Source organism: Cervus canadensis, chromosome 28, assembly GCF_019320065.1.
Source record: "Cervus canadensis isolate Bull #8, Minnesota chromosome 28, ASM1932006v1, whole genome shotgun sequence".
NCBI lineage: Eukaryota > Metazoa > Chordata > Mammalia > Artiodactyla > Cervidae > Cervus > Cervus canadensis.
Window position 1 is genome coordinate 13164535 of NC_057413.1, and position 144179 is coordinate 13308713.

The following is a 144179-nucleotide window of genomic DNA, read 5'->3' on the forward strand; positions in this document are numbered from 1 at the left end:
TGCTATGATTCCACTTTTCATAAAGCAATGCTGACCTGTGGGTTCAGTGAACACCATCTCCTCTCTTTGTCTCTCCAGCCTAGGAATGGAAGTGGTTTCTGCCATCAGAATCTCTTGGGCTACCTGACTGTCTCTTGTTTGATATACTTGTAGAACCACCACTTATATAACCACATCCCTGAGTGTAGATATCTGAACTTGGTTTTGTTTTTCTGTTGAAACCTTAACCTCTACACCTCTATGTACATAAACATTCATCATTAGCACTAGTAACATGTTTAGGGTTATTTTAGTGCCCTGTAATGACAACCTAGAGGAGTATGGGGAAAACTGCAACAAATCTAACTATTGTCATGATATTGAATTATAATTAACTATTGAGGATTTGCTATCAAGTATTTTTGAGTGAATAGAAGAAAATATATCTTGCTGAAAGGATTTTTAAAATTTCCATTATAACCACATGGTAACCTTTTCTATTGTTACTTAAAGGAACTCTCTTAAAGGAAAATAACATACCAACTTTTTTGGGGGGGGGGTGGTACGTTTTTCATAATGCTCAAGGTTATGAAATAATTTATTAAAAAATTCTATCCCTGGGACATTCCACATTGTAATTTCCCATGAAAATCTCTTAAATTTGGAAGGCAGCACAAATATAGACACCTATCAAATGTTTTCATAGCATCAAATTTCTAAACAGATTTGGACCAGTACACAAAAGCCTCATCTATATTGAAAAAGTTAATGTGTGGTGTATTTTGTGTATTTGTACCAAGGGCCAAAGATAGTCAAAATTACTTTTACCACATGACAGTTTGAATATAAGAAAACTAATGAGAAACTTCATAGTTTGGCTGGACATTCCCCTCACATTCAGCCAGGGGTACTGCTTGTGGGGAACCATTTCTAGCTCTCGTCCCTAACTGTTTTACAGACAAAGCTGGTTTTCTTTAGACCCTCTTCCTTTTATTCCTGTTTGCACAAGTGAGTCATATTTATAGCTTTCAATTTATATAGATAAAGTCATGTGTCTGAGTTCTGGCCAGTGGAATGTGGGGAAAAGTGCTGGATATAATTTTCAAGTACTGATTCCTAGAAACTTGCTAATATATTCTTCACTTGTGCTTAGTTTTCTTTCACTTTGCTGAAAGCAATTGATATAATTAAAGAATATGAGATTCTTTCTTTTTTTTTTTAATATGAGATTCTTAAAGGTGATAAACTATAAGCTGAATGACTGTGTGGGGCAGAATGGCCCATGTTCTCCAAAGGCTGACTTATACTGGACTGTGATGTGAAATCACTGCAGATGGTGACTGCAGCCATGAAATTAAAAGATGCTTGTTCCTTGGAAGAAAAGCTATGACCAACCTAGACAGCATATTGAAAAGCAGAAACATCACTTTGCCAACAAAGGTCCATCTAGTCAAAGCTATGGCTTTCCCATTAGTCATGTATGGATGTGAGAGTTGGACTATAAAGAAAGCTGAGTGCCAAAGAACTGATGCTTTAGAACTGTGGTGTTGGAGAAGACTCTTGAGAGTCCCTTCGACTGCAAGGAGATCCAACCAGTCCATCCTAAAGGAGATCAGTCCTGGGTGTTCATTGGAAGGACTGATGTTGAGGCTGAAACTCCAATAATTTGGCCACCTGATGAGAACTGACTCATTGGAAAAGACCCTGATGCTGGGAAAGATTGAAGGCAGGAGGAGAAGGAGACGACAGAGAATGAGATGGTTGGATGGCATCACCGACTCAGTGGACGTGAGTTTGAGGAAGCTCCAGGAGCTGGTGATGGACAGGGAAGCCTGGCGAGTTACAGTCCATGAAGTTGCAAAGAGTTGAACACAACTGAGCGACTGAACTGTGATGTGTGGGAAGATTTGCTTTTCTGTTTAAAGTCACTGAAATTTCAAGGTTAGAGTAACAAGTGTTTACCTTGATTAGTACACAGAAAAATTAAGCACTGACAGAACAAAATTTCAGAAATACACTATTAATCTGGTACCTAAATCCTTCGATTTGGGCTCTTTTTAATACCTCATTCATCGTTTCCTCTCCTTTTCCTTCTAATGTCCATATGTTCACTTTAAAATGGAAAAATGGACTCTGTTGAAATATAAATTAACTAAGGCATGCTGCCAAAGTCTTGTCTTGTGGTGTGCCTTGAGGATTTAACTTGCATTTTATTTTTCATAGCTATAGCAAGAAATCTTTTTGTTAGTCTTTTGAGGGGTGAAGCATTGGGAGCAAATAACAGGGACTTGATCCATCTCCTTGCCAAGCTGGACATAAGACTTTCTTTGTGTTTATAGCAATTAGGCCTTTCTAAATGTACCATCAATCTCTTCTTGAAGGGATAATCTGCTCTTTTGCAAGAGGAAAGGCATGAAGGAGCTCGTTTCGTGAGGATCTTAAAATAATCAAGGACTGGCAGGACATTGAGGACAGAATAGGAAAAAGAAATAGGTTCAGGAAATTTAATGATATTCTAAGATTTGGGCAAATGGACTAAATGAAGTATACAGGAAGGTCCCCTTATAAATGCTTGGGACCAGTAGCTGGACTAGAGGACCTATCTCATACTTATTACTGTGCTTCCCTAATAGCTAACAAACGACCATGTAAGGATTTACATCTCGTGTCCTAAGTCTACTACATACCAAGTGGGGCAGTGGAAGAGCAAAAGACTCAGGATTTTGAGAGTTGGAGTGATCTATGCCAGTTATTCATAAAACTAGGTCAGAAGACAGTGGATTCCTTACTGCTTGACAATTTTGTGAAACTGTCCTAGGCATGGATGTGTGATATCTTTACTGAGGTCCACTCTTCAGTATTTTCAGCTGATATATCAAGCTTATTCCAAATAAATTGGCGAGCTCAGATCTCTAATGATGCAGTTCAAGTTTGTATTAAATGCTCGGTACAATGAGCGTAAGTTTGCCTTCTCTTGCATGTGGTTCCTTCTCCTAGCTCATGCTGACTTCAGAATGCCATCCTGACATAGGAGAAAGTACACCATCGTTGAAGTAAAAAAAAAAAACAAAAAACCCCTCTGTTTGGCTACTGGAAAATCTATTTATCCTCTTTTGATTTATTTCCTCTCTGGGCTACCTATATTATGAAAGTGTGACCAGGAGGAAATGAAATAACATATATGAAGGCACCTAGCATGTTGCCTAGCACATGGCAGGCACTCAGTAAATACTATAGATACTACACAGGGGAATCTTCTAAGAATAAATGGACCTTGGTGTTTCTGTATCCAGGAAGACCTGCGGGGAACATCTGTTGTTCCTCAAACAGGTGTAGCCCTGCTATTTTTCTCATATTTTTCAAGCATTTAACATTCTTCTCTTCACAGCTCCTGTAGGCCCGAAAGCTCCAATGGTCAGGGCGGAATGTAGACTGTAGGAAGAAAGCCTTTCATGTTCTCTGGTATTATCTGCACTCTACCACTTCAAATCTTGTCTGGAAACCAGCCTCTAAATGGCAATGATTTGATTTTCTCAACTCTGATCCAGGAACTGTCACTGTCTCCTAGAATCTTTACATTAACCTCAAGAAAAAGGTGTATAATCTTGTTTTCTGTTGGTCTCAGCCTATCAGTGATGATGCTAAGACTAGGAATGCCTGGGAACACTCACCTGGACCCATACCACTTGTGGTAGTCCCCACAGAGGTTTCCCTGCCTGGACCAGAGTCAGTGTTATGGCTGGACCGGGCCTTGTGGTTCTTATTATGACTGCAAGATTCACCTCAGAGAAAAGCTATCCGGGAACTTTGAAAAAATAAGATTTATATTTGCAGTTCTTGGAGGGTATACTGCATGCTCAGAGCCACCCAAGGAGGTTCTGGGTAGAGACACAGTGTGGACCTGGGTTCTCGCTTTATTGGGATTGAGGGTGGGGTGCCTAGGGTTTCATAGGTTTATTCTTTATTTGGTGAATTTAAAACATAAAGGTGGGAATTCAGGCCTGGAAAGGGAAAAGTAGGGTCACTCAAGAGATCAGGAATCTAGGTGGCCTGGGGCTTTCTAAAAGGGGAACTTCCTGGGTGGAGTGACCTGGCTATTTATCTAGATGTGTAGCTAGCAGTATGTTTATTCAAGATGGGTGTCTTTGAAATGGATGCATTGGCAATCAGAAACTAAGTGTTAAGCACTTACATTACAGTCAAAAAAGCTTACTGCCAAGCACTTATTTTACACTATGGATCTTCACTTGATGCATGAAGAATCTGAGTCAGAATGTAACTTAATGAATACCTTGCAGCAAGTTAGCACTTCATCTTGAACTTAAAATCAAGATTTATTTATCATATGACATATAGCTGATGAAAATATATGATATACGTCATTTTCCAAATTACTTTCCTTAGTTCCAGAAAACGCAAGCAGAAAGAGGTAAACTTCCTTCCTTTCTTCCTATTTCCTTTCTCTTTCCTTCCTCCCTCCCTCCCTCCTTTCCTTTCCTTTTATGTCATTGGAAACAAACAAACAAACAAAAAATCCAGAACATTATCTTTGTGTCTCTGGACTATCTGCAACTCTCTGATATACCCTGAAGATGGTGCTCATTTTCCTTGTTGTTGTTGTTCAGTCACTAAGTCATGTCCAACTCTTTGCAACCCCATGGACTGCAGCACGCCAGACTTCTCTGTCCTTCATTATCTCCTGGAGCTTGCTCAAGTTCATTTCCTTATCCTGGGGTAAAAAGTCACCCTCAGAGCCGTTCACTAGGACTGGGCATCACAGCTGCCCTGCTTCCACAGAGACCGGCCTTTCTTCATAGTTATCCTTATCCAAAACACTGCAGTAATTTCCCCTTAGTACAGTGAATTATGACCAAGGAATAAATAATAATGTTTCAATCATCTAACTAATGGTTTGGCTGAAGATAAGCAGGCTATCAATTTTTCAAAACTTTGGTCTGATGACTCACAGGTCAATGAAGTTTTTGAACATAAGGCTGTTGCATGTAAGCTATTGGGTGAAAAGATACAAAGGTACATAAATTGAAATTTTTGTTCATGAGGGCAGCATGTATATAATAATACAAAGTTGTGTGTAAGGAGTTGTCAGAGGAGAGGAGTGAATAGTAAGAGAGAGACTGAGGTATGAGGAGGTGATGGAGAAGTCCTCCTGGAGGAAGGGAACTTTGCCAGGCGATTAGGATTTGAAAGCATAAGAAAGGCTAAGGAGGATTGATCTAGATCTACGAGAAGAGCATATATGAAAGCCCAGAGGAAAAATACGTGCAAGGGATGCTATAGAAATTAAGAAAGTAAACCTCACCAGTGTGGCACAGTGGTAAAGAATCCACCTGCCAATTCAGCAACTGCAAGAGACACTGGTTCAGTCCTCGGTTTGGGAAGATCCCCTGGAGAAGGAAGGGGGCAACCCACTCCAGTATTCTTGCCCAGAAAGTTCCAAGGACAGAGGAGTCTGAAGCGCTACAGTCCATTGGGTCGCAAAGAGTCAGACACAACTGAGAACAACACACAATACAAAGTGAGAATCAGTTTGGACAGGAAGGAGAAATACATTCTTAAGTTTGGTCAGAAATGTGTACAATGCAGAATGTTAAAATATACGATAGGACCATTGGACTTCACCCAAGGTGTAAGTGAGAAAACTCTAGGGATTTGAAGTAAGGGACCGCAATGAAAGGGTTGTTTAAGAAAGACTACAAGATCAAAGGAAATGGATACTCGAGGCAGAAAAATTTATTAGGGATTCAGTTTTCTAGGAGGAGATGCTGATTATCTGACAAAGCAAAAGGAATGGAAGAGGTTAAGAGACAAACAGAAGAACCCTCCAGCATAGTAGGACTGAAGACAGTAGGAGGAAACATCACTTGGAGATAGTGATTGAAGAATTATGGCTGTGGACCTCAAACCTGAGTGTGCATCAGACTCTTCTGCAGGGCTTGTTAAAACACAGATTTCTGGGTCCCAATGCAGAGAATCGTGGGGGCCAAGAAGTCATCACGATTCCAGAGAAGGGAAGGTTATGTGTCCAACACTTAATGTCAAGCACCATATCGTGCAGATCGCATTTCCTGTAATTGGAGGAGATGTGTAGTCAAGTCGCAAAGAGTTGGACACGACTGAGCGACTGAACTGAACTGAACTGTAGTCAAGTCAGGGGATACTGTATTCATACTCATTAAATCTCATGTGTCATTTGAACATATAATACCATAAGCATATTTCTTGTCCCAAGCACCAACTGCCATACCCACACTCACTTTCTGAGGTCAGAACAGCGATTTAACAATCTCATTGCCCAGCAGTGATATACTATGTATTTTCCAAAAGTAACCAAAATGAGAACCCTTGGGGTACATAACTCAGCTCTCTCCTTCCAACACGTGCATGGTTTCCTTCGTCTCCTATTATGCTCTTTGCACCCGTAGTCATGCAAGTAGACCAAGTGAATAGCTGCCTTCTGCGAACCAGATGGTCACATGTGGGAACAGAGATGGGATGGAGACAGTAGAAGTAATAGCCTATAAAGTAGGTTAGCACTACTGAAATTCTACGTTCTTCTATTAATACCAAGTGAAAGGTTAATTATTTCCATCCATGTTCACTTAATGGAGAGAATTAACCTCCAAGGCACAGCAAGAGATTTTCAGCAAAATTTTGCGACTGCTTATTCCAAAATAGGGCAGAAACATGATTGAGTGTGTGCTGAAAAGCATGATGGAAAGTGTGAAGAGGCTTATGGAACACTCTGCTTGAGATGTAAGGCTACATTTGTAGGTGTTTGGGAGGAGAGACTATGCTCCCATCTTCTTTCTCAGTATTGAATCCCAATAGAATAAGAGAGAGTCATTTGGGGATTAGAGGCTGGTCTTTTCTAAAATCGAAACTACTTGAAATTAAGATATAAATTTCTTTCCTCTGTGCATGACATGAATCATGTTTAACATCGGTTATTTAAAGATGCTGCGTACACTCATTTTGTAGACATAGTAATATTTACAATCTTCCTAAATTTTACATACTCATGTTTTTACTTCCCTAAGAAGTCCTTCTTCATAGCACATTATACATATATAACATCTTCATTTATAAGATCACATTTAATCACATTTCAGTATCTATGAAGAGTGAGACGTCTTTTCCTTGTGCTGGGCACTTCTGTTTTGCAACTTACAGATTTACTTGCTAAAGGACCACAAAATTCATAATGTATGTGTTAGTCGCTCAGTCGTGCCTGACTCTTTTTGACCTCATGAACTGTAGCCCACCAGGCTCTTCTGTCCGTGGATTTCTCCAGGCAAGAATACTGGAGTGGGTTGCCATTCCCTTCTCCATGAAATCTTCCCAATCCAGGGATTGAACCCAGGTCTCCTGCATTGCAGGCAGATTCTTTACCATCTCAGCCACCAGGGAAGCCCATAAATAGTAGTTAAAATTCAGAATGATGCTATTTCATCCACTCCTTCATTAATATAAAAATCAAGGTTGATCTGTTGCCTGGCTCAATATTTTTTACAGAAATATCTAGGGTCCAATTACTTTGGAAATAGTTACATAAAATAAAAAGAATAGCATATTCTGTTGTATATTAATTAGTGTTTAAAAAACAATGAGATGCAGGAATAAAAGAAGCCTATGGCAAAATAAATATTTGGCTCCATTTTTAGCAATCAAAAGAAAGTGTTTTGGTGAAATTTACTGAATAATAAAAGAAAACTATGAAACAAATTTAAAACGACCAAGAAAATGGTAAGAAGAAAATGACTAGCCCTGATTCTATTACATAAAATATTTTAATTAAATGTTTTTCTTAATATAAAAGTAAAACACGCTTATTTTAGACAGTTTGGAAAAGAGCCAAGAACACAAAGAATAAAATAAAAATTACACATTATACTAAAGATAATCAATGTTAACATATTGCAGCATTTTCTCCTAGTCATTTCTTTACACACTAAACATATATACAGTTATGGATGTATACTCAAGACACCCTATATTTAAAATAGTCCATGTTCCTTTAATAAATTATAACATTATGCATTATTCTTTTCCTCATAATATTCAAAGTTCTTTTTAAGCACTATTATTAATCATGGGATGCCGTATGTTTAATTATTTCTCTTCTGAAACTCATGTATATTAAAACCAAATTTTGGTGCCACTAATAATGGTGTGATAAAACTTTTTCCTATTTTTGGATTCTTACTAAGTTCTTGTGCTCTGATGAGAAGGACAGAAATTTAGCTGGCAACTAATCAGAGTCAGCTTTTTAATTGATTTCATAGAGGGTAGAGGAGTCAAGAATTTATGCCTTTAAGTATTTTTTAATAACTACTATTTTTTTTTAGCCATGGTTCTAATGGGGATATATCAATAGACAAAATGTATAAACATCCCCGTGTGTGTGTGTGTGTGTGTGTGTGTGTATGTGTATTAGTTGTTTAGTCGTGTCTGACTCTTTGTGACCCCATGGACTTCAGCCTACCTGGCTCCTCTGTCCATGGGATTCTCCAGGCAAGAATATTGGAGTGGGTTGCCATTTATTTCTCCAGGGGATCTTCCTGACCCAGGGATCAAACCCAGGTCTCCAGCATTGCAGGCAGATTCTTTACCCTCTGAACTATAGGGAAGTCCCCATAAACATCATATAACTTGGGTTCCAGCATTCTCATTTATTAAGACAGAGAAAACAATAGAAAAAATGCTTTGTAGGGTTTTTTTTTTTTTGAGGGGGATGAAGTTGCATAAAATTCTGCCATGTACATGCTGGTCTGAGGTGCCAGTGAGGTATCCATGTAGGGATTTACTGGAGGAGCGCAAGAAAAAGTCTGGGCTGGAGACATTGATTTGGGCCTTGTCAGCATACAGGTGAGAGCTAACACCATGGAGGGGATCTAATCAACCAGGGGAAAATGCTGAGAATCACTGATAGTGGAAGACTTACACTATAGAGCCATGGAGCCAGGGGGAGTATATTGCTTGAGAAAAGAAATAGATAATGATAATCCTTCTCAGAAATCAAATTACAACCCCATTCTGAGGCTCCATACTTCTTTGATCTCTTACCTCCCTCGTCCCCTTCATCTCAGCTACTCCCTTCTGTGGCCACAGCTTACGATTTGTCACGACTTGTTACTGTGTCACTCCTGAAACAATAAACTCAAAAAATATACTCTGTGACCATACACCACTTCTCCCATCGCATGCACTCAAATGCTTTCAGTGACCTAAACTATTTGCTATCGAGCCCTTCTGTAGTAAATTGATTCCTTTCCTTTCTATCCATTATTCCTTTCCATTCCACAATTCAACACTCTCCCAAGAAACTTGAACAACTCAGATCCAGGAGAAGAGGAACATTTTGAAGGTGTTGGTCATGTGACAATGTGCCTCCACTTGTGAGTCAATGGAAATGCTAGACTCAAAATAAAAGCACGGCATCACCTCTTCTTCTAAGATTTTTTTTTTTTAAACAAGTGAGAGATGAGTTCTAGCAATCTCCTTAACTGCAAAACACATCAGGAGGCACATATACGGTTCCACTGTAGAAGGTGTAACTACATTTCCAAATTAATTGAACTAAAATTTTAATTAATTAAAAGCCCTCAAGCCTCTTGTAATATCCATTTTAAACACTTCCACCCATCTGCCTAAAATCGCCACTTATAAGTCCATTTAGAAGTCTCCTAGAGAGAAGATCTGAAACCATGGAAGCCAGAGTGGTTGGGATAGTTTGAATTCCACTCAAATCTTGAGAAAAGGATTTAAGTGCAAGTGGGTTTTTGGGCTGTGATACCAGGAAATAACAGCTGAGGGAAAAGGGGGGGAGACAGAAAAAGGAAAGCAGCCAGTAAAGGATGTGTTGTTGTATCAGTGAGCCCATTGGGTAATTGGGACTTGATTCTACTAAGAAACTCAGGGATTGAGTATAAACCCTGTGATTCAGAGTGTTGCCCCTCTCCCCGTCCCCCCAGGAAGAAGCTGGTGCATTACATGTGATCACAAAAATGCTCAGATAGCATTGCCCCCAGGGGGTAGTGTGCAGGGAAGGGAACGAAGAGGAGAGACAGACAAAGCCCCAAGAAGGATGTTAGACATCACGCATTACAGTGAGAAGTCAGCCTCTGCTCCAGCCCATCCAGAGATGCTCTAATAGGTCTGGCATTTTTATCTCCAAGGTACAGGATTCTGTACAATTGTCTAGGCTTCTATCTGGGGAAAGTACTTTGTTTTAAAACTATTTGGATTTGAAGAGTTCTAGACTAATAATGTTGTTCCCACTTATGTTAATCTGTAGATCCCCTTTCTGTGAATTTCATTCAAATAAACTAGTACAGAGACAGCTAGTTTTATCTAACAGTGTGACCCCGTAGAAAGAGATGGCTGCACACAAGCAGATGGAAAAAATAAGATCTGACACAAGAGTTGGATCTTGTTCTCATAATTTTGTTGTCCTTGCCTGCTACCTTAACCAACATAAGCTAGCTTTATTCCAGCATAGAAATTAATTCCCAAATCCCAATGACTTCACACACCAAAGGGTTATTTTTCAATCACAACCTGTCCATTAGGGCATCACAAGTTTCTCTGCTCAATATATTCAAGGCCCCAGGATGAAAAGAGGGTCTATAATCTTATGTAGCTGTACCTTGTGCAAGAGGCAGTTTCTTTCGTCTCAGTAGCAAGGAAAGAGACTGTGAAGAATCACACATGAGTTTCCTTTGTCTCAGCTCAGAGGTGATGAATCATCTTTGCTCAAGTTAGTCAGACCATTGATATTGCAGAGTTTAACTGCAAAGCACTGAGGAATGCAAGGAAGCAGAGAGAACATGTGATGATCACAATAGTTTTCACCACACCTATCTACCCAATAGAAGATGCCTTTAAGATTATCCAGGCGGCGGGTTTTCCAGCTGTACATTTTAGGAACTCAACTGCTCCCAGCATCCATTAGGAACTCCTGAAGGTGAAACAGTTATTTCCCCCATCCTCCTGTGTGAACCAGAAAAGCTTTTTTCAATATTTTCTCCATCTTGATGGTTCTCGTATGATTTTCTTTGAAGAAAGGATTCTGTAGCTTTAAAAATAGTTGGAATATGACAAAGGCAATCCAGCTTGTTTTATTTTAAAGATAAGAAAAGTCAAGCCCCAACAATACTGAGTTTCCAAAAAGACGCAACTGGTGAGTGGAAAATCTTGAACCAGAACCTTTCTCAGACACCGTACGCTTTGACATTTGACATTGTGGCCTGATGGACTCCTCATGGTTGGGAAAACCTTTTCTCTACGATGTTTGTCAGGAGTATCTGGAAAGACTTAAGCCAGAATTAATTTGAGAAAAGAACAATGAAAGGATAAATGAAAGAAGAAGAAAAAAATCACAAGAGACAGGAAAAAAAAAAGTTGGCAAAGTGAAAAAGTAAAGTGAGAGAACTAGAGAGAGGTCTGGGAGGTGTGAAGAGGCCATGAGCCCAGATGAGAGAGCCACTCAGTCTAGACTCCAGATGTGAGGCCATGGCTCCAGTGAGCTCAGGACTGGCTCCGCAAACACTGTTGCCAGCTGACATGGCTGGGCTACACACCCTTGGATGGCTGACAGAATTGGCTGTGTTTCTGCACAGTGTTTTGCTTCTTAGTATGTGACTGTTGAGTCTGCTGGCTGCTCCAAGGTTGTAACACCAGATGATGGGAGACTTTCTTTTAATACTGAAGTCAGCCTTTGGCAAACCCCAAAGGAAAGTCCTTTTAAGTGTTCAAAGGCAGGTTGGTAGACCTTGGACTAGTAGGCATGCCACCTTCCCTAATGGAGGTTAATCTGACCCCAAGAATGGGGAAATGGTGGAGAGACACAGAGTAAATAAAACCAAAAGAGGCTACTGCTTGTTAGCAGCAGGAGAATGGGTAAATTTCCTTGTGTTTCTGGGACTGCATTTCCTCTGAGGGATTTCATTAAATAGTCTCTAAGTTCCCTCTGAACACTGACACCCATAAGTCTATGAAATGGCACCATGAAGGAAGGATAAACAAGAAAACCATGTCCCCTGCAAGCTGATATGATAAAACAGCAAAATGTAAGTGCTCGTTTTGTTAAATAAGCAAGGTAAATACTTGTATTTGCTCTCTGTGATAGAGCAACCTGCAGAATCTGGCAATGGGTTTAACACATGAAAACTAAGATGGAAGAGCTCTGAAGACGAGGAATCATTCTAAAGAAAGGATAATTTGAAAGGGCCAGTCCAAGACTATAATTCAGAAGTGAACAAAATTTGTGTTTCTTATTCTCCCAATACTCTTCCATTCTTTAAACAAATATTTAATACCTGCTATATGGTATGGCTCTGGATTTTGTGGCAAGGAAAATAGTCTTCACCTTCATATACAATATAACGGTGGATGCAGGCAATTAGACAAAGTTTAATACAATAAGGATAAACATAGGGGAAGAGATATAGATGATGGAGATGGGAGAGACATTCAGACCAAGCTTGAAAGACCAGAGATCATGGAGGAAGTACATTTTAAGTTGAGTCCTGACAGAACCGTAAGAAAGGGATAGTCAGACAAAGAGGTGGAGAAGGAAAGTTCTAGGACCCACTTGAGATGTGTTTATGAAACTGAAAATAATGTATTATGATTCTGTCACTTATTGCCTATGTAAGCATAAGCGTCTTACATAACCTCTCTGAGCTTCAGTGTCCTCATCTGAAAAATGGAACAGTAACAGGTTGCAAAGACAATTGTTCTTAACATTAAATGTGATAGTACTATCACTTTCAATGTTAAGAACAATTGTGTGTGTCTGTGTGTCTGTGCGTGTGACACCTACTACAGTGCTTACCATATAGGAGGTAATAAGGAAGTACTTGATAAGTGATAAAAAATTATAATATAACAGTGCAGGACTTGGGAAGGACAACACAGGAGTCAGATTTTTGCCCAAGTTTCTGGCTTTGGAAATTCAATTCTGAACATGTTGGAGACATGTGTATAAAAGCAGATGTAGTGTCCCGTTGGTTTAATATACATATATCTGGAGTAAAGGCAATCTGGGCTGAAGATGTATTTTCAAATGAACACAAATATGATACAAAAAATTATGTCCCCTTCTTCTCCTTTTATTGTTCCATGTTGTTCTTCTGGGAAACTTCCTTTTCTTCAGTCCATATTTCTATCATCCATAGCTGTCAAATCCTAAATTATTAGCCAAGGAATTGTATTGTAATAGAAAGAGATTAGAAATGTTAAGAAAACTGAAATTTTTTGAGACTCTATAAGAAGCAAAGCACAGGAGAACAAGACTGTGAAGTCTGACAGTCACCTAAGGTTGAACTATTGGGCCAGGTTGAACAGGCTACACGGATAGCCATAGGCTATTTTTCTCTCATGCGTATAGTATTTTCTGAAAATAAAATCAGTTCAGTTCAGTCGTTCAGTTGTGTTCGACTCTTTGAGACTCCATAGACTGCAGCATGCCAGGCCTCCCTGTCCAACACCAACTCCTGGAGTTTACTCAAACTCATGTCCATTGAGTCAGTGATGCCATCCAACCATCTCATTCTTTGTCGTCTGCTTCTCCTCTGGCCGTCAACCTTTCCCAGCATCAGGGTCTTTTCAAATGAGTCGGTACTTTGCATCAGGTGGCCAAAGTATTGGAGTTTCAGCTTTAGCATCAGTCTTTCCAATGAACACCCAGGACTGATCTCCTTTAGGATGGACTGGTTGGATCTCCTTGCAGTCCACGGGACTCTCAAGAGTCTTCTCCAACAGTCCAAAAGCATCATTTCTTCGGTGCTCAGCTTTCTTTACAGTCCAACTCTCACATCCATACATGACCACTGGAAAAACCATAGCTTTGACTAGATGGACCTTTATTGGCAGAGTAATGTCTCTGTTTTATAATATGCTGTCTAGATTGGTTATAGCTTTTCTTCCAAGGAAGAAGCATCTTTTAATTTCATGGCTGCAGTCACCATCTTCAGTGACTTTGGAGCCCCCAAAAATAAAATTTCTCACTGTTTCCACTGTTTCCCCATCTATTTCCCATGAAGTGATGGGACCAGATGCCATGATCTTAGTTTTCTGAATGTTGAGTTTTAAGCCAACTTTTTCACTCTCCTCTTTCACTTTCATCAAGAGCCTCTTTAGTTCTTCTTTGCATTCTGCGATAAAGGTGGTGTCATCTGCATATCTGAGATTATTGATGTTTCTCCCAGCAATCTTGATTCCATTTTGTGCTTCATCCAGCCCAGCATTTTGTATGATGTACTCTGCATATAAGTCAAGTAAGCAGGCTGACAATATACAGTCTTGAAGTACTCCTTTCCCAATTTGGAACCAGTCTGTTGTCCCATGTCCAATTCTAACTGTTGTTTATTGACCTGCATACATATTTCTCAGGAGGCAGGTAAGGTGGCCTGGTAGTCCCATCTCTTTAAGAATTTTCCACAGTTTGTTGTGATCCACATAGTCAAAGGCTTTGGTGTATTCAATAAAGCAGAATTAGATGTTTTTCTTGAACTCTGTTGCTTTTTGTATGATCCAATGGGCATTGGCAATTTGATCTCTGGTTCCTCTGGCTTTTCTAAAACCATCTTGAACATCTGAAAATTCATGGTTCACATACTGTTGAAGCCTGGCTTGGAGAATTTTGAGCATTACTTTACTAGCATGTGAGATGAGTGCAATTGTGCAGTAGTTTGAACATTCTTTGGCATTGCCCTTCTTTGGATTGGAATGAAAACTGACTTTTCCAGTCCTGTGGCCACTGTTGAGTTTTCCAAATTTGCTGGCATATTGAGTACAGCACTTTAACAGCATCATCTTTAGGATTTTTAAATAGCTCAACTGGAATTCCATCACCTCCACTAGCTTTGTTCATAGTGATGCTTCCTAAGGCCCACTTGACTTTGCATTCCAGGATGTCTGCCTCTAGGTGAGTGACCACACCATTATGGTTATCTGGGTCATGAAGATCTTTTTTTTATAGTTCTGCATTCTTGCTACCTCTTCTTAATATCTTCTGCTTCTGTTAGGCCCATACTGTTTCTGTCCTTTATTGTGCCCATCTTTGTGTGAAAAGATACCCTTGGTATCTCTAATTTTCTTGAAGAGGTCTCTAGTCTTTCCCATTCTACTGTTTTCCTCTATTTCTTTGCACTGATCACTGAGGAAGGTTTTCTTATCTCTCCTAGCTATTCTTTGGAACTATGCATTCAAAAGGGTATATCTTTTCTTTCCTCCTTTGCTTTTAGCTTCTCTTCTTTTCTCAGCTATTTGTAAGGCCTCCTCAGACAACCATTTTGCCTTTTTACATTTCTTTTTCTTGGGGATGGTCTTGATCACTGCCTCCTGTACAATGTCATGAACCTCCGTCCATAGTTCTTCAGGCACTCTGTCTATCAGATTGAATCCCTTGAATCTATTTATCACTTCCACTGTATAATCATAAGGGATTTGATTTAGGTCATACCTGAATGGTCTAGTTTTCCCTACTTTCTTCAATTAGGTCTGATTTTGGCAATAAGCAGTTCATGATCTGAGCCTCAGTCAGCTCCCAGTCTTGTTTTTGCTGACTCTATAGAGCTTCCCCATCTTTGGCTGCAAAGAACATAATCAATCTGATTTCAGTGTTGACCATCTGGTGATGTCCATGTGTAGAGTCTTCTCTGGTGTTGTTGGAATAGGGTGTTTGCTATGACCAGTGTGTTCTCTTGGCAAAACTGTATTAGCCTTTGCCCTACTTCATTCTGTACTCCAAGGCCACATTTGCCTGTTATTCCAGGTATCTCTTGACTTCCTACTTTTGCATTCCAGTCCCCTATGATGAAAAGGACATCTTTTTTGGATGTCAGTTCTAGAAGGTCTTGTAGGTCTTCACAGAATTGTTCAGCTTCTTCAGCATTACTGGTTGAGGCATAGACTTGGATTACTATGATATTGAATGGTTTGCCTTGGAAATGAACAGAGATCACTCTGTCATTTTTGAGATTGCATCCAAGTACTGCATTTTGAATTCTTGTTGACTATGAGGGCTCCTCCATTTTTTCTAAGGGATTCTTGCAAACAATAGTAGATATAATAGTCATCTGAGTTAAATTCACCCATTCCAGTCCATTTGAGTTCACTGATTCCTAAAATGTTGATGTTCACTCTTGCCATCTCCTGTTTGACCACTTTCAATTTACCTTGATTCATGCACCTAACATTCCAGGTTCCTGTGAATATTGCTCTTTACATCATCAGACTTTACTTCCATCACCAGTCACATCCTCAAGTGGGCATTGTTTTTGCTTTGGCTCCGTCTCTGCATTCTTTCTGGAGTTATTTCTCCACTCTTCTCCAGTAGCCTATTGGACACATATGGCCCGGGGAGCTCATCTTTCAGTATCATATCTTTTTGCCTTTTCACACTGTTCACGGGATTCTCAATGCAAGAATGCTGAATATGGTTGCTATTCTCTTCTCCAGTGGACCACGTTTTGTCAGAACTTTCCACCATGAGCCATCCGTCTTGGGTGGCCCTATACAGCATGGCTCATAGTTTCATTGAGTTAGATAACGCCTTGCTCCATGTGATCAGTTTGATTAGTTTTCTGTGATTGTGTTTTTCATTCTGTCTGCTCTCTGAGGGATAAGGTTAAGAAGAGGTTTATGGGAGCTTCCTGATGGGAGAGACTTACTGTGGGAGAAACTGGGTCTTGTTCTGATGGGCAGGGACATGCTCAGTAAATCTTTAATCCAATTTTCTGTTGATGGGCAGGGCTGTGTTCCCTTCCTGTCGTTTGACCTGTTTGTCCCCCCCTGTTGTTTGTCCCAACTATGGCGGAGGTAATGAAGATAATGGCGACCTCCTTCAAAAGGTCCCCTGCGTGCACAACCACACTCAGTGCCCCCAACCCTGCGGCCGCCACCACCAACCCTGGCCTCTGCTGGTGACTCCTGGACACTCATAGGCAAATCTGGGTCAGTCTCTTGTGGGGTCACTGCTCCTTTCTCCTGGGTCCTGGTGCACACGAGGTTCTGTTTGTGCCCTCCAAGAGTCTGTTTCCCCAGTCCTGTGTAAGTTCTCGGGGCTCTATGGTGGGGTGGATGGTGACCTCCTCCCAAAGGGCTTACGTCATACCCAGGTCTGCTACCCCGAGAGCCTCTGCCCCTGCATCACTGCTGATCTGTACCTCCACAGGAGACACTCACACACTCAAAGGCAGGTCTGGCTCAGTCTCTGTGGGGTCTCTGCATCCTGAGCCCTCTGACCATCTCTGGTGGGTATGGGGTTTGATTATAAATGTGATTTTGCCCCTCATACTGTCTTGCTGGGGCATCTCATTGCCCTTGGACGTGGGGTATTTTTTTTTTTGGTAGGATCCAACATTCTCTGGTCTATGGTTGTTCAGCAACAAGTTGTAATTTTGGAGTTCTCACAGGAGAAGATGAGGGCATCTCCTTCTGCTCTGCCATCTTGATTACATCTGGTGGGCATGGGGTTATATGTGGCGGGTATGGGGTTTGACTATAAACATGATTTTGCCCCTCCTACAATCTGGTTGGGGCTTCTCCTTTGCCCTTGGACATGCGGTATCTTTTTTTGGTGGAATTCAACATTATCCTGTTGATGGTTGTTCAGCAAGTTGTAATTTTTGGAGTTCTCGCAGAAGATGAGTGCATGTCTTTCTACTCCGTGTGAAAAGAAAATGGGTTAATACAAGGCAGCAGACATATTTGCTGAAGTGAATACTTAAGATTTTCTTGACATTCCCTTCTATCCCACAAATCAAATTAGCTATAAAGCATCATCAATGTAGCAAATCTGCCTGCCCCCTTCTTTCTGTTTTTCATTTCAAATTAGTATCAGATGAAACAATTAATGCCTTTCAGAGCATTTTCCAGATCAAAAACAGACACACAATCACATGAAAAATTTGGCATTTAAGAGGAAAAAAACAACTTTATTTAACATAAAACTTATTGAAAAATTCAAAGCCTGCCAACTGGGAAAGAAATTAAGGTTAGGTTTCTGAGAAGTCTCTCTAATCATCAATAGGAGGGAATAGCAGGGGGCTTGGCTGTGGTTCTTAGTTGTTGTCAATGTGAAATCCTTGTTTAGTGAGGATATGAACTGTCCCAGCTATTAGCTCCTTCCCTCCCACTGAATATAAAACTCTATCAAGCCTCTACTCTAGGATTAAATTCTCATCCTACTATAGATTCTTCTCTGTTGCTTTCTATGACATCTGAACTTTCAGAGCACCAATTTCTGGTTTGCAATCCACCTTCCTCTAGCCTCTGAATTCCCTGCCCTTGACGCTGGGTCAGCAGTGGCAAGTAAAAGCTCAGGCTTTGAGGAAATAAAAAATTTTTTTTCTTAAATAGGACAGAAGTGAGAGATGCAAGGTCCTTGAAGACTATTTAATTAATAAATTTCTTTTCATCATAAATCTGATATGTAGCCAACATTCTAAGTGAACTTTTCCACTGCTCACAAAGTAACAGTTATATTGAAGCTATAGCTGCTATTTCTACTTTAAAAAGCATGAGATTTTGTGTCAGAAAAGTGAAACATATATCCTGGTTCTATATTTAATATCTGCTTGAAATTGGGCAAGTCTTCATCAACACTCTGAAATTCAGTTCTGCTCTCTAAAAGAATGAAGAGCCAGATTTTCTTTCTGTATCACTTTATTCATGCCTTTATTTCAGAAATTCTCACCTTTAACTGTCATCATTATTTGCATAGAACTTAGATCATGGACTGCATCTTAGTCACTTTTGTATTCCCAGGATTTATAACACTGTATGTTGTAGATCTTCTGTGAGACTTTCTAAAAGGAATTAAAAATATCCCTGCCTCACAAAGTTGTCAGATACATTGAGAGCAAGCTCAGTTGCTGGAATGTGCTCCTGCTTTTTCCTTCAAACACTTAGAAATATAGAATGTAAAACAATGATGCTTTTAGTATAACAAAGCTCAAAATAGAGGAAAGGAAAATCCTTAAGCTGTTACATAAGGAAGTCAAAGCCAGAGTTTCAAACTTGGCTAATGCTAAGGACACCTAGGGGCTTCTCTGATAGCGCAGTTGGTAAAGAAGCTGCCTGCAATGCAGGAGACCCTGGTTTGATTCCTGGGTCAGGAAGATCCCCTGCAGAAGGGATTGGCTACCCACTCCAGTATTCTGGCCTGGAAATTCCATGGACTGTATAGTCCATGGGGTCGTAAAGAGTTGGACACGACTGAGGGACTAACCACAGCATACAGGCTTTCACTCACTCGCTCAAGAACACCTAAGAGACATTATATGAAAATATATACACCAAAGAGCTAACTAAAAAGTATTATAATGCCCAGGTTGGAAAAGTAAATGTGGCCTTGAACTCATGAAAGGTGAAGACTTATAATTGATCTCTCTACGTAAAGATGAGCTTCTTGAAGTGTTGCTCCCTATATATGGAAACTAGACTAGAAAAAAATCTACTTTGAGATTGTAGTGGAAAAGGGGGTCTGAATTTCTACTACAAATTCAAGAGTCACAAATGATAAATTAATGCATAAAAACTGATCTTAAATTGAAGATATCCCAGACACTGTAAGAGAAAAAAACTCTTCTATGAGGACACAACCCAGGGTGAATGAGGCTGCCATAGAAAAACAAGCTCCATGTAAGAGAAGTATTAAAAAAAAAAATCAGTCACTCGATGAAATGGTCAGCCATGAAAAAGAGTCAGCAAAACAAAAAGGAAAATTAGAACTTCTTATAACAGAATATCTAAAATAGATAATACAATAGGTATACTGAACATGATAAAGAGACCAAAGCAACGTAAAAACCATAATAAAAATATGACACCATGGGGAAAACAGATTTGTAAAATATCCAAGTAGAAATAAGAGAAAATAAAGAATAAAGAAATTAATTTAAAAACAAATAAAGAAAAAAGAGAAAAAAGGAAGGGAGAGGGAGAGGAAGAAAAAGTAAAGAATTAAGTTTGGTCAGTCAACTTAAGGCAAGAAAGAAGACAAGCAAAGTGAAGAAAAACACAGTAGCAGGAAAAAAGATTCCAAATATATATTAATCTCAATAAAAGTAAAGAGATTTAAATTGCTTCTTATTTTTTTCTCAGTGGTCAAACTATAGAATAAAATTTAGCTATATGCTATTTATGAGATACCTAAAATGTAAGTACACAAAAGGCTGGAAAATTAAGGGATGAAAAATATATCTGAGAAAATATTGTTAAAAAATAAAGCTTGTTTTTAGCTATGGTAATAGCAGGTAAAATAGAATTACAGGGAAAAGTTATTAAAGACAAAAAGACTCACTAAGGACAAAGAGGATTATTATAATAATAGAAGGAAATTGTAAGATTTACACAGCCACACTAAATTATTTTGACACTTAATTTTTGTTACATAATTATATATTATATAAACATGTAGACTGACAAAATTGCAATAAGAAACCAAAAAAACAAAGTTAAAAATGTTGCCCAAACTCACAGAAACCAAATCACCAAGCAAATGAAACTTCTAAATCCTTAGAAAAAGCATATAAAAGAAAAAAGTCAGAATATATAAAATTTCAACAACAAAATTAACAAACTATATCTAATTGATTTATATTGAACTCTGCAATCAAAAGGTAGGGACTATATGATCTTACCCACCACACACGGAACAATTTTAAATTGACCATCTATTGAGTCACAAAGACTCAAGAAATAGCAATGAAAAATTACACAAGAAAGACTTTGCAATTTAAAGCAAGAAGACTAGTGTTCAATTATGAAAGATAGTCATAAAGTTATGAATTTGAACATATAGAAATTCATTTTTAAATAATCCTTGGGTCAAACAAGTGGTAATCGAACAGACAAAGTATTTAGAACTAAACAATGAAATGTCACATAGCCAAACTTTGGAATAGGGCTTCCCAGATGGTGCAGTGGTAAAGAATCCACCTGCCAATGCAAGAGATTTGAGCCCTAGGTCGGGAAGATCCTCTGGAGTAGGCAATGGCAACCCACTGACTGAACACACACACACACACACACACACACACACACACACACACTTTGTAATGCTGCTAAAATACCATTGGCATGTAAATCTATGGCTGACCCATATAGATTTATGTAAATGGGTTCCAATGCCCTCTGGCTTCATTATGGAGCCACAGCAGGGGACCAGACTGAGTTAGGAAATTGATGTTAGGAGCTTATTCTCCTGGCATTCAGCTGGAGAGGTAGGCTGGCTCTGTCTCACAACAGTTTACTGCTCCTCTCAAAGAGGGAGACTCTGCTTGACTCTCTCTCCTTCTGGGTCCCAGGAAGTGCTCACTCCCCTCGTCTCTATAGGATGGAGGTTAAATACCGAGCTGCTCTTAGTCCTGGGTTACTGTGCTATCTCTTGTGGTTTCCCCTCTACACATATCCTTGTAAACAGTCCTGTTGTAAATAAACCCTCCTTAAGTTACACTGTTTGGAGAGTGCCATCTGTTTCCTGTTGGGACCATGACTGAATCAGTGTTATAGATTTAATTTAAAAGGCCCGTTGCACTCTTGGAGACAGGGAGAAAATAGACGAAGGACAGAAATGGTGTTGCTCTCCTGATGTAACTATAATCGGGACATTGGTACCAACCGAACCTGGCAGATACACCATGACTGTCCTTTCTTTCCCAGGGCACATTTATGGATTCTTCAAAAACTCCTCAACCCCAGATATCTCTCACTTCTAGTTACCTTGGATGACCATGGCATCTCTCCTGCTGGCCACCATTTGGCCAGCTCTGACTCCCCCAGTCAATGCTGTGCTTCTGACAGGTGGACATAGCACCTATGTTCTTCAGGTGAATAGTGAGAAAGGGGAGAAAGTGTAGTTGGATGGGTGAAGCGGTTGTATTTCAGCTGAGTGGGTAAGATTTTACTTCCATCATTTTAAAAATCTTTGCCAACCAAATTTAACATTAATGCTTACCTGTGTTAATAATCAATTCAGTTCAGTCACTCTGTCGTGTCCGACTCTTTGCAACCCCGTGGACGGCAACATGCCAGGCTTCCCTGTTCATCACCAACGCCTGGAGCTTGCTCAAATTCATGTCCATCGAGTCAGTGATGCCATCCAACCATTTCGTCCTCTGTCATCCCCTTCTCCTCCTACCTTCAATCTTTCCCAGCATCAGGGTCTTTTCTAATGAGTCAGTTCTTTGCATCAGGTGGCCAAAGTATTGGAGCTTCAGCATCAGTCCTTCTAATGAATGTTCAGTACTGATTTCCTTTAGGGTGGACTGGTTGGATCTCTTTGCAGTCCACGGGACTCTCAAAGAGTCTTCTCCAACACCACAGTTCAAAAGCATCAATTCTTCAGTGCTCAATTTTCTTTATAGTGCCACTCTCACATCCATACATGACTTCTGGAAAAAAACATAGCTTTGACTAGATGGACCTTTGTTAGCAATGTAATGTCTCTGCTTTTAAAATATGCTGTCTAGGTTGTTTATAGCTTTTCTTCCAAGGAGCAAGCATCTTTTAATTTCCATAATAATTGAATGATAATAGTGCTAATAATAGTGATGTAATATGATTATCTGTATGTTTGAAAATATTTAATACTTAGGAAACTGATTTTTAAGGAGTGAAGTGGCAAGGTATATAAGAATCTCTCACACAGGGTCTGACACACAGGCATTTAGCACATTTCTGTGACATACTATTCCCATCCCAGCCCACAGCTCCATTGCTATGGCCAAGCTGATTTCAGACCACAGTACATTCTGCTCATTGCATCCCAAAAGTCTCATGCCAATTTGCCAAATGAGATCTTTTCAAGTATTTTGAGACAGGATCAGGTTAGGAGGGAGGAGAGGAAGGTGGGAAAGGGTTATAGAATTTCTTAGAGTTTGAATCATAGATTTAAATACTCTCCAATACCATAAGCAGGCTTCCACTATGGCTCCTTCTCTCCTCTGATTTCTTTTTCCTTAATCAGACCATCTTTAGCAGAGCAGCCATCGCTTCTCCGAGGGAAGCTCAGCTCCTGTTTATTTCCTTATCTCTACAAAACCACACCCCAATTCTCTGCAATTTAGGAGATCTAGGAGTAGTGAGAGGTAAAAGGGTTGCCTTGAGGACCCAGTAGCAAAACATAGAAGGTTTATTGGGGATCTTTGAAGGCTGAATACAAGGTCCCTATCAGTATTTAAACAAGAAAACCTAGTAACCTTTAAAAAATATAATTAGCTCCAAATTTCTTCTGCACTAGAGATGGTCATGAACTTGAATCACACCTTTAAACATGGCACCCATGCCTAGCCTATGCCATCGGCAGACTCCATGATTTTCCCTTTACTCTCAACCAAGATCTGTTTGGTTGTGTGTATTTATATACAGTTGTGTGGTATATAGAATAACAGAATGTTCTAGCTAAGTCTTTTAATTTAGAGATGAAGAAATTGAAGTCTCACCATTTGTTACTTGGCAGACCAGAAACAGATTCCTCTCTGACTACAGGTACAATAGTTGGATCAGTGGATAACTGTAAAAGCACATAAGAATTTTATTAATTCATAAGTATAATACCCTTTTAAATTAAGTCTGGGAAATGAGAAACTACTGACCCAAGGTATACAAATATTTTTATTTATTTATTGTTATCAAAAATGGTTGAGAACCTATTATACACCAGATACTGGTGTCTATATGTGTTATAGTTTGTTAGTTCAGTCACTCAGTCGTGTCCGACTCTTTGGGACCCAATGAATCACAGCTGCCAGGCCTCCCTGTCCATCACAAACTCTCGGAGTTCACTCAAACTCATGCCCATCAAGTCGGTGATGCCGTCCAACCATCTCATCCTCTGTTGTCCCCTTCTCCTCCTGCCCTCAATCCCTCACAGCATCAGGGTCTTTTCCAATGAGTCAACTCTTTGCATGAGGTGGCCAAAGTACTGGAGTTTCAGCTTCAGCATCAGTCCCTCCAATGAACACCCAGGACCTATATCCTTCAGGATGGACTGGTTTGATCTCCTTGCAGTCCAAGGGACTCTCAAGAGTCTTCTCCAATACCACAGTGCAAAAGCATCAATTCTTTGGTGCTCAGCTTTCTTTATAGTCCAACACTCACATCCATACATGACCACTGGAAAAACCATAGCCTTGACCAGACGGACCTTTGTTGGCAAAGTAATGTCTCTGCTTTTTAATATGCTATCTAGGTTGGTCATAACTTTCCTTCCAAGGAGTAAGTGTCTTTTAATTTCATGGCTGCAGTCACCATCTGCAGGGATTTTGGAGCCCAAAAAAATAAAGTCTGACACTGTTTCCACTGTCTCCCCATCTATTTCCCATGAGGTGATGGGACCAGATGCCATGATGTTAGTTTTCTGAATGTTAAGCTTTAAGCCAACTTTTTCGCTCTCCTCTTTCACTTTCATCAAGAGGCTCTTTAGTTCCTCTTCACTCTCTGCCATAAGGGTGGTGTCATCTGCACATCTGAGGTTATTGATATTTCTCCTGGCAATCTTGATTCCAGCTTGTGCTTCTTCCAGACCTGTATATGTGTTATACAGCTCTTTAAAGGAGCCAGGGTACATTTGTCCAAGATACATGAGGTTAAATAGCAGAAGTGGTTATTTTAGGTACTGCCTATAAATTTAGTTTAATACCTTTTTTTTGGTGAGTACATCATAATGTCCTCCCATCCCCTTGGAGGGCAATGTTGGTTGACCATCTCGGTACTCTGATGCTATCCAGGACACATTTCTTTTGATATTCTGATAGTAGATTTTAAAGAGTTGGCTGTGGAGTCTGAAGTCCTACTGCTAAAGTGATCAAATATTTTGGCATTCTTTGAAAATAAGCTCTGTATGTCACCCTTTCTAGTCACCCCTTAGTTACCAAGACCATCAAAATCAAGATGGTGCCTGACGTTTTCAGTCGGTCACCATTCCTTCCGACTGGTGTGCTGAAACAGAGATGAAAAAACAAACAAAAAACCCACTGTATTTCCCTAGCAGAGGCTCCTGGGCAAACCTGAGGCTAATCATGAACAAATTTCTGTGTGAAGATGAGAGCAGAAAAGAGAATCAGGAACTACAGGAGGAAGACACTGAATAAAGAACACAAGCCTTTCTCTCACCTCTGGGAGAAACACTCCTCTACCACTTGCCCACAAAGCGCTCCCATTATCAAGTGGCTTCTATTTGTGCACTTCTACTTTTCAAGGCACTTGCCAGCATCTTGTTGTCATCTGGTCCTCTAGAAATCACATAGCGTTGGCCAAGAAATTGAGGCTTGCCAAAGACATGTAAGTCTCAGTGATAAAGCCTGGAAGCTTTTAAAAACAAGGCAGGCAGAAAATGAGAAAGTTTAGAAGGAAAGTAAAAGGAAAGACTAGAGTCGTCCTACTCTTGGTACAGTGCTGTTTATATGGAGCCATGATATTTCAGTTTTGGTCCAGGCTACGGCCTTAGGACACTGAGGTTTTATTTCAGTTACAATAAATTTCTCCCTGCCTTGATACATTTTCATGTTTCCCCTAAATAAAGTTTCACTAAGGATTTTGAGATAACAATATACCTTGCACATTTTCCAATCTTCTCGAGGCTTTCAAATTTTTTAAAATGTAATGAACATTGACTTACACCCTATCCCATATAAAATGGCATCTCATCCACTATTACTAAGGATTCTTTAGGGAACAATATTTCTCCTAACTTAGTTCAGTTGCTCAGGCATGTCTGACTCTTTGCAACCCCATGAACTGTAGCATGCCAGGCCTCCCTGTCCATCATCAACTCCCAGAGCTTGCTCAAACTCATGTCCACTGAGTCAGTGATGCCATCCAACCATCTCATCTTCTGTCGTCCCCTTCTCCTCCTGCCCCCAATTCCTCCCAGCATCAGGGTCTTTTCCAATGAGTCAACTCTTCACATGAGGTGGCCAAAGTATTGGAGTTTCAGCTTCAGCATCAGTCCTTCCAATGAACACCCAGGACTGATCTCCTTTAGGATGGACTGGTTGGGTCTCCTTGCAGTCCAAGGGACTCTCAAAAGTCTTCTCCAACACCACAGTTCAAAAGCATTAATTTTTTGGCGCTCAGCTTCAGTAATTCTCCTAATTACCTAGCTTTGTATCCTCTTCTGTTCTCAGTCTCTACTGAGATATATTCATGTCCTGAGTGTACTCTTTATTTCAACATTCTGTCTCATCACTGGAAAAAGCCAAGCTGGATTCAATTCCCAGGGAACCACTGAACTAAAGATAAGTGTACAGCTCACATTACCATAGGCCTGGGGCTATATATTGCTGTTATATTGAGAACATCATGAAGGTTACTTGTCTTTTACTTCACAAGTCCCACACTCTTGCCCTTAAAACAGGTCCTCATCTCCTTAGATTTCTGTGTCTACGTTGCGTGCACCAGGACCCAGGAGAAAGGAGCAGTGACCCCACAAGAGACTGACCCAGACTTGCCTATGAGTGTCCAGGAGTCTCCAGCAGAGGCACGGGTTGGTGGTGGCCGGCTGCAGGGTCGGGGCACTGAGTGTGGCAGTGAATGCAGGGGACCTTTGAAGGAGGTCGCCATTATCTTCATTACCTCCGCCATAGTTTGACCACGGGTCAAACAACAGAGAGGGAACACAGCCCTGCCCATCAACAGAGATTTGGATTAAAGATTTACTGAACATGGCCCCGTCCATCAGAATAAGACCCAGTTTCCCCCTCGGTCAGTCTCTCCCATCAAGAGGCTTCCATAAGCCTCTTATCCTTATCCATCAGAGAGCAGGCAGAATGAAAACTACAATCACAGAAAACTAACCAAATGGATCACATGGACCACAGCCTTGTCTAACTTAATGAAACTATGAGCTATGCCACGTAGGGCCACCCAAGATGGATGGGTCGTAGTGGAGAGTTCTGACAAAATGTGGTCCACTGGAGAAGGGAATAGCAAACCACTTCAGTATTCTTGCCTTGAGAACCACATGAACAGTATGAAAAGGCAAACATATACAACACTGAAAGAGGAACTCCCCAGGTCAGTAGGGGCCCAGTATGCTCCTGGAGATCAGTGGAGAAATAAATCCAGAAAGAATGAAGAGATGGAGCCAAAGCAAAACAACACCCAGTCATGGATGTGACTGGTGATGGAAGTAAAGTCTGATGCTGTAAACAGCAATATTGCATAGGCACCTGGAATGTTAGGTGCATGAATCAAGGTAAATTGGAAGTGGTCAGCAGGAGATGGCAAGAGTGAATGAACATTGATATTTTAGGAATCAGTGAACTAAAATGGACTGGAATGGGCATGATGGTGCAATCACTCACCTAGAGCAGACATCCTGGAATGTGAGGTCAAGCATGCCTTAGGAAGCATCACCATGCACAAAGCTAGTAGACGTGATGGAATTCCAGTTGAGCTATTTCAAATCCTAATAGATGATGCTGTGAAAGTGCTGCACTCAATATGTTAGCAAATTTGGAAAACTCAGCAATGGCCACAGGACTTGAAAAGGTCAGTTTTCATTCCAATCCCAAAGAAAGGCAATTATAAAGAACGCTCAAACTGCTGCACAATTGCACTCATCTCACACACTAGTAAAGCAATGCTCAAAATTTTCCAAGCCAGGCTTTAACAGTATATGAACTGTGAACTTCCAGATGTTCAAGCTAGATTTAGAAAAGGCAGTTGAACCAGAGATTGCCAACATCTGTTGGATCACACAAATTGCCAACATCTGTTGGATCATACAAAAAGCAAGAGAGTTCCAGAAAAAACATCTACTTCTGCTTTATTGACTATGACAAAGCCTTTGACTGTGTGGATCACAACAAACTGGAAAATTCTGAAAGAGATGGGAATACAGACCTCCTGAAAATCCATATGGAGGTCAAGAAGCAACAGTTTGAACCTGACATGGAACAACAGACTGGTTCCAAATCAGGAAAGGAGTACATCAAGGCTGTATATTGTCACCCTGCTTATTTAACTTACATGCACAGTACATCATGTGAAATGCTGGATGAAGCACAAGGTGAAATAAAGATTGCTGGGAGAAGTATCAATAACCTCAGATATGCAGATGACACCACCCTTATGGCAGAAAACAAAGAAATAAAGAGCCTCTTGATGAAAGTGAAAGAGGACAGTGAAAAAGTTGGCTTAGAACTCAACATTCAGAAAACTAAGATCATGGCATCCGGTCCCATCACTTCATGGCAAATAGATGGGGAAACAGTGGAAACAGTGAGAGACTTTATTTTTGGGGACTCCAAAATCACTGCAGATGGTGACTGCAGCCATGAAATTAAAGACACTTTCTCCTTGGAAGAAAAGCTCTGACCAACCTAGATAGCATATTTAAAAGCAGAGAGATTACTTTGCCAACAAAGGTCTGTCTAGTCTAAGCTATGGTTTTTCTAGTACTCATGTATGGATGTGAGAGTTGGACTATAAAGAAAGCTGAGCACCGAGGAATTGATGCTTTTGAACTGTGGTGTTGGAGAAGACTCTTGAGAGTCCCTTGGACACAAGGAAATCCAACCAGTCCATCCTAAAGGAGATCAGTCCTGAGTGTTCACTGGAAGCACTGATGTTGAAGCTGAAATTCCAACACTTTGGCCACCTGATGCGAAGAGCTGACTCACTGGAAAAGACCCAGATGCTCGGAAAGATTGAGGGCAGGAGGAGAAGGGGATGATAGAAGATGAGATGGTTGGATGGCACTACCGACTCAATGGACATGAGTTTGAGTGAACTCCCGGAGTTGGTGATGGATAGGGAGGTCTGGCGTGCTGTGGTTCATGGGGTTGCAAAGAGTCGGACACGACTGAGCAACTGAACTGAACTGATAGCTCCTGATTGACTTTTGAATTTTTCAGTTTCGGACTACTTTAAAGAATGCTATGGTGAACATTATAAATACATATTTTGGTACAAATGTACCAAAATGGACTTGATGGACATGAGCTTGAGAAAGGTCTGGGAGTTGGTGATGGACAGGGAGGCCTGGCGTGCTGCAGTCCACGGGGTCACAAATTTTGGACATGACTGAGTGATTAAACTGAACCATGGTATTTGGCTTCTCCACCCCCGACCCAACGAGTGTCTGCTTCCTCCTCTCTGTTTTTATAATGGTGATTTCCCATGACCAAAATGTGCCTATTTACATTAACATAGACAGCCTTTGTGCTCTGTCCTTAAGGAATCCAAAAATACATATCAAGCATTGTGATACTGTTTGTCAGATGACATAACCAATACCTGATCATTTAAATAAGTAGATATCACATTAGTGTAAAATAAACTCTGTTACCAGAAAGAGTTAAGAGATTATATATCATGAATAAACCAATATCTGATGAAGAGAATTCCCCAATTTAATATATGTGGATTAACTTCTTTTTAAAATATTAGAGTATGACTGAAATACAGGTTCCACTAAACTTGCACTGAATAGAATCTGTTTATTCTTGGCAAACCTAGGGAATATTTTGCCATCATGTACTACTTTTCCTTTATATATGTTGAGCTTTGTACACAAGAGTACAAACATGTATTAACTAATAACTATCTTTAGATGTTAAAGCTCTGATAACAGAAACTACAGGCTCCCCAGGTGGTTCAGTGGTATAGAATCAGTCTGACAAGCAGGAGACATGGGTTCGATCCCTGGGTCAGGAGGATCCCCTGGAGAAGGAAATGGCAACCCACTCTAGTATTCTTGCCTGGGAAGTCCCAGGGACAGAGGAGCTTCGTGGGCTGCAGTCCATGAGGTCGCAAAAGAGTTGGACATAACGACTAAACAACAGAAAGTATACAAAGAAACTGATAAATTTGTGGATATGCCAATGTCCACCAATGACAGTCAGCCTATAAATGAATATCTGCAGCTCTAGATAGCTGGACAGACAGCAAAAATCCACACAATATTGCCTTAACAGTCATAGCCAAGTCCATGGAGCATTTCCTGTAGGCTTTAGTACAGGGACTGACCTGAGAATTGCCAGGATATGTGGGCATTGGCTAGGGAGGAGCCATTGACTCTGCAGAATGAATTCTCAGGCCAAGAAGTATGTGGCAAAGACTATCCCCACACTGTACAATGCAATCACTCATGGGCTTTGGAAGACTTGACTTTTGAAATTTCTTTTGAAAAATAAAGGCCTGATACCACATTTAAAATCGAACAGGGCCAAGCTTTGCGTGGATGTTGTTTTCCCTTCCCAAATGAAGGCCCGGCCCAGTGGTTGTTATTTCTTCTTCCACATTTATTTTTATTACATTGTATTGTTTCAAATCATTTCAAAATGTTTTTAATGCAATATATCTTATTAAAAATAGTTCTGAAATTCATAAGCAATCCCTATGGCATGTCCTTGGCATCGGCTGTAAAATTCCAAAGTACCTAATTTATTTGATTGATTGATTTTTCAATGTTTTGAAGGGTACCAAGCCCAACAGCATATAATTTTTCTCTTACCAAATGGAATATGAATGAACAAAAGATAATTGCATTTTTTGTATTCAGTCTGCTGTCTTTGTGATTTTTGTTTTCTTTCCTACAGTTCTGAAGTGCATGAGAAAGCATGTTTTTCTTTTTATAGCAATAACAGCTCACCCTGTTTTCCTCAACAAGGTTCATATGCGGGTCCAGCTCTGAACTTTGCTGATGTGTTACCTCAACCAGGATGCTGCAAATCACCCATGATACAGTGAACGTAGCAGAGACTATGGAGGGCTGAGGCTTAAAAGGAACTTTCCTGCTTGGTCTGAGAGAAGAGCCTTCCTCTAAATCCTTTTCTCGTTGGGAGATGTGTCTCCATTCTCTTAAATTTGCAGAATTAAGCACAATGCAAGCAGATTAAATTTCATTTTCCCAAGCAAGCCAGTGGATACAGCCTGTAACTTAGATAAAGCTTGTATAGCATGGCCTTGAAGAAGCAACTCTTCTTATCTCCTCTTCTCTCACTTCCATCATTCTCCCACGTGGCTAACAGTATGGGTCTGGCCAAAAGAATTGCACTACTTTATCTTGGTGACCACAGCAATTGCTCTTTGTAATCCCAGCTGAAGAGTGTCAGGTGGTTATGAAGGGGCTAAAAGGCTGAAGGACAGAAGAGAGTGATGCTAAAACCGTGCTTCACCGACACTAATATCCCCCACTCTAGTGCTTACCATGCACAAAGCTGGCCTGTCCACAGCCCTGGAAATCCATTACCTAAGAAGAAAGTTGGACAAAGTTAGATTAAATTTCAAGAGCACTTTATAGAGATGATATTAAACTCTTCATCTATCTTTAAAACCTAGAAAGAACTTTAATTATTTGCCTTTTTTTAAAACTGCATTAGTCTGTTTTGGAGAAGAACATAATGCTAACAACAAAATAACTCTGTAAATCTATTAAAGGTTTCATGTCTGACTCTAAACACCCACTTACATGTGGCTTGTCACCTATGCAAAATTAAACCAAAATGGGAAATTTTCATTCCAGGAATAATAAATCAGTTTCTTTTCAAGTCTCTAACCCTAATAGCAAAGCTCACTAGGGTGAAATGAAGGGAAATGATCCTGTTGTTTTTGCCATAGGCCTTTGTAAGTTTCCAGAAGGAAAATCAATCAATTATGAAGTATAGACTGAGTGCCCACCACGTGCACTGTTAGGCCAGCCGTCTCCAATGTAACCTTCAGGGCTCTCAAATTTTCTGCAGGATTAACCTTTAAAGCCCAGCATCTCCCACAGGATCTTCACGCAGATCAACCAGTGACCTCTAGCTTTGTGACAGGCCTCATTTATGTGGCCTTCTCAAAGCTTATTGCATTACAACTGTGGGAAAATACGGCTGCAAGAATGGGTTTGGCTGGGTTAGATCTGACCCAGTGCTGGAAGCCAGAAACACTTTGTCAGTGGTCATGTCAAAACAACAGAAGTAGAACATATCTGAGAAAGCATCTGGCTAATATGTTATGTAGTGAACTGGGCATAAGGTGAGGACAGCTTCCTAGAGTAAAGAACTACTCAGAGGGTGCTCCTTATCCCGAAATGCTTCTACGTATTAGCACAACAAAGCATAGTCCTCAGAGTGCCATTCTAAATTTCACGAGGAATCATTTTTCACTGATCCCCTCCCCACAACATAAACACTTCATATACTAGGGTAAATGAATAGATTTGTTAGGGAGAATTTCTAGTGTTGAGTTCAAAGACTTGTTCAGGAAAGATACTTTACAGCTAGAGTTCATGGTTTGCACCTGAAATAACTGCACGGCTCATTCAATTTTGTCTTTGTATTTCAAAGAGTCAGGCACCCCCAGTTGGGAGAGGATTCAAGGCAATGATGGTGCCCTGCATATAGTAAGGCAGAAATCCTTTATTTTTTTTTTTTTTTTCATGTTAGGAAGTGTTTAATTGGGGATTGGATCCACAGTACAGATATGATGGAAATAATCAGAAATGTGTATAAAATGGTTATCAAAATATTCTTTTTTTTTTTTGCTTTTTTTTTTTTTTATTAGTTGGAGGCTAATTACTTCACAACATTTCAGTGGGTTTTGTCATACATTGATATGAATCAGCCATAGATTTACACTTATTCCCCATCCCGATCCCCCCTCCCATCTCCCTCTCCACCCGATTCCTCTGGGTCTTCCCAGTGTACCAGGCCGGAGCACTTGTCTCATGCATCCCACCTGGGCTGGTGATCTGTTTCACCATAGATAGTATACATGCTGTTCTTTTGAAACATCCCACCCTCACCTTCTCCCACAGAGTTCAAAAGTCTGTTCTGTATTTCTGTGTCTCTTTTTCTGTTTTGCATATAGGGTTATCGTTACCATCTTTCTAAATTCCATATATATGTGTTAGTATGCTGTAATGTTCTTTATCTTTCTGGCTTACTTCACTCTGTATAAGGGGCTCCAGTTTCATCCATCTCATTAGGACTGGTTCAAATGAATTCTTTTTGATGGCTGAGTAAAATTCCATGGTGTATATGTACCACAGCTTCCTTATCCATTCATCTGCTGATGGGCATCTAGGTTGCTTCCATGTCCTGGCTATTATAAACAGTGCTGCGATGAACATTGGGGTGCACGTGTCTCTTTCAGATCTGGTTTCCTCAGTGTGTATGCCCAGAAGTGGTATTGCTGGGTCATATGGCAGTTCTATTTCCAGTTTTTTAAGGAATCTCCACACTGTTTTCCATAGTGGCTGTACTAGTTTGCATTCCCACCAACAGTGTAAGAGGGTTCCCTTTTCTCCACACCCTCTCCAGCATTTATTGCTTGTAGACTTTTGGATAGCAGCCATCCTGACTGGCGTGTACCTCATTGTGGTTTTGATTTGCATTTCTCTAATAATGAGTGATGTTGAGCATCTTTTCATGTGTTTGTTAGCCATCTGTATGTCTTCTTTGGAGAAATGTCTGTTTAGTTCTTTGGCCCATTTTTTGATTGGGTCATTTATTTTTCTGGAATTGAGCTGCAGGAGTTGCTTGTATATTTTTGAGATTAATCCTTTGTCTGTTTCTTCATTTGCTATTATTTTCTCCCAATCTGACGGCTGTCTTTTCACCTTACTTATAGTTTCCTTTGTAGTGCAAAAGCTTTTAAGTTTCATTAGGTCCCATTTGTTTAGTTTTGCTTTTATTTCCAATATTCTGGGAGGTGGGTCATAGAGGATCTTGCTGTGATTTATGTCGGAGAGTGTTTTGCCTATGTTCTCCTCTAGGAGTTTTATAGTTTCTGGTCTTACATTTAGATCTTTAATCCATTTTGAGTTTATTTTTGTGTATGGTGTTAGAAAGTGTTCTAGTTTCATTCTTTTACAAGTGGTTGACCAGTTTTCCCAGCACCACTTGTTAAAGAGGTTGTCTTTTTTCCATTGTATATTCTTGCCTCCTTTGTTGAAGATAAGGTGTCCATAGGTTCGTGGAATTTATCTCTGGGCTTTCTATTCTGTTCCATTGGTCTATATTTCTGTCTTTGTGCCAGTACCATACTGTCTTGATGACTGTGGCTTTGTAGTAGAGTCTGAAGTCAGGCAGGTTGATTCCTCCAGTTCCATTCTTCTTTCTCAAGATTACTTTGGCTATTCGAGGTTTTTTGTATTTCCATACAAATTGTGAAATTCTTTGGTCTAGTTCTGTGAAAAATACCGTTGGTAGCTTGATAGGATTGCATTGAATCTATAGATTGCTTTGGGTAGAATAGCCATTTTGACAATATTGATTCTTCCAATCCATGAACACGGTATGTTTCTCCATCTGTTTGTGTCCTCTTTGATTTCTTTCATCAGTGTTTTATAGTTTTCTATGTATAGGTCTTTTGTTTCTTTAGGTAGATATACTCCTAAGTATTTTATTCTTTTTGTTGCAATGGTGAATGGTATTGTTTCCTTAATTTCTCTTTCTGTTTTTTCATTGTTAGTATATAGGAATGCAAGGGATTTCTGTGTGTTAATTTTATATCCTGCAACTTTACTATATTCATTGATTAGCTCTAGTAATTTTCTGGTAGAGTCTTTAGGGTTTTCTATGTAGAGGATCATGTCATCTGCAAACAGTGAGAGTTTCACTTCTTCTTTTCCTATCTGGATTCCTTTTACTTCTTTTTCTGCTCTGATTGCTGTGGCCAAAACTTCCAACACTATGTTGAATAGTAGTGGTGAGAGTGGGCACCCTTGTCTTGTTCCTGATTTCAGGGAAATGCTTTCAATTTTTCACCATTGAGGGTGATGCTTGCTGTGGGTTTGTCATAATATAGCTTATTATGTTGAGGTTGTTCCTTCTATTCCTGCCTTTGGAGAGTTTTAATCATAAATGAGTGTTGAATTTTGTCAAAGGCTTTCTCTGCATCTATTGAGATAATCATATGGTTTTTATCTTTCAGTTTGTTAATGTGGTGTATTACATTGATTGATATGCGGATATTAAAGAATCCTTGCATTCCTGGGATAAAGCCCACTTGGTCATGGTGTATGATTTTTTTAATATGGTTGCTAGAATTTTGTTAAGGATTTTTGCATCTATGTTCATCAGTGATATTGGCCTGTAGTTTTCTTTTTTTGTGGCATCTTTGTCTGGTTTTGGAATTAGGGTGATGGTGGCCTCATAGAATGAGTTTGGAAGTTTACCTTCTTCTGCAATTTTCTGGAAGAGTTTGAGTAAGATAGGTGTTAGCTCTTCTTTAAATTTTTGGTAGAATTCAGCTGTGAAGCCATCAGGTCCTGGACTTTTGTTTGCTGGCAGATTTCTGATTACGGTTTCGATTTCCTTGTTTGTGATGGGTCTGTTAAGATCTTCTATTTCTTCCTGGTTCAGTTTTGGAAAGTTAATACTTTTCTAAGAATTTGTCCATTTCATCCAAGTTGTCCATTTTATTGGCATAGAGCTGCTGGTAGTAGTCTCTTATGATCCTTTGTATTTCAGTATTGTCTGTTGTGATCTCTCCATTTCATTTCTAATTTTGTTAATTTGGTTCTTCTCTCTTTGTTTCTTAATGAGTCTTGCTAATGGTTTGTCAATTTTGTTTATTTTTCAAAAAACCAGCTTTTAGCTTTGTTGATTTTTGCTATGGTCTCTTTAGTTTCTTTTGCATTTATTTCTGCCCTAATTTTTAAGATTTCTTTCCTTCTACTAACCCTGAGGTTCTTCATTTCTTCCTTCTCTAGTTGCTTTAGGTGTAGAGTTAGTTATTTATTTGGCTTTTCTTGTTTCTTGATGTAAGCCTGTAATGCTATGAACCTTCCCCTAGCACTGCTTCTACAGTGTCCCATAGGTTTTGGGTTGTTGTGTTTTCATTTTCATTCATTTCTATACATATTTTGATTTCTTTTTTGATTTCTTCTATGATTTGTTGGTTATTCAGAAGCGTGTTCTTTAGCCTCCATATGTTTGAATTTTTAACAATTTTTTTCCTGTAATTGAGATCTAATCTTACTGCACTGTGGTCAGAAAAGATGACTGGAATGATTTCAATTTTTTGAATTTTCCAAGACTAGATTTATGGCCCAGGATGTGATCTATTCTGGAGAAGGTTCCGTGTGCACTTGAGAAAAAGGTGAAGTTGATTGTTTTGGGGTGAAATGTCCTATAGATATCAATTAGGTCTAGCTGGTCCATTGTGTCATTTAAGGTTTGTGTTTCCTTGTTAATTTTCTGTTTAGTTGATCTATCCATATTTGTGAGTGGGTATTAAAGTCTCCCTCTATTATTGTACGATTAATCCTCTTCATAGTGTTAGTTTGCGTACATATTCGTTGCCTCCTATGTTGGGTTGCCATAATATTTATAATTTTATTATACTTCTTCTTGGATTATCGCCTTAATTATGTAGTGTCCTTCTTTGTCTTCTTTCACAGCTTTTATTGAAGTCTATTTTATCTGATATTGAGTATGCGAACTCCTGCTTCTGTTGTTCCATTGCATGAAATTTTTTCCAGCCCTTCACTTTTATCTGATGTGTCTCTTGTTTGAGGTGGCGTCGCTTGTAGACATCAATATGGGGTCTGTTTGTACATTCAGCCAATCTTTGTCTTTTGGTTTGGGCATTCAACCCATTTACATTTAAGGTAATTATTGATAGGTGTGGTCCCGTTGCCATTTACTTTGTTGTTTTGGGTTCACGTTTATACAACCTTTCTGCATTTCCTGTCTAGAGAAGATCCTTTAGCATTTGTTGAAGAGCTGGTTTGGTGGTGCTGAATTCTCTCAGCTTTTGCTTATCTGTAAAGCTTCTGAATTCTCCTTCATATCTGAATGAGATCCTTTCTGGGCACAGTAATCTAGGTTGTAGGTTATTCTCTTTCATTACTTTCAGTACGTCCTGCCATTCCCTTCTGGCCTGAGGGTTTCTATTGATAGTCAGCTGTACCTTATGGAACCTGTGTTTATTTGTTTTTCTCCCTTCTGCTTTAATATTTGTCTTTGTTTGATCTTGTTAGTTTGATTAATATGTGTCTTGGGGTGTTTCGCCTTGGGTTATATCCTGTTTGGATCTCTGGTTTCTTGACTTGATGCTATTTCCTTCCCCATTTTAGGGAAGTTTTCAGCTATTATCTCCTCGAGTATTTCTCATGGCCTTTCTTTTTGTCTTCTTCTTCTGGGACTCCTATGATTCGAATGTTTGGGCGTTTCACATTGTCCCATAGGTTCCTGAGGTTGTCCTCATTTCTTTTGATCCTTTTTTCTTTTTTCCTCTCTGCTTCATTTATTTCCACCATTTTATCTTCTACCTCACTTATCCTATCTTCTGCCTCCGTTATTCTACTCTTGGTTCCCTCCAAAGTGTTTTTGATCTCATTCATTGCATTGTTCATTTTCAATTGACTCTTTTTTATTTCTTCTAGGTCTTTATTAAACATTTCTTGCATCTTTTCAATCTTTGCCTCCAGGCTATTTATCTGTAACTCCATTTTGTTTTCAAGATTTTGGATCATTTTTATTATCATTATTCTAAATTCTTTTTCAGGTAGATTCCCTATCTCCTCCTCTTTTGTTTGACTTGGTGGGCATTTTTCATGTTCCTTTACCTGTTGGGTATTTCTTTGCCTTTTCATCTTGTTTAGATTGCTGTGTCTGGAGTGGACTTTCTGTATTCTGGAGGTCTGTGGTTCCTTTTTATTGTGGAGGCTTTACCCAGTGGGTGGGGTTAGACGATTGGCTTGTCAAGGTTTCCCGGTTAGGGAAGCTTGCGTCAGTGTACTGGTGCGTGGAACTTGATTTCTTCTTTTTGGAGAGCAATGGAGTGCCCAGTAATAAGTTTTGAGATGGGTCTATGTGTTAGGTGTCACCTTGGGCAGCCTGTATGTTGACATTCGGGGCTATGTTCCTGTGTTGCTGGAGAATTTGCGTGGTATGTCTTGCTCTAAAACTTACTGGCTCTTGGGTGGTGGTTGGTTTCAGTGTAGGTATGGAGGCTTTTGGACGGTCACTTATTGCTTAAAGTTCCATGTAGTCAGGAGTTTTCTGGTGTTCTCAGGTTTTGGGCTTAAGTTTCCTGCCTCTGGAGTTCAGTTTTATTCTTCCTGTAGTCTCAGGACTTCTCCAACTATACAGCACTGATAATAAAACTTCTAGGTTAATGGCGAAAAGATTCTCCCCTGTTAGGGACACCCAGAGAGGTTCACAGAGTTACATGAACAGGAGAAAAGGGAGGAGGGAGAAAAGGGAGGAGGGAGATAGAGATGAGCAGGAGGAGAAAAAGGGGGACTCAAGAGGAGAGAGACAGATCTACGCAGCTGTCTGTTCCCAGAGTGTTCTCCATATCTCAGACACCTACAAGGATTCACAGAATTGGATTGGGAAGAGAAGGGGAAAGGAGGAAATAGAGGTGTTCTGAGGTAGAAAACGGAGAGTCAAGATTGGGAGAGAATAATCTTCGGTTTAAAGATAGGGCTTCTCTTTTTTTTTTGGTAAGGTTATAGTGTAGTGAAAATGAAAATGAAGAGTAGTAGAGGAGTACTAGAGGACTTTAAAAGAAATAAGAGAAAAAGAAAAATAGAAAATAAAAGAGAAAACGGAAAGGAAAAAAAAGAAGAAAAAAGAAAAAAAAACAAAAAAAAAAAGAAAGAAGAAAAAAAAAGAAAAAAAAAAATTTTTTTTTTCCCCTAATTTAAAAAATCGTAAAAATCTATGTAAATGAAAGCTAAGGAGTAATGGGGGAGTAATAGGGAATTTTAAAGGAAAATAAAAGAGAAAAAATAAAAAAGAAAAAATATAAAAAGAAAAAAAAATTTTTTTTTTTTTTTTTTAATTTCCTTACTTAGAAAAAAAAAGTAAAAATATATCTAGGAGTTTCTCTGGAGCTGCTGCGGTCAGTGTGGGTTCGGCTCAGTTTCAGATAGCTCCTCGTTCCAGCTTACACTTCTCGATATCTACAGGGCCCTTCCGGTGAAGTCGGTGTTTTCTACAGGGATTTTAATCTGTTGCACCAGTCCCTTCTGAAGCGGTTCCCTTTGTTTATTTGGCTTCTGTTTGCCGTCTCTTCAGAGCCTCATTTCCGCCCTGACACAGGCGGGCGGAGGTGGACTCTTATTCAGTTAGCTAGTTCCGTTGCGCTGCTGGGAGGGGCTGGCGCTGCGGGGCGGGGCTGGCGCTGCGGGGCGGGGCTGACGCTGCGGGGAGGGGCTGGCCCTGCGGGGGCGGGCTGGCGCTGCCGGGAGGGGCTGACGCTGCTTTCTCCGTCTGCGCTGTTCAGGCTCCCGGCTGTTCTATGTGGAGCGCGCCCCGCGCTGCGCTAGGTTCCAGCCCTCGGGTGTTACACAAAAGCGCGGAAGGAAAAGCTGCGCCTGCTCTCTGTGCCTTCCCCGTCAGAGCGGTCCAGGCAGCGAGGGGCTTGATGGGCGCACTATCCCCAGGTGTGGCACACTCACTCCCTTCCGCGGACCCAGTCTCAGTTTCCGCTGACGCCAGTCGGGTGCGCGCGCCTTCCGCCCTCTGCGTCCCCAGCCCCAGTCCCCGCCCGCGCCGGTCGGGTGCCTGCGCCCTGTGTCTCGCCGCGACCTTCCCCTCCCCCCTGCCTCCTGCCTCCGGCGGGGCTGGGCGGGTCCGCAGCCTGCGACCTCTTCTTGGGACTTTCTCCGTCCCTTTGTTCTGCGAACGGCCGGCAGTGTGTTCCGGCCGGTTAATTTTCTCTCTTTTGGTCTCCCACAGTTCAAGTTGGCACCTCACAGAAGCTCCCTCCGATTGTCCTCAGGGCACTCAGGCCCGGACCCTAGCCCAAGCAAGGCCGCCTAAGACTCCCTTCCCGGGACGGGTCTCCGTCCTTAGCTCTTTTGTCTCACTTTTTATCTTTTATATTTTGTCCTACCTCCTTTCGAAGACAATGGTCTGCTTTTCTGGGCGCCTGATGACCTCAGCTAGCGATCAGAAGTTGTTTTGTGAGGTTTGCTCTGCATTCAGTTATTCTTTTGATGAATTTGTAGAAGAGAAAGTGGTCTCCCCGTCCTACTCCTCCGCCATCTTGGCTCCTCCCCAGAAATCCTTTATATTGACCCATTACAAAAGAATGATTCAATGTCTTAAATGTCAAGGAATAAAAACCAAAGAAAGAAATTCAGGAAATTGGCAAAGGCACGATGCAAATGGAGCGTGGCCCCAATAATTACTACCTCCATTCACAAATGTTTCTCTGACTAGTCAACCTAAGCTTCAGCATTCTCTCCAGCACTCCCAAGGGCAAGAGATCCAACCTGAGAAGATATCTTCATCTGTGACTTCCTTTCTCCACCTAGGAAGCAGTGGCAATGGCTGCTGGGGAGAAATGAATGAATTGAGAAGGGTCCAATGAAACTGACTCAGAGGGATGTCAACACCTTATGTCAGTTGGCGGAGGTATCTGTGGTATAATATCTGTTGTTAATTTTGGAAAATTTTTGGCCATTACTAATTCAGATATTAATATTTCCTCTGTTATATTCTCTCTTCTACTTCCTCTGTTATCCCAATTACATATATGTTGTACAGTTTGTAATCATCTCATAGTCTTAGATATTCTAGTCCCTTTTTTTTTTTTCATCTTTTTACTTTTGCATTTCAGTTTAGGAAGTTTCTGCTGATATATCTTCAAGTTTATTGATTCTTTCATTGGCCATATCTAGCCTCTTGATGAGCCCAGAATTAAATATATTTTAAGTTGTATTTGGGCTTAATCTGCCTGCAATGCAGGAGACCCCAGTTCCATTCCTGGGTCGGGAAGATCCTCTGGAGAAGGGATAGGCTACCTACTCCAGTATTCTTGGGCTTCCCTTGTGGCTTAGTTGGTAAAGAATCCACCCACAGTGTGGGAGATCTGGGTTCGACCCCTGGGTTGGGAAGATTTCCTTTGGAGAAGGGAAAGGCTACCCACTCCAGTATTCTGTCCTAGATAATTCCATGAACTGTATAGTCCATGGGGTCGCAAAGAGTCAGCCACAACTGAACGGCTTTCACTTCACTTCACTTAAGCTATATTTGGAACAATATCTAAACTTGTAAATTTAACACATAAGAATTGATATATTTTAACAGTTTTATAACAATATGACTCATTATTAATTAAAGTTTATCTTTTTCATAAATTTTATAATTTTTATCTTTGTGTGGTTCTTATGGGCTATTGTGTTGAACTTATTAGACACCTAGGTTGTAAAAGTTTGAGTGTGTTAAGTTACCCCATTAAAGTTTTTAAATCTTCCAGTTTGGATTTTAAATATGTTATGTTATTTTAAACTACTTTGTAAGTTTTTAATAAAACCAACTAGCTCTTTTTAAAGTTAATCCATGATTCACCTTAACATTTTTTTATGACTGTCTGTTCCTTTTTCATAGATACTTTTCCCCCTATTATATGAAAACAGGAAGAGATGAGAGAACATGTTACATAATAATTTTATATAATAATTCATTTTAAGAATTACAGGTGGTTTTTTTTTGCAAATTTCCAGAATAATACTTCCTTTCTCTAATGATGAATTTTCTTTTTTAAAAAAATTATTCATATATTCATTTACTGAACAAACGTGATGAGATTTTAAATTATGTTTCAGGCTCTGAAATATGTGCTGTAGTCATGAAGCAGAGAATATTACAATGAAGACAGAGAACTAAATGAGTAAGTACAATATGATAAATTCTCTGATGGAGGCACACCACAAATTTTCTGTTAAAATCTTGATTCTAAATGTCCACTTCCTTGTGTGTTAAAATGGGAATAAGAACAACACCTGTTCCTTAGGATTATTGTTAAAAGCAAATGAGGTCAAACATTTGAGACATCTACCCGGTTCCCTGGCCTAGGGCATTTATTAAAACATTGTTACCTATTGCTTTTGTTGTGAACAGCTCATCATAAGCTTCTTATCTAAAATTCTACCATCAGTCATTTTCTGCCATAATGCCCTGTATTATTTCTTCAAAGCACTTATTATATGACATTCTCTATTTATTTGTTTACTGATTTATTGATTTTTTTTTCTCATAAGCATAAAGTTCAAGCAGGTAGAGACTCATTTTTATCAATGAGTCTGAGTTTGCCCAGGATCTGGAAAAGCAGTGTTTTAAAATGATGAATAAATAATAAAAATATTTATTTCTCTAATAACATTATTTTCTCAATTCATGTTAGTTAAGGAAAATATGGAAACGACAGAACTGTATGTTTAATATTTCATCTTTGAGTATTTGAGAAAAAATTCTTTGAGCATTCTGGTGAATTTTCTTTCTAGGTTTTCCTATGCATATATCAATTAGGTCATATTATACTTAACAATGCTGAATCTTGTTTCCTTCTCATTTTACAACTTGTGCCTTTTCCTTATATTTCAAAACATTTTTCATGGATTCAAAATATTAGTATATGCTCACCTATTGAAATCCTAATTATTGTGTGTGAAGTATTATGCAATTTTCCAGCAACCTATAAGTATAAAAATAGTATCATTATGCTAATTTATTCAAAAATAATAATTAAATCTCTACTATATGCTGGGAGTATGTAGAAGAACAAGAAAACCTTGTCTTTGCCCACATGGAACTACCATTCTATGGAGAAGACAGTTTATAACCAGCCTCTCAATTTCTTATACCATAATAATGATAAATTTTATGAAGGAGGTACATAAGGTTTTAAGAGTCTATAAAGTTCTGTGTGTGCAGGGTGGGATTGTGAATGGTGATACCAGAAAAGAAAAAGCGAGGAAATGACATTCGAAGTGAGAGCTGGGACTTCCCTGGCAGTCCAGTGGTTAAAACTTCACCTGCCAATGCAGAGGGTGAGAATTTGATCCCTGGTGAGGGAACTGGGAACCCACATGTCTAGCAGCCAAAAAGTTAAAACACGAAATAGAAGCAATAGTGTAACAAGTTTGGTAAAGTCTTTGAAAATCCGTGCTCAAGTGCTCAATCACTCAGTTGTATCTGACTCTTTGTGACCCCAAGGTCTATAACCTATTAGTCTCCTCTGTCTATGGAATTTTCCAGGCAAGAATACTGGAGTGGGTTGTCATTCCCTTCTCAGGGGATCTTCCCAACCCAGGGATCAAACCCGCATATCTTGTGTCTCCTGCATTGGCAGGATGATTCTTTACCACTGCGCCACCTGGGAAGTCCTCGTTAAAAATGGTCCACATTAAAAAAAAAAAAAAAAAACAAGTGAGAATGGACTGTTGATTAGAAATTGGTCCAGTGAAGAGAGGAAGAGGAATAGAGAGTGAGAGGAAGAGACTATTTGAACCTGAAGGAAAAACAGGAGTGAAGGCCTTGATGTGGAAATGATTCCTGGATGAGGAAAAACAGAACATGAAGAGCAAAGGAGAGTGAGAGTGTTACCTGTGTTACCTGAGTCAAATGAGTCAAATGATGTATTCCCCGTACCTACATAATGCCCAGAATAACACCACAGAGAGGTACCAAGAAACAAGTAACATAGACTGTAGATCCACCAAACTTGGAACTCACATTCTGAGTTGTTTTTCTAGTAGTGATAATGCGAATGGACTCATCACTCAGTCCTTTGGTGACCAGAACATGTATGTACAAGCCTGTCCCCATGATCAATAGAGCAGCTCATGTTATAGAAACAACCCCTTGTGTATTAATCCATGGGCTTAGACTTAGGGATCCCAAGCTCTCATCAACTAAACAAACCTATCTCAATAGATAAATGATAGATAAATAGATGATTGATAGATAGATAGAATTGCTCTTTCTTGAGAGCAATTCTTACTCAAAATGGCATCATCTCTTTGGCTATTTCTTTTTTGTAAATTTCAAAGAAAAGTGATGAATAGCCTCAAAGTTTTCCTTAAAGCTCTGAGAAAGATAGAGTTTGAATTTTATTCTGTATAAAACTCCAGTTGTGCTAGTAAATAAAAATTGGATTTTATGATGCAACTCTAATGAATGTTATCACTTGGAAGTTAAGACCAATAAGAAAAGTACTGGGAAGAAGGAGTCGTGTAACATTTGTATTTGATACTTAGGCATTGACAAATTCCTCCATAAAAAAATTGACCTAGGAAGACACATAAATGAAATTCATCTTTCCATCTATTCCTTGTGGGAATTAGGCACATCAAAGTTACATGGAAGTATAGCAACTTCCAATATTTTATGAACCACATGCTTTATTAATACAAATCTGTATGTAAGGTTCAATACAAAGTAGTATATTGGTTCAAATATACGAGTTAACAAGAAGGACTTTCTAAAGAAACCATTAATATATCCATCAAGCATTTATTAGGAATCTTTACATAGGTGCTAAAAGAAATACAAAGATAAATGTCAGTTTTCACTTTCAAAGAATGTATAACATCTGCTATAAAACTGGTGGTTGTACCTCATTGTGGTTTTGATTTGCATTTCTCTAATAATGAGTGATGTTGAGCATCTTTTCATGTGTTTGTTAGCCATCTGTATGTCTTCTTTGGAGAAATGTCTGTTTAGTTCTCTGGCCCATTTTTTGATTGGGTCATTTATTTTCTGGAATTGAGCTGCAGGAGTTGCTAGTATATTTTTGAGATTAATCCTTTGTCTGTTTCTTCATTTGCTATTATTTTCTCCCAATCTGAGGGCTGTCTTTTCACCTTACTTATAGTTTCCTTTGTAGTGCAAAAGCTTTTAAGTTTCATTAGATCCCATTTATTTATTTTTGCTTTTATTTCCAATATTCTGGGAGGTGGGTCATAGAGGATCTTGCTGTGATTTATGTCGGAGAGTGTTTTGCCTATGTTCTCCTCTAGGAGTTTTATAGTTTCTGGTCTGACATTTAGATCTTTAATCCATTTTGAGTTTATTTTTGTGTATGGTGTTAGAAAGTGTTCTAGTTTCATTCTTTTACAAGTGGTTGACCAGTTTTCCCAGCACCACTTGTTAAAGAGGTTGTCTTTTTTCCATTGTATATTCTTGCCTCCTTTGTTGAAGATAAGGTGTCCATAGGTTCGTGGATTTATCTCTGGGCTTTCTATTCTGTTCCATTGATCTATATTTCTGTCTTTGTGCCAGTACCATACTGTCTTGATGACTGTGGCTTTGTAGTAGAGTCTGAAGTCAGGCAGGTTGATTCCTCCAGTTCCATTCTTCTTTCTCAAGATTACTTTGGCTATTCGAGGTTTTTTGTATTTCCATACAAATTGTGAAATTATTTGTTCTAGTTCTGTGAAAAATACTGTTGGTAGCTTGATAGGGATTGCATTGAATCTATAGATTGCTTTGGGTAGAATAGCCATTTTGACAATATTGATTCTTCCAATCCATGAACACGGTATGTTTCTCCATCTGTTTGTGTCCTCTTTGATTTCTTTCATCAGTGTTTTATAGTTTTCTATTATAGGTCTTTTGTTTCTTTAGGTAGATAACACGCCAGTCAGGATGGCTGCTATCCAAAAAGTCTACAAGCAATAAATGCTGGAGAAGGCTGTGGAGAAAAGGGAACCCTCTTACACTGTTGGTGGGAATGCAAACTAGTACAGCCGCTATGGAGAACAGTGTGGAGATTTCTTAAAAAACTGGAAATAGATCTGCCATATGACCCAGCAATCCCACTTCTGGGCATACACACTGAGGAAACCAGATCTGAAAGAGACACGTGCACCCCAATGTTCATCGCAGCACTGTTTATAATAGCCAGGACATGGAAGCAACCTAGATGCCCATCAGCAGATGAATGGATAAGGAAGCTGTGGTACATATACACCATGGAATATTACTCAGCCGTTAAAAAGAATTCATTTGAACCAGTCCTAATGAGATGGATGAAACTGGAGCCCCTTATACAGAGTGAAGTAAGCCAGAAAGATAAAGAACATTACAGCATACTAACACATATATATGGAATTTAGAAAGATGGTAACGATAACCCTATGTGCAAAACAGAAAAAGAGACACAGAAATACAAAACAGACTTTTGAACTCTGTGGGAGAAGGTGAGGGTGGGATGTTTCAAAAGAACAGCATGTATACTATCTATGGTGAAACAGATCACCAGCCCAGGTGGGATGCATGAGACAAGTGCTCGGGCCTGGTGCACTGGGAAGACCCAGAGGAATCGGGTGGAGAGGGAGGTGGGAGGGGGGATCGGGATGGGGAATACGTGTAGATCTATGGCTGATTCATATCAATGTATGACAAAACCCACTGAAACGTTGTGAAGTAATTAGCCTCCAACTAATAAAAAAATTAAAAAAAAAAAAAAAAAGATAAAGTAAAACACATCAAAAAAAAAATTGGTGGTTGTAGAAAAAATGACAGCTTTTTGTTTAAGAGAATCCAACTGGAACATAATACAAAATAAAATTAATCCACTTTTAATGTTTATGTGTGATACTTCAACCAGTTCTACTCAATGCCATCGTCTCATATGATTTAAATATGGTTCAAACCTATACGCCCAAGAACATATGGTTTTTTGTGTCTCCATGATACACTTTCTGTCTGACAGGAAATCCACCCCTCAACAGAGCTCCTGAAAAAAGAAGCAATAGAGGCAGCAGGTAGAGTTAGGAAACCCAAGTTATAACTTACTTTTATAAAAAGCATTTGGTTGAAAAGATGACATTTAAGCTACGTTTCACTCCAAGATTCCTGATGTCACTACAGTTAACAATGCTTAATTTATCCAATTACTTAGTTCTGCAAGCCGATCTAAATCATTATTTTTGCCTCAAGACAAGTAGAATTTTAAAGGTGCTATGATGAATGCCTGCAAAAGAGTATACCCAGGGTCTGGAAACTTTAAAATTTTTTAATATGCTGATTGAGACACGTGAAATGAAATTTTTAACTGACTTTCTTACTCAATTTGTATACCTTTACTTATAAAGACAGTATGTAATTACACTAGGAGATGTTAGTATCCTTACAGAACTGATGAAATCGAAACCCAGATATATATGTATTTTTGGTGCTAGGTGTGCATATATATATTTCTAATGATGCATGTCTCTGTACTATGCATCTCTATCCTTGGGGTATAAACCTTTGACCATGTTATGAAATTTCATGTAAGTTCCCAGCATATATTTTTGATCAAATCATTTTATATCATGACAGATGGTCTATCCACTGTGATACACTTAATAATCTGAGGCTTGTGTTGGTGCCATAATGATAACATTTCATCACTGTGGTCTCCCCATGGACTTGGAACAGATTGAAACTGAAAACTGAGTAGCACCTCATGCCCCAGAAGTCCATATATTAGGTAGCCAGGACTCCAGAGATGTGGTTAGGGCAGCAGATCCTCCTTAATGGCCTCAGAAAAGTTGTCTTCATGGACTGTACACTTATTTTGATGTACTGAACTTAAACAGCAGGGAGGCAGCTTAAGAATATCTGCCTTATGGCAAATTGTATAAAAGCCTTTCTACCAGAAGATTTGAAGACAGCAAGAGCAGCAGCAAGCAAGATGGTTACACTTCTGAACTTCATTTGAATTATTATTATTACTATAGTAAAATAAGATTTACCAAATGAACATTTAATGGTATTGGGCAAGAGAAAGAAGCAAACATTTCTTCGGGAAAATCTGAGACAGCTGCAGCCCCTCACGAGATTCTCTCCTGTGAACTGTAGGGCTTTCGTAACGTGTGACCTTGTACTATTTAGGGAAAAAAAAGAGAGAGAGAGAGAGAGAATGTTCCTCTAAGAGCCAAGACCTAAAACATAAAAAACAATTGATGTTCCATAAGAGTCTGGAGAGGGTGTGGTGAACCTCTGAAGTTAGAAAAAGATACCAATTCTGACGTCTACGCCCTGGAAAGGAATTGGGTGATGGATGAGATGGAAGTTTTCCAAAAAGAAAAAAAAATTAACCTCAGCCTTCCCTTCAATGAAAACATTATGCATTCATCCTGGGAACTTTTCTTTGGGTTGCAATTTTTTTCTCTCCTTATTTGCTATGTGCTAGATGTCTCTGAGGTGAGTCATGATGACGTATTAGCAAAAGAACATAATAGCCCTTTGATTGGCACCTGCTATGTATTTGCCTGGCATCATGCATGCAGCGTCTCATTATTGTCTCAATGCCCCTATGAGCTTGACATTACACTGATTGGGGAGAGGAACCTGAGACTCAGAAGATATAAGGGATTTGTGAAGCTGGGACATGATCTCTACTTAGCTGACTCTAAGAGCTCATATGTAGTCATGGCACTGTACACATTCAGAGGCAATCTGTCACCTTCAGACTGATACTTAGTTGTCCTTTGAAAAATAGGAAAAATATCAAAAAACTTTAGTCTGTTGTCTGCTCTCCAAGTTAACTTAGAAAGCAACAGGCCACACAGAGTCCTTCCTTAGGGCACAATGGAGGATAAAGGTGAAATATACAGTTGGACTCATGGGATAAGACGTTATTGACAATTTCAAGAGTTGCATACAGAAAAGAACAATAACTAAAACTTATGGAGCCTTTTCCAAGTGACACACACTCTCCTAGAAGTGTTAGATGTGTTTTACTCTTTCTAAGTGCCCAGGAGGTAGGTGTTACTATGATCTCTCTTTTCCTGCTGAGGAGATCTTAACCTTAGAGCCAAATAAGAAAGTTTCTAAAGGTGGAATCTAAGCTCATGCCCAACAGACTCTCCCAGAGTCTGGGATCTCTACACTCTGTTGCCTTGAATAGCGATTTGACTCAACTTCTGTTTTAATTTTTATTTTATCTTGGAGCAATAGTTGATTAACAATGTTGTGTTAGTTTCAGGTATGCAGCAAAGGGATTCAGTTATATATTTATATAAATATATATATTTATACACACATACACACATGTATCTGTTCTTTCTCAGATTCTTTTCCCATGTAGATTATTGTAAAATACTGAGCAGTATGTGCTGTGCTCTATAGTCGGTCCTTGTTGGTTATCTCTTTTAAATATAGTAGTGTGTACGTTCCACTTTCTATCCAAAGGGATTGAGTCTAGCTCTCCTTAAAGGTAAAGAATACTACCAGAATGTAGCTGCTTTGAACCTGATGGAGGGGAAAGCAAATAACTCATAAAGGAGCCCACTCTTTCATGTCCTTAAAGCATCAGAGCAGAGTGAACCATTACAGGCAATGTGTGTGTGTGTTGGCGGGGGATTGTTCAGGAAGATACTTACCACTTCCTGTCCAGGATGTGCCCTGAGGGATTCAATATATATTCCTCTGCCTCTGAAATTTGACATAACAGCTTTCCTCATTAACTATACCACATTTCCTAATTCCTACTTTTGGAGATAGATAAGGCTGCATTGTTTTCATTTTTAATATAGCAATACATTTATATTATTCAAAAATAAAAAACAATTACAAAATATAGAAATATGTACAGTGAAATGTTTTCCTCCTGCCTTTGATCCTCCTCATTTCTCTCCCCTTCACATTCCCTGACCTCACAAACGCAGTGTCTACTATGTATCCTTCCAGAGTTTTTTAACTAAGTATGAAGCAAATATGAATATATATTATTTCTCTGTGTTTTTAGACAAAAGTTAGCATTCTATGTACATTGTTCTGCACACTCCTTTTTCCTGATTAGTCATTTACTCGGAGATATTTTCTACATCAGAATGTGATTTGTCTCTCTCCTCTTTTGTTAGCATCACTGCCAGTATCGCATTGTTTGGATGATTATAATTTACCTAACCCCCAGTAAACTCTGGATGGACATTTGAATTGCTTCCAATATTACATACTGATATACTGAATAACCTAGAATATATTTCATTGAACATACCTGCAGGTACATCTACAGGATTAATTCCTGAATTGAAGATGCATCAAAAGTTATACAAATTTGCAGTTTGGGATGGGTAGAACCAAATTGCTATCTCTAACAACAGTACTGTTTCAGGGTTTCCCAAGCTTTTCCCCATCGTAACACTCAAAGCAAATAAAGTGGTTTATACTTGGGATAAGCTGGAAAAGATTTGAAGCCTTAGATCGACTGTGGCCAAAGGGAGCAAGCCTACTGGTTCTAACTGACCAGGATCCACTGGGGCATCAGAGACTTCAAGTACGCCCAGCACATGGTCTGGGAGGTCTTGAGACTCTTTCGGTCAGCAGTGCTTGGCGCCAACTGCCCCTCAGCGTCACCAATGAAGTTATAAACTTTGGAATTTGAGTTAACCTGATCGGTTAAAACAATGGTGTATCTAGGCAGTTTTATTTTAAGTGAGATTGATTACTTTTCATATGTTTCAGTGTTTTTATAAGCTTCTTGTCTATGAACTGTCCAATCTAGTTTTATTTTCTATTCAGCTGTTTGTCTTTCATTACTGACTTTAAGAAGCTATTTTTATTGAGAAAAAAAAACTCATGCTGCCTATTTTATGAATTGCAGTTCCTTCCCCCCATTTTATATTTGTCTCTTGACTTTATTCATGGTTTTCTGTCTTACTGCTTTTGCAGTGCAGAAGTTTCTTTTCTGTTTTCTCACGTTGTCTTTTGCAATTTGGATTCTGAGTTGTTGATTAAAAGAGACTTTCCCCACTTCACATTTACAAATGAATTTTCCTACTTCTTCCTACTGTTTTTAAGACTTTCATTCTTGAGTGTTAAAAAAAAAAACAAAAAAACTCCACTTGGAATTGTTACTGATGTTTGGTGTGAAATATGGATTCAGTTTTTCTTTTTTCCCCAGATGGGTTATTCTACAACACCATTTATTGAAAAATCCATCTTTGCCTTCACATTTGTTTTAATTTTTCTTTGAGTGGATTTCTACATTGTTTTAAAGTTTATTTCCAAATATATTGTTTTGCTGGTTTTGGCTGTTTTAAAGGTTTTTCCCATTAGGCATTTTAACTGCTTCCTTTTGGTACATAATAAATTTATTGCTTTCTGTTTATTAGCATCTATGCCCCATTTCTTCCCTGAATTCTCTCACTCTTTGTAGTGTTTTGGTTGATTCCCTTGGATTTTCAAATGTTCCATCATGTTATTGCCACATAATTACAGTTTATAATGTTTTTTCTTCTTATTTTCCTTCGGCTCGTCTGTTTTGACTAGTGATGCTAATACTTTGGGTTTCCCAAGTGGCACTAGTGTTTAAGAACCTACTTGCCAGTGCAGGAGACATAAGAGACACAGGTTCGATCCCTGGGCCAGGAAGATCCCCTGGAGAAGGGCATGGCAACCCACTCCAGTATACTTGCCTAGAGAATCCCATGGACAGAGGAGTCTGGTAGGCTAGAGTCTGTGGGGTCGCAAAGAGTAGACATGACTGAAGCAATTGAGTATGCACACACACTAATACTTTATGGGATACTTTATGGCATTCTTCTCTTGATCCTGATTTTTTTTTTATTATTAGAGTATAATTGCTTTGGGCTTTCCTGGTGGCTCAGACAGTAAAGAATCTTCCTGCAATGCGGGAGACCTAGGTTCGATCCCTGGGTTGGGAGGATCCCCTGGAGGAGGGCATGGCAATCCACTCCAGTATTCTTGCCTGAAAAATTCCCATGGTCAGAGGAGCCTGGAGGGCTACAGTCCATGGGGCCACAAAGAGTCAGACACGACTGAGCGACTAAGCACATAGCATGTAATTGCTTTACAATGTTAATTTCTGATGTATAATGAAGTGAATTAGCTATATGTATACATATACCCCCTCTCTCTTGTATTCTCCCTCCCGTCTCACCCTCATCTCACCCCTCTAGGTCATCACAGAGCTGAGCTCCCTCTGTGTACAGCATTTTCCCACTAGTTAGCTATTTTATACATGGTAGTGTATATGGTAGTGTATATATATCACTGCTAATCTCCCAAGTTGTCCCATCCCCCGCTTCCCTCACTGTGCCCACATGTCCGTTCTCTACATCTGAGTCTCTGTTGCTGCCCTGGAAATAGGTTCCTCCACACCATTTTTCTAGATTCCACATATATGCATTAATATACAATGTTTGTTTTTCTTTCTCTGACTTCACTGTATGACAGACCCTAGGTTTTGATGAGTATGCTTCTAGTCAACCTCCAGGGAACACAATGCTGACTTCTGGATTGAGATAAATACATGTTTACTGTGTGTAAAAGGTGTCCATCTATACTCATTTAACTGAATGTGTTAGTGAGGAATGGCTATTATATTTTACCAAATGACTTTTCATCATATATGAAAATGATCATAATTTTTCTCTAATATTATAAACTACATATGAACATTTTTCCTAATAATGAACCATCATTGTACTTCTGGAGTAAATTCCTCTATCAAAATAACTATTCTTTTTGTATGCTTTTGGGTACATTTTCTTTGAAATGGTGCCCTCATTTTTTTGGTAATAGATTAATCTATTAGTTTTATTTGTGTATAGAAAATCTTTGTCAAGTTTTATTATCAATTTTGCACCATTTTTCCAGAAACAATCTTAAGAAATTCTTTTGTCTGTTATTTTCTAGAAACGTTGAAATAGCCCTGGTTTTATTTGCTTTTAAATTCCCCTATGAAAGTGACTAAACCTGCAGCTTTGCTGAAAATAACCTTTTGATCATTTTATCTTCTATCACTTCTATTGAAGTAGTTCTAAATATTTAGATTCTTATTTCTTGATGTCATTTAGTGTAAATCATATTTTTCTTAAAAAGTCTGTTTCATCCAAGTTTTTCAATTTCATCTTCTCAAGATTCCTTAATGTCCCCAGTTCCTGTGTGGTTAATTCTTCCTTTACTGTTTAGTTTTGTTTCTTTGTTTTTAATTGCAGTTTTCTCTTTCCTGATTAATTAACGATTTTTCTCTCTCTTTTTAAAACAACCAGATTTTGTCTTCATAGATTAGAGCTACCATTTTTCTAAATCATTAGAATTAAAAAACATAATAGTGTCTCTGTCATCAACTCTGTCATTTTAACACAATAGCAGCCCCAGGCAATATGTAGATGAATAAGCCTGTTGGTGGTCCTATAAAACTTTTTTATGGATACTGAATTTTGAATTTCATACAATTTTCACATCATGAACTATCATCATTCATTTTATTCCCCAGGCATCACATAAGCTGTAAGCAGCATTTTTATTTTGCAGGCCATACAAAAATAGGTGTTGGACCAGATTTGGCCCATAATTTGTGATTAGCTGGTACCTACTCTACTCAATATATTTTTAGTTATAATGGTATCTATTAGTTTCCTAATATGAACAACAGTAGCAATTTTGCTATACTCTCTTTCCTTCATCTTAGTTTCTTTATCAATATTTTCTTCCTCATTATTTTACTTTGCGTATTAAATAATCTTGAAGATAAATTCACCTGATCATAAGATATGGGTCTCTTCCTTTCTTTTATTGAATACCTTTTACATGTTACTGGACTGACTTCTGACCTTGTTTGTGACTATGCAGAAACATACAGACTGCTTCATTGTTTTATCTTATTCTTATATGTAGCATAATCTTTTTTCTCCATCACTCAAATGATCCTCTTGTTTAAATCTTAGAATTTCTATAACATTATTAGCATAGTTATGGTGTTGCTGTATCAGTTTCAGTGTTCACTAGAACATTATCCTCCCAATGTAAATATTCAAGACATATTAATTATGAAGATTTTTCTTGAATTACTTCTTTGAGATAAGTTATTTTCCATTTTGTTGTGTGTTTGTTTTTTTATCTTCAGAGATTTCAATTATACATATGTTGGATTTTTAGTTTTTGCTTCTTTTCTGTATCTCATTTTATCTGTAACCTTTTCAGTTGTTTTATTTTGCTGTTTCTAATTCATTTTGTTAGTTCTTCTCATTTCTGTAATTTATTTCCTTTACTATATTTGCCATAGTGTATGTCCTTCAATAGTGTTCCTTGCATTTTCTGTATTTATGTGCTGGTTTTGGTTTTTCTTCAATTTTTCCTGAGTTCTACCCGTTCAATTTTCATTTCTGCCTGGTGTAATTAATTCCCTCTTATCTCTGAATTCTAGTATTACTTCCCTTGGGCTTCCCTTGTGGCTCAGCTGGTCCACCTGCAATGCAGGAGACCTGGGTTTGATCCCTGGGTTGGGAAGATCCCGTGGAGAAAGGAAAGGCTACCCACTCCAGCGTTCTGGCCTGGAGAATTCCATAGACTGTATAGTCCATGGGGTTGCAAAGAGTCAGATACGACTGAGCGACTTTCACTTTCACTTTCTGTCATCCACTTGAAAAGGATACTGCTTGATATTCTTTTACTTGCTGGTAGATACTGGGGTCAAATATTTAGTCTTTGTATCACCATTTTTCTTGTGAGCATTCATTTTAGAATGAGTTTTCATGCTGTTTTTCACATTTGTTTTCATGTAAGAATTTTGTATGGTTGTTCTTCTGGTTCTTTTCCTATTACTCGTCATTGAATAAGTTGGATTTTTTTGGATTAGTATCCTCTACAGAGTTGATGGGAGAGACAGGCAATTGTTGCCAGAGTAACCATTGAATTTTTACTACAAAAAGGATCTTTATTTGCTGTCACAAAGATAGACAGTTCTCTATACCAGTATGGCTCAAGCGTGTGAACGTGTTCTACCCCTTATCCCTCTGATTCTGAGTCAAATGCAGTGAATGGTGGGGTTTTGCCAACAGCTTGTTGACTGTAGTTCCAGCAGAATTTTTTTTTCCAAACAAGATTATAAATTTTAAATTCAGGGTGAACCTCTCACCTTCAAGAACTATTATAGTTTTGCTATTATCCTCTGAGCTCTACTTCTGTTGGGCCCATTATCGCTCTTGACATTTCATAGCTTCACTGCCTCCCAAGAGAATTCTAACCTTTTTTTTTTTTTACAATTCCAAAATACCTTGCTTTTTTTGGATTATATTTACCATCCAGGTTTGATAAAAATTAGAGTTTTAGAGGTTTTTGCTGTTGTTTTCCTGCTGTATGATGTCCAGAAGCAAAGAGGAACTATGATGACTTTCCCAGCCTTATTTATACAGGGATTCTACTAACATTATGCTTTGAAAGAGTTAAGCAAAAAGGGTGCTTATGTCTAGCTTTCAACAAATGGAGTTTAACTTTAAAAAGCAAATACAAAATTGCGATGCAACCTTGAGGATTTGAAATTTCCAGGAATAATTCTAGAGTAAAAATCTAAAGAATCAGCATAAATGATGGAATGTAAAAACCATAGGAATTCAGATAAAGAGAAAATTGAGTGTTGATAGGTGCAGTGATTGAAGGGGTTATATGGGAACAGAGATTAGAAAGATTCAATGAAGGCTTGAGCAAAGTCACTGGTATTCCCGTCTATAATTTTGGTTTAAGAACCTTGGAAAATTCTTTCTCACTTACCATTCTGTGTTCCTGGTTGCTTTCCATCTACCTCAGGATATCTCAAACTGTGAAGAAAATGAAAAGAGATAGAGCTGGTTAAGGGAGAGGAAGAAGGTTTCAGAAATATATATATATATATTTTTTTTCTCTCTCTCTATGTCTCCAGTCTATGCCAGTTCCCCAGAACCAAGCCAGGCTCCCAGAGGCATTCTGGACCAAGAGTTCTTGGCACGGACAAGATTTTCAAAAGACAGAAGTGCCTTTGAGCCATATCCTGGCGCCTGAAACTAAGCCAAAACAGCTTGGACAGTGACAAAAGTGAAGCAGCTTCAGAACATTCTGTGTCACATATTTGTTGCTGGCCTCTTTGCTTTATAATCTTTTTAAAAATTATGCTTTCCTCCTGGATATTTTAGTCTGCTTTTATTAGTCATTTCAAGGAGGATCATATAAAGGCTTAGGGAAGGCTGGTCGCTCATTCCTCTCCGTGGCCTCCAGCGCAGCACCCTGCCTGCACGCGCTCCACCACTGTTTACTTATAAGCTTGATTTTGGCAGCCAGTAAGTTTATTTTACATTTTACTGAAGTGTGAGGGGAAATACTGATAGAAAAACTAAACAAAACCCCTCATGAAATGGTATCACCAAATGAGCAAAGTACCTGAAAGTCAAACATCCGGGTGCCCAGAACTCCAGGGCTGATTTTTCTTCCCTAAAAGGCACCCTCAGAACCTCTTCCTAAAACTGGCTGTTGATAAGATCATCTGAAAATTAATCACTAGTGGAGAGAGGGCTGTATTCACTGTCAAGCTACCCTGCAAGTCTGGGTCCCTGCCTCCCTGAGTTTCTCCTCTGTATCACCAGAAACTTTTCAGAACTGGGGGCACAAACTTCTTTGCTAGCTCTTCTGTCTAATGAAAGTGTGATTTTTTTTATTTGCCTACAACTGCTACTGGTGATTATTGAAAAATAATATAAAATAATTTCTTCCTCGTATATGATGATATATCTCATCATAAAAATATTTTATAAAAGGAAAATTTCAATGGACACATGTAAAGCGAAGGGTTTTAGAAATCTGGAAAACATAATTTTATACAATTTTCACAGTAAGTCTCTAAGAGTAGACATTAAGTGTATGTCTGTGGAGGGGTGACATATGTATATATCTATACTCCAAACATGTCTCTCATTAATATGTTGATGGTTGAATGATACACATCCCCATAATCATTTTGGAATAATATGGCAATTTAAAACGGGAGAAGGATACAACTTATAAGAGGAAACACATTTGCCTAAAAGGGTTATTCTGTATTAGTCCAGGCCTAATACAGAAGCTTAGTTGGACAATAGAGAACACCCAAGTCTCCTACAGGTGAGGCTAACCAGCTCCAGGTAAGAAGTAACCTGTAAGAGATAGACCCTCTTTGAGGCACTGCACAATGGAAAGATTAAAAGTTGAAGGTTGAGAAGACATTGGAAAAACACAAAAGCTTTCTGACAAAACAGTTCCCACTCACTTAAAAAAAAATATGTAGTATACAGATCATAACCATAGCAACAACAAGTCTCAAATCCAGCTCAATTTCTAATGAGATTAACATTAACTCCCATAGTAAAGTCCCAGCAGAAAAAAAAAAAAGCTGTGCCCATTTCTAGGCTTAAGCATTATATGTCTCAGTCTGTATTGTAGTACACAAGATGTCTTGTCTTTACAAAAATTACAAAGCATTAAGAAAGAAAGAAAAAGTTTCCCAAGAAACAAAGCAATTCTTAAAAGCTCAGATATGACACAAATATTGGAACTATCTGGCAAGGAGTTTCAAATAACTATGAATAATAAGCAAAAGCACTAATTGGAAAGATAAGTAACATGTAATATCAATTGAGTGACTTCAGGAGAGAAAAGCAAACTGTAAGAAAGTATCAATAGAAGTTTAGAAATGAAGAACGAAGAAATGGAGATTAAAAAGTACTTCTTACAGACTTATTAGTAGACTTAGCAAGGTCAAGCGTCATAGTTTTCTAGGACTGCCATGCCAGAATATCATGGATGGGTGATTTACACAACAAAATTTTTCCTTATAAATGGGCAATCTAGAAGACTGAGATCAAAGAGGTAAGGGTTGGTTTCTTCTGAGGCCTCTCTCCTCGGCTTGTGGATGGTCATCTTCCTGTGTCTTCATGCGAACTTCCCTCTGTGTGTATCTGTATGTCCTAATCTCCTCTTGTAAGAATATCAGCAATATTAGAGTAGGACCCAGTTAACAACTTCATTTTAACTTAATTATTTTTTAAAGAGGTTACCAAAAGAGACCCTGTATCCAAAACAGTCATATTCTGAAATGCTGGGATTAGGACTACAACATATAACTTTTCTTTTTTCTTTTTTTTTTTTTTTGAGAAAGAGAACAACACAACTCAGCAAATAGCACAAGGAAAGTTTCAGTGAACTAAAGGTAAGTCTACAGATAGTACACAGATTGAAACTAAAATAAATGAGAAAAGGGAAAACTCCAAAAGAAGAGATCACCAAGAGATGTGAAACAATATCACATGGTCTAACATACTGTAGCTCAGACGAAAGAATCTGCCTGCAATGCAGGAGACTCAGGTTCAATCCCTGGATCAGGAAGATCCTCTGGAGAAGGGAATGGCAACCCACTCTAGTGTTCTTGCCTGGAGAATCCCATGGACAGAGGAGCCTGGCGGGCTATAGTTCATGGGGTTACAAAGAGTCGGACATGACTGAGCCAAGTCTAGTTAACATATATGTACTTAGAATCCCAGTGTTTGACTGTATATGATGAATCATTCATTACAACTTTCATTTCTAAAGTTTTTCTTCTCATTTTTTTTAGAACTCGCTTTGTTGTATAGGTTTAATTTCTATCATCAAATACTTTGTTTACATATTTTCACCCTTTCTAGTATAATGTCGGCATTGAAGGGTCTAAATTGGTGTTTGACTATATCTTTAGCCATATAGAATAATAATATTTTTAAATCAGTTTATGATTATTTCCTAAATATTCTAAAATTGAGAATATTATCAATATTTCATTGCTTTTTATTAATTATAAAATTTCCAGTAGTACAGATATAACTATAAATAAATAAGCTTTCTCTTCTAATTTACTTCAAACCAACTTTTCAAAGTACCAACTGCTAATAGCCTCTTTATTCTTTCAAATATTATTTGATTCATTTAAACATACATTACATTACAAAGGCTGTAAATGTCTACTCTTGTGGGTATATCATAGTGAAATATAAATATTTCCCTATAGTAAATTCCAGAAGGGGGTTTCCTAGGTCAAGGGGTATGTACATGTTTAATTTTGGTAAGTACTCTCACACTGCACTCCACAAAATGCTATATCAGTTCATACGACAATAGTATATATTCAAGTCCATTTTCCTACACTCTGGCCAATCTTAATTTATCAGATCAGTTCAGTTGCTCTGTAGTGTCCAATTCTTTGTGGCCCCATAGACTGCAGTACTCCAGGCTTCCCTGTCCATCACCAGCTTCCAGAGCCTACTCAAACTCATGTCCATTGAGTTGGTAATGCCATCCAACCATCTCATCCTCTGTTGTCCCCTTCTCCTCCTGCCTTCAATCTTTCCCAGCATCAGGGCCTTTTCAAATTTAATTTTCATTTCATTTTTATTTCATTTCATTCATTTCAAAAAATGAGTCAGTTCTTCACATCAGGTGGCCAAAGTATTGGAGCTTCAGCTTCAACATCAGTCCTTCCAATGAATATTCAGGACTGATTTTCTTTAGGATGGACTGGTTGGATCTCTTTGCAGTCCAAGGGGCTCTCAAGAGTCTTCTCCAACACCACAGTGCAAAAGCATCAATTCTTTGGTGCTCAGCTTTCTTTATAGTCCAACTCTCACATCCATACATGACTACTGGAAAAACCATAGCCTTGACGAGATGGACCTTTGTTGGCAAAGTAATATCTCTGCTTTTTAATATGCTCTCAAGGTTGGTCATCGTTTTCTTCCAAGGAGCAAGCATCCTTTAATTTCATGGCTGCAGTCACCATCTGCAGTGATTTTGGAGCCCCCCAAAATAACGTCTGTCACTGTTTCCATTGTTTCCCCATCTATTTGCCATGAAGTGATGGGACCAGATGCCATGATCTTAGTTTTCTGAATGTTGAGTTTTAAGCCAGCTTTTTCACTCTCCTCTTTCACTTTCATCAAGAGGCTCTCTAGTTCTTCTTCGCTTTCTGCCATAAGGGTGGTGTCATCTGTATATCTGAGGTTATTAATATTTCTCCTGTCAATCTTGATTCCAGTTTGTGCTTCATCAAGCCCAGCATTTTGCATGATGTACTATGCATATAAGTTAAATAAGCAGGGTGACAGTATACAGCCTTGACATATTCCTTTCCTGATTTGGAACCAGTCTGTTGTTCCATGTCCAATTCTAACTGTTGCTTCTTGACCTGCATACAGATTTCTCAAGAGGCAGGTCAGGTGGTCTGGTATTCCCATCTCTGTCAGAATTTTCCACAGTTTGTTGTGATCCACAGAGTCAACATTTTAATTTATAATTTGATCTCAGTGGTATTTAGCAGATATATTTTAATCTCTAAGAAGGTGGTTTTTTCCATTGTTAGTGGTGACTCCTTAACCTTTAAATATTGTTCCAAAAATTTTTGGCAACAATTCAACAATGAAAATGTGATTGGTCAAAGTGTTACCTTTTAAAATGTATTGATGTTTTCCTCTAGAGCTTTTAATACCTTTAAAAATGAATTATCTTATCTCTGTAGAATACAAATTAACATGTATTCTATACTAATATGTTATTATTTTATTTGGGGGGTTCTTGATACCTGTATTTTGTGTCTAGTCTTTCAAAACTAAGTTGTTTAAAATTTGTACCACTATGTTCTTTTCTTATAATGTTTATAATAGATTTTATTTAGTTGAAATTTCTGTGTATTTCTGACATTAAATTATTGACTTGTACTCTGCTCTAGAAATAAGTACTTATAGTTTACATGTCAGTGACATAATGTGTGTATATATATATGTGTATTTTTTTCTTGTGAATGGTCATATTTGTTAGGGGAAGAGGTCATTTGTGCAATATTTCTTTTTGTCTCTTCATACACATTTTTACATCTTCTTTTCTCCAGTAAAGTTCCATTGTTAATACAGTTTGACCATAAGAGTTCACTAGAGAGAAATAATAGTCACTCTACCTGTGAGTTAGCACATGTATAATTCTTTAAAAGCCTACTAGAAGCATCTCTCTCAATAATTCATGGGTTCACAGGAGATATTGGCCGCATCTTCTAAGTAGGTATTTCCAGCAGTGCTCCAATGTCTGAGAATCTCTGAATTTATTAGAGTTATATAAGTGGGATACCAAGTAATATTTTATTAAAATAAAGATTTTGAAAATAAAAAAATAATTTATTGGTTCATATTACTCTTATTCAAAAAAATCCATGCTGTTCCATAATGATTATACTCCTAGCCTAATTTCCACATACATTATCCAAACTTATTTCCTCTGTGACATCTATTTTGTCCTATCATCATATTGAAATACTCATCATCCAAATATAGTCTGATACAGCAGATATTTTTATCAACTCAATGGACATGAGTCTGAGCAAACTCCAGGAGATAGTGAAGGACGGCGAAGCCTGGTGTGCTGCGGTCCATGGGGTTACAAAGAGTCAGACACAACTGAGAGACTAAACCACAACAGCAGGTAAAGAACTAGTCCATGTTCTGGCTTCTTCCCTTCAACTCGAATTTGGAGATGCCACTGCAACCAACAAAAAGTTTGACTAAATATCTTGAGGAGGAAAAAACGATTGAGTCCCAATGTAGGCAGTGGCTCCCGGTGGGAAAGCTCCAGGGTGCACATACACAGTCTGGCCTAGGGAGAGCTTTCGAGGAGTTCCCCTTAATCTCATTGCTTGTACCTTTGCTCCACTGGGCAGCCAATAGTAATACATGTTGGCGTGGTCCAGACCATGTTCTTCTTACCCCCTGAAACAGGCAATATTCTCAGAGGGTAGTTACTCTTGGATTAAAACACAGCTTGGTCAGAGGCACTGGCTGATTATCTCTACAGTCAAAAGATGCCTGGGGAGGTAAAGAGACATGGAGTAACAGTAAAAACTCTCTGTCTCTTTATTTCTGAAGTCATATTTATTATAAGAAAAAACCCAAACATGTGAACAAATAAAATCATCCATAAATCTGATCATCCCTGTATATTTACATCATTTTATATTTCATTCCCTCTTTCTTTACTGATTTATATAAGTGAAATTATATTTACATCAATTTTGTGTTATGTTTCTATTATTTTATATTATAAAATTGGAGTTTATATGTTATGTAAATCTTTATATGATGTTACTTAGTTGTTCGGTCATGTCCAACTCTTTTGTGACCCCGCAGTCTGTAGCCCACCAAGGCCTCTGTCCAAGAGATTTGCCAGACAAGAATACTGGAGTGGGTTGCCATTTCCTTCTCTAGGAGATCTTTCTGACCCAGGGATCGAACCTGCATCTCCTGCATTTGCAGGCAGATTTTTTACCGCTGAGCTACCAGGGAAGCTCAAATCTTTACATACTTCATTTAATTTTCTAGGAAAAGGGGACAACAGAGGATGAGAGTAGTAGAATGGCATCACCGACTCAATAAACACAAGTATGAGTTTGAGCAAACTCCAGGAGCTAGTGAAGGACACGGAAGCCTGGCACGCTGCAGTTTGTAGGGTTGAAAAGAGTTGGACATGACTTAGCAACTGAACAACAATAGCTATACCATCATATGCTTGTTCTTTCTGTTATCACTTCTCTTGTATTTGGTCATTATAATTACTTCCATATTTTTTCTATTATAAAGTTGCGACATGTATCTCTCTGCATACATATATGTTTTAAGAAGTTTCCCTTAACACAATTTCTAGGTAAAATAATATAAATAATGTTTACATATTGGTAACATTTACTGAAGGATCACTGTGCACTAGTGTTCTATGTGTTTCACGTACATTAACTCGTTTAACCTTCACATCTATCTTCTGAAACCAGTACTATTATCATCCCTAGACCGTGGAGGCAGAATCCAAGAGGCACAGCGACAAGGTTAAATAATTTCCTTATGGCTAGATGGGAAGTGGCAGAGTTGGAGTTCAAATACAAGCTCAAAGATGTAGAAACACATGTGAACAGGTATACTGGATGAGCATCAGTATAATCTTTTCAGCATGATGCATGGGGCATACTATCACATCAATTCTCCATTAAAATGGTAGTGAGGCAGCTTTATAACAGAGAAAGATAGGTGTCTACTTTAGGCAAAAGAGCATACATTCAGTGTTTTTGTTAAGAAGCAATTTAATCAATCTATGAGATATTTAAACTATTCAGGCAGCCTGCAATTCATATGCCTACATTCCCTGTGTGATGGAAGAATTTATAAGGATCACAAAGACACCCTAAGTCTCAATACAAACATTATTTCTGGGCAAATTTTTTTTTTAAATGTATGACTGTGTTTTTAGTTTTCTTTGTTAATTTGCAATAACTTATAAGTCATTTAAGTAAGAAAACACTCTCAGAAGAAATTATACATTAACTGTCATAGAAAATAGTTTTTTCTTCCTCTTTAATTTCTTTTGTGTGAATGACATGTCAGAGGATAAGACATGGCAAGCACTCAAATTCTTCATGGACCTAGTGGTACCAAATGCAGTAGCAGCTTTGCTTAAGCAAAACTCCATGGCATTGTACTTAGGTTTAGTATTTAATGAGTTAAGTTTTCATCCACATTGCCTATTTTTCTACTGAACCCTGCCAAAGATATTCTGGCAGATGGTAAAATAATAAAATTGCTGGCTCTAAAATCCAAAATCTTGGAGATAATTAGAAGACTTGATACAGGTAACATTTATTAGTCATGAAGAGCTTGACAGCAAGGAGGATTTTTCAACCCACACAATTTTGAAAGGGAAAAAAATTTCTCTTTCTGAACACTGATCAAACTGTGACTCTGTGACATGAAGGGAGAAGCACACTTCATAGGATTTAGTTGGACGACAACTTCATTGAAGCACAACCTAAACAGAGAGAAGGAAATAACGCCTTTTAAAGGTGACTCCATTTACAGAACAATGGGGCAAACATGAACCATCTTTGGAAATTTTCTTCTGTTCTAGTTAAACAAATTGCAAGTTCATTAGGTAGAAATGAGCACCAAGAATAATTTCGCTAACCATTAGATAGGTTTAAATGAAATAAAATGTATTTTAATTATCAGTTTTCCTTCTTTCTTAACATAAGCATCATTCTTAGGCTGGGAAGGCACCCAGGAGCATTTGCTGGTTGGAGAAGGTTAAGGTTTTAAGATTTTACCACTTAGCTCTTCACACATAAACTACAGTGGTTACCCCATCCATATTTTACCAAAGTCAAGTACAACTTACAGATATAAGAAATTCAAACAATCCTGCTGTTAATACTATAGAAGAAGGGATAAATAGCATTGGTAATCTGCTTTGAGGTTCAAAGAGTGTAGTTCAGGCCGCTGTGGCTTGATCATAGACATATGCCATCTTCCTAGAATCTAAATGTTTTTCCAAACTGAAAGAGGCTTTAAAGATCTCCAGTTGCATTTCTCATTTTTTAGAAGGAAAAAAAAATGTGATGCTTCATGAAATGAAGTGACTTGCACAGGTTATTCCCTGGAAAACCTGAGACTTGATCACAGAGGCCCTGATTCCTCGTATCCTGCTATTTCTACTCTGTTATGGCTACAAGTTTGCATGATAAAGTATCTGCCAGATTCACCAAACCTAGTGACCCAAATTGTATCCTGTGAATATACATAAGAATGAATAACAGGCCCAAATAAAACTGCAACGTGTAAATTTTTAAAAGTTAAATTCAAGAGTGGATAATATATTGAAAGCCTTGAAAAGGAAGGAAGAGAAGCATATTTTTGTTTGTTTTTCTAGTTGAAATATAATGACCCTTAAAAGAAAATTTCAGAAAAGAAATTTCTGACTCTATATATGTTATCAAAACTTGGATTAATTCTTTTGGCTTATGAAAATGGAATGATAACTTGCCAAAGAATGAAACACAGCTATGCAGATCAGAAAAGAGATTTTTCACACACAAAAAAAATTACCAACCTGATATTTCTGGAAAGAAAGGCAGTTAAGTTCTAAAACCAAGTATCTGCACTGGGAAGACCCAGAGGGATGGGATGGGGAGGGAGGTGGGAGGGGGGATCGGGATGGGGAACACATGTAAATCCATGGCTGATTCATGTCAATGTGGCAAAAACCACTACAGTATTATAAAGTAATTAGCCTCCAACTAATAAAAAAAATAAATAAAAAATAAAAAAACCAAGTATCATGACTGATAACATACATTTAAAAATAATAATAATAGATTTAAAATAAACGTAGTCTAGAAGGTGTTAAGAAACAATCCATTAGAAGTAGAAATCGTGTTAGAGCATGATAATAATAGTAAATAACATTCATTTGGTACTTCATATGCATGGACACTATTCTAAAGGCTTTAAATACATGAACTCATTGGTCTCCTACAACATGTCTGTAAAGTACTTACGTTTATTCCTCTCATTTTATAGATATGAGATGAAAGTACTGCTGGATTAAATTGCTTATCTAAGGTTGTAACACTACTAATATAACTGTAATATAACTGAAAAATGAACCCAGGAAATCTGATTTCAGAATCCATGGTCTTAACTTCTATGCTACTATGTCCTTATCCTAGTACAAAGATAATAAAATAAATAGAAAATGTATCCTTAGAGAGTACAATCTCTCATACAGCACTGAGACGATTATAGAGGTGCATCTGTACTATAATAGTGCGAGGGTCTTGTTCAAATAAAATCGATCTCAGAGCAAGTTGAAGAGCCTTGCTCTTACAAATAAAGAAGGTATGTCATGAGGTGACTTCTGAAAGAAGGAAGAAAGGGAGGAAGGGGAAAAAGGAGTGAGGAAATGAATATGAAATGTGCACTGTGCTTAGTTGTTCAGTTATGTCCAACTCTTTGCAACCCCATGGACTGTAGCCCACCAGGCTCCTGTCTCCATGGGATTTTCCAGGCAAGAATACTGGAGCGGGTTACCATGCCCTCCTCCAAGGGATCTTCCCAACCCAGGGATTGAACCCAAGTCTCCCATATTGCCGGCAGAATTGCAGACAGATTCTTTACCATCTGAGCCACCAGGGAAGCCCAGGAATACTGGAATGGGTAGCCTGTCGCTTCTCCAGGGCATCTTCCTGACCCAGAAATTGAACTGGCATCTATCCACCTGCACTGCAGTAGACCCTGGTTTGAGTCCTGGGTCAGGAAGATCCCCTGGAGAATGGATAGGCTACCCACTCCAGTATTTTGGGGCTTCCTTGGTGGCTCAGATGATATGTATACGTCAATGAAATAGCACGAGTAACAAAAATAAACCACAGAACACTTTGATGGCAAAAAAAAGATATAAAACTAATGGTAAGAATCTATTGTGGACTTTCAGATTATAGCTCCAATGATGGCCATTGCTAATATTTTAGCACTCTGTGTGTGTCTGTGAGTGTGTGTGTGTGTGTGTATAAATATATATAACTGAAATGCTGGTGTCCCTCCCAAAATTCCCATGTTGAAGCCTTAGTCACCAATGTGATGGTATAGATATAGATATAGATATAGAACCTTTAAGAGCTAATAAGGGTTAGATGAGGTCATGAGAGTGGGGCTTTCATGATGCAATTAGTGCCGTTAGAAAAAAGCACCAGAGATTGAGTATCTGTCTCTCTCCCCCTCAGTACTGGACTGTAAAAGGTTTATAATACTTTTTACACAAATAATACATAACAAACAAATAAAAATAAGACATTTTTAATCTTACAGTACAGTACCTTGAAGACTACAGTGGTACAGTACAATAGATGTCACACAGGGGCCCGCAGTGAGTAAACAGGCAAGAAGAGTTACTAAGTGGAGAAGGGAGAGGAGGTGGGAGATTGTAGAACTGAAGAATGATTACCAATAGGAGATGGAGGGCAAGCTGTCATTTCACTGATGCCTGACATTGATGGCACAGGTTCTGGCTCCTCAGTTCAGTTCAGTTCAGTTCAGTTGCTCAGTCGCTCAGTCATGTCTGACTCTTTGTGACCCCACGGACAGCAGCACGCCAGGCCTCCCTATCCATCACCAACTCCAGGAGTTCGCTCAAATTCATGTCCATTGAGTCGGTGGTGCCATCCAACCATCTCATCTTCTGTTGTCCCCTTCTCCTCCCACCTTCAATCCTTCCCAGCATCAGGATCTTTTCAAATGAATCAGCTCTTCCTATCAGGTGGCCAAAGTATTGGACTTTCAGCATCAGCATCAGTCCTTCCAATGAACATTCAGGGCTGATTTCCTTTTAGATGGACTGGTTGGATCTCCTTGCAGTCCAAGGGACTCTCAAGAGTCTTCTCCAACACCACAGTTCAAAAGCATCAATTCTTCAGCACTCAGCTTTCTTTATAGTCCAACTCTCACATCCATACTGGCTCCTTGCTGGATTCAATTCTGTTTACCCTCTTGAATAACAATCGGGTGATGTCTAGGTGGTAGCTCCTTTTTTCTCGTCATAGATGACATGATTCTATGTTCGGGTGGCCGTTGCCATTTCCTGCATTCTGAATCTCTTTGCTTCTTCAGTTACTTCTTCTTCCTCTTGTCTCTCTTCATTCTTTCTCTGTGTCTTCAACTCCTGGCGTGTCTTAGCAGTACTAGCTACATCACCGCTGCTTTTACACTGGCTTTCCGACACCCTTGGGATAAAGATACCGTGCTCTATACAGTACTTAGTACAGTAATGTACACAAAAGCACAGACACCTGTAGACTATGCACACACATGACAACATACGCCAGACAGATGAGCTCACTTACGGTGTCTGGACACGTGAATGCACGTCTGCATCTTTGGAAGTTGGCATCTTGAAGGTTTAAATGTAGAGGACTATTATTAATTACAGTCAACGTGCTGTGTATCACATCCTCAAAACTTATTTATTTTGTACCAGAAAGTGTGTATCTCCTTTTGACTCCCTTCACACATTTCATCCACCTCCACCCCCATCTCTAGCAACCAACAGTCTATTCTGTGTATCTGAGTATCAGCTTGTTTGTTTGCTTTTAGATTCCACACATAAGATAATCTGGTCTTTATCGTTCTCTGTCTAACTAATTTCACTTAGCATAATGCCCTTAAGTCCATCATAAATGGCAAGATTTCATTTTTTCATAGCTGAATAATATCTTATTGTATATATACCATATTTTTTTAATCCATTCATGTGTTGATGAATACTTGAGTTGGTTCCATATCTTGACTATTGTAAATAATACTGTAATGAACATCAGGTGCATGTATCTTTTTGAGTTAATGTTTTCATTTTCCTTGGATAAATGTTCAGAAGTGGAATTTCTGGATCATATGGTAGTTCTGTTTTTAATTTTTTGAGGAATCTCCATACTATTCTCTATAGTGCCTGTACCAATTTACATTACCTTTAAAAGTGTACCAGGAGGGTTCCCTTTTCTCCACATCCTTACCAATGCTTTTCATTTCTTATCTTTTTGAAAATAGTCATTCAAACAGGTGTGAGTGATATTTCATTATGCTTTTGATTTGCATTTCCCTATGATTAGTGATATAGAGCATCTTTTCATGTACCTATTTGCCATCAATATGTCATCTTTGGAAAATGTCTATGCAGATCCTCTACCCATCTTTGTGCGTAGAAGATCAAGTTCTTTGTGTTTTACTATTGAGTTGTAGGAGTTCTTTATATATGTTGAATATTGACTGCCCTAAAGATATATGACTACAAGTATTTATGCCCACTGAGTGGGGTTGCCTTTCCATTTTGTTGGTGGTTTCCTTTGCCATGCAGAATTTTTTCAGTTTGATGTAGCCCCACTTGTTTATTTTTGCTTTTGTTGCCTTAGGTTTTGTAGTCAAATCTAAAAAATCATTGCCAAGACTAATGCCACGACGCTTACTGCCTATGCTTTTTTCCCCAGAGTTTTATCGTTTCAAGTCTTACATTCAAGTCTTTAATCCATTTTGAGTTCATTTTCTTGTGTATAGTGTAAGAGAAGTGATTCAGTTTCATTCTTTTGCGTGTGGCTGACCAGTTTTCCCAATACAACTTATTGAAGAAACTGTCCTTTCCCTATTGTATATTCTTGGCTCCTTTGTCATATATTGGTTGACCACATATGTATAGGTTTCTTCCTGGGCACTCTATTTTGTTCCATTGATCTATGTATTTTTACATCAATGCCACACTGTTTTGTTTACTATAGCTTTGTAACATAGTTTGAAATAAGGGCATGCGATGACTCTAGCTTTGTTCTTTCTCAGGATTGCTTTGTCTATTTGGGGTTCCAGAATTCTGTCCAGGAACCAAATTCTTATTCTTGGCTGTTATTAGTTTCAGCTACCATCACCCTTTTTCATTCATTTTTAAGGATGAGAAATTAAAAAGGATTATATCCCCAAGTCAAAAAACTAAAAGACTGCATATGAAACTATGAGTTTGTATGTCTGTGTTTGAGAGACAGGGGGTGGGGGCGTGGGTGGGGGGGTGGGGGTGGATAATTTGAGAGGACTTAAATACTAGTCACTGTTGCTTTTTCCTCATAAGATTTGACAATCAAGGGTGGAGGGTGAAAACCTGGTGCCCCTCCCCAAGGGACGAGACAATAAAATAAGGAAGGAGGAACCTAACAGCAGCTAAACATGCATAAAACAGAAATTTTTCTAGCTTGTTCCTTCCCCACTTCTAACTATCAAAAACAGCTGGCTGTTTCTTTAATCCTTTGTTATCTCAGATTCGACAAAGCAAATTCTATTTAAAGGAGTCTTTTACATTTTCAAAGGAGGAAAAAACCGAGTGAGAGTGGCATATTATATGAGGAAACTTTAAAAATCTTTACAAAATATGTATGCAGGAAGAGAAAAGTGTGAGAGGGAGAAGCAGATGAACCAAGGGGTCTTGATTTTCTGCACAGAAAACTTGACTTGAATTCTAACCTGTAAGCATAATCACATACATTGGCAGGTCATTTTATTTGTTTGGGTCAAAAGTAATCATGATCTTCTGGAATTCTCCTGGAGTATTTTTATGTTTACATCTTCCACTATGAATTTCCTCCTGTGATCTGGTCAGATTCCCAAATATCATGGGAGAGTCCTTCACACTGCATTTGGTTCTGCAAGACCACCAGCATGGGTGTGGATTCAGATTTGTGGCTTTGCTATTTCATCTGATCCAGATGCTTCATTTTGTTTGCTTTCTCAGCATAACTGAGGTGGAGATTTGGACTGAGATAAACTGGATTCATCCCAACCTGGACAAGATAAATATTTGCAAGAGCAAATATCTAGAACAGACATGGTCTGACTGCCCCTTCTATCAAAAGCACATGTCTTGAGTTATCTGGTAAACATTAAAGTTTTGAATTATATTAAGAGCACTGGAAGAGACATCAAGAACACGTCTCTTGTGTTCCTTAGCAGAAGTCCACTATCCCAGATAAACAGATACGCAGCCAACCTTTGGTTAGCCATATAAACGCAAGCATCCCTTGGCATGTATAAGTGTTAGTTGCTCAGTCGTGTCTGACTGTTTGCAATTCCATGGACTGTAGCCCGCCTGACCCTTCTGTCCATAGAATTCTCCAGGCAAGAATATTGGAGTAGATAGCCATTCCCTTCTACAGGGGATCTTCCTGACCCAGGGATCGAACCCAGGTCGCCTGCATTGCAGGCAGATTCTTTACCATCTGAGCCACCAGGGAAGCCCATTGTTATTTTGTCCCTATCAATTTATCTTTCTGTTTAGGTGAGGAGAAACTTTGCATATTTCATTGATCCAAAGATATTTATTTGTTCACATTTTAATATCTCTTAACCTAGGATGCATTTTACAATTGACGCAGTGTCATAATCTTTATTGAAAGTGCCATTTGGGGAGCTTTTATTAAAACATTTATAATTATTACATCTTAAAATTGATGGTGTCTTCGATTACATGAAATATTAAAGTTGAAATTCCTTGGAAAGTTTTGTTTTGGTAGTTACAGGAACAGGGAGGTAATGGGAAGTAAACTTGGGAAATGAACTCAGAAGTATTAGAGATGAAAGTTTTATAAATGAACTTAAATAATACATGTTTGGTTCTCTTGACTCTTGTCAGTTTTTTTTTTTTTGTAGTGGAGGGATTAACAGTACACTTTGCTTATTCAATACAACACCTAATCTATTGTGAATATTTATTAACTACATTGTCATAACACAAGTAGTCATTCATTATGAGGAAAGAGAGGAACCCAGCCTTAAAATTCCAGCTCACCACTTTCTACTGACCCATTCCATTAGCACTATTTTGCATTATCTTCTACAAGAATTCCCCTGTCATAAACCTAAATACTGAATTATGAAAATGCCATTAAGTACTTCCAGACTCCAGAATTTCTTATACCAGTGATTCTAAAATGTGGTTACACATTAAAACCACCAAGGAAGCTTTTAGAAAATACTGATATCCAAACTCCATCTCACACTAAATTAAAGCAGGACATCTGAGAACAGGATATTAGCACTTTTTAAAAAGCCTCCCCAACAATAGAGAAAATCAACAAAACCCAGAAGTGGTTTTTCAGAAAAATTAACAAAATTGGCAAACCTTTAGCTATATTGACTAAGAGAAAAGAGACAAGACTCAAAATCAGAAGTAAAAAAATAGGGTACATTACTACCTATTTTACAGAAACATGAAGGCTTCTAAGAGAGTACTATGAACATTAATTGTATGTAAACAAATTGGATAAGCTAGATGAAATAAACCAATTCCTAGAAACACACAACTTTCCATGACTGAATCATGAAAAAAAAAGTGGGAAATCTGAATAGAATTGAAAACAGGGACTCAGATTTTTGTACACTCATGTTCATAGCAGCGTTATTCACAAAAGCTGAAAGATGGAAGCAACACAAATGTGCATCAAATGATGAATGGACAAACAAAATATGATATATACATACAATGGAATGTTACTCAGCCTTAAAAAAAAAAACAGGAAATTAAGGGAACTCTGACACAGGCTATAACACGGATGAACCTTGAGGACATTATGCTAAGTAAGCCAGTCACAAAAGGACAAATATCATGTGATTCCACTTACTTAAGACAGATAACACAGTCAAATTTATAGAGACAGAAGTAGAAAGGTTCTTGCCAGGAACTGGAATGAGGGAGAAAGGCCAATTTGACTAGATTAAAAGGCTCTGAGGAAGGTCGGTGGAGATGGTAGCAAAACTGTGAATATAATGAATACTACTGAATGGAACACACACCACAAGATTAAGATGGTAAATTTTATGTTATATTTGCCACAATTTAAAAAAAAAAAATCTTAAGCCTTCCCAGCTGTTGCAGTAGAGCTAAGTTTGAGAATCATGGACTTATACCAAAGGATATTCATGGTCATGCTCATCCATGTCCGACTCTTTGAAACACCATGTACTGTAGCCCACCAGGCTCCTCTGTCCGTTGGATTCTCCAGGCAAGAAGACTGGAGTGGGTTGCTCTTCTCTTCTCCAGAGAATCTTCTCAGCCCAGGGATCAAACCAGCATTTCTTGCATTGCAGGCAGATTCTTTACCACTGAGCCACCTGGGAAGCCCATACCAAAGGATAGTCTCAAATAATTCAGATCATACTTGGCAGTTTTTGACACCCCCTGTCAAATTTTTTCTAGGCATGCTCTTTGTTTGGTATAAGACATGATCCCTCTCTCTTTTTCATGCCTTCTGTTTTCAATTTATTAGCTTAATTTATCACCACCCCCTAAAAGACCATTTCCCTTGCCCGTGAAAAAAGTGAAAGCGTTAGTCACTCAGTCGTGTCTGACTCTTTGAGACCACGTGGACTATAGCCCACCAGGCTCCTCTGTTCACGGAATTCTCCAGGCAAGAATACTGGAGTGGGTTGCCATTACCTTCTCTAGGGTATCTGCCCTACCCAGGGATCAAACCCGGGTCTCCCACATTGCAGGCAGATTCTTTATCATCTGAGCCACCGATAGACTGACTTTTATCTCAATGTTTTCTTTAATCCCTCATTGCTACTATAGGTAAAATTAAACAACTACTTTTTTCCCAAAGCCTTCAAATTCAATATTATAAAAATACTATTCCAGGAGGAGCATTCCCCTTCATAATATCCACAGGAAAAGAAGAGAGAGAAAAGAAAGAGTATATTGAATAGAAAATGAGAAATAGCAAATAAGTTGCAATTTCCAGTTCTAGTTAACGCTCCTTATTCAAATGTTTTTAAGTAATAATAGTGACAGTTGCCCTTGATCGGTTGCATATTAAGTCTCATTGACTAAGCAGCTGAGGAATATCATCTGTTTTAGTCCTAATTTTAAAAAGTATTTGAGGAGACTATTTTTATCATCATTTTCTTGATGTGAAAACAGGCATAGATGGGTTTCCCTGGTGGCTCCGATGGTAAAGAATTTGCCTGCGATGCAGGAGATAAAGTTATATAACTTGCCAAATGTATATTGGGACTTGACTGCACTTTCCATGTTGGTGTGTCTGGATCCAAAAGTTCATATTTTCACCCACTGTAATCTTCTCTGCCTCAAAGTTGTGAAAGAGATACTGGTTTACTCAGGTGATCTTGCTACTCAGGAAGAACTTGGTGGAATCTTTCCTAGTTTTTAAAGTTTATTTCAAAATAGATACCCTGGTATTGATGGGTTGACCATCTCTGGTCACTGAGGCCATCTTTGTTTATAACTAAAGTAAACGTGGAGATTGTGTCATATGTTTAAGAGAAGGGTCTTCAGAATTAGACTGTCTCAGTTTGAGTTCTACCATAATGTCTATATAGCATATAACAAGGGCTTAATCTCTGTATAACATAGAACAAGATGCTTAAGTTTCCTTGTGATGCGACCAGGTAATGATCATACTTAACTCACAGAAGCGTTGTGAGGATTAGGTGATGGAAACCCTGTAGAGTTCTCTGAATAATACTCAGAACATTAAACACTCTACAAGTAGCTATTATTATCATTATCAATTTTTAAATATTGGCCCTGTCTTATGACTGTCATCATTTAGAGAAAGATTTGGAGTGCTTTTATCAATTTATAGATTATGTTTTTCCATTGACCATCATGCCGTGCCATCTATGATCTACCAGCATCATTAATGTTACTTGTTAGGTGGCAGAACATAAGATGAGCTCTTTTTCCCATTTATTTTTCCATGAGGAGTTACATCCAAATTCTCCTGGAGGCTATTGTTGTGAAAAAACAACTCAGGTTATCCATGCCACCAAAATCGATCTCTCAATTTCATGCAAAGTGATTTCACATAAGAAAAACTGTTTTCCTAAAATATGTGCCTGAGCTATTGTAATCTTTGTGGTTGCAAAATGAAAGCTATTCCGTCCTTTTGCTCCACCCTTCAATATTTGCTCAGGTGCAATTTGATTTCCACGTGAACTGATTTGGAAAACTTACCAGGGACTTACAGAGCAGTTGTCATTCCGGCTCTAGTAACTTCCTAAACAAAATCATATTCCCGAAAAATGGTCACATAAAGTACCTCTGGTAAATCTCTCCGTGTGTTTGTGCCTTATTATAAACCCCGTCGGCAATCTGCCTTGAAGCGTGAGCACATTTTTAATCAAGCGGTAAAGCGTTGAGAGTATAAAGGTCACCAGAGCTGAAGCTTCAGTGAACTGTTCTGTCCCCGTGGTCAAGGAGCTTGACTGGAGTTATTGCAGTTGCTCCAAAGTTCTGTTCCCTGTGCGCCTGACTGCACTTCCCAAGTGACAGCAAAGAACACACTTCAAGGAGATACTGTTGATTTACTTATACCAGGGCCCTTACTTCCAGATGGATAGGTTTTTTCTTAATGAAGGAAATGTCCAGAAAGTCTATGTGTACACCAAAGATATCTTTCTTCAAGGGCCATCTGAATAATAAAATGATAAGTAATATAATAGGATAATGCGCAGTTGACACCAGAAGTAGATTTTATATTTACAAAATTCAGGAAGAAGGGCAATAGAAGTAGGTGAATTTCACAATGGAGCTTGGAACTCATGCCATTTAGCTTGGGGCCACTGTCATCAGATTCCTACTGGCTGCTTAAACATCAGTAACTCCTCCACAAAGACAATGGCAAGTGAGCTTGAAGCAGTTCACAGGCAATTCTATGTCTATTTGTTTGTTGATTTATTCTTAAATCAACCATATGCATTCTCTCACACTGTAGTTGGCAATGTTTCACTGACTTTTTACAAGCCTGCATATAATAGCACAAATAGGAATAAAGAGTAAAGTCACCTAAATGTGCCCTTTCACTGGCTATAAACTGGGATGTGTCTAATAGGTGAAACAAAATCATTGGAAAAAAAAAACACATCCTAAAGTACATATCATTTTGTTTTTAAAGGATAAGAAAATTATATTTTCATCTCTATCTGAGTGTATATATGTGCATATGTTTACATATATTTATGATGTTTATCTACACACCATGGCCCCCAAATAAATATTTAGACAGAATTTACTGTTAGCAGGTTAATAGGACATTTAAAGCAATCTGCAAGTTCAAAGGACAGTACAGGATTCTGCCAATTAAGATAATATTCAAAGTATAATCATGAGTCATCAGCGATCTATTGAGAGAATTGATGGTGACATTTCTTGGAGGTAATGTGTACGTTTCTTGGAGGAATGTGATGTTTTTTGGTAATGATGAGCTCAGAGAGACAAATTAAGAAAGGAAAAAAGAACTAGGGGAGGCTGGATGCTACACATTAGCATGTGAATGTCTTGGGGTCCAAAGCCTTGGTAGTATGCTGACTTTTATAGGAAAAATAGAAGAAAGGAGTTTTGGATTCAGTATCTTGAACTCATATCTAAATCCAAAAAACTGTAGAGTAGATCCCACTAATAACTGCTATTCATGTCTTCTCCGGGCCTTTAGGACAGTCTTCCCGGTAGAGCCTGGTTTCCCCACTCCCTCTTTTCTATGTGCTGTGTTCAAGGTTATTCAATTGTCTTGTCCTGTAGGACTCCTAGGAACCAGTGTTCTTCATCATTACGCACTCGGGTTTTTCTCCCTTTCACAGAACTTAGCACATCTCACTGTCTTCTACTTTCCTTTCCTATTGTAATTCATTTCCTTATGCTTTTCAGATTGTCCAGACTCACAAGTATCCCTTCCATTTTCTTCGCCTCTCCGTGGTGGACTCATGCTTTTTTCACAGCACAGACAAGAAATCATTCCATGAGGACCCACCCCCACCTCTCTCCCAACCTTACAAGAGCACACAGCTACATCTTGTGCAGTAATACTTTTTTAAATGTAGGGCCTGAGATCATTATTACTTTTTGCCAGTGACCTGGCCACATAATGGGGCTTCCCTGCTGGCTCATCAGGTAAAGAATCTGCCTGCAGTGCAGGAGACAGGAAACGCAGGTTTGAACCCCTGGGTCGGGAAGATCCCCTGGAGAAGGAAAATGGCAACCCACTCCAGTATCCTTGTCTGAAAAATCCCATGGATAGAGGAGCCTGGTGGGCTACTCCACGCGGTCGCAGAGTCAGACATGACTGAGTGATTGAGCCCGCACAGCCATATAATGAAAGGTTTTATAACTGGTAATGATGAAGTTTTTTCTCCGATGACAATTTTTAAGTTAACGCTACAAAATTGAAGTACTTCAGTTTTTACAGCTGGAAGGAATCTTAGCGACTCCTTAGTCTCACACCTTCGTTTAATAAAAGCAGCACCCTGAAGCCCAGAGAGGCAAAGCGTCTCATCTCTGTGGGGTAGTGACAAACGTCAGACAGCCTCTTCCCACCGCCCCCTCGAGCCTCTCTGAACGTCGCAGCCAACTGATGAAGCCTGTGCTGAATCACTGGGGAGGAATACTAAAGTTCCCTGTTCTTATCCATGTTTGACCACTATCTGGTGATAACTATGGGGAAGTCACTCCAACTCTCCATGTCTCATTCTTTGCATGTGAAAAAATGCATAACACTTTCATTTCTTGCCAGTCCATTTAGAGAGAAAAATGCACACACACAAACACACACATATACAAAGAAGTCCTTTCAAAACAAGTAGAACTTTTGAAGGCATCATTTACAAATTGAGTTTTCCTCAACTAGCAATAGCATGATCAAGAGAGAAAATAAATTGCCTTCAGTCTTGAAAGCATCAAGAAGACTCTATCTCATATCCGCCAAGTGCATCATTTAATTACCTGCAGTGATACCAACTCTGTGGACCACCTATCCCAATTAAGCAGCAGCACATGCTAATTATCATTAGACTTAATTGGTTTCCCAATTCAGCAACTTCCCTGATCAAGTCTGTCCCAGTTAAGTGGTGTTTATTGAACCACCTGAATCTTGCTTAAAAGAAACAAAAGAAAATTTCTCATCTCCAGTTCAGCAAATATAACCTACTCTCCCCAAGTCACACTAGCCAGTTTCTAATTAAATTTGCAAAGCATACGCTGAGGTTGGGTCCAATGTGCGTATCTTCTCCAATTAGTAAAATCTTCTCCAATTTCAGTAAAATCAAGTAAGATTAAGCAAAACATTCCAAACAACAATCAGTAAATGTGTGAAAATTAGCAAATATTTACTAACATTTCCCCTGCTTGTGTACATTTTTGGACCAAGATGCTATGATTATGTCATACTTTCAGATTTTCCAAACTTGAAATGTGCTTTTTCAGCAATAGCACTTATTCTGAAGAGTATAAGTGTTTATACTCTTATGCTTACCAAAGTAAGCATAAAGAAAGACAAAATTATGCTAGGGGGCTCAAGCCTCCCAGAGAAAGTTATATGCATGATAGTTCCTTTGCTTTAATTCCATTAGTAAACTAGATGAATGTAAAATCTGGTACTTGAGAACTGCTCGGGACAAGGGGAGATGTTGGCTGAATGGGGCGCATAAACTGTACAGGTTTTGGAATATCAGGGCTGAGTGTACTTTGGAGTAGAAGCCCCTCCTTCTAGAAAGCTGGGCATTTGGGGTGACAAATAATATAAGCATATGTGCTCTGTGCTCACTCAGTCGTCTGATTTTTTGTGACCTCATGGACTGTAGCTGGCCAGACTCCTCTTTCCATGGGATTTTCCCTGCAAGAATACTGGAGTGGGCTGCCACTTCCTACTCCAGGGGATCTTCTGGAACCCCAGGGATCAAAGCCGCATCTCTTGTGTCTCCTGCATTGGCAGGTGGGTTCATTACCACTAGCGCCACCTGGGAAGCCAAGCACACACGTGTTGGTGTGCAAATAATTGTTGCAAGTCTGCTGGTGTGCAAATAATTATTGCAAGTCTGCTCAGTGACAGCTTAAATAGGCTCTGGGGACTCAAGAAGACAGATGAGCATTTCTGAGCCCTTCCTTGAGGAGCTCTAGAGTCCTCACCTTAGACTCTTCCTGCCAATGTGAAAGCCCAGCACCAAAGAGAAAACATGACTCCATGGCTCCCACTCTCCTCAGATCCCCCCAAGAAAAAGATGAAGAGGGTGGGTGGGAAGAGCCAGCAGAATCAGGCTATGTCCAGGAGCCACATTTCTTCCCAGGGCAGTAAAACCATTCACTGTTTCTCTGAGAAAGAGTCCGGAGGTCAGAGTGGTCTAGCTGAAGGTGGGGGTGGAGAGGAGAGCAGAGGCTGCTCCTGGTAGGTGTGGCATGGGCAGCGGACTCACCCAGCAGAGGGAGGTGGACGCTGTGCCCTGGTCTTGCCAAGGCACAGGTTTTGGTCAGCATACTGGGTAGGCAAGGATTTGAGATGCACAGTGACACTGTAAAAAGACCAGTGACACCCTGAGCAGGAGAGAAGGGAGACACGATGCTGGCACAGGGACACGGGCACATGGAGAGAGCTGCTTGGGGTGGAGCACTTGAACAGTTTCTCTGATCAGTGCGGTCCCATCTCAGATGGCCTGGGGATGGTCCACCCAGGAATTCGAGGCTAATCAGCAAGAATGCCTAATCTTGTAAAGTTGGGGGTTGTCTGGAAGATACATTCTCAGGATCAAAGAAAGGGTGTACATTCCTCAGAAATTGCCCATTTTTGGCATTCTAATGATGCTTCATCAGAGGAGTCTCGTATGCCACCAATAGAGGATAACAACAAAAACTATAATAATAATAGAGAATAATAGTCTTGTTTGATCTCAGTTTTCTTTGGACTTGCTTAAAAAACTTCAAACTTGGGCTCAGGGTTCCAAAAAGAGAACAATGTACGTAACAAAATGCTTTAGCTTTTCTTAAGAAACTAGCCCACATTTAGATTATAGTAGAGCTCTTTATTGGCAACATCAAACTGCAGAGAGTAACCTAAATTTGGCCACCAGATGCAGAGTCAACTCACTGGAAAAGACCCTGATGCTGTGAAGACGGCTGTTGAGTTTGAGCAAACTCTGGGAGATGGTGAAGGACAGGAAGCTGGACATGCTGCAGTTCATGGGGTCACAAAGAGTCGGACATGACTTAGTGACTAAACCACAACAAATCTAAATTTCTAGGACTCTATTTAACTAATTAAAATCAGCAATATATGAAATCACCTCAGATACAATTCTGTGTGTCTGCTCATAATTGAATTAAACTATTCTGGCCTAAAGCAAAATGGTAAGGTAGAGCTGGAAGGAAATTTAGAGATGGGTTATTCCCAAGCATGTTCTTTACCTTTAAGGAAATAAAATTTTAACCGTTAAAAGATCTGGCCAAAGAAGAGCTAGCTTTCCCAATTATTATCTAGTGTGCTGTGTCTGTCAACCATGGTAGAAATCTCTTACGAACTTGCACTATGATTCTGGTCCCTCCTTCCTCATCAGAATTGGGAAAGATCTGGAACCAGTTATTCATTGCTGTGCTTTCTGAAAAGCCTCGCCTCCAGATTTGATTGGTCAGACAGCAATAGGTCCTAATACTCTGACATGTTTAGCTACCACTGTTACTTCTCAGAGGAAATGGAGGTGGGGTGGCTCATTTCTGGATCCCATCAGGTAGGTGGGGATGAGTAGAGGATTCATGGGTTATTTCACTTCTTGGGGAACCATTCCAACACTTTTCAGTAAGTATATGATGAAGCTTCAACTGTTTGTTAAGAAGAGTGAAAATAAAAAGCCTCTGAACATCGATGCTTGTTTCTTGTTCTTAAACTAGCTAATTAACAATGGAAGATCAAAAGCTATAAAGATCTGTCAAAAAGTAGTACTAATTACAATTATTTATGCAGACTACTAAACTATTGGCCTGAAATGTCATGGAACAACACATATCATTAAATATGTGTCAGATTAACTTTGTTGTGAATTATATTTCATGCATTTCCTGTCATAAGCAATTATCGAACACCTGCTATACACAAGATTTCTATTTTTTTTCTTTCTTTTTCCACTGATCTCCAGCTTTCCTGTTTTAGCATTTCCCTGTCTTTCTTATTGTCCCTGGCAATCATGAGATAGTTCTGTGGTAGTGGACTTTATTGATTGACAACTGGAGCTATGCTCCACTTTTGCTAAAGAAACCAAATTTTGTTCTGATACACTACCCATATTTTTTTTCCCCATGCATCATGTCCTTGAAGAAAGGAGGGCTCTAGCTTCAATAAATTTTGATTTGTGTATATCACTTGTGGTAATTAAATTTCCTTTATCAATGAGCTATTTAGAAAGGGCCTTATGGACCCAGCTCTGGCTAACGAAGTATGAGAGAGTGCTTTAGAGAAATGTTTCTTAGCTCTTAAAAAAGGGTCCAGAAAAGAAGTATGAGTTTTTCTTACCATATTTGGACTTCTGGCATTGACATATAAAAGGGGGATGCCTAAAAGCTGTAGCAGCCCTCTCAAGATCAGGAGACTCAACATGCCCTGAGAAAAAAAGTTGAGAGATGGAAAGAATCTGTGTCCTCTGTAATAATTTCGAGTTCCTGAATTATCTGTTGCTAGAGCCACCCTACCTGGGATCACATGACAATTTTCTTATTATTTAAGCCACTTTGGGTTAGATTTCCTGTTACTCGTTGCTAAGTGCATTCTCAAACATAGTAGTGAACTGGTTAAGTGAAAAGATTCTGGAATCAGGCACACACGGATTTGAGGGTTTGCTCTACCACTTACTATCTTTGCAACTTTCTGTTTTTTATCCATAAAGCAGAAAATTAATAATAGTGTGTTGAAAGCACGGTATTTGTCAGAGAAAGTCTGTTAATAGTTAAATCGTAGTTCTGGGTGATATCCAAAATTAACAATGTAAAAAAAGATTTTAGGAGAAATATCAGAAATAGTATGAAGAGCTATAAGGTATGCAACTCTGATCTAGATTTTTTTTTTTTTTTTAATTTTTTTTATTAGTTGGAGGCTAATTACTTCACAACATTTCAGTGGGTTTTGTCATACATTGATATGAATCAGCCATAGATTTACACTCACCTTCTCACAGCATTGAATCAGAAGAATTGAGAAGCTTCCCAAAACTACACCAGAGTTCTGAATGTGTGTAGTTCTGACACACAGAAAAATTGTCATTGAAGGAAATTTTTATTGTGTATCTTTCAGCAAGCAGAGGAGCCTGGTGGGCTACAGTCTGTGGGGTCACAAAGAGCCAGACATGACTGAACGACTAGCACTTTTACACTCACATGTCCTCCAGGTTATGCAAAAAATAAACAAGACACCTAAACAAAAGTGAACTTTGAGACAATAAAGTTTACAGAACTCTAATTTAAAATATATATCAATTATATTTATTAAGAGGCACAAATTTATTTCAAAATTCAAAAAGATCTTACTGTCAAATTGCTAACTTCCTTGCCATTTAAGGTATTTGTTAGTATATAAAAATGTGTGAGTGATGCAGCATACTTATCTCCTCACCTCATATTAAAAATAAAATAAGTCAAATTATACATGGGACAAAATAAAAACTGGGCAAAATAAAAGAGACACACATTAAAATATTACTGTAGCTAATCAAAACCTTAGACTACCCTACTAGTCTTTAGTTTATAGTCTGAAAGTATCTTAGTTTCTCAGAGTATCATATTTATGTTTTAATTTTTAAAATTTTTATTAGAATATAGTTGCTTTCCAGTGTTATGTTAGCTTCTACTGTACAGCAAAGTGAATCAGCTATATGTATACATATATCCCCTCTTTTTTGGAGTTCCTTCCCACTTAGGTAACCACAGAACATTGAGTAGAGTTTCCTGGGCTATATATATAGTAGTAGGTTCTCGTTAGTTATCTATTTTATACATAGTATCAACAGTATATATATGTCAATCCCAATCTCTCAATTCATATCACCACCACCCCCTTGGTATACATTTGTTCTCTAAATCTGTGTCTGTTTTTCTCCTTTTGTAAAAAGATCACTGTGCCAATTTTTTCAGATTCCACATATATGCATTAACATAGGATATTTGTTTTCCTCTTTCTGATTTACTTCACTCAAAGTATTATATTTAAATGATAAATCTTTTTGAAATGGAATATTCAGACTCAAGAAATAGTACTTTGAGATGATTTTATTTGAATTCCATTCCACATGAATTCCTAACATACTGATTTGCAAAAAAATCTGATAAAGCTTTTCAGAATACTACTCAAGGAAAGCAGAGGTAGAGAAATTGAGTTATGTTATACTCAACAGGACTGTTTTTGCTGCTGGTCACTGTCTGAAAGTTTTCTACCAGTTAGGTATGACTTCACATATCAATGCCTAAGGGAAAAGATTTGTGTTTTTTACAAATTTTGTTATTGTTCAATCATTCAGTCATATCTGACTCTTTGTCCATGAACTGCAGCAGGTCAGGCTTCCCTGTCCTTCACCATCTCCTGGAATTTGCTCAAACTCACGTTCATTGAGTCAATGATGCCATCCAACCATTTCATCCTCTGTCACCCCTTTCTCCTCCTGCCCTCAGTCTTTCCCAGCATCATATGCAGAATTAACACTGATACTCTTCCCCCTTAATTTTGCTTCTTCAAATCTTTCCCTTAAAAAATGCCTTCTGTAGTAGACATGTTCAAAGATGCAATGTGATTGAAAGTGATTTGAAGTGAAGTAGCCAAGGAATGGTGAAGCAAGAAGGCCACCTATAAGAGCAAATTAGGGTGGGTAAATATCTGAGAGGAATAATTGATAATTAGGTCAGAGTGCTTATCCAGAAATGGAATGGAAAGAAATGCTGTAAGAAAGGGGGATCCATTCAGCAAATAATGAATGATTACTATGTGCCAGGCAGTATACTGCATGTCAGGGACACATATGTTCTTTCAAAACTCTCAGTAAAGTTTACCATTTGACGACACACCACACCTGTATGTAGCTGATGTTGATTTCCAAGGCAAAGAATGAAAAATGAAAACAGTGATTATTTTTCAAAGTTGTTTAAAATATTTATATTAGTTATATCCCAAAGAGAATCTTACATTTTGATGCATTTTGTCTTATTCTTAATGAAAAGTGTATGGTTGAAGGAGCATCTCTATTAGCAGTTGCTAAAAAAGAACCTCCTTCTGGGATCTTCCAGAGACCCCTGGCAGAGGACCATTCTGGGCTGATTTACAGAGTGGCGGTTGGATTTTCTTTCCCACACCTGGAGGAGCTCAGCAAACAGCCACTCACAGGTGTCACCCAAGTTTGGCGGAGGCTGGCTCCAGCGAGTCTAGCCAGGCTCTGGCTTAACGATTCCGCTGCTCTGGAGGGGCCTGCCTCCCATGAACTGGGGCTTGAGTGCCTGGATGTGGGTGGCTGAGGGTATGTAACACTCCCTCTTATAACTCTCCAGTCCCTTTCAGCATCTAAATAGTAGTCAAGCACTTAAAATAACATTAAGACACGTTCCACCTTGTCCTGCCAGTCAAAGGAAAAAGGAAAGAAAAAAAAAAAAATTGAAACCCGGCGTTTCAGAACCCCAAGGGCTTGCCGATTTGTTAGGTTTAGTGGTTCAGAGGATTAAAAAGGCAGAAATATTAGGAAGGACGAAGAAAGAGCCAGCATGTCCACTGAAGCAAATCTAATGGGCTGCTGGGGCCCAGAAGAAAAGGGTCCACTACCTGAGCCAGTCTTATTTATTATTCTTGCTTCACAATTAAAAAAAATTTTTTTTAACTAATAATAATTTCCTAGACATTTTTCTTTTTTTGCTATGCTAGTCACATTCCCCAAATCCTTTATCAACGCTGTTCTGCATATGAATGGGCTATAATTGAACTGTCACATTCATGAAGGTCAGTAACCTTTCATTAGGAAGAATGTGTCTTTCTTGATAAATTATAAAGTCCCTGAGGATTTGAAAGCACATTAAAAAAAAAACTCTCTCTACTATACCTTGAAAAACAAAATACAGATTTTTCTTTGTTATTTTGTAGGGGTGTGGGAGAGAGCAACTGCTTATGTTTCTGTTCAACTTGCTTTATGTGTTTTTTCTTTCCCCCTTTGAGCAAGAGGTGGAGAATCTTCTTCAAACTCTACCAACCCTGGCTTGTTTTTCTGTCAGCAGCACGATGCAAAATTGTCTAATGTAATCTTCTCCCAAGTCCTTCTTAAAAGTGAAACAGAAAACTTGAACTTCTTCTCTAAAGAAATTATAGCTATTTTTTAAAAATGTAATCATGGATATTTTCTTTTCTCATAATATACTTTAGCATTTGCTATGGGAAAGATCAAAGTCATCATGTGCAAGTAAAGACCCACCAGAGTTATGCATATTCTGCTAATCCTATGCAATGATTTAAGTGGTAATTAACACAGACAAGGACTGAGCAATCCCACCTTCGTGTTCAAGATGGTGGACCCCAGAGTGCTTCAAGTCCTGCCAGAGATGTCTGCTTTTGCTTCCATGTAATTTGATTTGAGACCCCTCTGGGAATTTTTAACCAAAGCTTCAGACTTACTCAACCAGCACTAACTCCCTGCTCTCCCCTTTAGTTTAACTGATGTTTGGTCAAAAACTACAAGTTAGGTATGCCTTTTTAATGTGTACCAGTATTCTAAGTGGAAAGCATGGGAGGTAGGTGTCAGTTTTCAACATAGCTTCTTTATTTGGCTCTATCAATTTTAAGTTAAACTCAAAAGATTCTTCTAGCATCCGTGATATTGAAAAGCACTTGAAACATTTAACATGAAATTTGAAAAACAAAGGTGCATAGATGAAGGCCCCCAAGGGACTCAACCCACTCTATGGTTTCTGCCTTATTGATAGTCTTCATGCTTATCTGATAAATTTAGGACTTTAAGTCCTCACTATTCAAACATGTGTACAAGCATCAATATAGTCTTCAATAGAAAATTTAAACAAAGAAAGACTGAAGTAGATTTAGCATTAGATGATTCCACTCTCAAAGAATGTTATTATCATTTGTAATTCTATATGGTTGGTATGGTGGGTATATCAAAATAACTTCCTGTCAAAAAAAACCCAACTATTTTCCCACAGTATTAATTAAGCTCCAACTAAGAAAATAACCTATTGGAGAAGGAAATGGCAGCCCACTCCAGTATTCTTTCCTGGAGAATCCCGGGGACAGAGGAGCCTGGTGGGCTGCCGTCTATGGGGTCGCACAGAGTCGGACACGACTGAAGTGACTTAGCAACAGCAGCAGCAAGAAAATAACCTATGTCAGATAATTCAAGAAGAAGAATGTAATAGTGGAAAATGTTTTCGATGTTCTTAGAAGAGCCGAAGGAGCATTTAGGGAAGGAAGGTGAGTGCCAACCATAGTGAGTAACTAACTACCACCCGTAGGCCTGGAGGAACCATGAGAAGGGGTGGTGTTACTGGGACCTGACTGCAGCTGCCCACACATGTGAACTGGGATATTGCAACTGAGATCCATGAGTGCTCTTATAAAACATGATTTTGAAGAAATCAAACTAATTATTCAACCAACTATGTCAGATCTTGCATCCAAAGGGTTCAGTTGGTGGGAGCTGAAATTGTAGCATGTCTGTCTGGTGGGGGCTGGCAACACGCAGGGAGGAACTGACTAGTGGGAGCTGAAGCCACTGAAAAGATACAGAGGAGACCTGACGTGGCAGAGAGAAATAAGGAAATAAGCTGAGGCCCTCTTCCCTCTGACCCTCCAATCTCCTGCTAGGGCCTCCTGTTGTTAGGACTTACCTGGAAACGACTTGGCCAAGAGGTCTGGAAATGCTGATGCAAGGGTCAGCCCCAGAAATACAGGAAAAAGAGCATAAAAGGCATTTGAGAGCAAAGAGACAAATGAGCTGCAGTGAGTTCTGATCAGAACATGCAACTGGGGCAGACGCTAGTGTTAGGTCCCTAAAATAGGTTACGTAGGTGGGAGAATAACAGCATGGAATTATTATGTTAAAATAGACAATAAGTTAATTCATTCCAGTGGTCAACAGAATACTTCCTGAGAGATTTCTCAAGAAGTTTCTTTTTTATATTTTTTATATTTTGTCCTACCTCTTTTCAAAGACAATGGGCTGCTTTTCTGGGCACCTGATGTCCTCTGCTAGTGATCAGAAGTTGTTTTGTGGAGTTTGCTCAGCGTTCAAATGTTCTTTCAATGAATTTGTAGGGGAGAAAGTGGTCTCCCTGTCCTATTCCTCTGCCATCTTAGCTCCTCCCCGAAGTTTCTTTTTTAAAAAAAGAATTTTCATAAAGGATACCCACTTTGGCAGTTAATGGCCCAAACTAACCAGCCCTGGTATCAACACAGGGCTCCTGGGTGGCCTTTCCCAGGGTAGCCTTAATGATTCCTGTGAGCTTAGCTGGTGCTCAGTGCAGTTGCCAGGCTGTGTGCTTACAGATGCTGAGAATCATGCCTGTACTTCTAAAACATGGTTTCCAAACAGAACTATTTTCTAACAGGTGTATCAAAATTTACATCCAAATAGTTTTTCTTCTTTAAATTCCTTTGGCAAATGGAAACGTTAACAAACAAACAAAACTCTTCCCAACAATGTACATGGAAGGATAGAATATTCTTGGATGTAGATAAGAGTCTATTTGAGATGCCTTTATTCTTTTTGTTTTTAAAGAAATTCTTAATTATGAGATTTTGTGTTGGTCAGTTTTGTTGTTTTTTGTTTTGTTTTGGCCAGGGACTTCCTACCCAGTATTCTGGGTTACTTCTCCTTGCACAGATGAGGAAGGATTTATATGACAGACTAAAGGCCCAGGAATGTGTGGCACAAGAGGCTTTGATATAAGCTCAGAATTTCTAAGCCCTTGGAAAAGGTAACTACTCAGTTTTCACCTGCTTTATCTCATGGGTTGATGTGGCCCTTACTCTGACAGTGGTTTCAAACTGGAATCCTAGAAGTTCCTGGAAAGTACAAGTAGTGTTTGAAGGCTAAGAAGGAAGGAGAGGCAGAGGTGAGCAAGGGATGAGGGGTGACTGTGCCTTCCACTCCCATCCCAGTCACAGAGGCGTCGCTAATTAGATTGTGGACATCATGCTTGACTTCCTAAACCGTTCTTCCCATTTTCTCCTGGTCTCTCATTCTGCACTATGAGAAACTGATTCTAGTTCCTGATAAGTCCTCCAGCCAATCACATAATCTCAATGTCCCTTCATGAATCGGTTCGGGACCTCAGGCAGAAACCAATCAGTGGATACACTTCTCTGCAGGTATGTGAACCTGGGTGGCTCACTGAGACCAAAGGGAAAGAAATCAATCCCACTCAGGAGAGAAATTCTTTCTCTCACCCGCTGTGAACAGGAGAAGTTGTAGCCTGGGTCTGTAGTAGCCATCTCATGACTACTGGGGGGATCAACTCTGGGATTAAACAACACTGACATTGTTAGGGTAGAGAGAAGGGGTGAACTGGATACTTTACCAAATTATTAAACAACTGACTCAACTAACCCTAAGAGTTTCCTTGGTGGCTCAGATGGTAAAAAAATCTGCCTGCAATGCAGGAGACCTAGGTTCGATCCTAGGGTTGGGAAGATCTGGAGAAGGGAATGGCAACTCACTCTAGTATTCTTGCCTGGAGAATCCCATGGACAGAGAAGCCTGGTGGGCTATAGTCCATGGGGTCGCAAAGAGTCAGACACAACTGAGTGACTAACACAAGCCTAAAGCTCACTGTGACATTTGGAAGCCTTCTTACATAAGGTAATAATGTCCTTGCCATTTAAGCCTGTCTGTTGAGTTGGATCCTCCATTACCTACAGCAGGGGCTTCCTGGTGGCTCCGACGGTAAAGAATCCACCTGCAATGCAGGAGACCCTGGTTTGATCCCTGAGCTGGGAAGATTCCCTGAAGAAGGGAATGGTTACCCACTCCAGTGTTCCTGCCTGGAAAACTCTATGGACAGAGGAGCTTGGAATTGCAAAGAATCAGACACTCCTGAAGCAACTGAGCACACACACACAGGAGGAACCATTATGACTGATACATTCCCTCTTTAAAGGGATTAAAAATAAAAAACAAAAACACTGCCCTACAGAAACTTCTAAAACACTTCACATTTCAGATAGACGTTAACTGTTTCTACTTTTCTAATTCTAAATAGGAAATTTAACTTTTTATGGATTTTAACATACTGAGTTTTCATGTTTAGAAAGTCCTTCTTTGTTTCAAAGGGGCCGCCTTGCTCCACTAGTGTATGGCTTTATGAATGATCTCTAAAACAAAACTGTATAAAAATGTCTCCCATTTTTACATCTTGTGTTTTCTTTTCCTCCTTGTGACACTTCACTCCTTGCCTTCAATCCATCATTGCCCTCGCTTCGTCCTCAGGCCTCCCGAGGACGGCCTTGGTCAGGTCCTACCTAGGTCTGTGCTCCTTGGGTGTGAATCTTGCCATTCCTGTACCTCAGTCTTCATACTCTGTTAGTCACCCTGTGTTGCACTTGTCATGATGGTTGCCTGGAATCATTGATGAGTTAGTTCTTTGTGGCCAGTAATGGCGATAGAAATTTTAGGTGGGACCAAGGTGCCTTGGGCTTCCTTGGTGGCTCAGCTGTAAAAAGTCCATGTGCAATCCAGGAGATGTGGGCAATACAGGAGATAAAGATTCAATCCCTGGGACAGGAAGATCCCCTGGAGAAGGAAATTGGCAACCCACTCCAGTATTCTTGCCTGGGACATTCCATGGACAGAAAAGCCTGGTGGGCTATAGTCCATGGGATTGTAAAGAACCAGATACAACTGAAGCAACTTAGCATGCAAGCATGCACAAAGTGCCTTGCCTACAACAGAAGATCTGGCTCAATAAAAGGGTTAGTGAAATAAATATGTGATTCCAACCCTATTGTATTTATGGTGGAAGAGAGAGCTTTTAAGATGTTACATCACAGGACTTCCCTGGTGGTCCAGTGGTTGGGAGTCTGCCTTGCACTGCAGGGGAGAGAGGTTCAATCTCCGGTTGGAACTGAGTTCCTGTGTGCCATGAAACAGCTAAGCCTGTGTCCCAAAACTACTGAACCCACATGCCACCGTGAAGATCAGGCATGCCGCAACTAAGGCCCAACAGAGCAAATAAATAAATATTTAAAAAAGAAAACTCAGAAAGTACTTTATTAAAAAATAATAAAATAAGATGTTACATCATAACACCCTACAGATGAATCTATAATAGAATCACAGACTCAGTGACCAGACAGTGGACATTTTTGAGAAAAGCCCCCCTTTTGTAAGGCTATTTGAATGACAGCATTTATTTGACCATGGGCTTCACCTAGTACTAAACCAACCTAGGTGGCAAAAGTGTTCATAATTTTAATAAAAGACCTGAGGGCTGGGGACAGGTGTTGGGAAACCCACCCTTCACGTGAGCACGAACACCATCCAGCATTCAAATTGCTGCTCACGCGTCTCTGCCGGGGCCTGGCAGCCGGCCCTTCCCACTCTGCGCCGCCTCATGTTTACACAGTGAAAATGAAACTGTTGCCAGTGTTAATACACCATAATTTATAAGCTGAGAAGAGAACTCAGCATGCATTCCCTTTTCAAGTGAAACAGACTATTTTCAGAACCAACTGAAGGGTGGAGACATTTCTTGGAAACCAAGGCAACTAACTGCTGATTCCCCAGGCCCTTTCTGCCTCAGAGGATCCACCTCTCTTCAGGCAGACTGGACCAACTCGGAAAAGCTCCCTCTGACACACCTCCTTCCTGAATTATAGAAGGCAGATTTTTTGATAAGGTCAATCTTTTGAGGCTTCAGAAAGTCCTTTAGACCTACAGTCCAGAGAAGGTGCTCAGGGAACTGGAGGTCGGAGACCTGGCTTCTAAGAGAAGGCCTGTAGCACAGACTCTATGTCCCACCACTGGGTACATTTTCAGGAATACCGCAAAGCCAGACTATCTCAGAAGCTGGACATAGGGTACAGAAAAGTAAAAGTGAAAGTATTAGTTGCTCAGTTGTGTCTGACTCTTTGTGACCTCATGGACTGTAGCCCACCAGGTTCCTCTGTCCATGGGATTTTCCAGGCAGGGATACTGGAGCGGGTTGCTGTTCCCTTCTCCAAGGGATCTTCCTGACCCAGGGACTGAACCCAGCTCTCCTGCATTGCAGACAGCTTCTTTAATGTTCGAGCCACAAGGACATGGAAGCCTAATCCCCAAATGGATGCCTTTGAATCCAGTAAAAGTTGGCCCCATCCCTATCATATCTCTTGTCCCTTGTTTTTAACATAGAAACTGAGATTATTTAACTTACCCCACCCCGCCCACACATACACACACTTCCAAATTCTAGGACAGATCTTAAGGAGATGAGGAGAAGGGGGCGACAGAGAATGAGCTGGTTGGATGGCATCATCAACTCGATGGACATGAGTTTGAGCAAACTCCGGGAGATACTGAAGGACAGGGAAGTCTAGTGTGTTGCAGCCCATGTCTGACTCTTTGTTGCAGCAAAGAGTTAGACACAACTTAGTGACTGAACAACAAAAACCTTTAGGAGAGGTGGGTGGTTGTTAACCAGTGTCAAATCTATCTTGCTGGTCCCATCCTAAATTTGATAGTTAGGCATCTCCAAATTTGGGTTTCTATCTTTTCTCTAGGTCCCGCGGTGATTTCCCCCTTTTATCCATTCTCCTAATTACTGAGTTTATTTTACTTCTTTTAGGCATCTGCCATCCCAGATCTTTCCTATATTCCTTCCATGTCTCCTCTTTTGCCTGATTCCTGGCCTCTTCAGATCCTAGACTTGAATAGGACTTTGTACAAAGATATCTTCCTTTCCTCCTGCCTTGAAATTTTAGACTTACTTTTAAGTCTAGAACTATTCCTGCTTGCCTACTGTTGGAATCATGTGCTGCCATGTTTGGACACTCAGTTTTTTGCCTGGCCCCACACTATCGGTCTGAATGATAACTAAACACCAGTTTTAATAGAGTATTTTTCCCTAGATCCCCCTTGGGACATGATGCCCAGGATTGGAATGGGTCAATTATGCTGATTATCTTGCTAATTCCCCCTATTAGGATAGAGAGTCAGGGTATTCAGTGTAAGGACAGACACTCAGGTATAAAGCAGGAAGGTCCCTAATGCCTGGGAGGAGCATGATAATGACCAACACCATATTCCATTTCGATGACTTCAACCTTCACAGCTTGAACAGACCTATCACCCTATATGATGAACTTGGTCTTGAACACAGATCCGACCTGGTGCTAGAAAAACATGGCAATGGGACCTCTACGGCCTATGTTCTTGTTGTTCAGTTGCTAAGTCATGTCCAACTCTTTGTGACCCCATGGACTGCAGCATACCAGGCTTCCCGTCCATCACCATCTCCTAGAGTTTGCTCAAACTCATGTCCATTGAGCTAATGATGCCATCCAACCATCTCATCCTCTGTCGCCAGCTTTTTCTCCTGCCCTCAATCTTTCCCAGCATCAGGGTCTTTTCCAATGAGTTGGCTCTCCACATCAGGTGGCCAAAGTATTGGGGCTTCCGTTTCACCATCAGTCCATCCAATGAATGTTCAGGGTTGATTTCCTTTTGGAAGGACTGGTTTGATCTCCTTGCTGACAAAGAGACTCTTTTCCAGCACCTCAGCTCGAAAGTATCAATTTTTCAGAGCTCAGCCTTCTTTTTTTTTTTTTTTTTAGAGCTCAGCCTTCTTTATGGCCTCTGCTTAGTGCTATTTTCAGTTCCTAGGTGTCTAGGTACCTGCCTTAAGTAGTTTTTTGGCTACATTTCTGTTGCTAAACCACACTTACGTCTTTAGAGTAAAACATTGTATCTCATACAGTCCTATTGAAATTTTAAAAGTCTGGAAATATAAGTTGCCAATCCATTGTTAGTCCATCAGTACCTTATTGGAAATCCTTCATTCAATATTTATTTAATGCTATCATTTCCCTGTATAATACCTGGATGAGAAAGAGTAGGACCCAGGACTAATATATATTTTATAGTGGAAGAGAAATAAGTAATAAAGAAATAGCTTTCTTTCTTTGAGTTTTTGCTGATGAAGAGGGTAAGACAGAAATTTATATGGAATGAAGAGCTAGGCATGTGCTTCTGAGATTCACTCAGCTGCAGCATTGCCAGGAGACAAAATAATCCCAGACAGATGGAAGTGAAGATAGAGAGTGAACTCCCAACTCTCTGGGGTAAGTGACTGTCTCCAATTCTTTCTATTTGCCAAACACCCAGCTCATCACAGCCTCCTTTCTACAAGGAAATCTGTTAAACCAAATCAGCATCAACACAAAGACTTTTGTGTCACGAATCTTGAAATTAATCCTAGGATCCTATAAACTGTTGTAGTTAGTTAGTGTCAACTGTATAAAAACTCTGTGATATCCCAGGACACACCAAGTGAAATTAAAGTGATCCCTCTTTTCCATGAGCTTTCCAAAAAGAGGCATAGAAAGAGTGTTAAAATAAGTTCCAAGCACATGTAAAATAGAACCACTCCAGGTAACTCATGACTTAGTTAAGCCAACCTTGTTAAATAGATTTTTAAAGCAAAAACACAAGAAGACAGGCAGGCACATGGTCCTTGTAAACAACTCCATTCATATAATCTTGTGATCTTATCCTCTTATGTATCCAGCACTTTTCCTCTGAATCTACCCTTCTTCAAGCAAGGACACCCTGATAGCTCAGGAACATGAGTCCTCCTCGCCTGTCTCCCAGCCACAGGGGTCTCCCTGCCTCACCGTATTGGTGTCAGCTCAGTGTCCCAAAGACTCACAATTTCTTGTTTATAAACCATGTGGTAGCCAGAGTTCACAAACTCTTGTCTAAAATGCTGGATACCACAGGCAGGGGTCCTTTAAGGTAACACTTTGAGTACATGGATGGTGAATTTACAAAGAAAAGGAGTTTTTGGTTTTCTGTTAAATGTTCCAGTTGATAGACCTCAGCAAGACCTCTCTCATCAGCTTAGTGGACAAAAAAATATTTGAACAGAACACTTTTCTCTTTGTACCCAACATAAACACGATAGATAAAAGTGTAAAACGTCAGACTTCATCTTACAAGTATTCTAGGCCAACACTCTTTTATCACTAATTAAACCATGGGGACAAAGATCAGATTAACCTTGCCCATTACCTTATAATAAGCAAGTCTGTGTTCTGGCTGATATGTATATCTGTCCTTCAAAAAGAGTCAAACATAAAGTTTTTATCCACTTTTTAGGTAGTTTTTAGAAATGTCTATTTGGCCTTTTTAAAGAGCTAAGTGAGCATTTGAGTAGATTGATAGTTCTGACTCTTAAAAATGATAATATTATATACAACGCAATACATCTTTACACAATAACAGAATTCTGCTGCAGCCATATACCTTACTAGCCTTAACCATCTGAAACAAATAACTAGGAACCATCTTGCATTCTCCCTGGTTTGGCACAGTAATGGAGTCACTTGCTAAGTGCTGTCATGTAGACTGTGTCGTCCCGGGAAATATTCAACAAATCAGAGACAGTCTTCTTCTTCTTTTTTTTTTAATATTTACTTATTCATTTGACTGTCCTGGGTCTTAGTTGCGGCATGCATAATCTAGTTCCCTGACTAGGGATGGAATCTGGACCCCCTGCATTGGGAGTGCAGCGTCTTAGCCCCTGGACCACCAGGAAAGTCCCAGAGACAATCTTCTTTGTCTAGATGTCTTATACCCTAGATGCTCACATGTTCAGTTCCTTCATATATAAATGAGAGATGTCCTGGCTTTTCAGGATTTTACAAGATTTAACTAGTGAATATTAAAAAAATATATTTAAATTCACATTAGAAAGAGCCATCTATAAGTCCCTGCACTTCCTTCAGGAACAGTTCCAAAGGCAGAAGTGAACAGTTCCTCTAATGTGTGACTCATTTATTAGGATTAGTTAAGGTCTTGTCATTCTTGCTTATTGCAAATATCTCAAGAGATATTTGGATGTCAAACAGTTAGAAGGTTCTAATACATTATCGACTCCCCAGTTATCTCTAACAACAATATAAATATTTATAAGTTCATGATGACACTAGATTCAAAAACAATCATTATCCTCTTTCTTCCTATCTCAGAGATTAAAGTATGTATTTGCAAGACCTTCACCCTAAAACAGCTGAATGGTATCAAAGAGAGAAAGAGAGGAGATTCTAAAGAAGATTAAAGAGAAATGACAACAAAATATCATGCTTAATCCTATATTATATCTTCTAAAAATATTTGTTGTTGTTCAGTGGCTCGGTTATGTCCAACTCTTTACAACCTCGTGAATTGCTGCAAGCCAGGCTCCCCTGTCCTTCACTGTCTCTCAGAATTTGGTCAAACTCATGTCCATTGAGTTGATTCCTTCCAATGACTATTCAGGATTGATTTCCTTTAGGATTAACTGGTTTGGTCTCGTGCAGTCCAAGGGATTCTCAAGAGTCTTCTCCAGTACTGCAGTTCAAAAGCATCAGTTCTTTGGTGCTCAGCCTTCTTTATGGTCCAGCTCTCACATCCATACATGACTACTGGAAAAACCATAGCTTTGACTAGATGGACCTTTGTTGGCAAAGTGATGTCTCTGCTTTTTAATATGCTATCTAGGTTTATCTTAGCTTTTCTTCCAAGGAGTAAGTGTCTTTTAATTTCATGGCTGCAGTCACCATCTGCAGTGATTTTGGAGCCCAAGAAAATAAAGCCTAAATATATATATGTGTGTATGTGTATGAATACGTGTAAATCTATGGCTGATTCATATCAATGTATGACAAAACCCACTGAAATGTTGTGAAGTAATTAGCCTCCAACTAATAAAAAAAAAAAATCACTTAAAAAAAAAACAGCATATTTTGAGATGATTGGGGAAAACTAAATATGGAGTGTTTATTAGCTAATCATATATAAATGTTTAATCCTGAGTGTGATCATTGTATTTGGTTATGAAGGAAAATGTCCTTGTTATGAAGGAAAATGTCCTTGTTTTTAGTAACATATAAAATGTCACCATGTGTGCAACTAATTTCAAATGCCTCAAGAAGAAAAGTAAGATGATAGATGGATGGATGTATAGATATATAGATAGATATGAAGAAAAGGTGGCAAAATGTTAACAACTGGTGATTTCCAAGACAAGTATCAAGGTAATGACAAACGGTTGCTCTTAACACTTTTCTTGGAAATTTCTGTATAGGTTTGAACTTTTCAAATTAAAAAAAGTTAGGAAATAGGAAAACAACGCAGGGTCGGGGAGGCAACATGTGAAGTAGAATTGAAAAAATACTGGTCATTTGTTGATGACCACAGCGATTTATGGGAAGTTCATCAAACTAGTTTTTCTTCTACATGTTTTAGATGTTTCTATAAGAATAAAAAAAGATTTTAATAGACAGGAATATCCCCTCTTCACCTCATCTCTTAGTTCTCCCCACACTCTGTTTGAATCTGAGCCCCTCTCCACTTTAAATAATTAATCAGCCACAATACAGCCTTGTTTTTGTGACAGGGGAGTGGACTCTAAGTTGAGGTGGTACCTGTGTTGACAGCAGCTAAATAATGTCTACCCAAAAACCCACAGTATTTATAGGGCACTGGTTTAAAATGATGCTGTGCCCTAGAAGGAGAGGACGAATGTAAGAACAGCATAATTTAAAAGAAAGCCTTGGTGGAAATAACCCAATGTCCATGGATGGATGAATGGACAAAGAAAATGTGGTATATCCATACAATAGAGTTTTGTTCAGCCTTAAGAAGGAAGGAAGTCTTGACACATGCTACAACAAGGATAAACCTAGAAAACATGCTGAGTGAAGTAAGCCAGTCACAGAAGGACAAATACCACACAGTTCTACTTATAAGAGGTACTTAGAATAATCGAATTAATGGAGACAGAAAGGAGACTGATGGTCTCCAGGGCCTGGGGAGTAGGGGGAGTGGGGAATTATTGTTTAAAGAAACAGAATTTCAGTTTTGAAAGACAGAGACCTGGAGATGAATGTAGTAACAGTTGCACAACAATGTCAGTGGACTTCACTTAGAAATGGTTAAAATGGTACCCATTTCATGGTATGCATAGTTTACCACAATAGGAAAGAAAGAAGGGAGGAAGGAACACAGCACCAAGTCTCTGTCCTTCTGCTCTTTGAAATGTTGAAGCATCCTTCAAGTGCTTGCAATGTCCATGGGTAAAAATGTTGTCTTTGCCTTGACTGTGTACATTGCAGCTACTGGTAAGAATTATCACGTTAACACAGACCCAAACCTGGGTGCCATGAGGATAGGAGTTTTCCTGACAACGGAGCCTTTCTGCTGCCCTAAGGGGAGACCCTGCTGCGTGGCCCCACAAAATCCTAGTTCACCAAGTGGTTGACTTGGGGCGAGGGGAGAGGGGAAGATTTCCTGGTAGTGCTTCTTGTAATACCTTGTTAGTGCTTGTAATCAACATGGCTGGGATGAAAGAATTCTGGCTTCAGAACAGATATGTCATGCTTTAAATTAAATCAGATCCCCGCCGTGAGCCACTTACTCCCTTTCTTCCCCACAGCCAGGGAACCAATTCAGAGGTTTCTCTGCAGGGTTAGCAGCATGAGTGACCTTCAGTCTTTCCACTTAAAATCAATTCAAGATGATCACAGTGGCTTAAATAAAAAGTCTCCATCCCACTCTTCCTCCCGGCATCTCCGTCTCTCTTACTTCCCCCGTTTCTGTCTTTGTCTCTCTCCCGCCCCTTCCCTCCTTCTTTCCCTCTTTCTCTCTTAATCACACACACACACACACGCACACACACACACACACACACACACACACACACACACACGCAGATACTTTTGTGTTTATTTCTCTTCTGCGTATGTGCCTAAGACTTGCTAAACCCACTTCCAAAGGCATCTCATCACCCTTCCACCTGGCTCAGAACTGACAGCAAGATTTTTCACCTCCTCGCTCTCCTTTCTGTTCTCTGATGAACAGTGAACCAGATGGCCATTCCCCAGTCTCCCAGCATGGGTTTGACTGACAGGGGCCTTTGATAAACCTCTGAAGAATGAAGTCATCGCCAGGTCACCGCGGCAGCCTGGCCTTTAACACCCACCACACAGACCACCATTATCTGCTGAATAGGAGACAAAGGAAATTAGCCCTGCTTCCCTCTTGTCCCCATTATTTCCAGCCTGATTTAAACAAGGAGGCAATGAGATGCCCTTCACTTTCCTCCAAAAGGTACAAATGTCAGCAGTTAAAAAATGCAAGCAAGAGGCTTTCCTGTGTTAATGGCTGGGTTTCTTTGTTAAAGCCCAGGGGTGGAAAGTGTGGTTAAGCACTCCCTTTGAGAAAAGACTTAACAAGCTTCTCAACGACTTCCTTAACTACCCATACCTCAGTCTAGTCCCTAGGTATTCTTAAGCCTTCAGGTTTCAACTAGAAAGGAAAGATGGATGTGAGGCTTCATTTCCAAACATGGGGCCTCTCAGGTGACTCAGTGGTAAAGAATCCGCCTGCCAATGAGGATACAGGAGACATGGGTTTGATCCCTGGGTCAGAAAGATCCCCTGGAGCAGGAAATGGCAGCCCATTCCACTATTCTTCCCTGGAAAATTTCATGGACAGAGGAGCCTGGCGGGCTATAGTCTGTGGGGCTGCAAAGAGCACCGTGGGGCTGCAAATGAGTTGTGAGTACCTACATCCCTCCAGATTTGACAAGGAGATGGTTTCTGGTTGTCTCCTGCCGCGTTGGGAAGGGCAGGTGTGTGTGTCTGTGCGTATGTGTGTCTTTGGGTGTACTCTAGTTGTTTGTTGTTATAGATGAGTACTTCAGCTTTAGCTAGAGAATGGAAAATTATGGCAGAAGTGTTCATTATTGTGAAGAAATTTGTTTCACAATCCATCTCTCTCTCTTTAGTTGCTAAGTCGTGTCCGACTCTTTCAACCCCATGGACTGTAGCCTGCCAGACGCCTCTGTCCTTGGGATTCTCCAGACAAGAATAGCAGAGTGGGTTGCCATTTCCTTCTCCAGAGGATCTTCCCAACTCAGGAATCAAACCCGGGTCTCTTGCATTGCAGGCAGGTTCTTTACCAACTGATCTATGAGGGAAGCCCATTCACAATTCCATAGTTGTTTCTAAATGCTAAGGATCGTAGCGCATTTTCTTTAGATGACAGTCTAAGAAGGCAATGTTTGCTGTTGTTATCGTGCAGATTATAATACTTTAAAACTGTTGGTTCTGCAAAACAGCCAGAGGACTGCCACAAAAGAGCAGATATAAGATAAATCATGACAATCCAGATAAAATTAATGACTCAATCAACAGACATCAGAGCCAGACATTGAATTAGGTCCTTCCTGTGATATCAGTTTGGAGGCCTAGTCCCCACAAAGAGTTTATGATCTAGATAAGGAAACACAAGTAAGGCTAGACCTCATTCCTAAAGACTAGGCATTGTTGTTTAGTTGCTAAGTTGCCTCTGACTCTTTGCAATCCCAAAGACTGTAGCCTGCCAGGCTCCATCCATGGAATTCTCCAGGCAAGAACGCTGGAGTGAGTAGCCATTCCCTTCTCCAGGAGATCTCTCAATCTGGGGATCAAACCCAGGTCTCCTGCATTGCAGACAGATTCTTTACCACCTGAGCCACCAGGGAAGCCGAATTTATACTTCCTTCTTGTATTTGTTAGCTAGGGCAGTCATCACCAAACATGGCAGACTGGGTGAGTTAAACAACCGACATTTAATTCTCACAGTTCCGGAGACTGGAAGTCCACCATTAAGGAACTGGTAGGACTGTCTCCTTGGCCTGCAGGTGGCTGCCTTCTCATTGTGACCTCACATGGCCTTTCCTCTATTTGTGTATCCCCGGTGTCTCTTTCTCTTCTTGTAAGGAGGCAGTCATATTAGATCAGGATCCCACTCTTAGGACATCACTTGGCCTTAGTGACCATCTTAAAGGTCCCATATCTAAATACAGGCACATTAGGGGGTAGCATTAGTTGCTCAGTCGTGTCTGACTCTTTGTGACCCCATGGACTGTAGCCCACGAGGCTCCTCTGTCCATGGAGTTCTCCAGGCAAGAATAAGGGAGTGGGTAGCCATTCCCCTCTCCAGGGGATCTTCCAGACCCAGGGATCGAACCCGGGTCTCCTCCATTGCAGGCAGATTCTTTACCATCTGAGCCACCAGGGAAGTAGGGCTTCAACATATGAGTTGAGGGGGTGGGGGAGGTTTACATGATTGGGTCCATAACACTTGCTTTAGCGATGAGAAGGTGAGAAAGTAAAAAGCCAAGTGCAAACATTAGGGAAACATTAACAGGATTTGATGACTGATTTAATATGGCAAGCAAGAAAGAAAAGGGGCTTTGGGTTATTAATTCTGAGAGATTAGGGAGATGGTGACCTATGAGGTGAGTATGGAGAAGATACTTGTACTGCCAAATAGAGTGGAAAGGTCTTGCGTTGTGCAGTCACACATGCTGCTTTAAACATGTAAAGGTGGTCATGTTTTAAATGTGTGATTTTAGCAATTCATTTACCATTTCATTACTCTTGTATGAAATTGGGGTGATAGAACCAACTTCACTGGGTGGTTTATATTTTATGGTTATATTTTATGTTTTATGAATGAAAGGATATCATACAATTCAACTGCGACATAGAATTCAAAATTACTCTGATAGGTTTCAGAAGAAGCTTGCATGCACACATGCGTGCTAAGTCATTTCAGTTGTACCCAACTCTGCAAACATATGGACTGCAGCCTGCCAGGCTCCTCTCTCCATGGGATTCTCCAGGGAAGAATACTGGAATGGGTTGCCATGCCCTCCTCCAGAGGATCTTCTTCAGTCAGAGATCAAACCCATATCTATTACACCTACCTGCATTGGCAAGTGGGTTCTTTACCACTAGTGCCACCTGGGAAGCCCCAGAAGAATCTTAAATCTAGGTAATTATAAATATTAATGGTTTTCATTTTAGTTGGAATTCTTCTCTCTGATATAAAGAAGCAAATTAAATATAATGTAGTTGGATGCATGGGTCAGCCTCTTGATAACAGTCAGGCTGTGACCCAGTTCTTTGAAGAAGTATAAACAACTGTCCCTGTTCTATAAATTCAGTCTTTATGAATCAGAAATGTGGCTTTGAGAGCAATTCAAAGCCCACGTAGCTTTACTAATCCCCAAACCTCACCTATTTATCTCAAAATTCTAAAAGCCCAGGACATTGGAAATAGAACTGTCCTCCATTTAAGGGAAAAAAGGGAAAATATTAAATAATATTACACTAGATCTCAGATATTAATTACTTGACACATGGATAAAGTTTTAAAACAAAAGCTACAAGGTCTCCTTGCAACTGTTTATATGTTTATATAGATATATATCATATTGTACATATGTGTATGTATATATTATGTGACAGTTTCTACCTCTAAATGATATAAAAAATTATTTATTGAATCACTTAAAGGAGTCCTATTCAAGTCAGCTTAGATACAAATGAACACTCACATAAATTAAGGATTTCTAAAACTCTCAGAAATACAGACTCTAACCCAAACATGTTTTGAAGTTTGCATGATCTGGGATACTCTTTGAAAAATAAAGCTAGTTTTAAAATTGTTGGTAAAATTAAAACAGGTATATCTTCAGTGTTATCCGCATTAAATACAAAAGCAGAGAAACAATTTACTTTCTACCTAGGTTTGCCAGTCAAATAAGCTTATGTTTTTACTAAACATTTAAAATTATAAAAGTATAAATTCAACCTAAGAACCAAATGTGCAATAAAAGTGAACTGTTTGATGCATGTCAAGAATAGCAGTTAAAAAAAAAATGGAAAGGAAAAACCATATTTTTAACTTTCTGGAGTCTTTGCCTTCGTGGTATTTTTATACTTGCCTGCTTTATCAACCAGAAAAATAACTTTAAATGATGGCTAGTTTTGTTATTTGTCTCATGAAATTTTCACAAGCAATTCAAGTACAGTTACTGCTGCTGCTGCTAAGTCGCTTCAGTCGTGTCCGACTCTGTGCAACCCCACAGATGGCAGCCTACTAAGCTCCTCTGTCCCTGGGATTCTCCAGGCAAGAATATTGGAGTGGGTTGCCATTTCCTTCTCCAATGCATGAAAGTGAAAAGTGAAAGTGAAGTTGCTCAGTCCTGCCCGACTCTTTAGCGACCCCATGGACTGCAGCCTACCAGGCTCCTCCGTCCATGGGATTTTCCAGGCAAGAGTACTGGAGTGGGTTGCCATTGCCTTCTCCGCAAGTATAGTTAAGAACATGTGAATTAAATAGATGTCCGTGGGATAAAAGTTTGTAAATGAACTTTTCAACATTAATTATGTTTAAGTATGTTTACTTAAAAATAGTTCCAAAGATCGGTTTGAAATAACTGAAAGCCTTAAAGCTATACAAAGTTAAATGGTGAATATTCATTGAATGTATAGGTTATTTCCAAATGAGATAAAACATTAATTGCTGAACAAAAGTTTATCTACTTTTGGCATCTTTTTATGTGGTATAGAGAAGGTAAATTTATTGGACCAGTTAATGAACATGAGAAATTTTACTGTGAAAACACATATGCCTTTAGAAATTATGAAAGGACATATTTACAAATTTACTATAAAATTATAGTACACGGAAGACAGTTCCCAGTTGCTTACTTCTTAGGTTTCACTGAAAATAAAAATTACTCATGGTTAAAAATTCTAATGAATATATATAAATAAAACTATGAAAAATAATAAGAATAAATTATCATCTGTAAAGGAAAGGAAGATGTGTTTTTGCTGAGGAATGTTCAAAGGACATATTTAAGGGGAAGAGAATAATTTTGAGCTAAAGCAGAAAGATTGATTGTTACAGAATGAAAAAATGTAGAAGACAAAAAATTGGATAGATTTTTAAAAATTGTAGACAGTCGTGGAAAAGAAATTTTATGTGTGATTGAGCTGCTAAAGTTCAATTCACACTGTCTTTATCAGACGTTTGATTACTTAAGAAAGCCAAATATTTTCAACATTAAAGAGTTAAAGATTTTTGTTTTTAACAGTTGTATAACCTATATTTATCTTTAGTTTTATAATGTCACTTTGGTAATATAGGTAGTTAAGTTTTATAATATTATATGATTCTATTTAGTCAGATATACATACTTTTTGACATTCTTAACAACTTCCCCAAATTAAATTCTAAATAGAGTAATTTTTTTTTTTTTTTGCCTTTAAAAATCCAAACTGAGATTCCTCAGCAAAGGAGAATTCACTATTTTTGATGCACCTAAGTAAATAATCAGGCCAGGTTTCATAACATTCAACTTATACTGCAAAGAAATTAGTCTTACTTCGATTATCTTTGATAGAAATGGCGGTGAGTAGACAAAATACATATGTATATTTGATGGAAAACTGTAGCACACTCTTGTGGGTATTAAAATCTAATGCAATACATGGTCTTTCAGATCTTGTTACTTACTTGTAACTGGACTGGATCCTGAATTCTAGTTTCCTTCTGTATCTAGCAGCCTCTCCCTAAAACCAGTATTTCCAATTTTTCTCTCACCCTTCTGACTTGAAGTCACTAAAAATTAAAACTACCCTTTTTTCCTGGGGTCCTGCAAGCTGAAGTTGGACGACTTGATATAAACCTCAGAGAAATCTTTACAACAGCTCATGTTTGGACAACTTTTATGCCTATTGTTGTGTGGGCCACTCAGAGAGTTTACTGGAACAAATGACAACATCCCCAGGATGACAACATCCCCAACTCCAAACCAGGAAAATCTGCAAGACTGCCACTGCCTGCCCTCACGCCTGAAGATACACTTTGAGCCTAACATCTAGAAATTCCCTCAGGACTCAAAAGCTGAATTTATAGTTTGTTCTAGCCATTAACCTTTGTTTTTCTTTTGTTTCCATGGAAGTGCCCAGCACTAAGAGATTAGTACAAGAGATTATGAGACCATTTACTAACTCAGTGTCAGGACTGTGAAACTTCTTAGGGAAGTTTCAGATGGAGGAATGAACATGCTCAGGACATACTACCCCGAAACATGGAAGCTTGGCCTATTGACTATTTTAAGCTGAAGGACTTCTGAGAAAACAGGAAAAGCAGAAGAATCACTCTGCCCTTCTCCCCTGAAACAGATCAGAAAACCCTCTTGTGAGAGGTGCCTTCTCTATACCTGGAAGAAAGGAAAATCCTTCTCTCTGAAGACAAAGGGAAGCCAAACAAACAGATCTAAGTTTCCCAGGGTTTACTGCACTCATATACCCCTTGTCCTATCACTTTCCTCTTGACTTTCCACTTTTCAAACTTAGCATACACTAGAAGGTCTGTTTTCATTTCCTATGAAGACTCTCATGTCACATTACATTCATATGAAATAAATCTGGGGGGAAAAAATCTGTATGGTTTTCTCTTGTTAATCTGTCTTCATCACTTTAATTTTCAGACACAGCCAGGGACCCTAACAGGGTCAAGGAAAACTTTTTCTTCCTCTACACAACCATAAAAAATGAACAGAGAGCACACTCTGTCTCTCTTTAAATATCTATATGTTGTATTTAAGGAGAGAAAGAATCCAGTATATATATATTTGTGTGTGCATGCTCACTCTTGTCCAACTCTTTGTGACCCCATGGACTGCAGCCCACCAGGCTTCTCTGTCCATGGGATTTCCCAGGCAAGAATACTGGAGTGGGTTGTCATTTCCTTCCCCAATATATATGTGTGTGTGTGTGTGTGTGTGTGTGTATGTATATTTGAAGAGACAGAATGACATACTCAACATGAATTGACTGGGGTAGCAGATTCCTTGGTTTGGAGAATATGTTCCCATTGAATATATATCAGCATATATTACTATATAACACAGCATATATCACTATAGCTTCTCCCTGCTTTGTAATCTTTGAGAAGAGACCCAACAAAATTTGGAGAGAGATCTTGTCAAACCTTCACGTAATATTTTGATTTCATGTCTACAGCTCTCATTGTTGCTGGTTCAGAAAGCTTGCCTTTCCTCTTGTACCCAGTGCGATTTTTAAATAATTTTAGTTATGTTTAGCATCACAGAAGCTGGTTTTATGGAATCACAAAACTGCAGAATACAACAGAACTCTAGAGAATACTGTTTAAATTTGTTATGTAGCTTTATCGGGTCAATTCTCATGGTTTTGTAAGTAATCCTCAGGTCCCTTGAGATTCAGGGCAGTTTTTAAGAATGTTGATTATTTCACTTTTGTATTTTGAATTGAATTCTTTGAAATTAACCATGCAAAAAAAAAAGGAAAAGGAAAATGTACAGAAGTAAAGCATCTTGGTATTGCATGGAAATTTAAAGATGTTCTGAAGTGAGAGTGTTAATCGCTCAATCGCTCAGTCGTGTCTGACTCTTTGGATTGTCGCCCATGGATTGTAGCCTACCAGGCTCCTCTGTCCATGGACTTCTCCAGGCAAGAATACTGGAGTGAGTAGTCATATCCTTTTCCAGGGGATCACCTCTAACCAGGGATTGAACCCCAGCCTCCTGCATTGCAGGAACTCCTTGTGGCTCAGACAGTAAAGTCCACTACACACTGCTATCAGCCTGTGAAAGGTACAAAGAAATAGACTCCTGTCAGATAATCTGTAGCTTTCTCATCCACTTAGCCACAGCTCCTGGGAAAAAACTACAAACAAAAAAACAAACAAACAAACAAAAAAAAACTACAAACATACCAATGACCTGAGCTAATTTAAAAATCCTTCTTCTTTTGGGGAACATAATTGCACTTTGACAAGTTTGTATCTCAACATGGCCATCGTAAGAACACATCAAAACACAACATAATGAAACTGATCAACATGACGAACGCACATAAAATGTACAGTGGTTACAAGGTTCCTGGTTTCAAAGATAACAAGACAATTATTTGAATAACTCTAAATTTAAATATAAGTAGTGAGAAATAAGTGTAAAAATCTCTGAGAAATACCTGATGCTATGGTCATCCTAGATCCAAGTCCTTTTGGAGGCAGAGAATGGCAAAGTCTTACATGGAGGAGCAGCCATGGAAATTAGTTTATACAGACACAGGGCCTCAGATGGATTTGGACAATTCTGAAAGAATTAGAAAGGAACCAACATATAAATAAAAACGAAAGACATCACTCTTGACCAGCCTGGTTATTGGAATGTCCAACAGCCTGCCATGCAGGAAGGACAGAGCCAGTGACAAACATCGCCAGCTGAGAGAAGAGTTTTTTCACCTCTCAGCAAGGCTGAATAGAAGGAATTTAATTTGCCTGCTTGGCTCTTATGCAACGCCAGGTAACCGTAGAATAAAGAGGGCTTTGAGGGAGAAAGCCAGACTTCCCAAACACATTGCTGCAATCACATCCTCCTCCCGTCAGATGCCTGCAGACAGCGACCAACATGTCCCAGACTGCTCATTGCTATCACTCAGATTCATAAGGCTGTGTCTCCCACTGAGAAGGATGAGACATATAAAGGCTCCAACTGCTCTCCTTGTGCAAGCTCCACGGTGAAATTCCATCAGACAGAAGCCAGCTCTCTGCTGAGTGAATTGAGCCTTTTATCAGTCAGATTTGTATACATTACAGAGAGAGCCAAAGAAGGGGGTTACTGTACACCTCGTATATTTTTAGTTCCTCAGGATTAGTTGCTATTGGACTTAATGTGAGGGGAAGAAAAGAAAAAAAAAAACCAGCTTCACTCTTCTATGTGTATTGGTGGCTTTTCGAGGTCTCTAGGTTTTGCTGGACTTGGCTGCTTACTTTTCGGATATACTCTGGTAGCACAAAGAGCATGCTAATCTGTTTCATGTTCCAAATTCGACACCGATTTCATTTATTTTTCAAATAATTTGCTGATGAGGGTGTGTGTGTGGTGTGTGATTACATGAATGCACACAAACTTACATTGAATTGATTTCAGTTTTGAGACTCATTCTGTCCACAAGAACAGCATAATAAAACTATTTCAGTTGGCAGAATCAGCTAGGAAACTTTTGCAAGTCCTTTACTTTCTTCATTGACTTTAGTTACTGCTGAAGAAATTCCCTTGGGAAAATAAAAACAAAAACAAGCAAATCCATAAAATATGTGGATGCAGAGATAGAGCTAGTATTCATGTCACTAGACATATTAAAACAAAACAAAACCTGGCTTTTTAAACTTGGTCTCTTACAAAATTTTGGGACTAGAAATAATCCTTCTATCATGGTATTCACTCCCATAGTTATTTTAAATGTCAGTCTTACTACTTCCCCTTACAACCTGGTGCTGTGTGTATAAAACAGAGCTTAGCCTGAAGCTCTGTGATGTCCTAGAGGGGTGGGACCAGGGGGTGCGTGAGAGGGAGGCTCAAGATAGGGGGATATGTGTATAATTATGGTTGATTCATGTTGTATGGCAAAAACCAACACAACACTGTAAAGCAATTATCCTCAATTAAAAAAATTTTATGAGCGACATTAAAAAATAAAACCAGATGAAAAAAACAAAACAAAACAAAAAAAACACCAAAACAGATGAATCTGATTCCAAACTTGACACTGGTTCACATTTACTCACAAGCCACTTTGTATACTCTCTTCCAGTTTTTTCTTGGATGTTGTTAAATAAGTAAGTTTTATCACAGCCTATTCTGGGATACATTTTCAAGGTACTAAAGTGAATATCCATCTCTTTAGATGTAAATGGCTTTATGGGCCTACGGTCCGTTCATTCGTGCAAGGCCCCAGGCTCAGAAAGGTCCTGGACTTGGTTTAACTCTCTACTGTTGCGTCTTGAAATTCTTGATACTTTTTGGACAAGGGGCCCTATGTTGTCATTTGGCACTGACCTTGCAAATTATGTAGTCAGTTCTGTTTTTAGAATTAGTGAACAACTGGTGGGAAAAAATTGGATGTGGTGAGAGTTAGGGGTGAGAGACTCTGCTGGGGTGCTAATTCTAAGCTCTTAACCCCTCCCCCAAGTTAGGTTACTAAGAGAGTCAATTTTCAGAGGTGATGGCATTGGATAGTCAGTCATGGCTGCTCAAGAAATAATTAATTAAGCAATTACTTTTCTAATATTTATTCAACAAAAATTTACTGAGCAAAAGTCTTGAAGATGGACCAAATAAAGGTTTAACTCATTAATTATATTTGAGCTCTTTGGCAGTATTAATTTAAATGAGCAATGGAGAAAGCCTTTTGCATGATTATTAATTATTTATCAATTCTTATGTAGAAGGTAATATATTAGATGTTAAACTTAGAATCAGAAAACCAGGTTTCCTAGGCACTCCTTATGATCATCTGTGACCCCTTAAGCATTTTGGGTTTACAGAAGATGAAACTGAGGTTTAGAGAATTTGAGAAACTTTCCCAAAATTACATTTGGACCCAAGAACCAAGCCTAAAACCCAAGTACATAGGACAACAAAAGTGGTGCTCTTAACACAGGGTATCATTACCCTGCCTTGCATTTTGCCATTTATCATCCAGCTCTAAACCCCTGGGCTTCCCAGGTGGTGCTAGTGATAAAAAACCCGCCTGCCAGTGCAAGGGATACAAGAGACACGGGATTGATCCCTGGTCAGGGATCCCCTGGAGGAAGATCCCCTGGAAGAGGGCATGGCAATCCACTCCAGTATTCTTGCCTGGAGAATCCCATGGACAGAAGAGCCTGACAGGGTTTGGTACATAGGGTTGCAAAGAGTTGGACATGACTAGAGTGACTTAGCACTCATGCATGTATCTGTACCCCCGTCGACTTCTTTCCTTCTCTAGAACTGAGAATGTATGTAAGCGAGTTCACATGCAAGGCTTACCACAGGCGGAAGAGCACCTGGACCAAAACTAGTTACCTAAATATTATATTCTCAACCTTAAGGTTCAGATGAGATGTTTTCTAGACAACTCAACCGTACACTTAGCCCCATGTAGTAGTATATCACTAAAAACATATTACTGCACATTCATACACATGCAAGCACTGCCTCCTAGTTTTCTTCTTAGAAATGAGACTGAACTTTAGTTTAGACAATATACCCTTCCAAGATACAGAAACTTTGAAACATGTAGCATCATCTTGCTATTTAAATGAATTCGGAATTTAGAAGTAAAAGTTGATAATCATCAAGGTTCTATCTTTGAAAATCATTTTGTATTTTTCATATGCTTTACCTCAGAATAAACCATTTGTAGTCAGGTTTGGCAAACATACTCAATTTCATTCTAAGTAAGTGTTCCACACGTGAAGGATTCTTGGTTTGTATGTTGATGTTGGCCTAGTTAAAACCTCCATTGCCATCTGAATTATGTGAGAGGTTTCAAATCTGCTAATGTGGAGTTTGCACCTTGCAGAAGGGAAAGACATTTTAATAAGCCTTATTTGTATTTGCCAAAGGAAAATTAAATTAAATTTGCAGAGATATTTACTTTTTAACAAGGCTATTGAGAAAGCTATATACAAAGACAGAAAACCAAAAAGAGAATTTCAGTTGGAGTTTGCCTTTTTTCCCCTCATATCTTGTTTTTTTCTGACTCTTAGCTCCTTTTCTCTGTCAACTTCTGCTCAGGCTGAAAGATACAAAATTCTTTTACATTTCTTCATGCCACTCCCTACAGCTTTTGCTTCTCGCTAGCAAGTAAAAGAAGGTCAAGACAGAAGATGCAGAACACATACTGGTTACTCTACCAGATGCACCAGAAAATTCCCAAAACAACATGCAAGGCTGTATCCAAATTCCCACTGACAGAGAGAGGAGGGTCAGTCTTGTGGTTATTTACACTGAACATCTTTGAACCAAAATAACTTCCCAACCCTTCAACCAGCTGATGCTGACCAACCTCCTTTCAAACAATCTATAAAATTAGTTTTCTGGATTCAACAGGTCACTTCATTTAAGCTTCTGTTCAAACATCACCATGTTGAAGTGGCCTTTGCAAAGCACGCTAACTAAAATATCACCCCACACCCTCGATCCCATTGTCTTAATAACAGTGATCACTACCTGACTTTTACAATATATTTTCTGATCATTTATTTGTTGTTTTCTTCTCCTTCTGTAATGTAGGTACTGTGAGGGTAGATTTGTCTAACTGACCACTGTACCTCCAATGCCTAGAACAGTACCCACATGTGAGAGGAACTCACTAAATATTTGTTGAATTAATTAAATACCTGTGAAAATGAGTCGGACCATATGGAGCTGGCAGAAGTATCCTGACACACTAGTTTCTGATGTCATTTGCTCTCACATAATTCCGCCTGAAGGAAACCTTTTCAAGGAAGCAATCTCTAGTTCAAGTTTCTTCCATGTCTTTCTTCTGCTCTCTGTGTAGCCAGCCCAAAGGATATTTGAGTTCAATTTGCAGAGAAATGCTATAGATAGAAATGATAATGTCCCCTCAACTTAAAAGAGCTAAGCATGTTTTCAAAGTGTTTTATGAACTGGAAACCTTTCTATGAGGTATTTCACTACAGCCCCATAAAACCTGACACCCTGCTGGAATTTCATCCTGTTAAATTTGGCAGTGTTTCCTTCCTCATGTAATGAGTTCAATTCATGTTTTCATTTAAGTTCATACCCAGATACAAATCAGTGTCACCGCCATAGGCAATGGCTCACAGAATTCTTAAGCACTTGGGGCTGAGGGATGCAGGGTTGAGAAGGACAAATGCCAAATTCTCCTCTTCACATGGGGGTTCTGTAGCATTTACTGTTTTCTACCCACCTCCGTGCCAGGTCCTATGGAGGCCGTTGGCTAAGTGGGCTTCTGGCTTCTATCTCAACACAAGCTCATCTTCTAAAGCCTCTCTGGATTTCCTGTGGTAATCCCTCTTTGTGTCCCTCTGAGAAAGAAACAATAATCACTATTTTTTTTTTCCAGGAGGAAAGTTCAAGAGCACAAATGGTTTTAGTTAGGGATTCAATAAACACTTTGGCAGGAATGAGGAAAGCAGCGTTGAAAAGACCTAGCTTTTCTTTCATTTCTAGTTTAAGGTAGATATTTTCATGTGAGGCAAACCGGGCAGAGTCAATACTATGAGGACAACCTTCTGTTCTTGGCTGATACACCAGGTAACTAAAATCTAATACCTACTCAAGGGCTCTTTCTTCAAGTGCCATTATCAATAAATGATCGTTAAGGCAACAAAGATGGTAACAGTGACAGCCAGAGCACCCTGTGTAGGGAAGTTCTGTTCTGCCTGTGGAGACTGTGTCTCGATTTGCATTGACTTTATGACTTCCTGCAGGCAAACACCTGGAGACTCTTTGCTAAAGGCACTGCTGAGCTCAGGACAGTGTTGTCACGTTGTCTTCATTAAGAGCAAGGCAGCCAGCTCTTCCCTTCCCCAAGCTGAGTTCTCAGACTTCAAGGAGCTGACTGGAGGAAACAAGGTTGAACAATAAAATGATAGTTAGAAGAAAGTTTAAAAAGGAGTCCATTTGCCTTCCTCATGTTCAAGACAGCAAGTTAATGTACACACCTATACACTCACGTTCATATTTTATTAGCTTTTTTGACCAGTAATAAATTGTGATCTTTCCTAATCACATGATTGAAGTCATCGTACCAGGAGCCCCAGATTTTAATGCTGATAAATCCCGTCACTATTCTTAACTCCAGGAAAGGCAGACAGAGAGCCCACCCTGAGCTGGTGGGTGACATCCGGGTCTGGGAGATCTGTCTCTGGGACCTCCTCCAGTAGATAAATGGCTGTATTATGATGTGAACCATATTTTCTTCGTGTGTACCATTTAGATGCCTAAAACTATTGATAAAACTTGCTCTATTAAAAAAAGAAAAAAAAAACAGTTATTTTTCTACTCCCCCATTAAGAAATTCTAATAAATTCTCATTTGTCCCCACTCCTTAGAGATCAATGTGCCACAATTCTTGTTTAAAACTGCACATTTTCCAAATTGTCCCATAACAGGCTGAAATATATCCACATATATTCCTTTCAATCTGATAGCATTATCTCAGTGTGATTCATTCATTAATCAATTAGTATGTTAATTCAACAATTATTTTATTGAACACTTACTAATTTCAGGCACTGCACTAGAAGCTGGACACTGAGAAAGCATAGATAATATAAGCTCTTTGGTGTATATAAAAAATCTGAAGCTAATACAGGAAATAATCAGTTGTTAAAATGAATTGGACATAATGCAGGGGAAAACAGATGAAAAAGCTACTTCAGACACTAAGGCATGTGGTTTAAGGCACATTCTGTACGTTACAGATTCTGTTTTGCTTCTTAAAATAATTCTTGAAATCTCAGAGTCATACCTCTGTTGTCATATAGCAAACCAAAATTCAAAAAGTGGTCTCATTTTGAAAAATTGTATTTTATCAGGAGTTGTGATCTGGTGTGACATCAGTATGCCTTGGACTCTTAAGTCCAAGAATATAAGCTGTTGTCTCCATTATCAAGGTCACACCAACAGAGACACTGGATTTGGCTTGGGGGCACGGGAAGGTGTAAGTTCACAACCTGTGGTTTCAGTTGAACAAACTGAATGGTGGATTCCGACAGCTGCAGAAATGGAAGAATTCATCACCCCGTGAAGAGCTACAACAGAAACCACAGAATTTTCTTCTGCAACCAGCAGAAAGCAGGGACTGCCAGACTCTTCACAGAGGCACTCAGTGATTAGAAGATGAGACGGAAGAGGGCAAGCTCAGATGGGCCTAAGCAAGAACTCTCAGGGAGGAGACTGCTGATGGCTGGTTGTCATTCGCAAAGGAGGGTGACGCTCTTACAGAGCTGGAAGAGGTCAATAAATCACCACCCTTATCTTGCAAACAGAGCCTGTGACTTCAAAAATTAGCTCATTTATTCTGCACAATTAAATTTATTGAAGTGTGACAGAAAAGTTTAGCAGCCGGTGGAGCATAAAGCCGGCAACAGCCGAGGCGAGCTTCTGAGTGAATGACACAATTAGTTGACTTTCATTTTATTTATCAATATAATTATTGAATTGTATTTATCCTTTTCCACAGATTTCTACAATTATTACTGCTCAGGCCTCTAGGGAAAGAATTAGTTTAAATTTTCGGTTGAAGTTAATGTGATTATGGAGCCACTAATAAAAGGAAAGTTCTTTAACGTGCTACACAATCTTGTATTGAATGTCACTCCCATCATCGGGCTTAGAAATTCATGTGAATTTCATGTGAATGTGGTAAATTGAATTTAAATTTGTGAATGTGACAGATTCCCTAGGTGGGGACTGAACTGGGGATGGCTAAAGCCCATTCTCAGGAAAGGGGCTTTAAAGCAACTAGAGATTTGGCTTTATTTAAAATTGGAGATTAAAACAACAACAAAAAAATTTTTTTATTTTTTGTTTTGAAAGTGATAAAAAAGTAACCCGGGAAATATATTCAGGCTTAATGAAGTTTGGGACAGAAAAAAGACCATAGGAATGCTTGTTTTTTTATCTTCCCCTCTTCAGACCTGGCATTCCACTATATCTCTGAGAAAGCCTGTCAAAAAGATAGAACAAATAAAAGTGGGTAAGACAGTAATCATATCCCAGAGGGAGATGGAGAGTGGCCTGCGCCACAGGTTCTGGGAGACTAGTTTATCCTCCTGAAGCAGCAGCACATGAATATACCAGCTGTCTGGGTCTGAGCGGTCTTCTCCCAGTGAATCAAAAGACTTATGGGCGCTGGTGCACACACTTTCTGCAAGGTCTGAAAACAGACCCATTTCCCACAGGGAACTCAATCTCATTCGTCACCCACAGGCCTCTCTTTTAAATGTTTGTTATCTTCGGCATCTGAGAGATGCTTAGTCTCTCTGTTAAGGTGGAGTGGAGGTAACTCAAGTTCAACTTTTAATAGACCCAACCAGATACACAATTCCAAGGAAACCTATTAAAGCTGTGATCGTTAGGCTTAGAACCTGTAAGGATGTGGGATCTTGTTAAAATGAAGATTCCCTCAATTTTAAATGAATAAGAGACTCCTTTGGCTATGGCGTTGGAATCAACTTCAAGAAGTCTTAAAGGTGATAGAATCATGTGACTGAAGAGCGGCAGTTCTTCCGAAGAGAAGTCTCATTCTCCAATGGAGAACTATTGACTCACAGGTAAAGATGAGAACACTAAATTCTGACCTAATGTGGACAACTAACATGCAAGCTAAAGCAAGATTATCACTGCCACATTTTCATGTGTTATTATTTATCCTGTTATTGTCAATATTTGATAATATTCAGAGTTAAGAGCTAACATTTATGGTATCCATTATGACCTAAACTAATTCTGTATTCCTCTTTTTCTTCAACTCTCATATTTAATCTACCAACAAGACCTGTCTATACTACAATCTAAACTATATCCCAAAACTACTTCTTTCCATATCCACTAATTTATGTCCTTTATTCCTCACCCTGGAGTCAGGGTGGCTGCAGCACAGAGGGCAGGAGGCAGCTGGAGGTTCAAACCTGTGAGATAGCTAAGGTCCAGGTCAAGTAGGACCCTGTAAGCCTTCAACTTTGGAATTTATTCTAAATGTGATGGGAAGTCACTCGAGTGCTGAGATGTCATGATCATCAAGATCTGCCTCATTCTTTTAAAAGATTTGTTCTGACAGCTCAATGGAATATAGGCTGTAAAAATGTATATAAAAATGAGTCCAGTGTGAGATTAAATTCTGAAGTCACAGGACAAGATTTTAGAAAGACACCTTAGCCCATTGTTAATTGCAAAATAAACGTATCTCCAAAGGCAGTGAGATAGAGGGCTCTTCTTTTATGACTCATTCTTTTGCAATTCATGGGCTACTTCTGACATGATTCCACCTAATCTTTATGCCATTATAATGCAATGTTTGATACTTACTTTGACTTATATTTCCAATTAGCACAAAGATTTAGTTATCTTTTCTCTCCCTGTATTTTTTGAGAGAGTCTAGCAATGAGCTGCAGAGTTAGAGAAGACAGAGGACCCACCTAATTTGTGGAAGGATATTGAGTTAACTCCACAGAGTTTCAAACTTCTATCATCCTGGGCTACCAGGGCAGAAGATTTTATTAGTGTCAGGCCACTCACTTTCCAACCCATCCTTTTTTTTTTTTTTTTTTTTAAATGGGGGAACAGGGAGAGAAAAGAGGAGCATAGAATATTCACAGGTCATTGGAGAAAGGCCTGACTCATTTTTGTGATGGTTGGACCCTGTCATGAGCACACAGGGGTTAAAATTATACACAGATGGAATAAATGGGCCTCTCTTAAAGTTAAACAGAGAAGGTCAAATATTTCACTTCAAGTTAAAGAGAAGAAGGAGGTATGGTGTTTACAAGTCTATTTTGTAGTGACCCAGTTGTACCAACGACCTGGGGCAATATGTCAATTTACATGTGTGCACAAATTTCAAACACAGCTTTCAAGCTGTATGTAGACAAGTTAAATAAACCCCAAAGCCCTATTTTGAATGTAGCATTTCCCTGAAATTTTTGCTTCTATGGCAGACACTTTAGACCTTGAGATTGTTCTTGGTTAAGTTCCAACTCAAACTCTCAATAATACCCAACACCAAATATATATGTTGAAATATCCAAGAAATTGCCATTTTCGTTTGAGTTGGATTTCCTGGAAATCTCTCATGGATCTTACTGCATGTGCTATCAATTAAACTGTTTTTGCATATTGTCAGGACAACTGCTTAAGCCCTGGGCTGATATCTTTCCTGAAAGGATAGGCTATGACCATATATATTAGGACGCAACTCTTTTTAACCTTCTTAGATTCCATAGGTTCCATCACTACTGGATTTTAATAAAACACCACACTGTGGGGTGCAGGATCAGCTTCTGGAGAAATGGTAAAAGGCCCAGATGACACAGCCCAGAAGACAGTTAGCTCCTTATGCAGTAGAACTTGGCCAGTTGGAAATGGGAGATAGGAGAGAGCTGAACAAAAAATTTCCCCTTCTTTTTCTATCCTGTGAGTTATTCTGGAATGAAGTTTCTTCTCATAAGCCTTCTAGAGTATCCCTGTGTACAAAATTAATGATTCTACTAAGTAATCTGCTCTGGCTTGTTATAAAGTGTTAATACCTAAAGGGCTAATATATTCCATTTTACCTTGCTTCCTTATCTTTTGCTCCTGCCTTCACTTCCCTGGACGTGTACCTCCAAGAAAAGTGTTAGCATCAGTTTCTCATCTCAAGATCTGCCTTCTAGAGGACTCAGGCTAAGACACAGTTTCCTGTAGATGTGGAGGAGGAAGGGGGCTCAATCAGCTTGACTCAGCCATTAGGATTCTCAGCTCTGGGTGAGCATCAGAATGACTCATTTGTTAATAATGAAGGGAATTCCCTGGTGGTCCAGTGGTAACAAATCCATGCTTTCACTGCCAATGGCCCAGGTTCGATCCCTGCTCGGGGAACTAAGATCCCACAGGCCACACAGCATAGCCAAAAAATAAAAATAAGCAAATAAAAAGTTATATTAAAAAAAATAAGCAGACTCTCACCACCCCCTATGCCAAGCCAACTGTTTCTAGCGATCAGGCAACACACAGATTTAAAAATCTCCAATAATTCTGATGGGATCATAGGTTGCCTTCAGTCTACAGAACCAAAATGACTCAGACCTCTGAAGAATGAAGGAAAACAAGAACAGGGACCAAGGAGACCAGGAGATTGTTACATTCTTTCCCCACTAGAACCAGTCAGCTTTGACAAGCTTTAGAAATTTAAATATACCTAAGAAACTAAATAAACACTTAACAGTAATGTACCATATGGAAAATGTAATAAAACAAAAATATAACTAATCTCATTTGCTTTTCTGACTAGAGAAACCCAAGTGGCTTGCTACATATGACTTACATGCTCAGTGACAGACTTGGAACCAGAGCCTGCCTCACTGTTTTTCAGGCTGAGTTCTCACTCCACTCCCCACTACTTGACAAGTCTGGCATGAGAGGTGAGTTGCCATAAAAGCTTCAGTGTAAAAAGAGGACGAGGACATCATGGAGAAAAAAGGAAAGAAAGTGAAGTCGCTCAGTTGTTTCTGACTCTTTGCGACCCCATGGACTGACTACCAGGCTCCTCCATCCATGGGATTTTCTGGGCAAGAATATTGGAGTGGGTTGCCATTTCCTGGTAGCAAAAGGCAGGGTCTGCCCTTCCAAAGTTGCACTTGACTTATTTCATCTTCATCTTTGGGTCTGGAGTTGACTTGAATGTCACATCTCCTTAGTAGAGCCACTGAGGCCACAACTCTGGGCTTAATTTGACCTCTGACCCACAAGTTGTAGACTTCTCATAAGAAAGACCGAATAACAGCAAACATTTTCCCACCCCTTTGGGGAATGTAATTCTTTTTTCTTCTTCTTTTTTTTAAAATTGGAGTATAGAAAAAGAGAACCCTCTTATGCTATTGGTGGGAATGAAATTGATATTGCCACTGTGGACAACAATATGGAGGTTTCTTAAAGAACTAAACATAGAAATACCATAAAACCTAGCAATCTCACCACTGGGCATATACCCTGAGAAAACCATAACTCAAAAATACTCATGTACCGCAATGTTCATTGCAGCACCACTTACAAAAGCCAGGACAGGGAAACAACCTAGATGTCTGTCAACAGATGAATGGACACACTTTTATTTTTATCCTACTATCTAGGGGATCAAGAAGAAGAAATCTGGGAACTTTTATGTGTCTGGGTTTCTTCTTTTGTGAGCTGTAGAGAAAAAACTGAACCTTAGCTTTCACTGAGACCAAAATCTAGAGTTAGATAGATTCATTCACCTTGGAGATTAAGATGAAATAATTTCATAGACTTCATCATATTAGCAAGGCTTCATTAGAATATATAGCTATCTATTTTAGGGTATTAAAAACTTAAGGGTGCATGAGAATCCAAGAAATAGATTATTAGGAAACAAAATGGAATTACTGTACGTAATGCAATTGCATGATTACTGCACCGTATCTATTCTTCTATACATTTCATATTCTTTTAATCATTTAATCACTGGTACAGCCTTCTGATGAAGATGTGTGTGTGTGCTTAGTCACTCAGTAGTGTTCGACTCTTTGCAACCCCATGGACGATAGCGTGCCAGGCTCCTCTGTCCGTGGTATTCTCCAGGCAGAATATTGGAGTGAGTTGCCATTTCCTTCTCCAAGTGATCTTCCAATCCAAGGACTGAACCTGGGTTTCCCTCATTGCAAGCAGATTCTTTACCATCTGAGCTATCACGGAAGCCCATGATGCAGATATTATCATCTGAATTTTATAGATGAAGAATAAAGGTAGGTTAGGTAGATAGGAAGTTAAAGAGTTGGATTTGGAAGTCAGCTCCAACTCCAAATCCCATTTTCTTCCTTTTTATATTGTAAGAAGAATGGGGTTATTTTAAAATATGAGATAAATTTTTAGAAGTTAAATATAAAATGGTATAATTAAGGAAATTCCTTAATTTAGAGATCTAGAAAAAGAGGTTTGTTTTTTGGTTTTGTTTCATTTGGTGTCATTTTCTTTGTTGTGGCATTGTTGTTCAGTTGCCAAGTCACGCCTGACTCTTTTCAAACCCATGGACTGCAGCATGGCAGGATTTTTTGTCCTTCCCTATCTCCCGGAGTTTGCTCAAATTCATGTTCACTGAGTCGGTGATTGCAGCAGGTGGGATCTTTATGTTGTGGCATGTGGGATCTAGTTCCCTGACCAGGAATCAAACCTGGGCCCCCTGCACTGGGATCTCAGAGTCTCAGCCGTTGGATCACCAGGGAAGTCCCTGCATTGCCTTCTTAAAGTCACCTACAGTCTCTTTTCCTGGCCAACTATTAATATAATACCCAGTGACAGCTGGCTGTTATCCTTGTCCAGATAAAATTAGCTTTGTTTGAGTCTTGTCATGAAGAAGCTGTTTGACAAGAATTTAGGCTAAATGAGTAGGATGTTGTTGTTGTTGTTTAGTCACTCAGCCCTGTCTGACTCTTTGTGACCCTGTGGACTCTAGCCAGCCAGGCTCCTCTGTCCATGGGATTTCCCAGGCAAGAGTACTGGAGTGGGTTGCCACTTCTTTCTCCAGGAGATCTTCCCCACCCAGGGATCAAACCCATGTCCCCTGCTTGACAGGTAAGTTCTTTACCACTGAGCCACCTGGGAATCCCAAGTTAGTAGGATACAGATCACTTACAAATGAAGAGACTTCTTCCTACACCAACAGATACGACATTGTCACCAATGCCAAGGCACATCTCGAAAAGTAGTCATTAGAGGGTGGTCTGAAGCACATGTTCCGTTATTATTGGGCTTTCTCCAACCTCAGTCCTACTCTCTTCTCTACAGCATCAGTTACAATGAACTATCCCTCTAGGAGTTCTCCCCACTGATTTTACAATATCCTGGCCTTCTTATCAGTGGATGATCCTCCAGTATCTTTTACCCAAACAAAATATGCCAAAAGATACAAAAATAAACTGTTCGTGTATTTTATTCGAACTTTACTGCTAATAATATAACAACTAAAACTTACTGAGCACGTAAGTGTGAACCATCATATGACATACGTTTTCTTCTTCATAAATGTTAAGTAACCTATGCATTGTCATGCATGACTTATCTTTCTCTTTCTCTTGCCCTCCCTCCATTCATTTCTCCTTCACTCTCTTCCTATTTCTTCCTTTTCTTTTAAAAATGTTGGAACTGAGCCCCACCAAAGTAATCTACCTGTACGTGATGACATGCACACGTAGGATCATGCCTGCCTGATTTCCACCCTGGTTTTTTATCAGTGTAAGGAAGCATCCAAAGGAGACTGGATTGAATGCATACAGCTGTGGTCCAAAGAAGATGGATTCACTTGGAGGATTGTAGTGGTGGTAATTTTGCATACTCTATTCCAGAAATAATTGATCTGACAAACTTTCTTGAGGATTTGAGTAAGACAGTCAGGTTCTCTCATTTTCTCACAAAATAAAATAAAAACAGGGACTTCCCTGGTGGTCCAGTGGTTAAAACTCCTTGCTTCCAACGCAGGGGCGCAGGCTCAACTGCTGGTCATGGAGTTAGATCCCACATACCCCACAACCCAGCTGAAAGATCTTTTTTTTTTTAACTGAAAATAAAATATATATATATTTAAAAACCATAAAGCAACAGAAAATTTAAACTTTTAAAATTTGCAATCAAATAGATTAAGTGACCTTAAAACATCTTGGCTGATCTTTTTTCTCCAGATCATTTCAGATGTCTTTTTTTTTTTTTAAGAAAAAAACATCTTTTGATAAATATTAATTATTAGTGAACAATGTTAGATTCTATTTTGTTTTATTATACTGAGTCTACTTGAAAGACATTTCCATGATCCTGAGTAGTTATATTTTCCCTCTGTACTCTGGATTCTTTGTTGTATCATGTCTTCCATGCCATTTCTCAAGTTGTACCCATTAAGGAAAAGTTAAAAGACTTCAGAATTTTGGAAGCACTTTAGTGTCTGGGGCGTCATCACCCTCTCTCTGTTTGGCCCACGCCTCCCATCTGGCACCTTGAGATAAATATATATGATACAAGTAAGTCCTTCTATTCCCATGGGGTAAAACACTCTGTCACTATGAGAAGAATCTATTACCAGTTAGAACTCTGCATTCTTCTTGAAGACACTTTGGGGATTTTTGATATTCACTCAGAGCCCCAGGAAGGGATAAAGCTCAAAACAAGTGGAGAAAAGGGAACCCTCTTACACTGTTGGTGGGAATGCAAACTAGTACAGCCGCTATGGAGAACAGTGTGGAGATTTCTTAAAAAACTAGAAATAGAACTGCCATACGACCCAGCAATACCACTTCTGGGCATACACACTGAGGAAACCAGATCTGAAAGAGACACGTGCACCCCAATGTTCATCGCAGCACTGTTTATAATAGCCAGGACATGGAAGCAACCTAGATGCCCATCAGCAGATGAATGGATAAGGAAGCTGTGGTACATATACACCATGGAATATTACTCAGCCGTTAAAAAGAATTCATTTGAACCAGTTCTAATGAGATGGATGAAACTGGAGCCCCTTATACAGAGTGAAGTAAGCCAGAAAGATAAAGAACATTACAGCATACTAACACATATATATGGAATTTAGAAAGATGGTAACGACACCCTTTATGCAAAACAGAAAAAGAGACACAGAAGTACAGAACAGACTTTTGAACTCTGTGGGAGAAGGCGAGGGTGGCATGTTGCGAAAGAACAGCATGTATATTATCTATGGTGAAACAGGTCACCAGCCCAGGTGGGATGCATGAGACAAGTGCTCGGGCCTGGTGCACTGGGAAGACCCGGAGGAATCGGGTGGAGAGGGAGATGGGAGGGGGGATCGGGATGGGGAATACGTGTAGATCTATGGCTGATTCATATCAATGTATGACAAAACCCACTGAAAAAATAAATTAATTAATTAATTAAAAAAAAAAAAGACTTTATGAAGACCAGAGAATGAGAACGAATAGATACTAAACTATTAGTCTAATTTCAGCCCAGGTAGAAGAGAAGGGAAGGAAAGGAAAGTGAGGCAGGAGAGTGGGAAGGAAGGAAGGATCAAAAAGAAAAAATGTTTTTGATAGGTTTCTATAGCCTATATAGACTATATAGCCAAACAAAGCAGAGTTGAAATTAATTAGGTGAGTAAATAAGAAGATAAGAGTGTAGCAGATCCAGAAAGCTCTGCGATATTTGCTGACCCACCACATTAGTATGACTCGGAATAGAATTGTTTTGGCCTAAAAGCGGCGGGAAGAAGAATGATAAGATTTGAGGGGTATGGCTGGGAGGAGGAACGAGGCGCGATGGAGAAGGGAGATAGAACGAGCAAGTGTGGAGAGAAAGGAAAAAGAAAAAAAAACACCATGGGCTGAGTAGGGAGAAAGCCCACAAGGAGAGTAAAAAGTACTCAAGCTAAGAAAATCCTTTCCTGTAAGTTTAGCAATATTTTTAATCTCATAGATGGCTGTAGTGACAACTTCTTCATTATTGTTGGTACAAGATTTCATGGATCATAAACTCTCCAAGACCATCATCTGGGTCGCATCTATCTCTTGAAGTTCATTTCCAAAAATTATAACTAAGTTAATTATTTAATGATGATCAATGTATTGTCATGATCTAAGGATGTGACTTGTTATCCCAAACTATTAAGAGTAATGTAAATTTCTCTGTGGCATTAGTAAGGAACATATCTCATAAAGTGTGTATATATTTTATAATAATTCCAACATAATTTTACGGGCATTGGCACCAAAATTGTCTTGAAAGAAGGACTTTCTGACTTGTGGTAATAGTCACTGATAGGTTTCTGGCATTCTTATCATGCTGGTGTTGTCTTACAGCTAAAAAAAAATCTGATTCTTGAAATAAAATCACATTAGCTATGACTATCAGGGGGCTTCCCTGGTAGCTTAGCTGGTAAAGAATCGACTGCAGTAGAGACCTGAGGTTGATCCCTGGGTTGGGAAGATCCCCTGGAGAAGGACATGGAAACCACGCCAGTATTCGTGCCTGGAGAATCCTCATGGACAGAGGAGCCTGGCGGATTGCAGTCCATGGGGTCACAAAGAGTCAGAGGCCACTGAGCAACGAGGCACAGCACAGCACAGCATGAACATCAGGAAAGGCTAATCTTCTCACTTCCACACGTAAAACTCCAGAGACTGAAGTGAAGAATCTTTTGGAAATTCTGACATCATCACTAGCCCAGAACTTTATAACCTTGGTTTTCTCAATCCACTCTCAAGCACAATTTTCCCTACACCTATTTAGAATTAAGTAGGATATTTTTTAAATTTACCATTTTATTTATTTATTTTTGGCTACATTGCACAGCATGTGGGATCTTAGTTCCCTGACCAGTTCAAACCCATGCCCCCTGGAAGCACAGAGTCTTAACCGCAGGAGCACCAGGGAAGTCCCTTAGTAGGAAATTTTTGTTGTCCACCATCTCAGAATAAAAAATCGATACATTTAAATATGAAATCCCAGATTATCCAAATGCATATTTATTTCTGTAATAATATATGCTTTTCTTATAAAGAAAATTCCAAATTAAGCTATTTATCAGACTACTGAAAATCTGGTCATGATAACATTTAGTTCTTGCATATTCTGTGTGCCTATTATAAGAAACAGAGTAAAATAGGCACCAAATCTAAAAGAATACTTAATGAAAAGAAAATAAATTTAAAATTTGACAGGTACTTTATTATCAGTTATAATACAAGACAAAATTAAAATTCTTCCCAAGGCCTACTCACTTTAAAAATCTAAATTTATTGTAACTGTTTAAGCAACTGCTTTTAACCCAAATGAACAGGGCCTTCGTTTCATTTTCATACAAGCTATAAATGCACCTATCTCTTTGTAACCAGTGATAAATGCTACTGACTTGAATTGTGTGACATATAATTTGAAGTAAGAATAATGTCCTATACTTGTAATACATTTTTCTCTTTACAAACCACTTTTAAACATTTTTCTAGCTCTTACACCTATGAGTTAAATTACTTTACGCTAAATTGCTTTGCCCATAATTCAGAAAATAAAACTAATGGTTAGAGTCACAAAGTGACTTGCCAAAGGTCACCAAGTTAGTAAATAGCAGATCAAGATTACAACCCTATTTATCTGAATCTTTAGCCCAAGCAGTATCTTATCTGCTACAGAAGACCTAGCCCCTCCCAGATACTGAAAATGTACATAAATACTGATCCTTACCTTCAAGAATCTGTGAACCCAGCTGGCTCACAACTATTTAATCTAGACCAAGTCACCTGATCTCTCCTTATATGATCTCTTCTGTACCTGCCTTCATTTAAAGGTAAGCAATAATATCCAGTGTGCTTCCCATGTGCTCAGTGGTAAAGAATCCGCCTGCAAATACAGGAGACACAGATTTGATCCCTGGATCAGTAAGATCCCCTGGAGGAGGAAATGGCAACCCACTCCAGTATTCTGTCCCCATGGACAGAGGAGCCTGGTGGGCTACAGTCCATAGGGTCACAAAGAGTCGGACATGACTTAGCAACTGAACAATAACAACAATAATATCCAAACTCAGGAAATGGTTCACAACCCTTCAAGCAAACTGTCCTGTTAAATAAATTCATTCTTATGTACTACTTTAGATGCATAGCAATTGGATCTATGCCTTATACTTTTTGGCCAACAATGGATTAAAAATGTTGCACCCTTTCCAAAATTTCCAATCTTAAAACAAGGGATATTCTTCTGCTTCAAAGTCACCTTCAGGTGATTTTTCTCTGAACAAATAAATAAATATAAAGTTGAATTTGAGTGTTTGCATGGTTCTTTGAACTGTTTTCCTTGGAAAGGTCATTTTTTTTACATGTAACATATCAAAATGAAGAAAAATATCAAAATTTAAAATTGGCACAGGGGGCTTCCCTGGTGGGTCAGTTGGTAAAGAACCTGCCTGCCAGTGCAGGAGACCCAGGTTTGATCCCTGGGTGGGGAAGATCCCTTGGAGAAGGGAATGGCAACCCACTCCAATAAAAAAAAATGAAAATATAAAATAAAATTGGCACAAGGTTACTAGACCTCCAGAAACATTTTTGTGTTTTTTTCTTTTTTAAGGGGCAGGGGCTTGTTGTTGCTAACAGTAGTACTGTTATTCCACTTATTTTATTTATTTTATTGTATTTATTTATATTGCTGTACCACAGGGCATGTGGGATCTTAGATCCTCAAGGAGAGATTGAACCCACGTGCTCCTGCAATGGAAGCACAGAGTCTTAGCTGCTGGACTTCAGAGAAGTCCCTCCAGAAACATGTGTACTTAAACTTCAGTTCAGTTCAGTTCAGTTCAGTCACTCAGTCGTGTCCGACTCTTCATGACCCCATGGACCACAGCACACCAGGCCTCCCTGTCCATCACCAACTCCCAGAGTTTACCCAAACTCATGTCCATTGAGTTGGTGATGACATCCAACCGTCTCATCCTCTGCCATCCCCTTCTCCTCCTGCCCTCAATCTTTCCCAGCACCAGGGTCTTTTCCAATAAGTCAGCTCTTCCCATCAGGTGGCCAAAGTATTGGAGTTTCAGCTTCAACATCAGTCCTTCCAATGAACACTCAGGACTGATCTCCTTTAGGATGGACTGGTTGGATCTCCTTGCAGTCCAAGGGACTCTCAAGAGTCTTCTCCAATACCACACTTCAAAAGCATCAATTCTTCGGCTCAGCTTTCTTTATAGTCCAACTTACTTAACAAACTTCTGAGTTAAAACATTATTTCCTAAAGATTACAAAATGCTCATTTGCCTTAAGAAAAACCTAGTATAAATTTGTATTTTTACCCCTTTCCAGGCAATGCAAAGTTCTAAAAACATATTAATTCCATTTATTCTCCCATTTTATATGCTCTTATTACTATGTATTTTAATTCTACATATTTTAAAATCCTGCAAGACATTGTTATCATCTTATGAGCTTATGAATTTAACCATTTTAGAAATATGTAGATGGATTTAGAAGAAAAAGAACTCTTAAAATCAATGTGTTCATCTTTGGCTTTCATCCTCCTCCCTGGTTTTTACTTTGTAATCCCTCACTACTTTGTTAGCTTTCTAATGCATCACTAAAATATATTCTATACTTTCTCCAGGTTTTCTAGTTGGTCTGAGAAGAGAGTTAGTCATAATCTCCAAATCATCATAAATGGAAAAGGGATTCTGCAGTTTTAAGAGAAAAATAAACCAACATAATGCTGTATCTATGGCACATGGGAGCTTTACATTTTTAGCTAAAAAGGAATTGAGAAATAATCACTTAATTTAACTGACTTGTTTTACAGGTGACCAAACTAAGATAGCCGGTGGGTCAATCAAAGATAGTTGAAGTATCTCATTCCTAGTCCAGAAGTTTTCCCCTTTTATATAAAAAATAATAGATAACTGGAAACAAAAGTGATTGACACTCTGCTCACCCCTTTCCTCAGCATGAAGGAAATGGATATACCATTGTATAATTATATGGTATGGAATAAAATAAGATAGAAGAAATAGTGACCTTGTTGCAGTATTAAGGCTCCAGCCATGTATTTAAATCAGATGAAGAGTGAGCCAACTGTCTGTGTTTTTTCTTAAAGATGTTTAGGTAAGGAGAGTCAACCAGATATCTAGACTTATCATCCGAGGAGAATCAGGAAACATTGTCTTAAATTCCATATAACCACCACCGCTGTAGCCATTTCTAATTTTTCTACTGTCTTTGGAAAAAGAAAAAACGAGGGTTTTTTCTTCCACTGAATAATGTTTCAAACACATGAAAAGTATTTTTAGGCCAGCTGTCTGGAATCTTTGCTTTAGAACAATTGATCTTAAATCCTTTATACACTTTGTTCTTTGTACTGTATTTCTGTGTCAGGACTTGACACCTTATGCTCTTTTTCAATTGTCATCACTGTTTGCTGAAACGTCTTTATAGAGTCATCAAATATGACCACACACGCTGCCAATTAAACAACTCTAGGGGTTCCCGTTTACCTAATGCATGTTCTTATATGGGTTTTATAGACAAATCTGTGGATTATGACCCTTCGAGTTGCATACAGTTGTGGTTCTATGGCCCCTCAAGTTTCTCCTCCTGAGCTCTAAAATAAATCACTTAAGTAGTCTCATTAAGTCCAGACATCCTTATTCCAACCCACTCTCCATAAGACCACCAGAATGAGCTTCCTGAAATGTGTATGTACAATCAGAAAGATTAGAGAGGGCCCAAGCCCTTTACATGTCCCTCCGTCCCTCTGGGAGTGTGTAAATGTCCCTGTGAGGGACAGGAGGGAACTCAGTTGCAAGTAGCAGCTGGAGAAGAATAGTAAACTTCCTTCCATTTAGGTGTAATCCAACTCCTGCCCACCCTGTTTATGTTGGTAAAGGTGGAAACTTTACTGACTGAAGTTTTACTGAGTCCTGGTGACTCAGACTGTAAAGAATCTGCCTGCAACGTGGGAGATGTGAGTTTAATCCCTGGGTCAGGAAGATCCCTGGAGAAGGGAATGGTTACCCACTCCAGTCTTCCTGCCTAGAGAATCTCATGGACAGAGGAGCCTGGTGGGCTACAGTCCGTGGGGTCACAAAGACTTCGACACAACTGAGTGAATAACACTTTACTGACTAAAACCACTTAAGCACAATCTCTAACCAATAGTTAATGGACATTATTATGTAGACCCTAGAAAGCCAGACTTAATCATAAAAGCAATGATTTTAAAAAATAAGCAGAGACATCAATGGCTGTACTCTGTGATGAGACAGATTCCACAAAATTTTTCCAAGCAAGTCATAAAACAAGGAAACAAATAAGCAAGCCAAAAAGAAAAAGAAAAAAAACCCCAAGGATGGACTGTGTCTGTCTCTGTATCTATATAAAAGACACTAAATTTCTACCTCCACTCCATTTAACAACTGTTATTCTCTATTTGGAATTAGAAGATACAAATTTTGGAGTTTGGGGCACAGAAGGGGCTTTTGGAGTACACTAAAGGATTCCCAGGTGGTACTAGTGGTAAAGACCCCTCCTGCCAATGCAGGAGACATAAGAGATGCAGGTTCCATCCCTGGGTCAGGAAGATCCCCTGGAGGAGGGCATGGCAACCCACTCCAGTCTTCTTGCCTGGAAAATCCCATGGAAAGAGGAGCCTGGTGGGCTACAGTCCATGAGGTTGCAAAGAATCAGACATGACTGATGTGACTTAGCAGGCACATGTGCAAGGCTAATAATAAAAAGCAAAACTACATTGGCAATTTACATATACACATATAATATACATTTTAAATATACGTATTTCCAGAAAAGATCTCTTTGTTACTGTAATTCCAGAACAGCAGTAAAGACTACAGAGCCCAGGATTTCAAGCACTTCCCTGCTGGGTTAGTGACTTAATTTATTTCTTTAATTTGTTATAACCCCAGAAAAAAAAAATGATATTCTTTGGAGACCTCAATAGCCTGAGTTCGGCATGTATTATTTGCTGGAAGAGATTAATGAGATAGCAGAGGCAATTTCTAATGGAGTCCCTTGGTTTTCATCTCCCCCCTACCCACCCCTGCCTCAAACTCAGTTGCCAGTCAGCATTATGAATCTACTAAGTGTTCTTGGCATGTCTGATGGGGAAAGGGAGAGATAGTATAAACTATAGGCTAAAAACATTAAAAAAAAAAACAAAAAAAAAACACCATTCTTCCCTACTCTCACTCTGCATCTGTTAGCTGCAATGCAATAACTCTCTCATCTTATATATAACACATATATTCATATTTAGCTTGAAATCTTCAGTCTTCCAAGGTTTCATAATCAGGGGTTTTGGACATTTCCAGGGTCTGAGTTGGGTCCCATCTCTCTGTAGAATACCTAAACCACCAGACTGTGAAAAGTCACCACTACTGCCAATCTTGATAGTGTTACCTTTAGTATATTACAGTATTTGGGTTACTAAGACATGATACTTGAAAGAAAAATAAAAGGTAGTTCAAAGCACGGATGTAAGAGTTTTGTGTGTTATTTATGAGTGTTTGAAGGGAACGTGAAAGCTAAGTCTGCTATTAATGAATTACCTGCATGCTTGCTAAGTCGCTTTCCCCGTGTCTGATTCTTTTCCACCCTATGGACTATAGCCCTCCAGGCTCCTCTGTCCATGGGATTTTCCAGGCAAGAATACTGGAGTGGTTTGCCATTTCCTTCTGCAGGGGATCTTCCTGATCTAGGGATCGAACCCACCTGGGAAGCCTGATAATGAACTACAGGACTCCCTATCTCCACTACAGAGAGGACCCCTGTGAATGCCCCACTGGCTAATAGCACTAGAGCTCTGTAGAATAAGTGACAGTCAGGTGATAAGAGCCAAGAGAATTTTTTGACAAAAGCAGCATTTCTCATAACAGCTGCAGAAAGGCTGCCACAAAAGAAAATTTAGGAATTCAAAACTTTCTCTGACTGTCATTGCAGATTTAAATGGTTACTGTGGCATAATGTAAATTGGGCCCTAGAAATGTTCCTTGGGTAGAAAAATGTTTACTACATGATATTCAGTGAATAAGAGAAAAATATGAAACTGAATGGTATGAGCTCAAACTTAGAAAAGAGCAGAAACAAGGACAAAACAAAACAAAGTGTGTGTTTGAAAAGAAAATAAAAGTAAATCGACCAAAATATTAACAATGAGTGGTAAGATGATCTATGGCAATTTTTAATACTAATGTTTTAAAAAATCTTTGTATTTACCCCAACATACAAAATACATATTTTAAACATGTTTTAAGGAAAAAAAACTTCTAAGGAATAGAAGCCTTAATTGGGTTAACATATTAATATTGCACCTTCTACATTTGTAACATCTTTCCATGAATCATTTTCTTCATCCACAAAAATTTTCATCTAGCTTTTCGGAGGTTGGAAAGTGAAGGCACTAAGAAATCAATTATCTGTCAATTATCACATAAGAGTATCAGAGTTAAGATTAATGAAAATGTTTGAATGGACGAAGTATTATTAAGGGCAAAGTATTATTAAGTTATTAAGGACAAAGTATCAGTCCTGGAAACCAAATTTCCGGAACAGTAAAAGACTGACCCCGCCATTATGCAAATATAGGTTAGAAAAGGAGTGTTGGGTGGTAAAAAAAACATAATTTAAAAGAGACCATAATCCGGGAGAAAATAAGTAGGGTAAGTTAAGTATCCACACCTCTCACATTAGAGGTTGGGTCCCTGAGGATCGGGGCCTCCTCTGTAGCTCAGCGGTAAAGAATATGCCTGCAGTGCAGGAGATATAAAAGATGTGGTTTCGATCCCTGGGTCAAGAAGATTCCTTGGAGGAGGGCATGCAACCCAGTCTAGTATTCTTGCCTGGAGAATCCCATGGACAGAGGAGCCTGGTAGGCTACGGTCCACAGGGTTGCAAAGAGTCAGACGTGACTGAAGCAACTTAGCAGACATGCATTCCAAGGACTGACTATTCTTCTTGGAACATGATCCACAATATATATTTTTTAACCAAGAGAAAGCCTGAAACATTGCTTCATGAGTAATAACTATTACTAATATTATTGGTTGCATACCATGTACCAATATTCAGGAAACCTGTGATATGGTATTTTACACATATTATCATATTTATTTCTCCCCAAAGAGCCCATTTTTGTCATAAGATGAAATTTTGGTTCGGAGATTAGCCATTGTCACCAAGCTAAAAAGTATATAATTCATACTTGAACCCAAGTCTGCCTGACCTTAGGCCCTATGCTTTTTCTAGCATTTTTATACCATCCTACATAGTATAATAGGAACATAGTATACTATTGAAAAAGCTGGTTTGGCTAAGCTAAAGATAGAATTCGGTTTTAGGGAGAGAAATTGACTTTTGGTTAGAAAGCCACTTAAATGGGTATGTTTGGTGAGGAAGGTTAAATTAGTTAGGATATGACAGTAGTATTAATAATTCAGTGATTTAAGAAATATAGGAATTTACTTCTCACATGATGATCTAGGGTGTATCTGTTCAGAACATGGCTCTCCTCCACTTGATTAATCACGAACCCCAGCTATGGTCATCTCTGCCATCTGCAAGATATGGCTTCCGATATAGTTCTCATTGTAGCCCTTTCTACCCTAGGGAAGGAAAAGACACAGAGGAGCATGTGTATGAATATCTCTAGAACACGCTTAGAAGAGGCATCTGCCAACCCATCCATCTTCTGCTGGTGAGAGCCCAGTTACCTATCTGTACCTCCGGAAAGGGGATGTGAGTTGAAGACAGAGATTCATGAGGCAGTAAAAACAAAAAAATTGGAGCTAGAGCCAAATGGGAAGGCCTTCATCAGTCTTGGAGATATTCTAGTACGCTAAGGTACCCAGAGTTTGGGATTTGGGGCAGCCAGCCATTTTATTGAAAAATTCACTGATGGTAGTCTCAGAAAACAATTGAGACTATATCAGTTACAAATGGAATAGCTATTATGGTAGAGAAGAAAGATTACTGGGCTTAGAAACAGAAATCAAGGGATCTTAATTCAGACCTTGCTACTAACTAGTTCTTTGATTTAGGGTAAACCTCTCCATCACGCCAAGACTTGACTTTCTTTTTCTTTATTGAGGTACAGTTAACTAACAATATTATATTAGTTTCAGGTGTACAACATAATAATTTGGTATATTTATAGATTTCATTGCATACAAAGTTATTATAACATGTTGACTGTATTCCTGGTGCTATTCATTATATCCTTATAATTTCTTTCCTTTCAAAAAACTAAGATCATAGCATCCAGTCCCATCACTTCATGGTAAATAGATGGGGATAAAGTGGACACAGTGACAGATTTTTCTTGGGCTCCAAAATCACTGTGGATGGTGACTGCAGCCATGAAATTAAAGGCGCTTGCTCCTTGGAAGAAAAGCTTTGACAAACCTAGACAGCGTATGAAAAAGCAGAGACATCACTTTGCCAGCAAAGGTGCATACAGGCAAAACTATGGTTTTTTCCAGCAGTCATGTACAGATGCGAGAGTTGGACCATAAAGAACGCTGAACGCCAAATAACTGATGCTTTTGAACTGTGGTGTTGGAGAAGATTCTTGAGAGTCCCTTGGACAGCAAGGAGATCAAACCAGTCCATCCTAAAGGAAATCAACCTGGAATATTCATTGGAAGAACTGATACTGAGGCTGAAGCTCCAATACTTTGGCCACCTGATGCAAAGAGCCAACTCATTGGAAAAGACTCTGAAGCTAAAAAAGATTGAGGACAGAAGAAAAAGAGGGTGACAGAAGTTGTGATGGTTGGGTGGCATCACCGATTCAATGGACGTGAGTTTGAGCAAACTCCGGGAGATAGTGGAGGACAAGGAAGCCTGGTGTGCTGCAGTGCATGCAGTTACAAAGAGGTGGACATGACTTAAGAGATGGAACAACAACAACTTCTTTCCAACCCTCAACTTTCTATGCAGTTAAACAGGGAAGTAATACTTGTCCCACAGGCTTGTTGATAAATGAAAAAAAGATAATGTGTGTGAAAAACATCTGAATCTATGAAATCTAAGGTAAGACTATTATATCACTGGCCTGAAAAATGTACAGAATATGACCATAGCACATTTTCTGGGCTTTGTGGTCACTTTGGTTAGTGACGGGATAGAAGAGCAAGGGCTGAAAAACACCATGAGGCTCAACCCTGTTATGACCTAATCAGAGTTAAAAGATTTTGGCACCAAAAAAATCAGATTTCAGAATTAGTCTTAATTTTCAAAGGAATTTTGCCAAATGTTGTATGAAGCTCTTCTATAATATTTAGTATTTTGGGCCAATGAAAAGACCAAGATAATTACAAGTGCACTGCACATAAGAAATTGAACATGTTTCAAATTTAAAATCCAGCCAGCTACTAATTTTGCACGTGTGTGTGTATGTGTGTGTCCATGAAAGTGGGCATGGGTACATTTAAATGATGCTTTCTAATAGCTGTGATTGCTGTTTTTCCTTTAGAAACAGATTTTATTTGCCTTACGTTCTATAGAGTTAATTAAATACCAGAGAAATATGTTTACTGTCTCAGGTTCCACATACGTGTGAGGATTTTGTCGTTGACTTTGGTCCAAACAGTACACCTTTAGAAACACAGCAACACTTAGCTGCTCTTGGGAAAACCTAATGAGTTATTAACATATCAGTATTGCTGTTTTCTTCCTTAATACCCCAGATTCCTGCTTATCCAATCTCATTAAATACACTATACTTATATATATGTAAACACACACACACATATATGTGTGTGTATATATATATATTCCTTAACACTAGGAAATTAATTCCAAGATACTTTAAAAATATATCTCCTCTTGTAGGGTGCACAGAAAATCCCTGTGCATTTCTTTGCACCTTCCTATGAATTTGTAATTGCTTTAAAAATAATTATTTTCCCTAAATATCTGTAATACATACAAGAGCACAGGGGAGTTTGTCTGGAGCTCTGGTGAAAGCATTTCTATTGCCTTCCAAATGCAGTTCTAGAAATACCACCCACCAGACTGGGGCGCAAGAGGATTTTCCATTCATAGGCCACCCAAAGTATAATGATGCATAAGGATTTCTTAAAAGTGAGTTTTCTTAGTAGAAGTTATCCTTGATTTAGAAGGAAAATGACAGACATTACAGTGGAATCCTTCTTTTTGACAAAGCCCCTTAAGAAGAAAAAAAGGAACACTCTGTGGGATCATACAAGTCTTTGGATGGGACTTCTCAAAGTATTGTGAGCCAACCAAAGCACTGTTGTTTGGCATACATTTTAACAGTTCAAAAATACTAACTGAACATTTTTTTAAATGTGAGAGCTCCTGTACTAAGCTTGTATAAAAAGTCAAAGACGAAGAAGCCATCAATGCCCACCCAGTCACTGAACTCACCACTCCATCCGTTCGTCATTCTCTGCACCTGAATCCTCCTCAAGAGCTACAGATGCTTCCTCTTCAGGAAGTCCACACCATCCTTCCTCTCTTCTGTCCCCTCCAATCCCATCAGTACTTCTAGACATAGGGCCAGTTCATTCCTGGATTGAAAAACCTCATGCTTCAGACTTCTCTCTAATTCTTTTGTGACTTCACCATCAGCATGATTTTTTTCAAATTTTTAAAAGAATTATCACATTGCTTTTAAAATCCTTTATTGGCTTACCATTACCTATGCTTGCAATTTTTAGTTCCTCTTTTGTACAGGTGGGATACTATTTGGAAACAAAATAATACCTCAAAGCATTAAGTATTTGAAACTGATTGGTATTGTATGACCATAATTTATTTTATGAATCCCAACTAGTTGATCAATGAGAACACTGAGATTATTAAGGTGATTACCAAAATTTCCAATCAGCTATGTGAATAAAATTTTACTTTTACATCAACCTTGATGTCCAATTTTATTTCTGTGCTTGGTTTAGAATTTAGAGAAATTAAAAAAAAATCCTAATTCACACTGATAAATACTTGAAATTAGGAACAGGTTTTTAATAGCTATTTTTGCCACCTTATGATATTTTTGCAATTAAATGGAAATGACAGGAGAAGCTTTATTTTGAAAGCTGAGCAAATGGATGTGAACTTGGCAGCCCAAGTTAATTGTGTTGGCCATCTCTAGTGTGTTCAGACATAGGGCTATTTTTTTTTTTTTTTACATATTTGAAAGGGTTTTATTTGATTAGTTATTAAAATAGCTTAAAATATTTCAATATAAAATTCAAATCAACAACCACAAAGCAGAATCAAGTCCAAACTTCTTAGCATCTTAGCACAGTCTGTGAAACCCTCCATAATCGTGTCCTTTGTTTTTTTCCTCCAGTTGTGTATCTCCTCATCTTTATCCCCAGGTTTAGCCCAACCGTTTCTGATTTTCAAAAGCACTGTGATGGTTCAGTCCTTGGTTTCCTGTCTCTTGCTTTTCTCCCTCTGCTTGTGATGCGCCTGGCGTTTTCTCCTCCATGAAATCCCCATTCTCTCCAGGGAACTCGGCCACTCCCTCCATGCCCCACCTACTCTAGAGAAGAAAATCTGTCTTTTACCTTCTGAGACATTTATTTGTTTTTGTTTTTCTCCCTTCATCCTTCCAGACTTGAGGAAACGACCCCACGTTACTCATATTTGCGGCAGATTTGCACTTTGTCACATTAGCGTAGCTGAAACTGTGGTTCCAGGATCCCCTGTGTTGTTTTCCTTTCTCTGATGACTGGCCATGTGAGAGTTTGTGGCAGAAGTATATCGACAACCCTTTCATAGAATAGTCTTTTCTTCCTTACTGAGCCCAGCATGTCCCAGCATGTTATATAAGAACCTGGCTCTAATTTCTAGTCTAGTGGCCAGGAAAACAGAGAAGGGGTGGATGTTAACATGACTGAATGCTGTCCTGAAAGGCAGAAGTGCCTTCATTGTCTTGAAGACAGGAGGGAGGGTTGATGCTTAATAGGGAGAAACAGGCCACTTCTGCAGCCCCGTGATTTTGTAAATATCTGGGATTTTCATATTTTCGAGGGCATTGATTTAGACATGTCAGGGCTTGGTCTTCCTCATCAGGGGCCCTGGCCGTGAGAAAGCAGCTTCTCCAGAGTTGAAAATGTAACCTTTGCTGGAGCTTTGTCATCCTTATAATTAAGTCTTGGGACTGATCTTTGGCCCACTCTGCCCCCTGGCTACAGGAGATAAGAGTCTCTTTCTGTGCTGCCAAAGAGACCCTCTGAGTTTCACATTTTTCCTTCAATTGGTGATTAATCACTCTCAACCTTTCATTGTCCCTCTCCAGTGCAAAAATTTCGCTCGGCAACACCCTTCTGATATCTTTGTCTTTGTAGTACACAGGCTCCATCCCCTTGTAGGCCTAAGACACTGCACCTGCTGTTGCATGCCTTCCATCCACACTCCATCCCAGAGTACCACCAGCGGAATGTTAACAGTTGCAGAGCTGCTTCATGCCAGGGACTTCGAGCACTTCACCTACCACCCGTGACAGGGTCTTCATCACCAGCAGCCCATACATCATCCAGGTTCAAAGTCCCATTTTAGAATTCCACAGAACACTCCTAACAACAGCTCTCTATGATCAGGTTCCTTGCAAGATGACCATGCGACCAAGATGTTCACCCTCTGGGGTGAAGATAATCAAGGAGATTTGGTGACCATGGTGATGTCACTTAAATCAACCCATAAAACAACTGGCTACAAGGAAAGAGGTTGGATGAAAGCTTCTAGATATCACGACTTCATTTGTGTGTGTGTGTGTGCGTGCGCTTGGATGCACATGCACATACATGCAGAATTCACACTATGACCATGGTCTCCCTGGGCTCCTCTGGGCCATGACTTACCGCAGCAGGGGAAATAGAGCTGGACTATTTCTGCCCAACTCTAAGGAGCAGACAGTGCTCTAGAAGCCTTATCAGCCCCACTAAGAATTTTTCAGGATTATACTACAGATTGAGGCTTTTCTTAACCTTACTTCTTTTCCTCTGTCCCTCAATCAGTGTCAGGCCCGCAGCCCAGTCCAAAGGCTCTCCTGCATCTTCTTGCATCCTCTGCTTTTTCTGTTTCACAAGCATTTCCCCCAATACATGCTTGCAGGTCCAATTCTCATTTGGCATCTGTTTCTAGGGCTTCCCTGGTGGCTCAGACGGTAAAGCGTCTGCCTGCAATGTGGGAGACCTGGGTTCAATCCCTGGGTCAGGAAGATTCCCTGGAGAAGGAAATGGCAACCCACTCCAGTACTCTTACCTGGAAAATCCCATGGATGGAGGAGCCTGGTGGGCTACAGTCCATGGGGTCACAAAGAATCAGACATGACTGAGCGACTTCACTTCAGCTCTTGGACCCTAACTGACACTTGAGTACTTTTAGAACAACTCCTGTCAGTGATTCAAGAAAGGAAGAAGGCAGAAGGGAAAGTTGCCTGTTGTGCAGTTCCAGTAGAGGGATCCTCTGATTTCACAGGGAGTTCTGGACCTGGGATGACCCTTCAGGGCAGTCCTATATTGAGACAAGAGGGCTCACTGTCATACCCTACACCCCTCAGTCATTGGATAAAGGCAGCCACAAGAAAGGGACGCAACCTTGGGTGAATCGGCTCCTGTTGGCTGAGAGAAAGTCCCAGGGAAAGACTCAGTCTGAGCCATTGGCAACAGACACTCCAGGAGGCTGTTCAGGGAAGAAGTGTGTTGGTCCCCAAGGAGATAATGTGGGCAGCACAGAGCTTCTACCTCAAAGAGGAAACTGAACACTACTGTTCTGATTACAGGACAATGGCAACCATTTCTGCTCTCTTTGCAAAGGAACGCTATCACATTTTATAAAACTCTATGGGTAAGAGTTTTATGTGCGTACATATTTTGGGGGTTAGTTTTGGGGTCAGGAAGAGAATCCCATAAGCAGAGTAACTGTGAGCAAGAGATACATTACATGCTGATGGAGTGAACTTGTATGGATTGTATTCCTTCCTGAGGCTCTGTGCTCCTGCACCACATGGAGATGTTTCTTCCCTCTTTTCCTTACAAAGAGGATAGGAAATTCAGTTCAGGTCAGTTCAGTTCAGTCGCTCAGTCATGTCTGACTCTTTGTGACCCCATGGACTGTGGCACACCAGGCTTCCCTGTCCATCACCAACTCCTGGAGTCCACGCAAACCCATGTCCATCCAGTCGGTGATGCCATCCAACCATTCCATTCTATGTCATCCCCTTCTCCTCCTGCCCTCAATCTTTCCCAGCATCAGGGTCTTTTCCAATGAGTCAGCTCTTCCCATCAGGTGGCCAAAGTATTGGAGTTTCAGCTTCAACATCAGTCCTTCCAATGAACACCCAGGACTGATCTCCTTTAGGATGGACTGGTTGGATCTCCTTGCAGTCCAAGGGACTCTCAAGAGTCTTCTCCAACACCACAGTTCAAAAGCATCAATTCTTTGGTGCTCAGCTTTCTTTATAGTCCAACTCTCATATCCATACATGACCACTGGAAAAACCTAGCCTTGACTAGACGGACCTTTGTTGGCAAAGTAATGTCTCTGCTTTTTAATATGCTATCTAGGTTGGTCATAACTTTCCTTCCAAGGAGTAAGTGTCTTTTAATTTCATGGCTGCAATCACCATCTGCAGTGATTTTGGAGCCCAGAATAATAAAGTCTGCCACCGTTTCCACTGTTTCCCCATCTATTTCCCATGAAGTGGTAGGACCGGATACCATGATCTTAGTTTTCTGAATGTTGAGCTTTAAGCCAACTTTTTCACTATCCTCTTTCACTTTCATCAAGAGGCTCTTTAGTTCCTCTTCACTTTTTGCCGTAAGAGTGGTGTCATCTGCATATCTGAGGTTATTGATATTTCTCCCCGCAATCTTGATTCCAGCTTGTGCTTCCTCCAGCCCAGTGTTTCTCATGATGTACTCTGCATGTAAGTTAAATAAGCAGGGTGACAATATACAGCCTTGAGGTACACCTTTTCCTATTTGGAACCAGTCTGTTGTTCCATGTCCAGTTCTAACTGTTGCTTTCTGACCTGCATACAGGTTTCTCAAGAGGCAGTCAGGTGGTTTGGTATGCCCATCTCTCAGAATTTTCTACAGTTTATTGTGATCCACACAGTCAAAGGCTTTGGCATAGTCAATAAAGCAGAAATAGATGTTTTTCTGGAACTCTCTTGCTTTTTCGATGACCCAACGGATGTTGGCAATTTGATCTCTGGTTCCTCTGCCTTTTCTAAAACCAGCTTGAATATCTGAAAGTTCACAGTTTATGTACTGCTGAAGCCTGGCTTGGAGAATTTTAAGCATTACTTTACTAGCATGTGAGATGAGTGCAATTGTGCAGTAGTTTGAGCATTCTTTGGCATTGCCTTTCCTTGGGATTGGAATGAAAACTGACCTTTTCCAGTCCTGTGGAAAATTTTCTCCCAACAAATAGAAATAGCAATATCTACAGCTACAACTAACTGTCCGCTAAGAAACATAATCACACATGGTGCTTGCTACATCAAGTTATTCAGTCCTCAGAGAACCCCACAGTAGATATTACAATCCCCATGTAATGGTCGAGCCAACTGCTGGTTGGAAGGCTGATAGTTTTTTTTTTTAATTGTTTTTAATTTTATTTTCTGCTTGTTTATCCTTTTACGCTTATTGACCATTTTAATTTTTTTTAAAATTGGAGTATAATTGCTTTACAATAACATGCAGCTGATTCACATGGTTGTATGGAAGGTTGAGAGTTCCCTCCAACCTTGCACCGCCAAGATTCAATTAACCTGGGATCAAATCCTGGTTCTAAGGGCAATTCTCTTTACATCTTCCTATGCTTTCAAATCCACTTGGAAATCAGTACTCCAACACCCTTCTCAATTTAAAGGAAAGGCAAAAAGCCAAAGCCTCAGACCCTCTGGACTGTCATGATCAAGCCCATTGATAACTAAGATCGGAAGATAATTGCACAGGTGTTTGGAAGCAGCACTAGCAGGTGTCATCTAAGACTGGGAAGTTATTCTTTGAACTGCGTGCTCTTCACCAGTGTGCTTTTGTCTCACAGTATCTCTGTTCCCCCACAGATTATTATTGTTCCCTCATCTTGCGGTACTCAGCAGAGGGACTCCTGTATGGATGTGAGCGCACGCACACACACACATACACACAAAGATTCTCCTGCTCTTCATTCAATTACCAGGATTCAGCAGGCTGCGAGGCTCTTTCATTCCTTTTCCATATTCAACCTTTTGATGTGTTGCCTGTACCGTTCTTCCCCATGAGCTAACAAGGCTGTCTGCGATGAGAGTTTCATGGGCAGCCAATTATAGCACGGATGTAAGTGTGATCAGAATAATGCAGCCTACTAGGAGGCTGTCATTTACAGAATTAAAGGCAATGCAGTCATTGCTAAAGGATTTAGTTTGGACAGGAGCTGTAACCTTCCAGCCATACTTCTAGTCGTCTGAATTTGATGGGTTGTTTCTGGGTGTTTCAGGTTGTTTAAATTTTTTTCCTGTTGTGTAAGCAACCACTGCTCATATTTTAAAATACCTAGGAGTAACGGTAATCCCTTTGCAATAAAATATGGATGAAGGTAGCCTGTCTCATAAAATGCAATGCTGTGAAACACAACCGTTTGAATATGTATATGTAAATGAATGATAGTTGTGAATAGAATTTCAACATGCAGATGAAGAAAATGGAAGAAACTTGTGCCATTCTCTGTGTATAAAAGCCAGGGGTGATGCCATACTGTAGTTGTAAATTTAGATTCTTCCAAATCAGAATAGTTAACATTTAAGTCTACAATAACCCAGAAAGTCACCACGATAGTATGTACTATCCTCAAATGTATACAGTCAGAGCACCCATGTTATCCTAAAGATGGATGGCAAAATGGCAGGACAGAGTGAAAAAAGAATCACTTAACTTCACTTTTGGTGGTGCTTTAGTCACTAAATTGTATTCGATTCTTGTTACCCCATGGGCTATAGCTCACCAGGCTCCTCTGTCTGTACGATTTTGCAGGCAAGAATGCTAGGTTATCATTTCCTTCTCCAGGGGATCTTCCTGACCCAGGGATTGAACCCTCATACCCTGCATTGCAGGCAGACTCTTTACCTGCTGAGCAAGCCATCAGGGAAGCCCATGCCTCAATTTATCCACAATGCGAACTCAGTCCTAATGTTTCTTAATTTACTTCCGTCTTGACAGGAAAACTGATTTGATTTCTTTTAAGGAACAAAAAAAGGAGCAAAAGAGAGATAGCAGGGGAGGAGCATGAGAAATGATGACATCATCCAACAATTGATGGGTTCATCCTACCAGCCACTCCCCATGCACTTCAGTGCTGTCCCTAAGTGACCAAGGTGATGCTAGATTGTGTTGGCAACGATTTACATCAGTTATTAAAGAGGACACATACAGGCTTGACACATTCGAGTGTGTTTTTTGACCATGTTGAAACACGAACAGAAGAGCTATGTGTTTAACCAACAGAAGCAGATGTCAAGGAGTGCAAAAAATATGCCTCTTTCAAAGTCAGTATGTCTGTGTATTTGTGCCAACATATGCCCAGAACATGTGTATTTTGAGTGGTAAGCATGAGGACAAGTGAGAAAAGGAATAACAGCGCTCTTCCCCCACCCCCACCCCCAAAACGCGTGTTGTAATTTCAGTAAGTTGAAAGCATTTTAATATCACAAGATCTTACATCTAAGATAGAGGAGATGGACCCTTACACCTAAGGGTAGGAGATGGACATGTTGATGTGGGTACTGAAGGGAGAAGCCTGAGAGAACGTGGGGATGTGGGCAGAGTTGGTGACCTAAGTCATGGGGTCACTCTTTTGCTGGAAGGTGACATCAACTTTCCTCGATTTAAAAATGAGCTGATCTCATGTGGGAGGGGCCAAGTCCCCAGATAGGAGGGGACCTCGGGGGAGGAAGAGGCTCTAGTAGGGGCAGGGTGGAGCAGGGGGGTGTGGGAAGACTTTCTAGAGAGGATTCCCAAGCTGAGCCCTGAAGGGAGAGAAGAAATGCACCACACTAGTGAAGGTGTGTACACAAGGGCACCCAAACATGATGGTGAGAAACTCGAACTCTTTGGCAGACTGAAATTTTTCTATTTCAAGTTTACCTCGCTAAAATAAATGAATGGGGGGGGGGGGAATGAACTAATCTCAAGAAATATCCCTTGAGGGTAGAACAAAAATGTATAAATGGGTTAAACTTGGAAAGCTACTTTAAAATAGGAGAAGATAGAATTCAGCTAGGAATCTTGAAGGGCGCTAATGTAAAGCAGATAGTTTGGGAAAGGTGGATGAGGTAAGATTCCTCATAAAAATGGTAGAAACAGACTTAACAGTGGACCAGGGGAATAGTCTTCAGGCACCCTGAGCAAGGGAGGGCACCAGAAAATAGTGTTTAAATAGTTGCTGTGTGCCAGATGCTGGACTAGGCACTTCATACACGTATTATTTAACCTACAGCTTCCCTAGTGGCTCAGTCATAAAGAATCTGCCTGCCAATGTAGGAGATGTAGGTTCAATCCCTGGGTCAGGATGATCTTCTGGAGAAGGAAACGACAACCCACTCCAGTATTCTTGCTTGGGAAATTCCATGGACAGAGAAGCCTGGTAGGCTAGGGTCCATGGGGTCACAAAAGAGGCATGACTTAGTGACTAAACAACAATAACAACAACTTTATAAGAGAGGGACAACTTTATAAGAAAGAGACATTTTTCCATTTTCCCAATAGAAAATCTCTGGTGACACAGGTTAAATGTTTTTCTGAGGGTCACATCACTCAAGTAGCACTGAAGCCAAGCTCTGTCTGACTTCTAGAAGCTAGAACCTAAGAATGAATGCAACTGCAAGAGTGATCACACCTGCATGAGGCTGGAGACAGAGTCTTTGGGGGGTGATAATAGAATGTCCTAAAAGGGAATAGATTGGGATGCAGATTCTTGAAGTCACTGGGAATTCTCCAGACGTTACAGGAGTGCCAACCTAAACCTGATGCAGACAGTCTGAGAAACGTGGATTTTATCAAAAGAGGTTTAGATGGGGTAGAACCCAAGAGACCCTGAGAGACTTCTGCAGGTCTTTGTTGAACTACTGGGAACTCCCTTAAAGAAAGGAACTATTGTGAGTAGGGTTAGCTGATAGCTTCCAGTGTCTTAGGACATTCTGCTAAGGTGGTAATGTAATTCCAAAAATACTGATTACTAAAGTGAGAGGTAATTACAAGATTATCAGGTACATTTGGAGGGGGAAAAAAGTGCCTAAACCAACTGACAAGAGTGGGAGGAGGTAAAACAAAGAATACTGGCAAAGACCATGAAAGGGTATAAACATGGGCCATCCAACCAAAAGAGAAAAATCACTACTGACGATGATTCTGCCTTCCTCTGACCAAAAAGCAGGATGCTCTTTATCAAGTTAGGAATTTGAAAACAATGTATACATGACCAGATGTTATTAATACTAAGCATATAACTTCATGGTGTGGTCCATGCTCCAAACCACAATATATCCACTAATGAACAAAATATAGTGCAGACCATAGCATGTGCTATAAAAATAATCTAATTTTTATCATTGCTGTATTTTTGATTGACTAAAATTTCTGTTTGGCTTTTCAAATACTGAGCATCCTAACGTGACAAATTATCTCCATCTGTTTTATCTTTATTATCTTCATTGCATCTGATTTCAATATCCAGGCGCTTTTTCCAGAACATTAAGAGATGGTCTTGCTTCATTATAACCAGGCTATTGTTGTTCAGTTGCTAAGCCATGTCCCACTCTTTACAACCCCATGGATTGCAGCATACCAGGCTCCCCTGTCCTTCACCATCTCCTGGAACTTGCTCAGACTCACGTCCATTGAGTTGGTGATGCTATCTAACTATCTCATCCTCTGCTCCCCCCTCTCCTTTTGCCTTCAGTATTAACCAGGTAGGTTATTTAAATTCCCTGAGTCTTCATTTGCTCATCCATAAATCGATACTTGGAAAGCATCTCATAGGGGTGTTTATGAATATAAAAAGAAAATGTATATGAAAGAATTTTTGTACTTTTTTGCATTCAGTAGATGCTCAATGCATTATGATTACTATTATAGTATTTTGAGTAGCAGCAGACACCCAGGTATCAGGTAACCCATCCATAAATTCATGAGAGATATTTAATGATTGTTTTTAAGATATTAAATCTGGGAGAACTTGTTAGGCAATTCCTAATGGATTCACAGAGTAATGTCATAAAAATTTTGATAGACTACATTTTATGTTGACGTTTTCTTAAAGCTTTCTTGATGAATATATTTTTATTTTGCAAAAATTTGTATCTCTACTCCCTTTAGAGCCACAAAAGGTCTTCCTTATGTGTGTGTGCCAAGGGGAAGTGAATTTTCTTCATTACCTGTTCTTCTATAACACAGATTTTCAATGTTGACTAATGAATGGTCCTCACACTAACATGATTTGATTCTATCCTACAAATGAGCACATTGTCAATTATACAGAACAGAAGGGAAATCTAGAAAAGCTTAAAAGGAAAAAACAAGAAAGATAAGCTTGGAAAAACATGAATAGCTTTTGTTTTTTCTTTCCAATATGATTTCTTTATTTAAAAATAATTCTTTTGTTTATTTATTTTTGGCTGTGCTGGGTCTTCACTGTTGTACAGGCTTTTCTCTAGTTGCGGCTCACAGATTCCTTATGGCAGTGGCTTCTATTTCTGTGGATCACAGGCTCTAGGGCCCAGGCTCAGTAGCTGTGGCCCACGGGCTTAGTTGCTGCGTGATACGTGGGATTTTCCCAGACCAGGGATCGAAACTGTGTCTCCTGAATTGGCAGGCAGACTCCTCATCACTGAGCCACCAGGGAAGCCCGATTTCTTTTTTTTCTGGTAGATAGGGTAGAGAGGAAGAAAAAGGTGGAGTTTCAGAGCAGCGTCTGCAGTGATATGCCTATGCGAACAGGCCCTGGTCTTGGTCTAGCCTCCATGACATCGCTGTGGCAAGAGAAAATGTGTGTAACTGAGGTCAGAATAAGCCTTCTTCCTTACAATCTGTCTTTGACCCTGAATTATTTACTACTCTCAGAAGAACAATGCAGATCAGCGTGACTGACATCACAAGAACCAAAGATTTTACTTTCATGGAAACATTTCAAAAAGTCACAGTGGATGTGGTAACCCAGCTGGGGACACAGGTACAATTTTCTTCTCTCCGTATCATCTTTTCTGACTAGGCAGGCAGCTGAATGACTCTGTAAGTGAGAGACCATTGTGATGGGAAACAAGGTGATGACTTGCCTCATACAGGATGGAATTGACACACAATCACCAGGGAGAGATGCAAATGCCAAAAACACAGTTGGAATTTTGATGAGTAATAATTATTAAATCTGAATAATTGAGCATATCTATTCTTAGGAATTATTTGACCCAATAATTATTACCCAGGAAAATTAAGTGTGTGTTTGAAATCCACGTTTTATCGCCAATAACGAGCCTGTCAATTCCATCCCATGAGCCAGTTTTTCTTACAGGCTAACGTTAATATTAAAAAGACACTGGAAAGCAGTTCATAACCATACATACTTATAGAATCTATGGATTATAGCCTATCAGAATAAGTGACTACTTATGTATGGAACGTCTAAACAACCTGATTCATTTAAAAAATAAATATAATCCAACCAGATAGCATTTCACACCTTTCATTCCAACAGTTTCATGACAAGAAAAGAAAAAGCATTTAGCATGATGCGTTTCTCTCAGCATTGAGAATAGGGGAGTGTGCTAGTTTGTGGCAACAGTAGTGCAGTAGAAAGTACAGAAGTCTTGCAATTAGACAGGCTGGTTCAAATCTGTCATGATTCAAAGCCATGACCTTAAGAAAGTTATTCATTTACTATTTTAAAGCTTATTTTATTCAACTTTGAAAAGAGGGAGGAGAGACATCATAACCAACTAAGAGGGTTATGAAAATAAAATAAGATATATAACCTGTAACATGTAAAATATGTAACATGTTTGGCCCATCATGGAAGTTCAGACATTTCAGCATCCCTTCCCCTATTTGTGTGAGAGATCACCGACTCCAGATTTGGGTGCATATGTTCAGACCACAAGTCCTGAGTGTTGTAAATGTCATTGTTCCCCTTAATTCTCACAACCATTTTATTCTCATAACCATTTCATTTCCTTGGTTACGAGGAGACTGGAGATCTGAGAAAGAAAGACCCTTGCCCATTTCACAGAGGTGGTCACTAATGGAGGCAGGATTGAATTCGATCTGAGTTGGAGTCACTAGCCCAGGCAGTTTTACATCTCCCAACAGGAGGAATCTGCTTCACTGGGCAACTTCGCTGGAGTGCCAGGGACAAAGGTACTACGTCAATAAAAGAAAAGTAAAAGAAAATCAAAAGTAAGCCA

The 144179-nt window shown here is 39.3% G+C and overlaps 1 long non-coding RNA gene across 2 annotated transcripts; it reads right to left on the reverse strand.

Moving 5' to 3' along the window:
• Nucleotides 1-22360: 22360 nt before the first annotated feature.
• On the reverse strand, nt 22361-110378 carry LOC122430037. Of its 2 annotated transcripts, none has more exons than XR_006266215.1 (6): nt 109444-110378; nt 105638-105778; nt 104692-104816; nt 55203-55249; nt 31168-31210; nt 22361-22403 (listed from the first exon to the last, which is right to left on the reverse strand). It is a non-coding gene; the product is annotated as an uncharacterized LOC122430037 (long non-coding RNA). The 2 variants fall into 2 exon arrangements; XR_006266214.1 differs by lacking the exon at nt 22361-22403 and adding an exon at nt 40100-40241 and having other exon boundaries at nt 31181-31210.
• Between the last annotated feature and the right edge of the window lie 33801 nt (nt 110379-144179).